Source organism: Rhinatrema bivittatum, chromosome 1, assembly GCF_901001135.1.
Source record: "Rhinatrema bivittatum chromosome 1, aRhiBiv1.1, whole genome shotgun sequence".
Taxonomy (NCBI): domain Eukaryota; kingdom Metazoa; phylum Chordata; class Amphibia; order Gymnophiona; family Rhinatrematidae; genus Rhinatrema; species Rhinatrema bivittatum.
This window is the reverse complement of record NC_042615.1, coordinates 517,307,555-517,451,733: the sequence shown is the minus strand read 5'-3', so window position 1 is coordinate 517,451,733 and position 144,179 is coordinate 517,307,555.

The window sequence follows — 144,179 nt, the reverse complement described above, 5'->3', positions numbered from 1 at the left end:
ATCCGTTGTGAACAACGGTGGATTCACCGGTTTAAACACTGGTTGCACCAAGCAGGACTTAACAAAGAAATCGAATGGGTTCATTTTATCTGGACTGTTTATCTGCCCGTTGATTGGACAAAGACCTCTGTGTCGGATTGGTGGAGGGATGGGCCTCAGCTGATTGGTCTGTGAATGTTTTTGGCTGCCTTTTCATATGTTTAAAGCTCATGTTTAATGACATACAATGCGCTCCCTGTTACTCGACTCTATACATTTCAACTTGGTAAGTAATTGCGAATGTTTTATTCCCTTTGATTTATGTACGGCATTGGCATGCATTCTCTTACACAGTCCTATTTTTACTTTTTGTTTACAGAATATAATTAAAGCCCTTTGTGCGTCCCCCCCCGATGCAGCCTCTGGCGAAACACGGGTCCGTGTCGGGGGACCCTCTGGTTTAAGACCATGTTGATATATACAGTGGAGTTGCCGCTATAAGTAATAAAATTATTCTTGGATTTACAAACTGCTTTGAAATCTTTGGGACTGTGGAACCTTTACTTAGCACTCAACCCCTGGTGTGTATTTATTTAGAGTGCTCTGCTGTGCTTGGTGGCTTGTGGACTTACAAGCTATTTTTTATAACATGCACGCATATAACACATGCAAGTTATCAAACAGCCAAGTTATCATCCCTGATTGTAAGCCCTGTCGGACAAGGGGACCTATCAAACGTACCTGAATTTATAACTCACCTCGAGCCAGATTGAAAGGCGTATAATTAAATCTAAAATCCATACCAGCTACGGTGGAGAAACAGTTTGTGCTACCTATTAAGAAGTAATTATAGGAAAGTGTTACAGGGTTTAGTATTAACCAAATTGGATTACTGTAATGTTTTATACATAGGTTTGACTAAATAATATTCCCTGTTTTACAGCTGGCACAGAATGAAGGTGCCAGGATTATTACTGGCACTAGATTTCAATGAGAACATTTCCTCCAAAAACTTAAAAAATTACTCTGCTTCCTTCCCGTGCAAAAAAAGAGCTCTCTTTAAAACTGCTTTTCATTATTCACAATCACTTTACAAAGGAGAATCCATCTTGTCTCAAAAAGGGTCTTGACCAGCTATCTTTCAAAACTTAGCTGTAGGTCAAAAGAGGTGTCCTCTCTGCAAGACTATAGATCAGGGGTGACCGTCTTCAGTCCTTGAGAGCCAAAAACAGTCCTAGGGTTTCAGGATATCCATAACAAATATGCATAGATAGGTTTGATTAAAATGGAGGCAAAACATGGCAAATCTATCTGACGCATATTCATTGCGGATATCCTGAAAACCTGGCCTGTTTGTGACTCTCGAGGTCCAGAGTTGGCTACCCCTGCTATAGACTGCAGGAGACTAGAATCAGAGCCTTATTTGTAGGTCCAGAAGGATGGAACATGTTACCCTGGTGCCAATGTATCAAACTCGTGCTAAAATATAGAGCTAAATTTTAATGCAGGTTTTATTTAAAGTGCACTTTTAAAAGCAGGGGTCCCTATGGGATGCAGAAAGCTAACGACATGCAAATAGACCAGGCGTTAAAAAAAATCAGGGCAATTGTATCTTTTTTTTTTTAAAGCTGGAAGATGGTAGGGAGTGGGTTCTGCTCTTGCCCAGCTAATTTTTGTTAAGGTGGGTGGAATGGAATTCTGCTTCTTGCTAGCTCCAGTAGGAGGGAAGGGGGGTTTGTCCTACTGAGGGAGGGAGGGAGGAATTGCCGGCCCGATTGGGTCATTTGCCCTGCTAATATATCTGGAGGGAGTCAGACCTGCTTGGGGAGGATTCATTGGCCTGGCCCAGCTCAAGTGGGGGTTCAGTGGCCTCCTCTTAACCCTGGAACTTTAACTCTTGCCTCTGACCAGGAGTTAAATTTCCCACAGTAAAAGCTAATCAGCTTATTACTCTGCAATTAGCATAGAGGTGCGCTAATCTTGACTTATAAAATATAACTTAACATAATAAAGTGAACTTTAAAAAAAAAAAAGCCTGAAGACCATACCTGGGAACTCACCGGAGATTTAGACAAATTTCCGGGTATCAGGCCAGGACGCTAAAATCTCCAGGCCGCTGCTCTTTCCGCATCTCTCACGCTAGAGCCTGGCAGCCGATAAGAGAGAGAACTAATAAAGGCAAACACAATGACTATATATACAGTACAGTAAGAGCACACTTGCAACTGAGGGGGGTGGGCTGGGCAGGGTTTCATTGGTCTGCCTGATGATGATTAATATTAAATATTGATCCTGATTATATTGATTGAATAATAGTGATGAATTGCTGATTAAAACAATGATTATGAATATATGAATGCTAATTCATGATGGTGATAAATGGCCGTTCCCCCCCCCCCCCCCCCGCAAATCTTGAGAAATCTCAGGGTGAGCAGGATTCAAAAGTTCTCAGGTATGCTGAGGACTCCTACCCTCTTCCCCTTCCAGCGTATCTCCGTGACTCATCTTGCTCCCTCTCCTCCCCTCCCCACACCAGACATCCTACTACCCTCTTGCTCACCTTCTATTCTCTCACATGCCAACTCAGTCATTCTCTAACGCATGCCACGCCCAGATTCTCCTCTCATGCATATTCCAGCACAATTACAAATACAAACAGATGACACAGACAACAGACAGTCACAGCCAAGCTTGCTCTCACAAAGAAAGACTAAAGACCAAAGGATAGGGAGCAAATGACTGGAAAAACAGAACAAACACCACAGCACTCAGAAATTACGAAAGTGCAAGATCTGCAATCCTCTCTCTTCTCTAACCACTTACCTACTAGATAATGAGCTCACCACCCGCCTTTCAGCACCGGTAAGGAGGGGCAATATGCATGCAGTCTTAATTTTATAGAGGCCATGCTCAAGACCAAGATGCATGCTTTATATAACATTGCCTGTGTTATTTAATGCAATGTAACACTGATTCATTGCATACCATGCATAGACATCACACAGCCATGTTTTGCATTTTAATTAACCTTTTTGAATTATCCCATGCTGAAATTGCCACTGAACACCTGTGTTAAATGGTGATATTAATGCACATTTTTGAATAGGCCTTTAGGAGAAGGAGGAAATTGCAGTCTACCAAACAGAGCCAGCAGCTAATTCTTCTGGAATTTCTTTATTTTTTTTGCAATTAAAGATTATTTGTGTTCATCTCATGCCCTCTTCAACACCTGGGATAAGCATAGAGAATTATTAGTTGCAAAAAGTTAAAGAGAAATAGCAGAAGAATTAGCTGCTGAGTCCATTTGATAGATTTCACTTTCCTCCTACACTTCCTCAGCCTTTTTTTGTGAGGAAGCCCAGCCCCAATCCCTGGCTAACAAACGGGCCGATACAGTACGGACGCATAAGAAAAAGTGCGGCAGTGCCGGGCGCCCCGCTCGTTTGACGCGCGCATATTTTGGTCACAAGCCGCTCGATTCAGTATTCACATTAGACGCAAATGCAAGCCGCGGCAAACGAGCGTCCAAAGCGCGTCAATGAAGCGGTAGGCCTTCACAATCCATTTTACTGTATAGAGTGGTATACAGCGCCAATACAGTATCCAGGGTGCGCTGGTACCTGTCATTTCAAATGTCATTTCAAATGTCATTCCACCAGGTAAGTGGATGGTTCTTTTCTACAGACCCCGCATGGACACCGGGGCCACTGCCCTGAGCATCCGGACGTCCTCTTGTTCGGAGGCCACCCCCAACCTTCCACATCTGGACGCCCAGCCAGACGTCCAAGGTCGAGGCTTCCGTTCATGGACCTTCCCTCCTGTATCCGGGCATCCATGATTGGAGGCCCCGCTGCCTTTCAACGTCCATGACCGCTGCCTTGAGTGCCCGGCCAGCTTTTACTATTCAGAAATGAGCTATGCGTTCTTATTTAAGCGTTTACTACAAATCAGCAGCCCTCAGGGATGCCGATTTCTAGACACAGGGGGAGGCTCCATATAGGCGTCCGTATAGGCATCCGCTGTCCCTCCCTCTCCCTCCCGAGCCTCAGGACGCCTAGCAGATGCCGGATGAAGGCCTGGCGCGGCTCCATCTCTCCGGCGGTCCGTAGAGGCGTCCATGTCCGGATCTTCCAGACGCCCAGAAATGGAAGGTATAGTTGAACCCAAAACAGAACAGAACACATACCTCCTCCGGTCTTGCTGCTGGGTTCTCCGGTCTTGCTGTGGGTTCTCCGTTCTTGCTGCTTGGTCTCCGGTCGGATGGGTTCTCCTTGCTGCTGGGCTCCCCTGTTGGCCTCTCCAATCTGCCTAGCATTTCACATTCTGCTTCTCAACCGAATGAAAAATATCGCCAGAGCCAATATATGCATGTTGTCCATGGTGCTGTCTGGTATGAAGCTGGCTGAACACCACACTAACGCCAGGGTCAGGGTAGGCGGTAAATATTGAGGTTAAAGACGCAATAAATAAGCTGATTAAAAAGGTGATAATTTGGGTGCATGTTACTGTATCAGGGGGAATAGCTAATCCGATCATTAACATATATACATGCGGTGGGCGGTAATGGATACGCGTCTTTTTCGGCAAGTGCTAGGGACGCATAAAAGCCGATACTGAATTGAGGGTCCGTCTTACGCGCTCAAAACATGCGTCCAAAGCGGGTTAAAAAACGGGCAACCGCGGCCGCGCTTTACTGTATCAGCCCGAAAAGCAGGGGGCCTCTCATGAAGGAAGGCTCCTCCCAGGTGCAAGTGACTAGCTAGTGCGCAGCCCAATCCCTTGCCCTATATAAATAACTTTTACAGGGCACCAGCAGGCTAGGGAGATACGGATCAGAGGTAGAGATTAACAGAGAGAGAAAAGTGAGAGAGGAGACACGCTAACACACACTTGAGGACTTCAAAAATAAATCCATCTTTCATTACACAAGGCAAATTTCAAGCAATAGATTCCTAGAGGATAAAGTTCTTTGCTGTCATTGACATTATTTGTTTATCCAAAGACTACCATAGGTGTTCAGAATCTTGAGGCTAAGGAGCAGTGTGAGCCTTAATAGCTTTTTGGAGCTGCCCAGTAGTGTTGGTTGAAGTGCAGAGCTCATGACTGTGAGCTTTGATTCAGGGGCAGCCTGTGTGGTGCCTATACTACAATGTGGTCTTAGATGGGGGAATGGTCAATGGCTGGTGCTGTACTGAGTCAGGGTAGCCAGATTCCTCCCCGGGTCAGCCCCTTGCACGACTTCTTATGTCCCTAACCAGAACACACCAGATAAGACAGAGAGTTCTGAACTTGTGGTCATGTTAGTTTTCTTCTCTCCTGGAACCCTCCTCTCTCCTTTGACCTCCTCACCTGGAGGGTAATAGGTTTCATATTTCTTCTTTCTGCACTGACAAGCAAGTCTCACATACCAGGCTCAGTTGTATACCTCTTGGAAGACAACATGAGGAGCCAAGCGAAAAAGAGCACCGAGCATGCTCAGTTTAGCCTGCTCAAACTATTTAATGTTCTTACACTACTTAGCTTACCCTTGGTAAGTAACAAATTCATGCTATTTAGCTAATGCATTTTTATGGTACTGTGCATGGTTATGGTATGGCTATGCTATTTTTAGCATTTTGTTATGAAAGCATGCAAAATCGTTTTGCATTGTTCATTAAGTGATTTTTTAGTGGGCCTGTTAGATGTTTTAAGAAGCCCACACTAATACTTTTTGCATGAGTTTTATTGCATAGACCGTTATGTATCCATGGGAAGAGTGCTTAGTAGGTCCTCTAATGTAAGCTTCTCGCGTCACATAAAATTATTGGAAAATTCATCCAGAAAATGAAGTTTGACTTCAACTCCCATAGGAGTAAATTTTCAGTAATGCACCCAACTACAACTTTATGGGTCGTTTTCTGCTTGTTTGAAATTATGCACAATTTTCAAATGCAAGATATGGGCATAAATTAAATCTGAATGTTAGGTTATCAGATAAAAGGTAATTTTACCTTTTGCAAATCCAGATTCTGCATTTAAATCTGTAACATGCTTCTATGGAATGCTATTTTTTTTTCTTTTTTTGCTGCCAATTTATGCATGTTATAAGCATGTATTTTTAGGTGGCTAAAAGTACACATAACTGCGTATGGACAATGTATGTGTGCAATTCTTTCTTTTCCGTGTCTAAATCCTGTCTGCCTTCTGAAAATGAACCTTTTCGTATCCCCATTTCTTCAGGTGAATCAAAATAGGAATCAGTGGTGAATTAGGGACAGGGAACTTCAATCCAGCTCAAGCTTTTTCATGCCAGGGTCAAAATTTGCTCAGTCTTGGCTGAGCTAAACTCACCCAGCTCACCCATAGATCCAAATGTTCAGTGCAAGCTCGCAAAGCCCTAGGCTTCTGAGGTACAGGGAAATTGTCAGTGAAAACAAGATTAAGCATGATTATAAATCTCAAGCTTTCAAATAAACATACACACCTCCTTGGCTGCAAGGGCAGCCTTGGCAACCTTGTATTTGTTAGAAGGATACACCTACTGAATGAATAGTGTGGCATTTATAAGGTTCGACTGCTTATAAAAATAAATTCTCATGGGATCTGTATGTAGCCTTATCTCTTGTTTATTCCAGTGCAATACCAAAAAAATGTCAGGACTTGACCTCTTAAACTCTGTTCTTGTCTGCTACCATATCTACAGTTTAGGAAACAGGCAGATGCAGCAATTGCTAATGTTCTTTGTACGTCATAGGAGTCAGGCACATTGAATTGATGTCCTATTGCAGCCAGACTTCACTCTGCCATATTTTATAGTGGTGCTGGAATCAGGAAGTTGTTTCATCTCCAAGATATACTGAAGCCAATATTCAAAAAGGCCTAGACTAGCTGACAAAGGATTTTCATCTGTAACTACTACAAAAAAGATCGTTTTTCATCTCCTCTCCAGAGCTGTGGAATAGTTTGCCTCAAGAGTTGGAGGCGGAACAGGATATGTTAAGACTTAGAAAAAAAACTAAAGACCTGGTTAATGTTATCAGCCTTTAGCTCTTAATTGGGAATGACTAAATGTTCTGTGAATGCTGTTTTTGCTGTTTCAAAAGATGTTATTTACTGTTGTTTTAATGATGTTATCTTTTACATTGTACATTGCTTTGAGAGATCAGTATCAGGAAAGTGATCCTGTGGACTGCCACACTCACTTTCCTGGCCAGGCCCCTGCTGGCCTCAGATGCAGCCGATACTAGCAGCTCTCCAAGCGGTGGTGCACTGTCCTTGGGCGCAGCAGAGTGCTGCCGGCCCAGCCAACCATGACTTTCCCACAGATGCCATCAACACACACGGCTGAACGCTGCCATCTTCCAAGCGCTACAAACTCCCTCTAGGCATGCACGCATCTCGTCGCTATTTAAAGGGACTGTGGCTGGAAATGTCCTGCGACCCCTGTTGATGATGTCAGCAACCAGGGCCTATAAAAGAGACAATGCTTCAAAAACAACTTGCCTCAGCAACAGGTCCAGCTATACTTATGTAGTGTGTGTTGCTTCCCAGTGTTCCTATCTTGTTCCATCTTGTCTCCAGTCTCATTATCCATCTGTTCTTGTCCATGCCTTCCTGCTCTGTCTATCCATCCCCTGTCTCTTCCCTTGGATTGATACCTGGTTCTGTCCCCTGCTTGGGACTACGGATACAATTGACCACTGCCTGGACCTCTGATATGATTGATCACTGCCTGACTCTGTTCACTGCCTGGACCTTGAATATGATTGACCGCTGCCTGCCTCTGACCAGTGCCTGTATACTGGATTAGGAATGTGCATTCATTGGTCCATTCATTTCATTCATTTTGTATGTGTGCGCATATCTCCTGATCGAAAGGTACGCACATAAAACTGACTGTGTGCTTATGTTAGGGTAGGTGCCCACATGCGCTCATACCAGCAGTTTTGTGTGCGTACATGCCGATTGCGAGATATGTGCACAAACTGCCGAAAACAAATGAGATGAATGGCTTTAAAAAACAACAAATGCACCTCCCTATCCTGGATATGCTTGACTGCCGCCTGCCTATGACCCAGCTTACTACGGACCTCTCCTATAAGCAGAGACCCCACCTAAGTCCTGTTGGCTCTAGCACCCAAAGGCTCAACCCAAGGGGAATGAGGTCTGGAATGGCGAAGGTCCAGAAAGGTCTCTGCTTCACCTGAGTTCACCTGCCAAGGGCTCCTCCTTGGAGGTAGAGCCAATCCTGCCTCAGCCCAAGGGTCCACAGTTACAGTAATACTGTTGTGCACATTCTACTCCTGTCCTCATGTTATTGTAATTGCCCTGCAGAGTCAGAGAAAAAGAGGAACAGTGGGGCCAAGGGTTATTTGTGATGGGAGACCTGCAACCCTACCACAGAGGAAGATCCAGGTGGCATTTCAGGAGGTAAAACAGGCAATCCAGGAATCTCCTGCAAAATCTGGTATACTTGGGCTGTCTCTCAAATTCCCAGATTCTTGCTCTCTCTCCCTTCCAGTCACCAATTCCTATTATTCCCTCCTCTCAATTGTGAACCTCCAGGTTGCCAAGACCCTGCTCTACACCCCCTCCCCCCAATTCAATAGCTGAGTCCCTGCTTTCCCCTCCCCAGTACCCAATATCGAAGTTCTTGCTCTCCCCCACCCCATAGCCAATATCCGGTGTAATCCTTTGGATAGGGCACATACATGTGAGAGTGTCGGATGCCTGTTTAAGGGCTGAGAACCAGTCTCTTTAGCGTTCACAAAATAAAATGGTCACAGGCTTAGAGGCATAGGCTAATATTTCCTAAACTGGACAGAAAATCCCATACAACACTTCTTTTCTCCTCTGTGGAGCCCCTCTGACTGTACCCATAATTCCCTCAGCAATGATTACTAGCCTCTATCAACCCATATCTTACACCAATGATATCTTCAAACCAACTTTTATTCTGAAGTTCCAGCAATCAGAATGTATAAAGAGGTTAAAAGGCAATGATTTGATCAGGGTTCATGGGTATCATCAACTACAGAAAAACAATAGCAAATCCTTTTTCCTTCCAATCTGTACATCATGACTTCTCTAGGGAAAATACCAAATTTACTTCCTCTCTTCTATCAAATAGGTTACATCACTTTCATCTCCCAATTCTCTTCAAACATATCCACATCATTAATTATCTCTTGGTTACATAATTCTTCTTACCACCCTAGAGCCACTTAGTATCTGTTAGGGTCCGTGAGGTTTAAACCCATAGCCCTGGGACTTTGCAGGCCATTGAACTTGCTGCAGGAGGCAGGGGTTGCTGGTTTTCCTGAGAGTCCTAGCATTTTTACCTTCTATTCCTGGAGGAGTTGGACAATGTCTCTGCAGCATTCTGATTGGACCAACACCAAACTGACATTATCATATAAGGAATACCCAGAAAGCATGCAGAGGCCAATATTCAGCACTATTTAGCCAGATAGTAGGGACTTATCCAGCTAAGTGGCGATGGTTGAATATCTGGTCCTGTTCAGCGGTCGCCACTTAGCCAGATAACTACTTATCCAGCTAAGTAAATAGCCATATAAGTGGTGGGCAGGATTTGGGTATCCCAGGGAGGAGCTACTTATCTGGCTAACTTAGCAGGATACGTAGCAATATTCATGCGTATCTGGTTAAGTTCATTGAATAAGTTAGACCTGCTCAATATCTGCTGTAAAGTTAGCCGAATAACATTTATCCAGCTAACTAGAGATTTATAGCTGTGCTGCTAAATATCTCTTGTAAGTTAGCCGGATATGTCTTATCCAGCTAAATTTACTTAACCGGCTGTGTTTTGAATATTGCGCCACAGTTGCTGGTCCAATGGCTTTCTTGGCATCCACTTAGTGGAAGCTCTATCCATCTATCCTATCATCCTGACCTTGTTCCAGAGTTCCTGCTCTGTAACCTTCTTCCAGGATTCTTGCCTTGTAATTGTTCTTTCCTTCTCATCCAGTTTCAGGGCCCTGCTTTGTATTGAGTTCCTGAGCTCCTGGCTCCTGTTTGACCCCTGGACTCCACCACTGTCCCCAGCCTTTCCTTTCAAGGTAAGTACCTTCCCTCCAGGGCAGCCTCTGTTCTCCAAGACCTGGTAACCCTGACAGTTTGGACTAACCCAAAACCAGAAGCATGGTTAGGATGGAGCAGTCTGAGAATTCACAAGTCTTAAATATGTTCTAAGAATTTCTGGCCTAGCTCCGTATCTTTCAGGAAAAGATGATCCTGTCCAGTTTCTGGAAAAGATGGTCTATTCACAAAAGACTTATTGTGGGTTCTTTTCCTGTGTCCGAGGCTTTATATGAGAGCAAGATCTGTGTAGAATCCAGTAATGAAGTGATTTGCTTGACTAGGCTTCTAGGTTACGATTGTCACCTACGGAGGGATGATGGATACATGGCCATGGTTGGAGGGTTGATGCATACATGGCCATTGTCATGCATGACTCCAGGCTAGCAATTGAATTTACAGAATGGAGCCTTGTTCCACAGCAACAGGCTGCACCCACAGCAGTTTCTAAGACAGTGGTTCTCAACCCTGTCCTGGGGACCCCCCCAGCCAGTCGGGTTTTCAGGATATCCACAATGAATATGCATGAGAGAAAATGTGCATGCACTGCTTCCATAACATGCAAATTTTCTCTCATGCATATTCATTGTGGATATCCTGAAAACCCGACTGGCTGGGGGGGGGGGGGGTTTCCCAAGGACAGGGTTGAGAACCACTGTTCTAAGACCACTCCAGTCTGCTTCTGCAGGACTAAAGACTAGAGACAGAGCCTTCTCGATAGCAGGACCGGTAATATGGAACTCTATCCCAGGATACCTAAGCTCCATCAGAGATCCCAAAACATTCAAAAAAGAACTAAAAACATGGTTGTTTAGACAATCATTCACAGACTGATATGACATATCCTGTGTTATCCCACTTCTTGATTTCTATAACAAAACTATTCTACTTACTTAAGTTATATGTAACTACTGATAACTTGTTCTAATCTAGTTTTCGCCAATTCTTTATATTTATTATCTATAATTATCCTTAACTTAAAAACTCGTACTAATTATCTGTACGAAGCTGTATAAATCGTTCTCTGTATGAAGTTGTATAACTCGTTCTCTGTATGATGTTGTTGTTGTTCGCTGTAAACCGGGGTGAAGGCACTATGCTATACTTCGGTATATAAAAGAATATAAATAAATAAAGACTCCATTCCAGCAAGTCCAGCACCAGCTGTCCAGGCTGAGCTATCTCCTTTCAGGACTCCACTACAGGGAGAGCCAGCTTCTTTGAGGACTCCCTTTTAGATCACGCATACATATTAAAAAATTCCATGTCAAGCTGTCCCAGCAATTGCAGTCCTTGACCTTGCACTGGTAAAGTCAATGCCAGCTAGCTCCACAGCCTGCCTTTACACCAGTGAACTCCTTGTCAGCTACCTCTTCAGTTTCAGTTCCTGAAGTAAAGTCAGTAGTGGCTGTCTTTACAGCTCCAGTGGCTACATTTGCACTGGTGAAGTCCTTGTCAGCTGCTTCTTTAATTCCCAGTTTCTGTTCTCGCACCAGTAAAGTCAGCACTTGCTATCCATATAGCTTCTGTTCCAGTTTTTGCATCCAAGAGTCCTGATCCATCTGTTCATATAGCTCCAGCTCCAGGTTTTGTGCCAGTGAATCCAACACCAACTTTCCATATGGTTCAAGTTCTGGTTCCAGTTTCCTTAGAGACTGCAACTGCTCCTGGTCTTGCTCTAGCTCCAGACCTCGGTCCAAGCCATGAACCCAACTTGGAAAAATCTGGATCCATGTCTACTCAAGGTTGTACCACACTGGTTTGGGTCTGGGATCCCTGAAGTCTTTGGGGGATATCCAGAAATCACTCATCAGAGGCGGGGCAGACTGTCAGCGTCAGCGGGTTTGAACTTATGGCCCTAGGTCATGTGAATTTGCTCTGGGGCTGCAGAGGCTGCTGGCTTTCCTGGGAGTCTTAGTATTTTTCCCTTGTACTCCTGGTAGAATTAGATATGCCTCTGCAGCATTCCGATTGGACCAGCACTGGGCATGCCTCTAAGTGACACTGTCATATAAGGCATACCCAGAAGGCACACAGTTGCTGGTCCAACAGCTTTCTTGACATCCATCTTGTAGAAGCTGTATCTGTCTGTCCTATGATTCTAACTGTGATCCAGGGTTCTTGCCTTGTAACCTTGTTCCAGGATTCCTGCCTTGTAATTGTTCCTGCCTTCTCATCCAGTTCTAGTGTCCTAATTTGTATTGAGTTCTTGTGCTCCTGGCTTCTATTCAGCCCCTGGACTCCACCACTGTGCCTGGCCTTGTTCTCAAGGTTATGCACCTTCCCTCTGAGGGGGACTCCACTCTCTGAGCCCTGATATCCTGACAGTATCCTCCTGAGGTATCACAGGAACACTTCTTGGGACCATAAGCATAGGATCATTGGTTCCCAGGCTTCAGCCCTTCTTGATCACAACCCTTTGGAACCCTCCATGGTCTGTGGAGTCCCAACTAATGTCTTCCTTTTTGGGGACCAAATCATGGTCTCCTAGCAACAACTTCTTGAGGATATACCTCCTATATCCGCCCGAACCGTCAGAGCCCAGAACCGACAGCATCCAAGCCAGGCCTCGAGCCCAGAACCTCGCCCATAACCGGCAACACCTTCATCCGGAACCTGCAGCGCCGCCACGAGATCCGGGCGCAGGGGTGACGTCAGCGAGACGCGACAGACGCGACAAGCAGGGATTTAAAAACCCTGCATCTCCCGGTGTTGCGCGCCAAAGGAGCGCGACAAAGGGGCCCGCCCCTTTGTGCGCCCCTTCGTGCAGCCCCTGAAGGCAGGCCCTACTCTACTTACCCTTTGCCCAGCCTAACGCGGTTATTGATAGATTTATTTAACTATCTGAGAACAAAAGTACACCTCAGCTGTTCGTAACAGACTAGCGCCACCCTAAGAGACAACTACAGAACTCCCAACTTCTCCTGAAATTCCTTCTACATCTTCAGATATCACGCAAGGATTCATCTCAACACATCAGCACATCAAGATGCACCCTATCCCTATACCTACAATTCCTTACACTCCCAAACTCACAACCAACAAACCCAGGATTTTAGGCATTCGACACCAGAGATTGATCCCAATTATGATCTTCCCTATCTCCCAAATGTTAGGACTCACCCTATTCACACTCACACTATTCAACACCCAATCGATCACAAAAAAACTCCACCTTCTCCATGACCACCTGACGGACAACAACCCTGACATTTGTGCCGTTACTGAAACATGGCTGAAACCCACAGACACAGTCCTACTAAACCAGCTCCCCTACCACCTTTATGACATATACTCAATCCCCAGAATCAAAAAAAGGGGTGAAGGTCTCTTACTAGCCACTAAAAAGAGTCTTGGTCTTTCACTACAACTATCTACCAAAGTAAGCAACACCGAACTTGCCTGATTCAACTCAGACCATCTACAAATTGCTTTAGTTTACTCACCACCAGGAACCCTAGACACAGATCCCTCACCATTAATTGAATTCACAACCAAACACTTCAAGCGGGACAAACCGGCTATCCTGATGGGAGACTTTAACCTCCATGTAAACACCTCCAATCTATCCCATAACTGCGACATCCTACTCACAGCTCTCAACCACCTAGGCTTCAACCAGATCGTCAAAGGTCCCACGCACAAAGCGGGACACACACTAGACCTGATTTTTCTCAACGATGGCATATCCTCTGCCACAAACCCTACTTGCGTCCCCTTCCCGTGGTCAGACCATCACATCATCTCAACCTAACTTTAAATTAAAGACCAGCCTCATCTTATCTACCCGGCAACCACAATACAATACAGGAAACATTGCCCCACAGAAAGTCTTAGCAAACTGCTCACCAAAGAGCTCGACCGACTGGATCTCACTGACGCTCCCTCAGCTATTAACTCTTGGCTCAAGATAACTAACAAGGTCGCAGATCTATCCTGCCCCATCATCACGAAACCACTGAAACCACCTCAAGCCAATAGACATCCGTGGTACACCCCGGAACTGAAAATCCTTAAACAAGATCTTCGGAATAAAGAAAACAAATGGCGCAAGTCTCCTTCCACCGTCACAATATTAAACTACAAAACCCACCTCAATACATACAGAATGGCCATCCTCAAAGCCAAAAAAGACTTCTTTGCAAAAAAAATTCACAACTTCTCATTCGACTCCAAAGCCTTATTCTCATTTGTATCTTCTCTAACAAAACCCTCCCCACCTATCATCCCTGATGAACAAGTATCCAATAAAGCCACGGAACTAGCTATCTACTTTGATAAGAAGATTACCAACCTCCTCAAGCCTCTCGCCGCCCTACAGCCGACAACAATGCCCCCCAACACCTCATCACCCACTAAGAAATTCAGCTTAACATCTTTCGAGTCCCCATCAACATTGGAAATTGAAATCATACTCAAAAAGCTCAAACCATCCTCTCATCCATTGGACGCAATACCCTCCCATCTCCTGCTATCCATTCCAAACACCATTTCAAAAGCGTTAGCAGACATCATCAACTGCTCCCTAACTCAAAGAAAGGTCCCAGAACAACTCAAAATAGCCATCCTGAAACCCTTACTAAAAAAACCTAACCTTTCGACGGCAGACCCTGCAAACTTCCGTCCAATCGCTAACCTTCCCTTGATCTCAAGAGTGATGGAAAGATTTGTAAACAAACAACTGTCTGAGTACCTGGAGGAGAACAACATACTCTCCCCTTTCCAGTTCGGTTTCAGAAAATCACAAAATACAGAAGCTTTTCTAGCATCATTATCCGACACCATCCTCATCAATCTTGAAAGAAAACAACCTTACCTTCTCGCCCTTCTCGACCTATCCGCCGCATTCGACACGGTTAATCATTCCATCCTTCTGGAACAGCTATCTGATATAGGAATTCAAGGAGAAGCACTTAGCTGGTTCCAATCGTTCCTAGAGAATAGATTCTATAAGGTCAAGATCAATAACGAAGAATCACTCCCAATCAAATCAAACCGAGGAGTCCCATAAGGATCATCCCTTTCCCCTACACTTTTTAACATTTATCTGCTACCACTCTGCCATCTACTTTCCAACCTCAAATTAAAGTATTACATTTTCGCTGACGACATACAGATTCTTCTTCCTATCACGGATTCCCTGCAAAAAACTTGGGCACATTGGATCAACTGCTTTCAGTCTATCAATACCCTGTTTTCCAGCCTGAACGTTATACTCAATTCAAATAAAACTGAAATCCTCATCTCGCCAGATGAAAACCACACCCTCATCAACTCCCAAAGGGCAACACAATTCACAAAATCATCCATTAACCACTCCCCCTCCGTCAGAGACTTAGGGGTGCGACTCGACAATCAATTCAACTTAAAATCCTTTGTCCTCAATACCACTAAAGAATGTTTTTTCAAACTTCAAGTGCTCAAAAATCTGAAACCTCTCCTGCATTTCAGCGACTTCCGTTTAGTGGTTCAGGCTATAATTCTAATGAAGTTAGACTACTGTAACTCTCTTCTCCTAGGCCTTCCTGCCACAACTACAAAACCCCTTCAGATGGTCCAGAATGCTGCGGCGAGGATACTCACAAACTCTAATAAAAGAGCCCACGTCACTCCAATTCTACACGGTCTTCACTGGCTCCCTATAAAATCCAGGATCACTTTCAAAACGTTAATGATGATCCACAAAGACATCATGGGCATTACCCACCTCAATCTAAGCACACAACTCCGCCCTCACACATCACAAAGACCCATCAGATACCATTACAAAGGAACCCTTTATGCTCCTCCAGTCAAAACCTCATTAAGAAAACGAGTACTCTCTACAGCCGGGCCCACCCTCTGGAACTCATTGCCTCTGGAGCATCGCCTAGAAACATGCCATCAAACTTTTAAGAAACACCTAAAAACATGGCTCTTCCGACAAGCCTTCCCAGAATCGCAAGAACACTCTGACACCGGTCGAAAGGCAAAATAGACCATTACAAGACCCACGATCACTCTCACTCCCCTCAGGGCCCGCATACACCTGATCGGACAGCCCACATATTAAAAGTATCTTTCAATTTCTTTATTTATCTTGTTACGTTTATTAACGCTGTGCGATTCATTTATGACTATCTAATTTTTTCGTTTTAATGTTCTATTTATTTACGACTATCTAATTTACGTTTCATGTTCTATTTATTTATGACTATCCAATTTACGTTTTATGTTCAGACACCCTGTTTAATGTAACGCCTTAACCGCGACTGTTTTGTTTTATGGAAACCGATCTGATTTGATATTTGTATCGAGAATGTTGGTATATAAAAATTCTAAATAAATAAATAAATAAACAAATAAATCCTCAGGCCTTTCTCCATGAGGAGGAAAGCCCCTGCAGAGCCCTGTCCTTGAGGAGAGGCACTTTGGGCACTCCCACCCTCCTAGTGGCTACCCTAGATTTCTAACTCCCATTAAAACCCTGAGCACAGATGTAGTCCTCTAATTTGGTGTGCAGGACCTAATTTGTTCATGGGACACACTCAGTCCCAGGACTAAGTCCAGTTCACTTGCACAAGTCCTATCAATCCCAGCGCATGAATTCTCTCAATGGGGGGAGGCTTAACCTTTAGTGCTCACGTGTAACAGGGGGGGAAAAATAGTCTTTTTCTCTTGCACACTCTCTTTTTCACTGGTATTCTCACTATTGAATTACTTCTTCTCTCAACACAGTCTCAGTACCCAAGGACTCATAGGACATTCAAGTAAGCTGTTCCAAAATAAACTTCACTATAACAAAATCTTCAGAAGTAATCACAAGAATCTTCTCATTTAAATTTCCAAATTCACTTGTGAAAAACAATTTCATTCCAGGGCCTCCTTGTGAATGGCCATCAGGTTGGCAAGGTACTAGGATACCCTTTACTTCTAAGGGGTGGAAGCCAGGCCTCTAGTGGGAGTACTGGGTTTCCTGTCTCTCTTCTGTCTCCAGGAACCTTTCTGGTACAGAGTCACAAAAACCACAAAATCACTGTCTTCCTCAGCTCCTTCTCCTGGACAGGAATGATGGGTAAAATTCCCCCCAAAACAAACAGGACTGAAAACTCCTCTACAAAGATACCTCTCTCCTCTCCACTGACAAGACACTGCTGTTCCTCCTTGTACTGTAGGCAGGCAAACATAGTTCCTTGCCTTGACCTCCTCCAGATGGGGAAAAATCCTCCCAGAGGCAGGACCAGGATCCTCAAAAAAAAAACCAAAACCCAACAAACAACCCAAAACACTCTAATAGCAATCTTCCTCTCTTTCAAAGACAACTCCTTCCAGACCAGTTGGGTACCAGACAGGGATCTCACTGGGGCCTAATGATGGAGACTGGGGAAACTCCAAAACAGGAAACCCCTCACTCCGCAAAACTTAACTGAAACTTGCCACACTGATTTACTGCTCTGCCTGCTTTTATACAGGCAGCTGATCAATCCAAGCAGCCTCACTGGCCATACTTATCAGGGATGGTCTGTCAACTTCTAAGTCTTCCCTAAATCCTAACCCACAGGTTTATAAGTACCTCAGATACAGCTCTTCTAGTGTACACGCTTGGGGCACTGATGTCCCAGACTCAGAGCAGGAGCTCCATATTCTCAGAGCAAATGTCACCCCTGCCCCTGGGCATGCACATACATATAGCATTGATTGCCATTTAAATAGAGAGTGTTTCGTGATTCTCTCAGCTGGTTGCTTTAAGCCTGTAAACTAGTCTAGTTGGTCCTATTATTTGCTATGGCAAGCTAGTTGAGTCTGAAGTGCAACGCAAGTGAAAGAGCTCAGCTCACTGCTAAAGGTGAAAAGTGCTTGCACAGCAGGGGCCTGTAGTTAATGGATCACACAGAAGGGATTCAGAATACAAGATAATACAACTTTACCAAGCTGTAAATAATTACACCTAAGTGTTGCTTCCATGGTCTGAATGTTTTTGACTCCGTGTGGTATACTTTCACAATGTCCCTTGGAGAGGCTTCCAGAGGAGATGTTTCTGTGCAGTCTGGGCTGGCCCAGTGCGCTGTGAGTTGGCCCCATAGAGCCTCAGACTAGGGATAATCTCATCCCAGAACAACAGGGTATGGACGCTTGGGTGAGGAGAGCAGCAGCAGGAATGCGATCATGCTGCTGGGGTTCTGTCTACAGTGCTGCACCAAGTCAGACCACTGGTGACTCTCTTGTCTCAGGTGTGGCCCCACTTCTGTGCCACTTTTCAAACACTGCTGCTGCTGCCTCACTGCTGGGCCCCACCCCACCATCGTGCTCTCTCTTGCCCCACAGTGAAGGGGCCCAACAGTGGCTGCCTCCTCTGCTCTTGGCGCTTGATCACACCACAGCTATTCCTCTCCTGCCAGGCCCTGCTCTCTCCTGGCCATCTTCTGCAGCTCCATAGCAATAGGAAAAAGTGTGGAACATATAACAGGCAGCATTTGCAGCTCCTTCAGTTGAGCTCCTATGGCCCACCACAGCTCTCTCCCTTGTTGGACCTGCTCTTCCACTGCAGGCCTCTTCACTTCTGGGGCCTCCCCAGCCAGCTGATCTTCTTTCAGATGCACTGCTGCATCTCTCCTCCTACCCTGTGACTCTGGTGGGGCTGCTCCTCTGTTTGCATTGGGAATCACAGCAGCAGCAGTGTTGGATAGCTCCGGGCCTCCACATGCTCTTCAGATCTGGATGATCCTCACTGGTTGCTATGGTAAGGGTAGGTGCTCAGGCAAACAGCTTCTCTACCTCTGCCCATAGCTGAAGCTTCACCCCCTTCCCTCCAATATGGCAAAGGAATCCACCCCCCCACCCCCCCCAGCAGGGCAGCATACCTCCTTCTCTGCAAGCCACATCATCTCCTGGCAGTTCAGCTATCTCATCTCCCTGTTCCAGTCAATGTCAGCAGGGACCTCAAACTCCTCTTTGACAGACATCACTGGCACCACCTCCAATATCACCTCTAGGTAAGTGGCATGAGGCTCCCCAGGCTTGACCCCCTCCTCCACAGGCTGGGATGGTGGCCATATTTACTCCATTCATTCCTATGGGACACGCTTTGGCACAAGTCTCTAAACAATTACAAAGTCCCTCCTTTCAACGACATTCATTTCCCCCAAATCTCAGGAGTCTTCCGGTTTATCCAAAGAACCTATTGAAATAGATTGTCTTTGCATCTCGGCGGAGATGCGACAGAGGCGACGACAACAGAATTTATGTCTCTACTGTGAGGGTTCTGGGCATTACGCCAGAGCCTGTCCTCTGAAATCGGGAAACTCCCAGACCTAGGATATGTGGGAGAGGCCTCCCTAGGTCCAGCAACCTCCTCTCAACAAATAATAATTTCTGTGACTCTTTCTGTTGCCCAGAAATCCATCAATTTACAAACCTTCTTGGATACCGGGGCTGCTGGGAACTTCATTGAAGAAAAACTAGTCCAAAATTTTCAGATTCCCACCGAATGACTAAAAGTGCCTCTTGTCATTTCCTCAGTCTCCGGACAACTTCTTACTGACAGAATTTCACGCATAACAGAACCCATTACTATGACTGCGGGAGTCCTGCATCAGGAGACCACCCGTCTTTATTTGTTACCCTCTTCAGTCAATCAAGTTATTTTGGGCCTGCTGTGGTTAAGACTGTACCAACCTAGAATTGATTGGGAGACCTTACAACTAGCCAACTCTGATTCGTCTGCCCCCACAATCAAGGCCTTGCAGATTCTGCTCACCACTTCAGCATAGTCATCATACTTCTCTGTTTCAGGGACACCTCAGTCTCGCAAATTGTTCCTGTGGGCATGATCCTCCAAGTCTGCAATATTAGCACTCATTTCCTCCTTCCCTTCCTACAGCGCCATAATCTCATGCTGCAACTGTTCAATTATGGCCTGCACTTCTTGTCACTGCTAGACCTCATTGACCTGGGTTCCAGTTTCATTTGGTTCCCCTCATTAATCATTTCCAGAATCTCTTTTTTTATGTTACCAAGGTCTTGCTTAAGGTCTCGAAACCACTCTCGCATCTCCTCCCAGACTGATCACTTTCCCTCGGCAATGCCTATATGGTCGTACTCACCCTCCTCTTCCAAGCCAGAGGGAGATCGGTCCCTCGCTGCTCTCAGGCCTCCTGCCCTTCGGCTTGGAGTTGTGGCCCCGTGAAATAGCTTTCAATTTCTGCTGCTTTTTTCCTCCTCAACATGTCAGCACAGATATTAAGGCAACAAAATACTGGCGGGCTCCTGACACTCAAATTGCACAGGATTGAGTTACCATCTGGATGGAGCAACAGGATTAGGCCACCATATTAGCCTGTGACGTCATAGATGTCATCCTCTTCCATAGATGGCATTTTCAAATCGTTGCATGCACTTTTCCAGCAAAAACCTGCCTGCAGAAAAGAAGGTGCAAGTGTCCATGTGTACTTTGTCCCAGTGATAAAGACCCTGCGAGGCCCACCTAAGACCAGTTGGCCCGGGTAACCAAGGGCTCAACCTGAGGGAACCCCGGGTTGCTATTGGCGAAGCTCCAGCTAGTCTCTGTCTCCTCCTGTGCTCCGCCTCCTGGTGGCAGGTGCTCTCCAGATCCGACTGGAGGGCCATACCAATCCTGCACCAGGCCAAGGGTCCACCTCCAGCGCAACAGGTTGCCAAGGCCATGAACTTGGTAAGTCTCCCACCTTGCAGGCCATCCCTGGCCTAGCTGCTCAAGTCCGAGCACAACAGCGAACCATTGAAGCATTGACTTCATCAGTGGAGAGTCTACAGTCTCAATTAGAGGATGCTGTCATAAACCAATTCTTGGGGTTGGGCCCAACCCATGCCCTCATGGGCTTCTCTGGCCCTTCCTGCTCCACCCCACTTCAATGGGGATCCATGTCTCTGTCGAGGTTTCCTCAACCATTGCTTCATGCAATTCACACTATAGCCTGAGTTGTTTCCAAGCGAAAATACCAAGATCAATTTCATCCTTTCATGCCTTGAAGGGAAGGCCCTAGCATGGGCTTCTCCACTCTGGGAACGTTCTGATGACACCCTCCATCATCTTTCCCACTTCATCTCCATATTCAAGTGGACCTTCCAAGACCCCGGCCGACAGGCGGTTGCGGGTCACCAGCTCCTCCATTTCCGTCAAGGCTCACATTCGCTCACTGAATTCACGGTAGAATTCAGGACACTAGCCACAGAACTGGGATGGTAAGAGGACTGTCTACGGGCAATCTATCTGGACGGCTTATCTCCTGCCCTTAAGGAACCAATGCAGATCAACCACGGGCGCTTGTCTCCTGAAGAGCGCCTCCGACGTAAGAAGGAAGGCCTTTGCCTGTACTGTGGAGATTCCGGACATCTGCAAGCCTGCCCAGTTCGTCCAGGAAACTGCAGAGCCTGAGCCTGGCGGAGGTCCTGAGCTTGGGCACTACTTTTACTGGCCCCCAATTACTACTCCCTGTGTCTCTCTCCAAAAAGTCACGATCCTTTGCCACAACCGCTCTTGTGGACACTGGGGTGAGTGGCAACTTCATTCTGGACGATATTGTCAAACTGCTCCAGATCCCATTCCAGACTCTGGACATTCTGCTCCGCATTGCGTCCATCCAAGGAGAGAACCTTCCTGGATGTATTACTCATCGCACTGTAGCCTTCCGCCTCTCCGTGGGAACCCTCCATGAGGAAGAGATCTCGCTATATGTCCTGAAGCGCTCTACGCACCCAGTAATCCTCGGACTTCCATGGCTCCAAGTGCATGGACCTCATTTTGACTGGCAATCCCTGCAGTTATTTCAGTGGGGACCCCAATGCCAGAACCGCTGACTGCATCAAGTGTCTCCGGCAGTTACCGTTTTGAACTCTATAACCCTGACCGGGTTACCTGCTTTGTATGAAGACTTCCAAGACATATTCTCCAAACAGAATGCTGACATTCTGCCTCCACTTTGGGAGTTTAATTGTCCCATTGAGCTCCTAGTGGGTACCACACCCCCCAAGGGCAGGACCTACCCTCTCTCGCTACTGGAAACTAAGGCTATGTCCGAGTACATTAAAGAGAACCTGGATAAGGGATTCATACGACCCTCCGATTCTCTGGCAGGAGCTGGATTCTTCTTCGTGAAGAAGAAAGATGGCAGCTTACATCCTTGCATTGACTACCGTGGGCTAAACACCATAACCAGCAAGGATCGCTACCCTCTGCCACTCATTAGTGAACTCTTTGATCACCTCCAAGGAGCCTAGATCTTTATGAAGCTAGATCTCCAAGGGGCATACAACCTCCTAAGGATCCAGCCAGATGATATTTTTAAGACTGCTTTCAATACCAGGAATGGCCACTACAAGTACGTAGTGATGCCCTTCAGACTTTGTAATGCCCCTGCGGTCTTTCAACACTTGATGAATGAGATCTTCCGGGACCTACTATACTCGTTTGTTGTGGTATATTTAGACGATATACTGATCTTCTCCAAAGACCTGAAATCCCACCGTTCACATGTTCGAACAGTCCTCCAACATCTCAGGGACAACCGTCTCTATGCGAAACTAGAGAAGCGCATCTTCGAACAGACTCGTCTTCCGTTTCTGGGCTACATTATCTCCAATCGTGGTTTTACCATGGATCCTGAAAAACTCCAAGGAATCTGAGATTGGCCCCAACCAGTAGGCCTCCACGCCCTACAAAGTTCCTTGGATTTACCAACTATTACAGGAACTTCATCGCCAACTACTCCACACTAGCTGCTCCACAAGGACTGAATTGCACAGTCTGGGTAAACAAATAAGCATGGGAGTAGCTTGCTTGTTGCGGCGGTTACTACCCCGAACCAATTTAAGCCTGTTACTTCACTTGGAAAGCATATCCAGCGCAGTTCACTGCTTCAACGGCAAGGGAATGAAGTAAAGAGGATTTATATTCAGACAACAACAAAGAACTGAATTGCACAGTCTGGGTAAACAAATAAGTGTGTGGGTAGCTTGCTTATTGCGGCGGTTACTACCCCTAATAAATTAAGCCTTTTACTTCACTTTGAATTCATATCCAGCGTAGCTCACTGCTTCAACAACAGGAGGAATGAAGAAATAGGATTTACATCCAGCCAACATCTAACAAGGCATTGATCGGAGCAGTATGAGTATACAAACATCGGGGTAACTTGCTCGATATGATGGTTACTACCCTCAAACATTAAGCCTTATACTTCACTTTGATACAGCTCCAACACTGCTCTCTGCATCAATGGTGGGGGTGGAAGGAAATTAGAATCAAAAAACTACCAAAAAGGGCCCTGAACTCAGCGGTCAGAGTAAAAGATAAGTATGCGAAAATAAGTGTGAAAGCTTGCTGGGCAGACTGGACAGGCCTATTGGTTTTAGAGATGTGAATCGGAACCGGAATCGGTTCCGATTCCGGTTCCAATTCACATCATTAATTTTTTTTCGTGCGGCCCGATCGGGTTTTTTTTTATTGGCTGCGCCATCTTTAAAAATGGTGCGGGCCATCCAGTGCTCCTACCATGTGACAGGGGCCGGCCAATGGCACGGATACCCTGTCAGATGGTAAGGGCAAAGGGCCATTGGCGCCATTTTTTATTAGTGGCAGCCGACGGCCCGAGAGCGGGAGATCGCTCCCGGGATCCCCACTGGACCACCAGGTAATTTTAAAACGTTTTTTTTGGGGGGGGGGGGGTCGGGAGGGAGAAGGAAGCTAAGGGAGCCATTTTAAAGGATCGGGGTGTTTTAGGGGTTGTTTTTGTGTGCCGTTTTTCCCGCCCTCCCCCAAAACGATAAGAGAACCCCATGAACAATTTTGTGGGGTTTTCCTATCAGTTTCGGGGAGCCCCCGATTTCTGACGACTTTAAAAATATCGTACGATATTTTCAATCGTCAGAAATATGATTCACATCCCTCTTGGTCTTCTTCTGCTGTCATTTCTATGTTACTATGTTTCTATGACTAGGAAAGGTAGTAAACACCAAGTCTGGAGTCCCAAGGCTCAATCCGCCTTCCACACCTTGAAAGAGGCCTTTTGCACTGGACCTTGTCTACGTCACCCAGATCCTAACCGCCCCTTCGTCATCGAAGTCGATGCCTCCGCCATTGGGGCAGGGGCAGTCCTGAGCCAGTATTCCTCCAAGGGAGCCTTAGTACCCTGCTCCTTCTATTCTCACAAATTTTCCCCCGCAGAGGAAAATTATATGATCGGGCATCGTGAGCTCCTAGCAGTGAAATTAGCTCTGCAAGAGTGGCGTCCCTAGTTAGAAGGAGCACAGCATAAATTCATGATCTTCACAGATCACAAGAATCTCGAACACTTGAAGGAAGCCTAGTTATTAAACCCCAGACAGGCCCGCTGGGCATTATTCTTTGAACGTTTTAATTTTGAACTTCATTATCATCCTGCAGCCAAGAATACTTGAGCAGATGCCCTCTCCTACTCTCTCGAACCAGAGGACACACCTGACACTCCTAGGCATATCATCAATCCAGCCTGTAGAACCCTAGCAGTTACCAACACTGTACCAGCTGGGAAGACTGTAGTTTCACGCTGTCTCCGCAAACACATCCTTCGTTGGGCTCATGACTCGAAGTTGGCTGGCCATCCCGGCCGAGCTTGGACCCTTGAGATGCTAAGAAGATACTACTGGTGGCTTAACATGGTCAAAGATTCCTGCAGTTATGTAGACTCATGCCCCATCGATGCACAACACAAACTTCCCACTGGTCGCCCTTGGGGCCTTCTTCAACCCCTTCTGGCACCCATGGAACCCTGGTCAAGCATCTCTACTGACTTCATCAATCTGCCCCCATCAAATGGCAACACGGTCATCTGGGTCATTATCGACCGCTTTTCGAAAATGGCACACTTCATTCCACTACCGAGTCTCCCTTCAGCTCCTGAACTGGCAAAACTCTTCCTGAAGAACATATTCCGTCTACATGGTCTCCCCAAGGAGATCATTTCTGACCATGGCCCACTAGGGATGTGAATCGTTTTAGGACGATTAAAATTATCGTCCGATAATTTTAATATCGTCTTAAACCGTTATGGAACACAATACAATACAGATTCTAACGATTTATCGTTATAAATCGTTAGAATCGTGAGCCGGCACACTAAAACCCCCTAAAACCCACCCCCGACCCTTTAAATTAAATCCCCCACCCTCCCGAACCCCCCCCCAATAACTTAAATAACCTGCGGGTCCAGCGGCGGTCCGGAACGGCAGCGGTCCGGAACGGGCTCCTGCTCCTGAATCTTGTCGTCTTCAGCCGGCGCCATTTTCCAAAATGGCGCCGAAAAATGGCGGCGGCCATAGACGAAAAAGATTGGACGGCAGGAGGTCCTTCCGGACCCCCGCTGGACTTTTGGCAAGTCTCGTGGGGGTCAGGAGGCCCCCCACAAGCTGGCCAAAAGTTCCTGGAGGTCCAGCGGGGGTCAGGGAGCGATTTCCCGCCGCGAATCGTTTTCGTACGGAAAATGGCGCCGGCAGGAGATCGACTGCAGGAGGTCATTCAGCGAGGGTTCCGGTGCCTCGCTGAACGACCTCCTGCAGTCGATCTCCTGCCGGCGCCATTTTCCGTACGAAAACGATTCGCGGCGGGAAATCGCTCCCTGACCCCCGCTGGACCTCCAGGAACTTTTGGCCAGCTTGTGGGGGGCCTCCTGACCCCCACGAGACTTGCCAAAAGTCCAGCGGGGGTCCGGAAGGACCTCCTGCCGTCCAATCTTTTTCGTCTATGGCCGCCGCCATTTTTCGGCGCCATTTTGGAAAATGGCGCCGGCTGAAGACGACAAGATTCAGGAGCAGGAGCCCGTTCCGGACCGCTGCCGTTCCGGACCGCCGCTGGACCCGCAGGTTATTTAAGTTATTTGGGGGGGGGGGTTCGGGAGGGGGGGGGATTTAATTTAAAGGGTCGGGGGTGGGTTTTAGGGGGTTTTAATGTGCCGGTTTTTCGATTTTTCGATTTTTCGATTTTTAACGATTTTTAACGATTTTTCACGATATTTTACCCCCCCAAACGGCAACAATACGATTCCCTCCCCCTCCCAGCCGAAATCGATCGTTAAGACGATCGAGGACACGATTCACATCCCTATGGCCCACCAATCGCTGCCAAATACTGGAAGTCTTGAAGCAAAAAATTTGATATCTCGTTGAATATGACTTCGGCCTACCAGCCTCAGGCGAACGGCCAAGCCGAAAGGACGAACCGATCCTTGAAGACTTTCTTAAGGACATATGTCAATGATCAACAGGACGTCTGGGCCGAATACTTGCCCTGGGCCTAGTTGTCTCACAATACCCACGTCGCTTCAGCCACCGATGTCTCCCCTTCTCCATGGTCTTCAGATGCCAACCACGCCTGCCTCTGCCTGTACCACTTTCCGTGCCTTCACCCACAGCTCAGTTTATTGTGCAGACGATTCGCTGCATCTGGAATCGAGTCAAGAAAGGCTGGGTCAGGCCGCAGAGAGAGCTAAACACTTCACTGATGCTCACCGTCACACTGCTCCTCTATTCTGCCCAGGCCAAAAAGTTTGGCTCAGCACAAAACACATTAAGCTATGATTACCTTTGCAACATTTGGCCCCCAAATTCATAGGGCCCTTTCCAGTGATCAGACACATCGGAGCTGTACTTACCAGCTGCAGCTTCCCAGCTCCATGGGAATTCACAACACGTTTCATGTTTCTTTCTTGAAACCCTTGGTCCTGAACTGGTCCTCTCGCAAACCTTCTGCACTGTCTCAGCTCACCGTGGAACCTGAGGACGTCCGCCAGGTCAAAGAGGTCTTAGATGTCCGCTGGAGGAGAAGCCATTGGGAGTACCTCCTGTCCTGGGAGGGATTTGGGCTGGAGGAGAATTCCTGGGAGCCTTCCCACAACATATACGAAAAGAACCTCCTCGCAGAGTTCCACAGGGCCTATCCTGACAAGCCCAGGCCGGTAAAGTGGAGGCCTAGAATAGGGGGTACTGTTGTGCTTCCCGGCCGCGTCTGCTCCGCGGCCGGTCCTGCTCACCTCTCCCATCCGTCTACCAGCTCCGGGCTCACTCCCTATGTCACTACAATGGGTTTGCAGCATCCCCGGCTCCCCCGCTCACTGTCTCCAACGCCGGCCTCACAGCGGAGCTCCTGGAGGGGCTCCGTGTCTTCCTGCTCCTCAGCCCCGCCCCTAGGCACACGTGTGGTCGTCGTCATGCTACTTAAAGGGCCAAGCGCGGGAAACCCGAACCTGACACCTCTTGATGACATCACACTCTCTGGGTATATAAAGCAAGGCCCGTTCCCTTGAACGGTGCCTTGGCAATCGGGTCGTACAATCTGGTGTCTCTAGTTTGCCTTCCTGTGTTCCAGTGTCTTTGCTCCTGTGTCTCCTGTTCCAGCTCCTCTGTTCCAGCGTCACCTGTTCCAGCATCTCCTGTGTCTCCTGTTCCAGCGTCTCCTGTTCCTTCGTTTCTCCAATCCTGGTAGTACCCTTTGGACTGATCTCACGGTACTGACCTTTGCCTGTTCTCTGACTACTTTTTGATAGCTGCCTTACCTGACCTCTGCCTGAACTCTGACTACTCTTGATCGCCACCTGGAACTTGACTTCTGCCTGTGACCTGACTACTCATGATCGCCACCTGGAACTTGACCTTTTGCCTGACCTGACTATGCCTGGATTGACCTCTGTTACTGACCCTGCTTTCGCTAACCATTCTGGACTGATACTCTGGCCTTAATCCTCGCTGTACACTCGAACACTCTCTTCTGGCCTCCTGCGACCTCTGGACTTCCCTGTTTGTACACCGACCATGCACCCTTGTTCGTGGTGGGCACGCTCTTGAACTTTCTCTCTAAGAGACCCTGCGAGGCCCACCTAAGACCAGATGGCCCGGGTAACCAAGGGTTCAACCTGAGGGAACCCCGGGTTGCTATTGGCAAAGCTCCAGCTAGCATCTGTCTCCTCCTGTGCTCCGCCTCCTGGTGGCAGGCACTCTCCGGGTCTGATCGGAGGGCCTTATCAATCCTGCACCAGGCCAAGGGTCCACCTCCAGTGCAACAGAGATCAAGAAGAAAATACATGTATTTGAAATATGCTATAATAGAAGTGTAACTCCTGGGCAGGAAAACCCTGATAATGAACACAGAGGCCCACAAGGGTGGACTCTATTTGCACAGTTCTTATCAGGATAGCAATTACCTCTGAGAGCCCAGGATCCCCTGTGGGGGGGAAAGTTAACCTTGAAGGACCCACTCTATAAGTCTCTTGTTCTATACCTTGTAAACAGCACTGATGATCTTGCAACATAGGCAGCAGCAATAATCATGGAGACTGGGTGAGTTCCAACTCAATTTTACTTTTAGGTTGTAAAAGTGAATTGATGATTTCTTCACAAACTCAAAAATGAAAACAGTTCAATGAATTTCCACAGATTGAAACTCAATAAATTTGTGACCTTACTTCTTCAAAAAAACAGTTCTCCAGTTACTTCAGCCAATTTCTTGAGTAATCTGGCTCCTTACCTCTCCAGTTTTTTCCAGTTATTCTTCTTCCAGTTATTCTTTTCCCAATTACTCTCTTCTCAATTGCTCTTCAGATCCACGAGAATTCGTAGGAAAGCAGTTTATCCCAATTTACTTCCAGAAATCATAACAAGGGCATAATTGAAGGCAAAGAAGATAGAAGAAAGAAGAAGACAATCTGGGGTGATAACATAAATGGTCAAGATCTGGAAATACGGGAGGAAAAGAAAATCTAAGCACAAAGAGAACTGGTGCATCATTGTTGCCAACCTTCATATCGAAGATGATGATGATGAGCATTCCCATCAGTGACTTGGGAAGCTGGAATACATCATGTAATGCCATCTTTATAAGCAAATATATATGCAAACCCATTTCTTCCATCATTGTTTTTGATGAAGCATTTCATGTTCTTCTTTGCATATGACAATAGTAGTAATATTATATATTAATATCCAGATTATGTAGTCAAGTTATGGTATCTGACATAACCATATGAATGTTGGCTACATGGCCAGGACAAGATTGAAAGGGCAGTCTTTAATGATCCATAGTTTGACTTTCTTTGCTACTTTCACAACTAGGACTTGATATATGTTTCCATTGATGTAAAAGATAACCACATCTTCCTTGTCTGCTTTGTATTTGGTTCAAGATTCTCCATGTCTTGGGTGGAAGATCTAGTCCAGGTACTGGTACTGTATAGCTTGTGATAAGATCCATAGTTTGCATGTTATTGTTTTTTCTTTGAAATTGCAATTTTTCCTTAATATTACATGAGCTATATCATTTGAAGAGCTCCCCCTGGAAATAAGAGAGTTAACAGCTATACTTAGATGATTAAACACATTTTCTATGAAATTGAGAAAGCACTACTCCACTTTTCCAAGGCTAGTGTGGCCTGTCAACTCAGATAAGCAAAAATCAGGGCAGAGTTACATCAGAAAAATATAGGGTCATTTTGAAGGTATCCCTATATAGCATGGCATCAGGCATCTTCAAAGGAAGTCTTCCGAACCCCTCTGATTCTTCAGCCTGCATTCCCCCAATTGACCCAGACCCCTTCACCTAATCAATTTATGCCTTAAAAGAGAGCTATGAAGATTTACACCTCATCAGGAGCAGAAGTAAACAAATGTGGCTAACAGCCTGCTGCACGCTGCAGCGGCCAGTTTTGAAATACAGAGTTAGGCATGTAACTATCGGCCCTGCCCCAGAATGCCCTACCTCCAACTCCGCCTCTTTTCCATTCCTTTTTTTTTTTTTTGCTCAGGTACATATAAGCCCATAATTTGCAGCTTTTAAAATACTTGTTGTTCACACACGGCCCAGATATTCACATATATGGACCTTTTAGCAAGAGCAATGCTTTTAAAATTCACCCTTAAGGGAGCCTGAGCATGGCTGGAGTTTACTGGAGTGCAGCAAGCAAAGGTTTTCCCAGAGTTAAGCAACTCTTTCTTCCACTGCTGAAGTGACATATTCCAGAAGTAGAAAACCAATGGCTCAGTCTAAAATTCTGCCTGGCTATACTGTCCCAAGTTCTGTCAGACTGGGACAACCCTGGAAGAATTGGAGGTAGTGGGCAGAGATGAGTGCACATAATGTCACCTCCTCCAGGAATTTGCACCCATGCATGTCTGTGATGTTTCTTTTGTTAACACCTGATCTATGAACCAAAGACCTCCAAGGATTTGGTGATCTTAGCAGCATTTATGGCGCGAATAGCGAGCCCAAGAATATCACTGACAGACACTGAGATAAGGACAGATTCCATTTTGGGAGGCTACAGAGTAGTGTCTTCTAGTTCTGAGGAATCTCAACAACTCTCACACAGTCTCTGCATACTACTAATACCAGAACCGGATTGCCTACTGATAATATGGCCAGATACATGGAGCTGCTGATGAGTAGTAGGAAGTCTGTGGATAGGAGGGGTATGTTGGTGAGAAAGACTTTGACCTCTCTAGTAGCTGAATGGCAATTGAATAGAGGAGACGTGAAAGAATTCCTTGACACTGAGCCACAGAATTCTGTGTCCATAGTTAGCGTAATCAGTAAGGGAAACACACCTTTGGAAGTAGGCCTTGAACTAGTGAGTCACCCAGAGGGTAATTGCATGGTTAGGTTTGATAGATTACAGGAAAATATTCCCATCCCCTTCAGATCCCTTCAGAGGGAGTGGCCCTAAGGAAGTGACTAAACTGTTGGGTATTGGGAATACTTGAGATGTTGGAGCCTTAGTTGCAAGATCCAAGCCATCATTTGTGCCATTAACCCATATGGAAGGGTACTGAGCCCTGAAGAAATGTTTTGAATGTCTAGTAAAGTACTGCTGCCCAACCAGGATCATTACATCCCCAAGAAGCTTATGAGGAAGCCATAAGACCAATTCCTCTGCTAATCCTACCCCTTCTGTTGGAGGTCTGTGAGATGCCCAAGATGAATTGTCTGTGAAAACAGCCTCTGTCCTCCAAAATCTTGGAAATTTCAGTCTGGTTTTATCTAGTCCCTCCATCAATCCTCCCATGGGTTTGCAGGTGATGAAGAATATGGGTTGGGAGATTATTTGCAGTTGGCAGTGGAAGGGGATAGTGATGATTCCTCCACCAGTGGATTTTCACAAGTATATACAGTACCCACAGAGGGTTTGAAAGGACTATCAAATGGACTCTCTCCCAGTTGGATACTATTATTCCTGTTCTCTTGTTTAAAGTCAGATCTTATCTTTTGTTCAAGGACTGCCTTGTTTTTTGTGTTGTCCTCTCGTTACCCTATTTGTTTGTGTTTTATTGCAGGTATTATGTTTCCAGATATGTAGCAGTATACCTGAGTAGATGATTCCAGGCAGTCCCTGTTTCAGTTTTGGACCAAGCTATGGAAAGAGCTACAGCCTGATGATGTTCGTCTGGACTTTTGTTCCAGTTAATGGACTTAACTTGATGAAGACGATTGATTTACATAGTCAAGTAGATTAGGAAAAAAGAAAACATCTTCCAGTTGCTTTTAGGACTTTTTGTTTCCAATAAACTGCCTTAAATATTTTGTTTGTTTGATGAAAAGTGCAAAATCCAGAAAAATACAACAACATTTCAAAAATATTGAAAAAGCAAAAATATGAAATTGTTGTTTAATCTATTTTGTCTTATTTGTATTTCTTGTCTATTACATGACTAATTGATTTGACATTATATATCAAGTAAACAGTTTTATTAGACCAAACGTTGTGCTTAAGAGTAACCATATTATTCCTTTACAGAATCAAGTATACAGTCACATTTTAAGGTTTTGCAGTTATTCAGGCCTTGTGAAAAATGTGTATTCTATGTTTTTTTTTTCAGGAGCCTGGATCTGTAACCCAGAGAAACCATGGAAGGATGCTGCTGAAGATGGAGGAAGAACCAGGAGAATTATGAATCTGACAATCATTCCATCTGAGATGTGGAAAGATGCTCCATTGGTACTTATCTAGAGAAGATTGAAAAGTTATCATCAAAACTCATGTTCAGGAGGAGATGTGTTCTTGGTATCTTTTGAGTAGCATGTGTTTATGCCTTGTCTTATCACCTATGGTTTTATTCTGGGAATACTTCTTAGCATTCCATTTCCACATGAATGTCTTCAAAACGTATGCTATATGACGCTTGACTAATTGCTTTTTCTTGTAGGAGCTTCAGGAAGAGCATACTTTTATGCTGTGGAGCTTTTAGTGACAACTAAAACTCTCATATACATCTTGTGTCTCATATATCTTGTTGGAGTTTAATTTGCTTTGCAGTGTGAAGCTCATCTGCAAATCACATACCTAGATAACTTTGAAACCTAACCGGTGATATTCAAACATAGCCAGAAAATTTTAATCGAGGATATTCAGCGGAATGTTCCAATTAACTTTAGCAGGCAAGTAATTTGTTTTGTTTTAAAAAATATCGATCTCTGCGTATCTGGGAAAATTTTGTAACAGACTGACTATATTACACAGAAGTAATATGTGTAAATTACACCAATTTTCAAACCAGGCTTACCTGCCTCAGCTCACTTTGAAAATTATCCCATCAAATTTACCCTCACACAATTTCGTGTGTGGAAAATTTTCAGGAAAATGTATGCGTGTGAATATAAATCCTCCCCCTCAGTACTCCTGGGAATACCTCTGCTGAGTCTGGGAAAATATATGTGTAGGTTACCTGCATATCAGGTAGAAATTCTTTTTAGGATTATACACATAAAAAACTAATAAAAAAAATTGATAGAACCTTTGAGGACAAGAGATCAAGACTTTATCTTGGGGTAAATGATTGAAAAGACAGTTATGCTCATCTATAAGCAAGGTGCGCTTTGATAAGTTAGCACTACACTGGCTCGCTGACACTCCCTTATTTTTACATACTGCTGTGCTTCTTCCAAATAGAAGTGGTGCTGTTTAATGTATACAATTATATACTATCTCATCCGTCTGCTGTTTTTGCAATTTTGTAATAGGCAATTTCTGCCAGTAAAACACTATTCTACCCATGGAAATGCCTTTGAAAATTACCCTTCTTATCATGTGAGATTAATTTAGGAAAAATAAAAAAGATTCATATGTTGCTCTTATATGGAAATCTTATTGTAACATTCTTCAAGTTCCTAACTTAGAAGCAGATAGACAGGATAGATATTAAGATATTTACATGCAATTTTACTGTTCCCTGCTATTTCGAATGCCTTATTAATGTCTAACGATGGATGCTAATAATGAAGAAGTAAGGGGGCATACAGCCTGTAAAGTCCTTAACTACAGGAAAATATAAAAATGTAAGAATTGAAATATTGGCGGAGAGAATGGAAAGGAAATCTTAAGAGTTAGATCAAGAAAGGGAGAAACTGAGCCCAAAAAGTCAGGCATTACGAGTTCCTTTTTGTACGTCTGCTGTAATTAGACTGCAAAGATATTGCATGTTAAGCAGCCTCTGCACAACTGATAGCCTCAGTATGTTCTTGGTACTATATGCCAGAGTCAGTGCCATCAATCGTATTACTCCTTTCAGATATCATTTTTCTAAATTCACCTTTCTTTGTTCAACTTATCCATTAGTATACAGCGATATCCATTTCAATGTCCTTATGCAATTCAAGTCCCTGTTCAATTGCTCCTCATCCTCTTACTTCTCAAGATTTGATTCAATGCTAAGAATGCAAACACATTGTGCTGGTTATCTTCAGGGTGCAGCACTGTGTATTTAAAGAAATTAGAATTGTGGTGACTTTAGATGGCCGAACCTGCTATAAATGAATCAGCTGAAATGTAAACATGGAGCCTATGGGCTCATATCTTAACCCAGCTGAATGGGTTACCTGTACCTGGAATAAAAGCAAAAAAAAAAAAAAAAAGAAAAACAGATGTGATTGGTATCTTTGGATCTTCTCTATCTAGGAACATAATGTGGTGGGCAGGAATTAGTAATTCATTCACCACTAAATAAAATCAGATTAGGGTAGTAGTAATGTGGTTGCCTTTTGCTATGGTTAGATATGGTAGCATCTAATGAGGCAGTAACCAATGCTGAGTCAGCTTTGACATTTTTTGATGGCATCACATCATGTTCTAACTCTACTGAAGATTCCATTGAATCATTTGAACATAAAGCATAAAGAAATGTAAGTTAAATTTTAAAAAAGCAATCCTGTTTGGCTGCAGGGAATATTTTGGGTAGTCTGAAGGATTTTGAGACCCTCAGGAGATGAAGTGGGAATCCAATCCAATTCCACCTTCCTTCTCTCATTTGCTGCCCACCTGCTTCTCACTCTTGTTGCCCCCCCCCAACCTTTATTTCCCCCTTGTCCTCTCTAACCCTTTCCTTTACCAATGCAGATTGTCTCTCTTCCTTCCCCCTCTTTCTGTCTCTGAACCACATCACCATGGCCTGGCTCTTGGCCTCCCTTCTCATTCATTCTCACACAGCTCAGGTTACTAGATTTGAGATATTCAGTGCCAGCACTTTCCTGCTTTTTTTCCACACTGGTGCTGCGAATGCTTGGCAGACAGCCAGCCAGCATTGTGGCAACTACACATGTGCTGCCAGTGGCATATGACACAAACCTAGGCCTAGCAGTATAGACACAGCTGAAGAGAGTTGGAGCTTTAGGAAGATTTTCTTCTGGTGGATGGTGAAGGTCAGACCTAGACCTAAAATAGTAACTTCAGTAAGTGCTGGTATCACATGCAGGTACTTATTGCTCCATGTTGCTCTTTGGATGTACTTACCAAGCACTAAAAAGCATTTGACTTGGTCTAGTACCTAATAATACATCAAGTGCAAATGTTAATATTCCACATTGGACACCTTATCCAAATGCTATTATCTATATACAGGTGCATACTATACTATAGACAGTATGAGAGCTCTTTGTAGTAGGATCACCTTTCAAAAAGATCAAAGATGTATGACCAAAATGATAACCTTTAAGGGTCACATTTCATGATAAATGCTTCCAGTTTTTCAGGATTGCTTACAACATGTGACTGTAAATTAACTGGTTTCTGAAGAAAGAGTTAGTCATGATGTATTGTAATATTCATCAGCTAAGATAAAACAGAAACAGCATAGAGCCTATACTTACCACCCACAGGTATATAAATACCATTGGGGGTAGTATAGCATGACAAAGAATTGGCTGGATCTGCCATACACCTGGCAATCTGACATCAATATTGACAAATATGGCTCAGTTCTGTCTGGTAGTTATGCCTGGTTTGAATACCAATCTTTTCAAATTTACAAACCTCATTATACATATTTGAGTACATGTTTAATATTTATGTTGTGTTGTTAGTATTCACAGTGCAAAGAATTAAAATAAATGTGCTTGAAAAGCCTTATCGTAAAAAAAGCTTATATCTTCTGTAAGTTTAGCAACATAAGAATATAACAAGTGTTGCGGTCCTGCCCGCGAGGAGTGCGGGCAGGCTCCTTACCTTCCGCAGCCAGTCATGCCGCTGAGGCTGTCCTCTTCGCGGCAGGTGCGACCGGGACAGCTGATGCCGCTCCTGCTCTTCCCCCGATGCGATGCACTCGATGCCGGGGTCTTCAGCCGGCAGGGAGGCCGTCCCTGTCGGTGCCTGCAGTCTCTGCTCTGCCTTCAGCCAGCCCTTCTTCTCTTCCTGCTCTCCTGCTTCAGTCTTCGCGGCTGGGAGCCGCTCCTGCAGCCTGCCATCTCTCCAGCTTTGGAGCAGGGCTGCTCCGCTGCCTGCCTGGCTTCCTCGGGCCTTCCACATGGCTGAGGACGCCACCAGCTTCCAGCTCTCTCTTCTCCAACTTCCTAAGGCACGGGCGTGCGCCTCTCTCGCCTGTTCTTCAAGGGCCAGCCAGGTGTGGCCCTCTGCTGACCCCTCCCTGGGCGTTGTCCTCTTCAGCCCTACAAAAGGATCCCAGGAGTGACCAGCTTTGCGTTCGCAAGGAGCTGGTCACTCCTGGGATCCTGCTGTCCTTCGCTCCAGGAGTCGTCCTTGTTCCAGCACTTCTTCAAGGTCCTGTGTTTCCTGTTCTTCGTTGGAGCTCCTCGTCTTGTCCTAATGTCTATGTTCCAGTCCTGATGTTCACCTGCTGTTCCAGATGTCCGTGTTCCAGCCCTAAGGTCTGTCTCCTGATCCAGTACCTGTGTTCCAGTCCAGATGTTTGTTCCTGATGTCCGTGACCCAGCTCTGATGTTGCTTCTCCTGATACTGAAGTCCGTGATCCTGTCTTGCTCTCCTGAACCCCTGGTTCCTCATTCCTGAGTCCTTTGTACGCTTGGTACCCCGCGGCAAGCCATGTCATGGTCCGCGACCAGCCCCACGGGTGGGCTGAGTAGAGCGCTTCATGATGCAAGCCTTGTGCCTTGTTCCTGAGTCTTCTTTTTTTTTGAATTCTTTATTTATTGTTTCAAAAAACACAACAACAAATAATTTAAACATGATTATCCAGTCATACTGTGATATTGTAACAAGTTACTTTACACAGTCACTTTCCTATCATCAATCAAAAATCATAAGGTAATTAGAAGTAACAACCATTATACTTTGAACGATTCATTAAGGAAAACTAAGCATTATTGATCCTCACATATCTTTTCTTTACCGGTCATGAATTTTCAAGAAGATTTTTTAAATCGACTGGGTCACGGAATGAGTAACTATGATCATTCAACTTTATATTACATTTACATGGATAAATCAATTTAAAGCTACCTCCTTTTCCTAATACTTGTTCTCTGTATCGAAGGAAATCTTTCCTGCGAACCTGTGTGATTTTAATAAGGTCAGGAAATATCCAAACCTTTTGACCATAAAAGGTGTTTGTTCTGTTCCGAAAGAAGGATCTCATAATATTTTCTTTATCTACTGAGAAAGCTAATTGAACCAACAGAGTTCCCCTTGTTTTTACCTCTAACTCATCCTGCGATTTCTGAAGTAAATCTGATAGATCTATAGATGTACTAACATTCTCTAATGCCTTTTCAGTCTCTTCCTTTTGTTCTTGCCTTAACTCTTTTTTCTTATTACCCAGGTAGTATGCCCTTACCTTGTTCCTTCCTGCGCTGGTCCCGCTCCTGTGGATGTAGACAGGGTGGTCTGTGACTAGTCCAGTAGTACTGGCTGAGTAGGGCGCCCTGAGGGATCGTGCTACTGTCCATATACCCCGAAGTCTCGTCTGTGCCTCCAAGTACCTCGTTCCTGAATCTATGTCTGTGACTGAGTCTACGTCTGTGCATCCCAGAACCTCGTTCCTGAGTCTGTGTCTGTGTCTGTGCCTGAGCCTACGTCTGTGCATCCAAGTATCTCATCCCTGGTTCTCGTCTGAATCTCCATGTTCAGGTCTTCGCTGCCCTGGCCTCCATCCGGCCTGCCGCTTCTTGCCATACCCTGCGGCAGGTCCGAAAGGGCTTGGAACGGTCGGAGGACTGTTCATAAGACCATCATTGCGTTGTTGGTCTTCCGAAGCATGCAGGTCTGGAGGAGGGTCAGTATCTCCATTCTTCAGTCCAGCCTCGCTCCCGTCCAGCCCATGCTCGGGCATGCCTCGCCTACCGCGGCACCTCTTCGGAGTTCCTCTGAGATCGAGCCGTGGCCCAAGAACACACACCTCTTGGTAAGTGGGACCACTCTCCTAGCGCTCCACAACAACAAGTGCCATGCTGGGGCAGAGCAAAGTCCATCGAACTCAGCATTCTGTCTCCAACAGTGACCAATCCAAGTTGCAAGTACCTGGCAGACCCCCAGTAGTTGATCTATTCCTCGTATCTCACTTGTTACGTTTGGTGGTCCATGGGCTACACCCACAGTCCGCCATACTCACCCCTTTGGCTGGGCCCATCCTGCTTGCTCCCAACACTTTGCCCGAGCTCCATATGGTGGTTTGCCATGCTCCAATGTGGCAAGACGCAGCCAACTACTCAAATGGCTTAGCACCATCGACTCTGCATGCGGCCCGATTCCGCCAACTCCTCAAGCAGCCCAGCGCCGCCGACCCAACTGACATCGCTGGTCCCAGCTGACACACCTCTTCCTAGGCGCGTGTGTGCCTGACCTCCCTTAATTTAAATGACCAGTGGCTGGAAAAGCCCCGCAGCACCAAATGATGATTTCACCACTAAAGCCCTATAAAAGGGCTCATCTGCCCCTGTCTCACTGCATCAGCAACAGGTACCATTACTCTAGCAGTAGAGCGTGTTGCCTCAGCGTCTTACCTTCAGTTCCAGCCTTGCCTGCCTGTGCTTCTCCTTGCCTATCTGCTTTGCCTATCTGTCCCTACTTCCCTTTCAGATAGATACCTGGTTTGACCTCGACTTGATCTTGGATTCCTCTGACCGCAGCTTGCCACCAACCACTGTCTGTTACTGGATATGTTTGCCTGCAGCCTGCCACTGTCCACTGCTTGTTACTGGATATGCCGGACTGCTGCCTGCCCTGACCAGCTCTTGGACCTTGGGCCATCTGACTTCTCTCTTCTTTGATCCAAGGACGACCGCCTCCACCATCAGTAGAGACCCCACCTAAGATCTGCTGGCCCCGGAACCCAAAGGCTCAACCCGAGGGCAATGAAGGCTGGTATAGGCGAAGCTCCAGCAGGGTCTCCGCTTCGTCCAGGTCTGCCTGCCGACGGTAGGAACCTGCAGGTTGTGCCAATCCTTCCTTGGCCCAAGGGTCCACTAAAGCAACATCACTTCCAGGGCAAGTGCTGGCTTTCCTAAGTTTACCTGGTTAATGACTCTTTATGGACTTTTTCCTTCAGGAACTTGTCTAACCTTCTTTTGAATCCCATTATGTTGGTTGCCTTGGCCACATCCTCTGGCAACAGATGCCATAGCTTTATAGTGCGCTGAGTGAAAAAATATCTCCTACAATTTGTTTTAAATCTGCTGTTTGCTAGTTTCATGGCCTGTCCCCTAGTCCTAGTATTATGTGAATGGGTAAATAACTATTCCCTATTTACCCATTCTACCCCATTCATGATTTTATAAATCTCAATCATATCTCCTCTCAGTTGTCTTTTTTCCAAGCTAAAAAGCCTAATCTGTTTAGCCTTTCTACAAAAGGGAGCTTTTTCATTTCCTTTATCATTTTTGTTGCTTTTCTTTGTACCATTTCTATGTCTGCTATGTCTTTTTTGAGATGAGCCGACCAGAACTGTACACAATACTCAAGATGCAGTCTCATCATGGATCTATGTAAAGGAAAGGCATTATGATATTATTCTCAGTTTTGTTCTCTATTCCTTTTCAAATAATTCTTAACATTCTATTTGTCTTTTTTGACTGCCACAGTACACTGAGCCAAAGGTATTGTCCACAAGGACCCCAAGGTTTTATTACTGGGTGGTGACTCTTAACATGGAACCCAGCATTGTGTACCTGCAGCTGGGATTATTTTTCTCTATGTGCATTGTTTTGCACTTGTCCACATTAAATTGCATTTAGAAGAAGCCCATTTAGAAGAAGCCCAGTCTCTATTTCTCAAATGATCCTTCTGCAGTTCATCACAATCTGCCGCTGTTTTAATGACTCAAAACAATTTTGTGTCATTTGCAAATATGGTTACCTCATCTGTTGTACTTTTCTCCAGATCATTTATGAATATGCTAAATAGCACAAACCTGACACAGACTCTGGGTCACTCCACTCTACTCAACCTTTCTCTAGTTGCAAAACTCACTATTTAATCCTACCCTTTGCTTTCAGTCTTTAAACCAATTACTTACCAGTATGTAATAGGACATTGGCTCTGCTCCCCTGACCTTTCAATTTCCTTAGAAACCTCTCATGAAGGACTTTGTCAAATACCTTCTGAAAATCCAAACACACTATATCAGCCAGCTCACCTTTATTTTCAAAAACATCTAGAAGTCAATATTCAATAGCCATTTAGACAGATAAATCACATGTTATCCATCTAAATGGCAAGTTTTGCCATATTCAGCCATTTATCTGCCTAAATTATAATGGCTATAATTTAGCCGGATAAAAAAAGGAGGCGTTCCAGGGGCATTTCTGGGAGGGGTTTAGTTATCCTGCTAACTTAGCCAATTTTGAACTATATCCGTCTAACAGGGTCATTTTTCAAATCGCTTTAGGGCCTTATCGTGCACATGTAATAAATAGCGCATCGTGAAATGCGTATTCAAATTAGGAATTAGTAGTCAAATAGGAAGAATTTGGGTGGGGTTAATGGAAATTAGGGGGTGCTAGTGCTGTGTGTGATAGAGTATCACATATTATCGTGGGATATATCGCTGGAAATAACTATACCTTTTTTTTTGGCCTTATGGGGGAAAAGTAATTATCGTGGGCGATATTGTGGATCGTGCTGTTATCACGGCGAATATCACATGTGATAAAAACAGCAATGCTAACAGACACACCTATTAGGCCTTCCTGGCCCAATAAAATCACCAGTGTTTACCTGGTCTACCTTCCTAAAGCCATATTTTTTCTGGCAAGCGTAATTGTCATAGCATACTGGATGCCTCGGCAGGCTCATAACAAATGACAACACGTGGAACCAGAAGAACCCCAAGAACAGCCAGAGCCTGTTCCAAGCCCTCATAGGGAAGTACCAGCAGCGCAGGCACAGCCATGGGTCCTGCGGGCTCAGGGCCCGGGCCGGCGTCAAGCATGCAGGCAGGCAGAGCACAGGAAATACAGGGGGTGTATCTTTCCTCCACGAACATCCTTCCTGGGCATGCCAGAAGACTTTGTGGTTAACAGGTATCGGCTCAGCTCTCGGGCAATCCTGGAATTATATGAAAAGATCCGAGGGGATCTGGATCCGGTCACAGAAAGGTCCCACCCATCCCTGGCCTCACCAAACTCTTGGCCACCCTACATTTCATGGCAAGTGGATCCTTTCAAACCATAGTAGGGGTCATGGGGGCAACGTCCCAAATTACTTTCCCACGTTATCTCAACCAGGTCATCCAAGCACTAACTGACCACATTCCTCACTACATTACATTTCCTTGCGACAGGCAAGACTTGATGGACTTGAAGAGAGGTTTTTATGCCTTCGCACACTTTCCCAATGTTGTTGGAGCAATTGACTGCACTCACGTGGCCATCGTTCCACCACATTTGAGGGAGGAGATGTATCGCAGCAGAAAGCTCTTCCACTTCATCAACGAGCAAGTGGTGTGCGATGCTCAAATGCGCATCCTGGATGTGGTGGCCAGGTTCCTGGGATCTGTGCATGATTTCTTCATACTTAGCCAATCGGGCTATTTGATAATTTTGAGGTTGGCCTGTATGGTGATGCTTGACCCATAGGTAAGACACACTTTTCTTTCTGTATTCCATCTATGCCTATGTGTTTGTGGCTAATGGCACCCAAATAGTGGTTGGCGGCGGGGGAGGAAATGATCAGTGACATGACAAGTGCCTTGTACAGTAATGTAAGCAGGCCATTGGCCCAGGCCCTGTCTTTTTCTTGCCCTGCTTCTGAGCCTGGCAACATTTGTGACAGCAAACAATGCACGGGACCTAAAGCTTGCTCAGTGAGCATGTACTATACACTTTGAATGTATTAATTAGCAAAATGTCCCTGTTCCTATCCTCCCCTTGTGATCTATTTCTATCTCACTGGTGAATCAGAAGCTTCAACTGTACAGCTCCCAGTACAGCTCCATCATGTCTGGGCCATTACTGAGGCATCAGGAAGATTGTCACACACACTGTTTCTGTAGAGCCTCACCCAGCTCTACTAGAAGCAGTGTCCTGTGCATGTTGGTGGCCAACCATTTTCCCTGTGTGGGCTCACAAATGGTTTTGTATGGAGCACAGACCTGCAGAGCTGCCACGGACATTCGTATTCACACCATCAGGTATGGCTTTTGAAGGTAATAGAGGTGTGGCTGCTCTTATGTATCTCTTGAAGATTGGCCTGCGGGTACACACCAGTAGCCTTTGCTGGATTGCAAGGACCTAGAATGCAATAGTTGCAATACCCACATCTCATGTAGTAGTCCTCTACAGCTGAGCTCCTTTATACTACAGGTAGCCTGCACATATACTGCCCCACAACAATGTGATAGGCAGTTAGGCCACACAAATTGCACTTTAATGCTCAGCAAGTCTTACTGGATGCAGTGGTTTGCCACTCACATCTGTAAGGGACAGTGCTATGATTGATGCCTTTCATCTGTCATTGCCGCAGGAGATTCTGGGTACAGTTGCAGGATGTGGCTTCTCACCCCATTGCCATTCCAAATATGCCGGCAGAGAAGAGATACAATGAGGCCTTTTGTGCTACCTACTGTGTCATCGAACGCAAAAGTCGCTTTCGCTGTTTGGACAAGATGGGTGGAGTTGCAAAGATAATGCTGCTCTGCTGTGTATTCCATAATCTCGTCCTACGCCACAGAGTACCAATGGAGATATGTCCAGATCTCCCTCTGGATCCACCATGTCACTCTGGACCGGATGGTATGCATCCTAGGGTACTAAAGAAACTCAAAAATAGCAGTTGGAACCGGATTGAAAGACTCTGGGTGAGATTCTCCCTAAGTGATACCATCTCTTTTTCTCCCTCCGTTTCGCCCCGACAACGTCATCAGAAGGGGCCACGCGCCATAAAAGCGGCGCGAGAGCGTTGTTTCACTGCAGTTGGAACCGGATTGAAAGACTCTGGGTGAGATTCTCCCTAAGTGACACCATCTCTTTTTCTCCCTCCGTTTCGCCCCGACAACGTCATCAGGAGGGGCCACGCGCCATAAAAGCGGCGCAAGAGCGTTGTTTCACTGCAGTTGGAACCGGATTAAAAGACTCTGGGTGAGATTCTCCCTAAGTGATACCATCTCTTTTTCTCCCTCCGTTTCGCCCCGACAACGTCATCAGGAGGGGCCACGCGCCATAAAAGCGGCGCGAGAGCGTTGTTTCACTGCAGTTGGAACCGGATTGAAAGACTCTGGGTGAGATTCTCCCTAAGTGATACCATCTCTTTTTCTCCCTCCGTTTCGCCCCGACAAAGTCATCAGGAGGGGCCACGCGCCATAAAAGCAGCGCGAGAGCGTTGTTTCACTGCAGTTGGAACCGGATTGAAAGACTCTGGGTGAGATTCTCCCTAAGTGATACCATCTCTATTTCTCCCTCCGTTTCGCCCCGACAATGTCATCAGGAGGGGCCACACGCCATAAAAGCAGCGCGAGAGCGTTGTTTCACTGCAGTTGGAACCGGATTGAAAGACTCTGGGTGAGATTCTCCCTAAGTGATACCATCTCTTTTTCTCCCTCCATTTCGCCCCGACAACGTCATCAGGAGGGGCCATGCGCCATAAAAGCGGCGCGAGAGCGGCGCGCCACTGCCGCCGGCGCACCGCCAAAGCCACGCGCGCCCCTTAGGCACGCGCAGCTTTGTCCAGCTTAGTCCGGAGTAGACGGAGTAAGCGGAAAACGTCTGATCCATCTAGCTGCCATAGAGGAGAGATATATAAAATATATAAGCCATACTGTTTGCAGAGGTTCGGCTTGCCTGAGGATCTCAGCGGGTGGCTAAACATCAATGCCTCCAAAGAGGAAAGGTCGGGTGAGGGTGTATCCCTCAACACCCTCTCTACCACCCGGGCAAAAGACTATCACCGAACTCGCTGCCATTTACCATGGAGGAGGAGCCAAAATCCCCGTTGATGAAGCGCTGTTGGGAGCATCGCGATTGTCTGGGGAAACAACATTGAGCCCTCCAGATCTGAGGACGCCATTCGCTCCAGGTCAGTCTCCACCATTTGTGACTACCAATTTGAACACAGTACCAGTGAGTCCAGTGAACAAATTGGAGGGAGTGGACACAGTGTGTCAGGAACTGGGTACATCTAGGGAGCATGGAAGTTTGGAAATGCAGCTAGTGGAGGGAAATAAAGAAGGAGAAGAGCTGGTAGGGGCACAAGGAGGAGCTGCAGCTTCTGAACTAATTAAGGAAGGCCCGGTGACCCTAGAATCTCTTTGGGAACTAGTAGCCTCATATGGCCCACGTTTTCAAGGGCTGACGAGGCAACTGAACTCAATATCTGGGAAATTGGATAAAGTGTCCCAGGAACATGATGCTAAAATTGGTGAAAATTCAAGCAAAATTACGGAACTACAAACAGCAGTACAATCGTCTCAGAATATGTGTCAAGTGTTAATTCAAGATAAATTAGTTACTAATAGAAGAGTGGAATTTATTGAAAACAGTCTCCGTAGACTGAATCTAAGACTTTTGAATTTTCCAAAAGTTATAGGGGAATCTCCCCGAATGACATTGAGGAGATATATGTTAGAAAGTCTGAAAATGTCAACTGATCAGATTCCGTGTATAAACAAGATTTATTTTCTTCCATTTAATAGGAATAGAGAAAGTAATCCACCACAAGTAAATTTTAGTAACTTGACAGAAATGTTAGAATCTTCCATAGAAATTCATGAAAGGGCGACTTTACTGATTTCCTTGACTACAGAAATGGATGTTAGCTTGTTAATGAAGTGTTATTTTCAAAATATTAATGAGAGTTTTATGGGTCAGAAAGTCCAAATATTCCCAGACCTATCTAAAACAACTCAGGAGAGGAGGAAGGCTTTCCTATCTATGAGACAGGAAGTGAATCAACTCGGAGCTAAGTTTCTTCTAAGATACCCCTGCAAAGGGGTTGTTACATATAACAGAGACGTATATATTTTTTATGCCCCGGAACAACTTAAGAGTATTCATAGACTCTAGAAGGGGAGCCTTCACTACCTCCTCTCCTAATCAGGAACCGGGCTGATTTATACAGATCATAAGGAAAGGAGGTAAATTAATTAAGTATGACTTAATTTCTTGATAGATGTATTTGTATTTCTTTTTGGAACTTCCAAGGTTTCCTTCTCCTCTATTTAATTTTTATTATTTTTTTGTGGTCTAATAAATAGATGATGTTTCGGGGATATTATATAACATATATGGAATAATGTTACAAAATTTCTGTGCAAAGTATTCTCTTTGTAATGTTTTAAAAAAAAAACCAATAAAGAATAAATAAAAAAAAAAAAGAAACTCAAAAATGAAATTTCTGATCTATTAGTTAAAATTTGTAACCTATCATTAAAATCAGCCATTGTACCTGAAGATTGGAGGGTGGCCAATGTAACCCCAATATTTAAAAAGGTCTCCAGGGGTGATCCGGGTAACTATAGACCAGTGAGCCTGACTTCAGTGCCGGGAAAAATAGTGGAAACTATTCTAAAGATCAAAATCATATAGCATATAGAAAGACGTGATTTAATGGAACACAGTCAACACGGATTTACCCAAGGGAAGTCTTGCCTAACAAATCTGCTTCATTTTTTTGAAGGGGTTAGTAAACCTGTGGATAAAGGTGAACCGGTAGATGTGTATTTGGATTTTCAGAAGGTGTTTGACAAAGCCCCTCATGAGAGATTTCTAAGAAAACTAAAAAGTCATGGGATAGGAGGCAATGTCCTTTCGTGGATTACAAACTGGTTAAAAGACAGTAAACAGAGAGTAGGATTAAATGGTCAATTTTCTCAGTGAAAAAGGGTAAACAGTGGAGTGCCTCAGGGATCTGTACTTGGACCGGTGCTTTTCAATATATATATAAATGATCTGGAAAGGAATATAACGAATGAGGTTATCAAATTTGCGGACGATACAAAATTATTCAGAGTAGTTAAATCACAAGCAGATTGTGATACATTACAGGAGGACCTTGCAAGATTTGAAGATTGGGCATCCAAATGGCAGATGAAATTTAATGTGGACAAGTGCAAGGTGTTGCACACAGGGGAAAATAACCCTTGCTGTAGTTACACGATGTTAGGGTCCATATTAGGAACTACCACCCAGGAAAAAGATCTAGGCATCATAGTGGATAATACTTTAAAATCGTCAGCTCAGTGCTGCAGCAGTCAAAAAAGCAAACAGAATGTTAGGAATTATTAGGAAGGGAATGGTTAATAAAACGGAAAATGTCATAATGCTGCTATATCGCTCCATGGTGAGACCGCACCTTGAATACTGTGTACAATTCTGGTCGCCACATCTCAAAAAAGGTATAGTTGTGATGGAGAAGGTACAGAGAAGGGCAACCAAAATGATAAAGGGGATGGAACAGTTCCCATATGAGGAAAGGCTGAAGAGGTTAGGGCTGTTCAGCTTGCAGAAGAGACGGCTGAGGGGGGATATGATAGAGGTCTTTAAGATCATGAGAGGTCTTCAACGAGTAGATGTGAATCGGTTATTTTTACACTTTCGGTTAATACAAGGATTAGGGGTCATTCCATGAAGTTAGCAAGTAGCACATTTAAGACTAATCGGAGAAAATTCTTTCACTCAATGCACAATTAAGCTCTGCAATTTGTTGCCAGAGGATGTGGTTAGTGCAGTTAGTGTAGCTGGGTTAAAAAAAGGTTTGGATAAGTTCTTGGAGGAGAAGTCCATTAACTGCTATTAGTCAAGTTTACTTAGAGAATAACCATTGCTATTAATTGCATCAGTAGTATGGGATCTACTTGGTGTTTGGGTAATTGCCAGGTTCTTGTGGTCTGGTTTGGCCTCTGTTGGAAACAGGATGCTGGGCTTGATGGACTCTTGGTCTGACTCAGCATGGCAATTTCTTATGTTCTTATGCATGTGCCCAGGAGTCCACGCTGAGGGGCAACCAGATTGGGCAAAACCTTATTTAACGCTACTTTGCCTGATAGGCCTCACATACTACTTCCCTTCCATGGGAGGTAGTCCAGAACCATGTTAGCTGCTCCTCTCCACGCTCAGGGGCGGATTGGCCTATCGGGTGATAAGGCATCCTCCGGTGGGCCAGTCGCGCTAGTCACGTGGTCTGCCGAGCGCGGCTGTGACAGAGCCACGCTCGGCAGACCACGTGGTATCTCCTGGGCCGGCCTGGGCGGTGAATCCCCGGGCCAGTCTTCATCGGGAATCTGCCGCTGTCCACACTATCCTCTTTCTTTCTGACACTGCTTCCCTGTGTAGGTCACTGTGTAATAGAAACACGTATGCCTACTCAGCATTTGTCTTCACAATGCAGCTGTAGACTGTACTGGCAAAAATGTAAAGCAAAGATTACATCAAAGACATGTTGCTGCCACCATGTGTTATGCCTGACAGTCACAGTAAAAGAGGCACGTGTTGCATTACAACTTTGTAGCCTACCTAGCATGGTGTGGTTTCCCAGGCCTCCCCAGCAGGCCCCGTCCTACCACTCACAAGTGTGTGACATAGGGCCACAAATGTGATGGCACACTAGCTCCTCCAGGAGCATGGAGAGCTACAGCTCTGGAAAAGCTATAAATGGGAAATTACTCAGAACCTTAAGAAGGCACATGTGAAAGTAAAGAAAGACAGTTAAAGGTTTCAGTGACATATTTTCCATGTTACAGCCGCATTCTGAGGTGCAGAAGCATGTTTATGTGAGGTGCTATCCTTGTACTGGGTCTGTACAAGGATAGCACCTTGTACTGCTTAGTGTCACATGGCCATGGCCACACAGAGCTGAGACCACAGCCTCACCACTTAAAGAGACTCTGCAGACTACGAATTGCAACTGCATCCACATAGACAGCATATGTAGATCCAGTCCAAGTCTTACTGTCATGCCTGCAGGTACTGATACTCTTGGTTAGGCTTGTCAAACCTATATGTCTGCATATTATGGCTTCCAAACCAGCACAGGATTTACCATGCTCAAAAATTGAACATACTTAGCAAGAGTAATGCACACATCACAGTGCTGTAGTTGGATGCCTTCCATTACAGCCTTGCTGAAAGCGCCTGTGCTACCTGGTGCCATTGACACTATGCACACAGCTCCTTCCAAGCTAGCCTTCCTCTTGGTGGTTGCATGCACTCCAACACATATTACTCCTGGGGGAATTCTGCGCAAAAACATTTAAAATTCCAGGCACAAAAATTGAAAATTCTGTGCACAAAAAACTGAAAATTCTGCAAACTTTATATTGGTCAAAATAACACAATTTACATGACAATCTTTAAGTAATTACATTTTAAATTATTACGGAAAAAAAATATTACTTAAAGTTGCAGAATTTTAAATATTTTGAGCAGAATTTCCCTAGAAATTCACTGTAAGAGTGTCGTTTCCACATACACACACCCTCATACAGGCTCCCTCACTCTCTCGCACACACACATCCCCTCAGACAGTGTCCCTCTCTCTTGCATACACACCCACACAAGCTCCCTTTCTCACTCACACATACATCCTCACACAGGCAACCTATGTCTCTCTCTCACGCAGCCCTTCACACAGGCTCTGTCTCACACATACACAATCCCTTCACACAGGCTAGCACCCTCATATACACGACCCCTTTTTCATACACACGAGCTCCAATCTCTCACACACATACACACTCCTTCACAATCTCCTCATATAGACTCCCTCTCTCTGAAACCCACACTCAAGCATCCCCCCACCCACCCTGTCTTACCTCTCATGCTCTCTCTCACACTCTTGCTCTCTGTCACCCTCCCCTCATATAGGCTCCCTCTCTGAAACCCAAACTCAAGCATCCCCCCCACTCCCCCTCTTACCAATCAAGCTGTCTCTCACCTCCCCCACACCCCTCTCCTCTCTCACACAACAAAATCTTTCACTGGCATCCCCCTCCCCTCATATAGGCTCCCTCTCTCTGAAATCCACACTCAAGCATCCCCCCACCCACCCTCTCTTACCTCTCATGCTCTCTCTCACACCCTCCTGTTCTCTCACCCTCCCCAACCCCCCTCTTACCAACCATGCTCTGTCACCCTCCCCTCTCTCACACACACACATTCTCTCTCACCGGCATCCCCCCCATGCTCTCTCTCTCACCCTCCCCTCCCCGACATACATTTTCTGTCACTGGCATGCCGCAGGACACGCTCCGTTTGCGGCGAAGATGAAGGCCCGGCGCGCCGTTCGCGGCAAAATGGGAAGGCCCCCATGTGCTGCGAACGGCGCGCCGGGCCTTCATCTTCGCCATGAACAGAGCGCGTCCCGCTGCATACGGGGGCCTTCCCTTTTTGCCACGAACAGCGTGCCAGGCCTTCATCTTCACCGCGAATGGAGCATGTGCCGCGGGGCATGCTCCGTTTGTGGCATGCCGGGGTCTCCTCTGCTATTTTCTACGCAGAATTTGGCAATTCTGCGCAGATGGGGAATTCTGCGCAAATTCTGCATTCCACAGTAGCGCAGAATTCCCCCAGGAGTAACATATGCACCCGACTACATGTAGTAATGTTATTTTCAAATACTAATGTGAAAAAGGTATGGGCCTTGTCCATCGTGATGTCATGTAGGTATCATTAGCTTCTCAGGGAGCCTACAGCAGGATGCATGTGACGTTCAGTGAATCCAGGAATAGGGATCAGATCGTGTCCTGCTTTCACTTGTATTTTGCAATGACCTATGACATATCACTGTCACAGTATATTTTTCAAACCACTCTTACAGCATCCACATCTATCATGAACAAAGGTTTACATCATACAGGCCTTCAACTCTCCCCTCACACGTAGCCGTACTCAGATAGGAAGATGTCATGTACCTGCAAAGTCATTGTGCCTTATGCATCAATAATAGTCGTTTTATTTATTTTTAGGTGTTTTGTATACTGTCATTCCAAAAGATGTGTCGCAGGTGTATGCACATATGTATGAACCATTAACATATGCAGAGTATTAACTTTTACCTATGCCTACAAGCTCTTACAGTGCAGCAGCGATCTCTGAGCACCTTGAAAGCACATAGGCTGAGCAGTCCTGGCCCATATTGTTTGCAGAGAGTTCTGTTGCCAACATCACTGCACATGTTTCCATTCTTTCATGGTTGCATGCCCTTGCTGATGCACATGTGTGTCACCACTTCTGGGGAATCAGGAAGAGCTGCTATCCTCTAGGCTGAATGTCATGTGGTGTAAGTCACTTCTACTGTTTGTTCTGACCAGGGCAGGTCTGCTGCTGCACTGGCAATGAAGTGGTCTGTGTATTGCATTATGGGTAGATAAACCTTGTCAGCTGAAGAGGTCATGAGCCATAGTAAAGGGCACACGGTGCTGAATGCATAGGCCTACTGCTCCCAGAGCTGTATGTCATTGCCATGAAGGCTGATGGCCTGTCGGTGTTGCTGTCTTGACAGACACACATTTAGTGTCACCTTGCCCCTTCAGGGGCCCATGTCACTACCTCACACTAAGTAGGTGTCATGTATGCCTGTCACTGAAGTTGTTTAAATGCCCATCTACAGATGTTTGGGCAGGAAGGACTCTGAATAACTTATTATCAATTAGAGCCTCATTTAGTAAGCATTTTTCATATAGACACAGAATGGGTGAAAAGCCTTAGTAAATTGGCCCCTTAGTGAGAAGCAGCCACAGACCTCTATGTAGTTTGATGACAAACATTCCAGGAACATACACATTGCGCATGAGTAGGTGCTGGAAGTGGATCCAGTCGTCCATACTCCAAACATAAGTGTGTGTGTGTCAATCGGGGACAGATGTGCTGTGTTGGTCTTGCTCAATCGTTGTGTGTGTGGGTGCTGCTGCAGTCAGAGGTCCTTCCCTTGGCACTGCAATTCCTCCCCCTGAACAGGCAGTGTGTGCACATCAATTAAGCGCACACTGCTTTTGGACACCATTGATGGAGTGGTTGCCCTGTTGAGGGCAGGCGCCTCTGACAGGCCAGCATATGGGGTGTATTAGGAATGGCCTGATTCCTTGTACTGTTACATTTCCCCCAAGTACACTCACAGTTAATAAGTAGTCTTCATAGAGGAGCTGAGGTGTGCTGGGTGGATTCGTACATGTGAAATATGCTGAATGACATTTGATTATGTGCACCGTTCCCCCCCCCCCAGTCAGACTTTACCATGTACTATTTGGAGTAGGCCGAATAGTAAAGTGCACAGCCTACCCAGACCTTAGGCTGCCACAGAAGCTTGCAACTTTATGGAAGTAGGTTGTGGTGGTTCTGAAAGAGTCCATTAAACGTGGGGATGCTGTGATGGATGGACCATGGATTGGCCAGGACTAGATAATGCTATAACTGTAGGCCTTTTTCGGAAGAGTAGTTTGCATCATGCAGCTTTACATGCAGCATGTACTGATATACCAGGTGTAGAGGTATGCATGTGTATGGGTAGGGTGGGGGTTTGTTAGCTTGCCTGGTGGCAGAGGCGTAATGGAAGTCCTATTACAGAATCCCTTTTTGCTGTCACTGATCTGCTTTGCCTCCTCTCCGTGGATCATATCATGCACACTTCACATAGAGGTAGGCACTACATCCCACCCCTTTTGACACTCAGTCTGTGCTCTGTAAACACTGGCAGGGTAGGCCAACCTTGTTTCTGCCATTTGAAGGACAGTACCTTTCCTGTGCATACATAGAAGTGGTGCGCCTATATCTGTCACTCTATTCCAACTCTCAGCAAGAATAGAGTGACAGCTGCTGTGTGACAAGTTGGGGGGAGGAGGAGTGAGGAGTGATGTATGGTCCACAATGTCCACAGGCGAATAGCACAGGGTGTATAGGGCTGTGCAGAGGAGCAGGCTCACTTCCACAGACTGACTGCAATCCCTATAGTGGGCTGCCGTCGGGATCTGGATGCTACCTGTAAGGTCATCCTTACCTTACACGTATTATGCAGACCCCAAGCCATGCCAGTACAGGGGTGGCAAGCAGTCTGTGGTAGGGATGTGAATCGGAAGGGGATGTGGGGAGGAGAGAATGTAGGGACTGTGGGCTGGAAGAAAGTAGATGGGAAAGAAGAGAGGCCTGGTTGTTTTATGTGTGTGTGTGTGTGTGTGTGTGTGTGTGTGTTTGTGTGCATGGGAGGGGGGGCATTGTTTTTCTTATGTTTTTCTTCCTGCCCCCTGCTCCCACCTCTCTCTCTCTCCCATCCCCCTCTTCTCCCTTCAGCCTCTCCTTTACCCCCTACCCCCACCCCTCTCACTTTCAAATTCTCTCCCCTCAGTCCCCCTTCTCTCCCCATCCTTGCTGTCTTCTCCTTCCCCATCCTTCCTCCTCTCCTTTTGGCCTTTTTCCTCCTCCTCCTCCTCTCCCTTCAGACTCCAGTCCTTCGCCTGCTCCCCTTCTCTTGCTTTTTCTCCCTCCTGCCTGCATCCCCACCACTCCCCCCCCCTCTCCCACAAGAAAAATAATGCTGGCTCGGTGGTCCCAATATAACTCTGCATTATGTTGGGACTGCCAAACCTTTGTCGTTTTTCTTGTGAGAAGTGTTATGTAATGCAATGACATAACAATGACAGGGGCCCGTCTTCATATAGGGGGAAATAAATTTCTGTTTTTAGTGCTCCAGCATTGCATTGCAAGCTGAGTCTGGCTGATTGGGGGTTGCCGTTTTAGTTATGGCCTCCACAGTTTTGTTTCTAAGTTGTGATCACTTATTGGTATTTGGATGGGTCATTTTGCATGTGTGACGAAGGTGAGGTATTTTGCTGGTATGTAGTTTCTGCGTAGGGATCTGGGGGCAGTCCGGCTTGTTCTGTTTTCAAATCTGCATCTCCTAAAAGGAGGCGTATTTGGTGTTCTAAGGCATGCTGCATGCTGATCAGTGACAGACCTCATTGAAATTTGGTAACAGAGTGTCTTGCCAAGGTATTTCAGCAAGCTTGCTCAAGTGGAAGGGTCCCTGAGGGGTGTACTCTTTTATAGGGTGAGTTGTATGGGGAAATGCTTTGCACCCATTGTTGGAGCTGTGAGGGGGGGAGGGGGGAGCTCTGCGGATGCAGAGAACGTATTTGCAGAACTGGAGGTGCTGCAGTGTTTATATTGTTTGCCTTGGCATACTATGACAAAAAAAGAACCTTACTGATAGGCCATGGTATGTGGGGATGTGATCTCAATCTCAAATTTACTGCTAGTGCTCTTAATACTTTCATTGTGCCAAACAGCTTCTTTCTGAAGCATTATTATAGTAATGATCAGCTATATTATGGTTTATGCGAAGAATGTACTTAAGAAAGAATGACACTAATTGTGAATGTCAAGGGCAGAGTTGGTGAGGGCTATTTGCATGTCCCCCCACAACCAAAAAGGTGTTCTGTCGCCCCTGGTGTGCCTGGTTCGTTTGTTTGGGGGGGTTCCTCAGTTTTTTTTCAGTGCTTGATGGTTTTTCTATACGGAGATTATGAGCACCCATGATACCTTTCATTGGTAAATATTATTCTTATTTTGGATACAAGGTGTGTCTGCTGATTTACACTTCTTTGTTTACTTAGCAGGAGAATCCAAACAGTTTAAGAAATCCGCCCTTCTTTATTCTAAATTTCCAAATAAAATGTTCTGGGTCCAGGGCCAGGTGCAGACTTCTTTCCAAAGTTATTTCATGCAGACCTCTTCCTTGACAAGAATTTGCCCGTTTTTTTCTCTCAAAGATTTACATTAATCTTGTGGCAAAAGTTTTCAGGGAAAGGCAAAGACTCATTTTCTCACCAAATTATTCAGAAGAAAACATTTACTTTCTCTCACCCTTAATTGCAAGAGTACTGTTGTTAACATAGTTACATAATATATCAATGTCAGTGAATTATACTTTCAGTGTAATATGCTTATACACCCATGGATTCCATGGATCTGCATACAGAAAAAAAATCTTTTGCTTTTGGTCTTTGTAGCACCTAGGTTTCTTGATAACTGTGCAAGTCATTCAGAGTATTTATTTTTGGCGGTCAGTGGGCTGCTCCCGCAGACTGCCTCACTCAGCTTCCTGGCCGGACCCTCCCTTCCTGCTCCACAGAACAGGACGCACTCCTCCTTAGGTGCAAGCGCACCAGACTTCGTCTACTTTAAAGGGCCAGTGTCAGGAGAAGCCCTGCGGTGCCAAACGATGACATCACACGCTAAGCCCTATAAAGGGCTTGCTTACTCCTTCCCTCACTGCCTCAAAACAGGTTTCACTACTCCTGAGTAGAGTGTGTTGCTTCCAGCGTTCCTGTCTTGTCCAGCTTGCTTCCAGCTTGTCTCCAGTTCTTCGTCCAGCTTGCCTTCAGTTCTTCAGCAGCTTGTCTCCAGTTCTTCGTCCAGCTTGTCTTCAGTTCTTCATCAGCTTGTCTCCAGTTCTTCGTCCAGCTTGTCTTCAGTTCTTCATCAGCTTGTCTCCAGTTCTTCGTCCAGCTTGTCTTCAGTTCTTCAGCAGCTTGTCTCCAGCCTTGCTCCTGCCTGTTCTTGTCCTTTCCTTACTACCCTGCCTATCTGTCCCTTCCTTACTACCCTGTCTATTTGTCCCTTGTCTCCTCCCTTGGATGGACCTTCGTCTTGACCATTGCCTGGACCCTGGATACCACTGACCACTGCCTGCCTCGACCATTGCCTGGACATCGGATATGAATGACCTCTGCCTGTCTCGACCATTGTCAGTACCTTGCATATGCCTGACTGCCACCTGCCTATGATCCTATCCAACCACGGACCTATCCTTCTGCCATCAGCAGAGACCCCACCTAAGTCCTGCTGGCCCTAGCACCCAAGGCTCAACCCGAGGGGAACGAGGGCTGGTATAGGTGAAGGTCCTGAAGGGTCTCTGCCTTGTTTGGGTCTGTCTGCCGTTGGTGGGAACCTGCAGGGCTCCTCCCTGCAGGTAGACTCAATCCTGCCTCAGCCCAAGGGTCCACAGCTACAACAGAGTCTGTTGCCAATATGAATCTCACACATACATAGGCCTTATTTGCTGGTTTCGCAGATTGCCTCATTTGAACTTTCTCAGCACATAAATCCTCTCTGTGTAGGGGCTGCACGCTAATTTTTTTCATTGGGCCCAAATTTGTATTCTCTCAAAAATGTTGCTGTTTTTTAAACCTCTAAAATTTTACAACAGCCAGTTCTTCATTTGTCTCTTTTTACTTCATCAACCAGCGAAGAATTTTTGAGTGGAAGAAATGCTGGAGAAAACATGCTAGTCACAGAGCTCGTCTTTGATTTATTTTCCAGGAAATAGTGATTGTAGCGTCTGTATTTTGCATTTAGTACCAGCAAGAGAGCATGAGGACAAAGGAATGCAATAAGCACCATGGGCAGCAGAACACCCATCATTCTCTCCCTTTGCCTCCACCTCCACTGCCTATCTCTAGCCCACCCCTTTCTCTCTAAGATCCCAACAGTACTCTGTCTCTCCCCCCTGCCCCCTTTCTCTTTCTTCCTTTTTCTCCCCCTATTGACCCCCATCTCATTCCCATCTCCCTACAACCTAGGATCTATGTCTGATTAGCATCCCATTACCCCTGACCTCCTCAACATATTCTTCAGAGTTTTCATGGGTCAGGAGGCAGGCCACAGGATGGGCAGACAGCAAGAGGTCATGGCAGGGGATCACTGTAATATTAACTCAAGATTACCGAAGAGGTTTAGCAAGCCCATGGGATTGGGAGGCAATGACGGCAGGAGGTATTAGGTAACCGTTCCCTGCAGGCAGCAGACATAGCTGTTCCAGCATGCATCTGGCTCACAATTCCATGTTCTTTTTCTACGCCTGCACCAAGAACAAACCATGTGCATAAATAAGGATGCTGGAGCCGTGCGTGCTCCCATTGGAAGATTGTCTGCCTGTCTCACTGTTGGATGGGCAATTACAGTGTTCAGTTACGGGATACTATAGAAAATGTTGCTAATTGATATGCTGGTGAGCAACATCCAGTAACGGTCTTCACAGACCATAAGAATCTGGAGTACCTCCGCCACGCACAGCGCCTGAATCATAGACAAGCGAGATGGTCACTGTTTTTCAACAGATTCAACTTTGTGCTCAAGTACCGCCCTGGAGATAAGACTATCAGAGCTGACGTTCTATCTTGCTCATTCCTCTCCGAGGACATTCCAGAGGAACCGCAACACATCATTGACCCAGAGAAGGTTATATTGGCAGCTGCCCACTCTGTACCTGCAGGAAAGACCATCGTACCCAAGAACCTCAGAAAGATGTTATTGGCTTGGGCCCATGACTCTAAGCTTTCAGGAAACCCTGGCCAATGTAGAACCCTGTCTAAACTTCAGACCTATTACTGGTGGCCCACCATGAAGGAAGACACATTCTCCTATGTCGCTTCCTGCGCAAACTGCGCTAAACAGAAGACGCCGCAGGGTCATCCATAGGGTCTACTCCAACCCTTACCAGTGCCAGAAGAACCATGGACACATATAGCCACATACTTCATGGTCGATTTACCATCTTCAGGAGGAAACAACACCATTTGGGTAACCATAGATCGGTTCTCGAAGATGACTAATTTTGTGGCTGTCCCAGGCTTACCCACCGCCATGGAGCTCGCCAAGCTATTCTTTACGCACTTCTTCCGCCTGCATGGCTTGCCTAAGCACATAGTCTCCGATCGAGGAGCCCAATTCACAGGTAACTTCTGGAAGGCACTATGTAAGAAGTTCAATATTGCCCTCGACTTCACCTTGGCATACCATCCTCAATCCAATGGGCAAACAGAGAGGATGAACCGGACTCTCAAGCAGTTCATTCGTGCCTACGTGAACACTCCCAGAATGATTGGAGTGAACTGTTGCCCTGGGCAGAATTTGCCATTAATTCTCATCCAGCAACATCCATTCCCCTTCTTACCTATTAGAGATGTGAATTGTTTTTTGTGTTCGTGTCATTCTTCGTTTTTTGGCCACCGCGGGAAATGTCATTTTTTGCGTTTGGGTTTTTTTTCCACAAAAAAATCATTTTTTGGGTTAGTGCGCGCTAACGGGAGTTAGCGCGCACTAACAAAAACCGTTAGATTTTGTTACTTTTTGTTAGTTTTTGTTAGTGCGCACTAACGGGAGTTAGCGTGCACTATTGGGAGTTAGCAAGCACTAACTCCCGTTAGTATGCACTAACCCAAAAAATGATTTTTCGTGAAAAATTGGAAAAATCCCGAACATTTTTCAGGCTCCCCGAAACATGCCGAATTGGACAATTTCATTTAAATTTTCCAATTCAGCAAAACGAATGCACATCTCTATTACCTATTACTAATCACACAGATATGTTTTGCAAAAGGTGCTGCCATTTAAGCCGATTAGAAGGAAGACCCTAATATAGGAAGAATATCAGTAATCTAACCATCCTGTAATTACTAATTAGTGAGTGTTTTACAGTTAACAGATCTTTCTTCTCAAGTAAGGGATGAGAAATATATTGCAGGCTGTTCATCACATGCAACACTTGAACTTCCATTGAAAATTGGGTATCCAGTTGGACACCCAGACTTCAAACCTCTACTTTTGGCCTTAATTCAAACCCCAAAATAGAAGGATGTGCACGCACACAGGTCATAAAAAAAGAAATCACACACAGGAAAATATAGCATGCAGTGAAGAAAAGGAAAATAGAATGGTGCACACATTTGTACACTACATAGCACATGAGAACATTTTTTGCTTACACAGCTCACAAAAAATTTGAGGGAATATTGGACTAATAGCTCATTTTTATGTCAACTGAACCATAAGTGGTCAGAATGACTGGATTAAGTTTCAGTGTATGTAGCTCTAACCAAGATGCTTTTTCCTGTAAGCAAGCATTGAGATTTAAAATTTCATTGCCTGATCAGCCTCCACATTAGACACCAACTGATATCATCCATAAACAAATGGCATTCCATTCTACTCCAAATCTCTTGATCACTGTGACCACAGAATCTAGGTAGATGTTAAAAAGTAACAGTGAGAATACTGATTTCTGTGATATGCCATTCTTCAGAGATTGTGGAGTGGAACACTTGCTGTTACGCCCGTCGGTCGCAGACGGCTGCGAGCGCTGTTGCTCACCTCCTTCTTTTCAGCTTTAACTCTGTTGGGAAGACTTGTGGCTTCCGCCAGCTATTGCCGGCCTGCCCACCGTTCCCGGGCCTCCCTGGACGCTGTGAACACTGCCGACTGCCATCTTGCCCTCGGAATCCTCTAGGCACGCATGCACACGGGCCAATCTTAAGCACGTCATGGTGGGAACCTCGGGGGTGTCCTCTCCAGATGACGTCATACTTCTAGGACATTTAAGCCAGCTGGCCCTGCCTACCTATGACTTGGCAACAAGTTCCCTCATTGCCGAATCCGCTTCGCTCACTATGGACTTCCTGTTCCAGTTCCTGCTCCTTTGGCATGAGATGCTCTGGGTACCCGCTCCTCGGGGGCCCTTCCTCGTCTCTAGCTATCTGCTCCTCGGAGGGCCTTTCGCCTTGGATTGCTGCTTGCCTCATTTCCCGGGGCTTCTCCTGGAACCTTTGCTACCATGAGTACCTCTGCTCTACAGACCACTACTGTATCATCTCCAGTGTGGAACACTCATTGGTGTACCCCACGCTGCGGACCACTACCATACCATCTCTAGTGAGGAACCCTTATCGATGTACCCCATGCTGTAGACCACTACTGTGTCATCTCTAGGTGAGGATCCCTCATCGGTGTACCCCATGCTGCGGACCACTACTGAATCATCTCTTCTCACTGGTGTGCCCTGCTCCATAGACCGCCACTGTATCATCTCTACTGAGGAGCCTTATCGATGTACCCCGCTCTGCGGACCATTGCCATATCTTCACTACAGAGGTATTCCCCTTGGGTATACCCCACCGCACAGACTCTGTGACTTTCTCCTGCACTCCCCGCTTCATGGGCAGTGCCTCTCTATTTCTCTAATAAAGACTCTACTCTACAGCTGTGTCTGACGTCCGCTGAGACCTCACCTCCCGATGGCGAGGCTCACAGGGCTCCTCCCTGTGGGTGGTACCATCACTCATCTCGGCCCAGGGCTCACATACCTACAAATCCTAACAGCGTATCAGCATCAGAATTTTGTTTTCAGTATTGGTCTAATTGCTGCTTTATTTCTTTATTTCTTTAAAGGTATTTATTACCTGACCTTCCAAAAAGTTCAGGGTGGGGTACAATAAAACATACACAATTTTATAAAACCACAAAACAGTCAAAAATAACAATATCATTATCATGCTACAAGGATGCTGAAAGGAGCAAGCACAGAGATCTCTGTTATGTGACGGGAGGCCTTGAGAGGCCTTCACAATCTGTTATGTGCATGCAGGCTTTGGCTAGATGTAGCAAGAGATGCCATGAGCACCTGCTGCACAAGAATAGGAGATGTGTGCCCTTGGACCTCAGTGACATCAGGAAGACAAGGGATAATCCAGAAGAGACCAGGAACATGAAGAACAATGAGGGATCCCATGAAGAACAGGAAATACCAGCAGGAGTAAAGACGAGAAGTCCTGGAAAGGAACTAACTCCTTGCGAAGGCCACTAAGGACTGGAAGCTGGGCCCTATATAGGGCTGAAGATCAGGAGACACCCTGGGAGGAGTCCAGATGGGGCCCATGGCATTTCCGGCCAAGGCCCTTTAAATCTATGAAGGAGGCGCGGTCCGCGCCTTAGGAGACAAAAGGAAGAGGAAGTCAGAACCATGGAGAGCGGCATTGCTGCCGCTGACACCAGAGAAGCAGGGCTGGGCCGAGAAGCAGGCCCCAACATCAGAGGCTGTTGTCTTCCGCAGGAGGCAGGCTGGGGAGCAGCTCCATGCTGCAAGGGCACCCAAGGACCACGGCCTCTGGGCCGTGAGGCTGAAGAAGGCATCGGCGGCACTCCCTGCCGCACGTGGGTCCCGATAGGTGTGGCTCCATGCCGCGCTGAAAATTAAAGTCCACGGCTCCTGCCGCGAAGGTCGGCGGTTCCTGCACTGCGGAGGTAAGCGCAGAGTCATAACAGTCATAAGCAAGACAGTGAGAAAATAATGATATGCAGCAGTTAGTTAAGGCCGAGGTGACACATGGATCGCCTCATTAAAAGGGCATCATTCACGGATGGCAAAAGCTTTGCTAAACAAGTATGCTTTTAGAATTTAAAAAAAAAAAATTCCTTATTACCTTGGGTCAGGAGTTCCATAAGGTGGGGCCACAAATGAAGAAAAGAGTGCTCTCTGGTTAAAGAAAGGTGCGCTGATCTGGGAGAAGGAGTATCTAATAAATATCAACCAGAAGAATGTAAGAGATGTGAGGGTCTATGGATCCTTAGCGTGGATTCTATCCAAGGAGAGGGAACATTGTAAAGCAGATTATAAATGATAACTGCAGTTTTATACTGTATGCAACACTGAACTGGCAACCAAAATAAAAACTTAAAGACCGGCGTGGTGCGTTCTCTAATATGCCTCCCGTGAGCCGACGAGCCGCAGAATTTTGAATTATTTGGAGGGTTGATAGGGATAAACCAGAGTAGAGTGAGTTACGGTAATTGATTCCAGACAAAACAAATTTGGAAAACAATATAAAAACTGGTTCAAGAAGATGCTTAAGGTGGCATAATAGTTTTAGTTTCAAGAACGATGTACTTGATTGTACTTGAGGTACCAATGATGACCTGGCATGTTCCTTGTGCCAAAGATATATTAATGATATAATCCTATCAAGGTAGTAACCCTTAAAGTAAAATCAATAGAAATTTTGAGGCGACAAGGACCAAAGCAACACCTTAATACCCCTGTAAAAGTATCTCCATCTCAACCACGTTTACTGCTCTAAATTCCTTAAATAGATTAGAACTATTATACAATTCATCTCCAACTCATACTCTTTCTGAGATCTTTGTAAATTTGCATACAATTGAAAGATCAGTCAGGGCAAAAGGGAACCTGGGCATTGCAGAAGAGCTTATACCTGTCCAAATTCCCAACATGTTTTCTTCACAAGATAGACATTTTGTCTCATGTATACAGCTTGGTTTTCTGCCTTATCTAACTGATTCAAAATATATTTTACAACCCCTTTCCCCGTTGCCCTCCCCCCCAGCACAGCACAGTAGACTTGCCATCCTGAATGTTGGCATTCTATTCCTAGTGAGGACCCAGGCTTGATGTTCACCAGTGCACTTGCCTGAAAGCCTGCCACCGGAGCTGTAGGTCCAATACTGCTGAGCAAACACCCCGCCCCCCCCCTCCCCTTCTCATTATGGCCTTTGTCTTAAAACACCCAGGAGCAGTTTTATCCTACACTGCCCTGAGGGTCTCCTTGGCTGTCTGACCTCTGCAACAAATGCTCTTGATGCAGCAAGTCTTCTCAGCTGCTGCCGCTACAATCTAACCCAGGACCTGCAAGATAAAATAAACTGGGCTGGCATGGCCCCAAACCCTGTGGAACCAGCAGATCCTGTCCTTAGGGAGAGTCATTTTCAGCAGCCTACATAGGGCTAAAGTTTTCAGGTGCAAAAACTTAGCCCAAATTTTCAAAGTGAACTTATAGGCATAAATCCGCTATGAAAATTCCTGAGTTGTGGCAGTACGCATGTGGAAATGTGTGGAGGAAGTTACATCTCTCCTCGAGCAGGTGCAACTTTCTGCATGTATATTTAGGTGCGTATTTTCAAAAAAGTAAAGTCTGCATGTAAATGCTTTCCCTAGCCCAACCTTACCTCCTGTAATGCCTACTTCAAGTGTGGGGAAAAGTATGCATGTCTTCAAGTTACACACATACCTTTCTCCACACTCCCCAGATGATTTTCAGAAGCTAGTCTAAGCATGTAAACTGGGGATTATGTGAATAAATCCTGTTGAAAATTACCTCCAAAGTGACCACAACATATCCAGGCCCGGCGCTACTGGGTATGCAAACCGTGAAAATCACGGGGCGGCACACCCGGGAGGCCGGTGTCTATTGTGGAAGGGTTCCATCGAACTTAGCAGTGAGAGGCCCGTGCGGCCGCCAGTGGACCCCATCCCACCGGCAGTGGAAGAGGGGAGTGGCCTATGTGGCCGACAGTGGACCCCATCCCACCAGCAGTGGAAGAGGAGAGGCCTATGTGGCCGACAGTGGACCCCATCCCACCAGCGGCAGAAGAATGGAAAGACCCACACCATACCACACCTGAAAAAGAGGAAGCTGTTCTGCGGCTCTTCGTGTTCTAGCCAGCCCCATGGCACTCAACACTTGTGGTGCTAGCACTTCCTGTAGGCTAATCTCGTGCATTGCGAGATGAGCCTACAGAAAGTGCTAACACCGAGAGTGTGAAAAACTGAGGATTTGGCCTGCATGAGGAGGAGCTGCAGAAAGGACTCCTACAGTCTGCGCCACATGCTGGTCTCTGAGTCACAACAGCAGCAGTAGTAGAAGAGGAGGAAGAGAGACCCATGGACCCTGCCTGCCTTGACTGAGTGTTGCTTGTGAATAAGAGCCTGTTTGTGTGTGTGTGAATGGGAGCCTGCTTAGGGTGGATAGGATTTGTGTGTGGGAGCCTGCCTGGGGGGGGGGGGGGGGGGGGGAGATGGGTGTATGTGTGTGAATAGGAACCTGCCGGGGGGATGGGTGTGCATGTGTGTGAATGGGAGCCTGCTTAGGGTGGATAGGAATTTGTGTGTGGGAGCCTGCCTGGGGTGGGGGGGGGGGGGGGGGGGGAAGATAGGTGTATGTGTGTGAATAGGAACCTGCCAGGGGGATGGTTGTGCATGTGTGTGAATGGGAGCCTGCTTAGGGTGGATAGGAATTTGTGTGTGGGAGCCTGCCTGGGGGGGGGGGGGGGTGGGGGGGGAGATAGGTGTATGTGTGTGAATAGGAACCTGCCGGGGGGATGGGTGTGCATGTGTGTGAATGGGAGCCTGCTTAGGGTGGATAGGAATTTGTGTGTGGGAGCCTGCTTGGGGGGCGATGGGTGTATGTGTGTGAATGGGAGCCTCGGAGGGGGGGGGGGAGGGGGATGAGTGAATGGGAGCCTCCCTTTGACGTATGGGGATGAGGGTGTATGAATGGAAGCCTGTTGTTGTGTTTGTGGCATTGTGGACCCTTGGTCGCTATGGAGATGAATCCGCCCATGGGGAGGAGCCCCGTGGGGAACCACAGCAATAGGCTAAACTCAGATAGCAGACACGGAATGAATGGAAGGCTTTATTGTACTGCTGTAGATGGTATGAAACAGGTCCACGAGGTGCCAATACGTTCAACAGTCTCAGATGTAGAATCTCACCCAGATGTTCAAGAGAGGTGGGGACCCGCGGTGCGGGCAATGCCGAGCCTGGTGGGTGGAGTTGAGTACCGGATTGTAGAGGTACTCAGAGGAGTGTAGGTGTCTTCCTGGTAGTGAGATGGTGGGACCGAAGGTCCGTGGTACAGGATACATAGATTGATAGGCCCTCGAGGAGCAAGTATCTGATAGTCTGGAGATCCTGAAAAGAATAAGAGAGAACCCCGAGGAGCGGTTGTCTCAGTCAGTAGAGGCCCCGAAGGGTGATGGAAGTTAGAGACCCCCGAGGCGCGAGTGTCTTGACCTTCTAAAGGAGCGAGGCCCTTGGAGTGTAGAGCGGTGTCTAAGCGAACAGCTTAGAGCAGTCAGAGTAGCTTAAACCGAAGTCCTTGCTAACTGAAAGATGGTAGCGAAGCGGAGGCTTTAAATACCCGGAGGTATTGACGTCATGCGGTGGGGACGCCCCTGAGGTTCCCGCCATGACGTGTATTTGAGCGTAGGAGATGTGCGCGTGCGTGCCCTAGGCGGCCCACGGGAGTGAGCATGGCGGACTGGAATGCCCATGCTACACTGGAGACGCCGAGGCCCTCGCCACTCGGCACCGGAGGCAGCCATCCTGTCCAAAGAGGAGGAAAATGGAAGAAAAGAGGTAAGGCACAGCGGTCGCAGCTGTCTGTGACCGACAGATGCAACACCTGCCTTGAAGGTTGATGGGAGTGTATGAATGGGAGCCTGCCTGTAGGGGATGGAGGGTATAAGAATGGAAGCCTGCCTGGGGGGGGGGGGGGGGATTGTGTGTGTCGGTGTGTGAATGGGATCCTGCTTGGAGGGGGGTGGGTGTGTATGTGAGAATGGGAGCCTGTCTGGGTGAGATGGGGAGTTGTATGTCTATGTGTGTCAATGGGAGCCTGCCTTGGTGGGTGAAAAATTTGTGCTACCCTCACTAAACCAAGACAGGCTCAGGGTGACTGGAAATCAAAAGTTTCAGGTATGGGAAGCAGGTGATTTTTCCCTTGCTTTATTTGGGTGTTTGTTTTATCTGCTATTTTGAAATACTTTATTGCTATTTGGAAGTTTTTAAAACGTTATTATATTAATATACGACAATATTCTTTTTATTAGTATAGTTTATTATGATTGATTTATAATTCTTGATTTTATTGTTTGATGATTTATGAGGACTGATGTTTCTGTTTTCCCATTGGTTCACTGCAAATAGAGTCTAGGTTGTTGCAGTTTCCAGTTCAGTTTCTGTTTACACATTTCTATTTGCATTTTATAATCTCTTTATTCTGTATTTGGTGAGGGTCTGTCTGTGTTCTTCATATGAAAGCGAGGTGAGATATTCTGCTAGCATGGAGTTTCTATGTAGTAATTTAGAGCAGACTGGTTTGTTGTGCTTTTCTAATAGGAGGTGTTTTAGGGCTTGGAATAATATTTGCCTTTTCAAGGTTTCGGGTTGTCCCTGTTTGAGCACTTGCAGTTAGTACTGTTATGGTATGGGAATTTCACTATATTGTTGTCATTCAGTTTATTCAAGGCAGTAGAAGAGGACCAGAAGGTTCATCTGCATTCTACTCCCAGCATCCCCTGGGAGAAGACTCCAGCAGTCACAGTGAGCAATCTAGGCTTCAAGCTCCACAGCCCCTGCTTCCAGAGGCCTTCACCCTTTGCAGTAGAAGAAGCTCCTCTCAATCCTTTGAGTAAAGATCAACTTAACGGTGGTTGAAGAGGATTGGTAAGTATGATGTGTTGCCTCATTATTGGTTCCTGCCATTGAGAATGCACAGCGGGAGGAAGGCTTAGCCATAGAAAATACATTTCCCCTCATGATCCTTACCGTGAGGCAGCCTGAAGAGGGAGTCTGCCAATGTTTTCAGATACAGTGGATTTTTATGGAGATGTGCATTTCTCCTTGCCTGACTGTCACATTCCTTCAGTGTGTTGAGTTAAGTATACTTCTGTTTTCTCTGCACACTAATTGGCCACTTGATGTTGAGTGACCTTTCTACTCACATTGGGCCGGATTTTAAAAGGGTTACGCGCATAAGGTACATGCGTAAGCCTTTTAAATCCCCCCTGTGCGCGCCGAGAGTATTTTGCATAGGCTCGGCGGCGCGCGCAAGCCCTGGGACGCGCATAAGTCCCGGGGCTTGCAAAAAGGGGCGGGCGTGGGCGTGGCCAGGGGGCACGGTTTTTGATGGGGGGCATGTGGGTGGTCCGGGGGCGGGGCCTGCCGCGCCGGCGTGCGTAAGTTACTACTGCCCGGAGGCAGTAGTAACTTTTAAGATAAAGGTAGGGAGGGGGTTTAGATAGGGCTGGGGGGGGTGGGTTAGGTAGGGGAAGGGAGGGGAAGGTGCGGGGGGGTGAATGGCAAGTTCTCTCCGAGGCCGCTCTGATTTTGGAGCGGCCTCGGAGTGAACGGGCAGCGCGCGCAGGGCTCGGCGCGTGCAAGGTGCACAAATGTGCACCCCCTTGTGCGCGCCGACTCCAGATTTTATAAGATACGCACGGCTACGGTGGTATCGCACATGATATCTCCATAACACATGCGATAAAAAGTGCAACGCAAAATGCATATGCAAATGTACAGTAGGCAGAATTTGGGCTGGATTAATATAAAGTAGGGCTTGGCACTGTCACATGGGATAGGCATCGCACTTTATTGCGGGTGTTTAAGGAGGGTAATACCTACACATTCGGGGGCGGGCCTGGGGGCGTGGTCGAGGCCTCCGGACCAGCCCCCAGGTCGGGTGATGGCGCGCCAGCAATCTGCTGGCGTGCGCAGATTTACGCCTGCTTTCAGCAGGCGTAAATCTGCCAACAAAGGTAAGGGGGGGGGGGGGTTTAGATAGGGCCATGGGGGTGGGTTAGGTAGGGGAAGGGAGGGGAAGGTGGGGGGAGGGCGAAGGAAAGTTCCCTCCGAGGCCGCTCCGAAATCGGAGCGGCCTCGGAGGGAACAGGCAGCGTGCGCTGGGCTCGGCGCGAGCAGGTTGCACAAATGTGCACCCCCTTGCGCGTGCCGATCCTGGATTTTATAAGATACACGCAGCTACGCGCGTATCTTATAAAATCCAGCGTACTTTTGTTGGAGCCTGGTGCGCCAACAAAAGTACGCGCTCGCGTATGTTTTTAAGATTTACCCCTATGTATTTTACCAAATAGAAACAGATTTAAATGTGAACTAAAAAACATGGCTATTCACAAACGCATATGATCTAACATAAAAACATCAGAAGACATTGAGCCACAAAGACAAGAAGGATAAAAGATAATAATAGAATCATGAAGAATAAACCAAATGAGATAATGTAAGATGCTAAAAACAACCCACAGAATAAGATAGAAAAATTACCACTTTGCCTTAATTTTCTGTACTCTTTGCTTTATGTTATAATTATGAATGTCAATTTGTAATCCATTGTGATCTATACATGGAATGAGGGTATATAAAATGTCTAAATAAATAAATATTGTCTCTCTTACAGAGGCTCTCCCTCTTCCTTTCCCAGTATTCAGGACCCCTCTGTTCCCTTATTCTGTGAGCGCAAACCATGATCAGCCTTTGCAAAATTCAGGGTTACATGTGTAAATCTGGGCCCTGCCCTGTCCCTTTTCTGCCTCCTTATCCATGATGTGTGTACATGTATGTACGCACATACTTCCTGGCTTCTTAAAATGTGCGTGGCCCATATACACGTGTATGTGACTGTTTTTGCATGAGCAATGCTTTTAAAATCTACCTTTTAAATTTAAAAAAAAATGAAATTTATTATGTTGGAGATATTTTGGTGCAATTCTACCAGACTCTAGGTCAAATAACATGCTTTCTGGAACAATTGAAGTATGAATTGAAGTATGAATTGAAGTATTGAAGTATTGAAGTATGAATTGAAGTATGAATATTGTTTTTTACGTTACGTTATGCTTTACACTCCTTGTTATTTGTAAACCGGGTTGATGTGATGCCTATCATGAAACTCGGTATAACAAAAACAATAAATAAATAAATAAATAAATAAAATGTGCTGCAAAGAAAGTGTACAAGGGAACCAGACAGGTATCCCATGGGCTACTTTTGGAAAAAAATCCTCTGGGCTAATACTTTCGTACAATCCACCCTTCCTTCTCAGAACTCTTAAGTCTGTGGTATGCATACATCCATATATTTCTAATTATATATATATATATATATATATATACCTTGTTATGTGAGTTGCTTTGTATCTGATGTTGCTTATGTTGAATTAAGACTATATTTATGTGATGTTTCATGCTGCTGTTGTAATCCCCTTGAACATGGATGGTCTATGCAAAAGCAGACTAGAAATACCTAATTAAATTAAATTGAATACACTTAGCAAATGCAAGTCATGTATCAATGTACAAAAAAAAAATGGACACAAAGGAAGGGAAAACAGTACCAGTAATGCTTGCATTTACAGTTTCAAAGTAAAGAAATATCATTTCGTTGGTAATATCCCATGGAGACTATACACATGAAAGGCACACGTGGAGTCACCAGTCAGGTCTCAACAATGATTCCCTAAGGGGACGCAGCAACTGTTACTGTTAACAAAACAGACTTAATTATCACTCTTAAAGGTCAGCCTGAGCATTGATTCATGCATTAGTTGTTTACTGATGACTTTATCTTTCTCTTAACAATGCAATCAAGCCAAACAAGATACTTCTAGAAAAGCAAAAAGTCTTCTCTTCTGCGGAATTCAGAAACATTCAAATGTGAGGGAACCCCGATTGTGTCCCATTCCCATTTTGTAGTACACAATATTTTGGGTGGGGGAAACCCAAAGATTGCCATTGTTTGAAGTCTTATGGAACATGTTGCATGGTTGAAACTGCATTTCCCACTAAGTGTCCTCTGGTTGGCATTTTGGGGCTTATTTACTAAAGGGTAGATTTTAAAACATGCAAGCGTGCGTCCTTGTGTGCACGGTTCCCAGCGTGCGCACAGGGACGCGGCTATTTTACAATGGGCATGCGTCGGTGCGCACATGTTATAAAATAGGATTCCCACACGCACATGCGTGCCGGATTTTAATATCTGCGCACGCATGTGCGGGCGGGTGGCCTCTTCCACGCACAGGGGGGCGTTTTCAAATTGTGCACGGTGACGTGGTTTGCATATTTTCCAGTTCCTTCCCAGTCCGCTCCAATAAAGGAGCAGATTCGGAGGGAATTTCTCTGACCCTAACCCTATCCTTCCTTCCTCTTCCCCTCTCCTCCCTATCACCTAAACCTACACTAACTATCCCCAAAGATTTTATTTTCATACCTACTGCTCCTCTGGAGGAGAAGTAAACTCTGCCGGCATGCACCCCACCCTGCCCAGACCATGGAACCCGGCCCACCTCTTTTATCTTGCCCGGCACGTCTGCGCATAACTGGGGTTATGTGCGTGGTTGTGCCCTTTGGAGAATGCACGCAGGGCCTGGCCATGCGCGTAACCCCCGAAAAGTTACGTGCGCAAGGCTTTTAAAATCGGGCTTAAGTATTTTTCCCATAGAGACAATGTTGCAGCTCCGGTTCAGGGAGTGCATAGGGAAAACCACCTCCGGAGTGGAGCTGGATGACAGGGCAAGGCTGGAGCAAACCTTGGACAGTCAGATACAGAGTGCCAGAAATGCTGGAACTAAGACTTGGACTGGAACAGTGTGAAGGTAAGACTAGAACTCAGGAACAGTGTGCAGGTAAGACTGGAACTCAGGAACAGTGTGCAGGTAAGACTAGAACTCAGGAACAGTGTGCAGGTAAGACTGGAACTCAAGAACAGAGTGCAGGTAAGACAGGAACAGAGTGCAGGTAAGACTGGGAGTCTGGAACAGCGTGCAGATAAGACTGGACACTGAGACTCAGGAACAGATTAAGAATGGACAAGATAAAGCAAGACAAGGACAACACAGAACAGGGAACACAAAGCCCAAAGGCAGCAATATTAGGAAGGCCCTGAGGGGCACGACAGAAAGAAGCCTAGAGAAGCCACAGAGTTAAACAAGGCCGGGATAGGCTAGGGTCTGGAATAGACCCAGAGGGCCACAGAGCAAGAAAGGCCTAGTTAGGCCAAAGATCAAGAATAGGCCTAGAAGGCCACAGATCAAGGAAGGCCTAGATAGGCCACAAGGCAAGGCAAGGCTAAGAGTGGAGGGCCCGAGGGCCACAAGACAAGGCAAGGCAAGATTAATGTCAGAAGGCCTGGAGGCCACGAAACAAGGCAAGACAAGACTGGGATCAGAAGGCCAGAAGGTCATGAGACAAGGCAAGGCAAGATTGAGGTCAGAAGGCTTGAAGGCTATGAAGGAAAGCAAGGATAGGCCTGCAAAAGTGGAAAGGTAAGAGTGGCTAGTGCAGGGAGCAAATGGAGACAATGCAGAAGCATTGAGTCAAGGGACAGACAGGGTTAAGTACGGCTGGAGTCAGGGTATGGTGCAGGCAGGAAGGAACAACTTGGCCAGCCTGTAAAGTATGCTTACTGGGGTCCCCTGTTGGAGGTGAGGGTTTGGAGGGTTTGGATGAGGTTATCCCCTTAAGAGTAATGGGAGGGCACGCTTGGTGGGGATGTGCCCTAGGAAGATAAAAATGTTGGGTCAAATTGGCAGGAGTTGCCCTGTCTAGATTGGAGCTTGGGAAGAGAAGGATCTCCAGGATGTAGCCAGCCCATGGGCTGGTGCAACCCAGAGATCCCACCAGTATGGAGTGGACCCTGCAAGGGCTTTTTCCTCCAAGGGAAAAAGCCCTTGTTCATGGAGAGTAGGCAATTCCATTCCTTGGAGAAGGAAAAGGAGGTGATCCACAAGGAGAAGAGCCTAAGGAGGACCAGAGTGTGGAGGAAACCAGGGAAGCCTCCACATTGCTGGAGGGAGAGGCCCAGGACAGTGGGAGAGAAGTACCTGAGGTTGAGAGGTTATGAGTATCTCATGGGGTTGAGTATGAGTGGCCTTAGGAGGTAATTGGAGATTTCAGTTCCATGTTCCCCAGAAAGAGAGAAAGAGGGAAACTTGGAGGATGGAAAGGGGTGTCTGTGATAAGGAAGGTAGATTGTAGAATCTAAATTCTGTTCAAGTATAGACTGGGAGTATGGTATTTCAAATCTTGGGGGTATTAGATAGTTTCAATATAGCATATGTTTGGTATAGGGTATGTTTTACTCTACTTGTGTATCCCATGAATTCTGAGTATTCAATATGGACTTACCCTCTGCTAAAATATACCTAATTGCTGGCTGGAATAGGAGTTTTGATAAACCACTGACACCTCCTATCGGGGAATACCTCCTATCGGGGAATACCAAACACCACTCCTAACCCCACTAACCTTGCATGCAGAGACTGTAAAGAATCTGAGATCTACTAGTAAGGGACAGTTTTGTGGCCTTCCTTTCATCTGTATAAGCAAATGACTGCGTATTATTCAGCTACTGATCTCATTCTAATTCATAGATGCAGAGAGGGATTATAACCAGGGCCACTAGCCTCCCATGAAACCACATAATTACTAATTAGTTTGTTGCTGCATATTTTACAATCTGCCATAGAATCAACATTCATGAAAGCGTTCACACCTCTTAATTCAACAAAAGCTTCAGGAAGTCTGCTTGCCTTCAGTCTCAGCTCTCTTTCTCTCTGCTTCAACTCCAGCCTTTCCCCTCTCAAACAGTGTGCAAGGAATCTTCTTTTATTGTTCCTTCCCATCCCCTTTCCTCCTTTCCTGTTACTACTGGTGTCTCACAGCTGGCAGAGAGGGAATTAATATCAAGCCATAGAAGACTTGATGACTGGCACTACTGCTGACAAGTTTCAACTTGTGCTAATGCAACCTCTTTTTATATCTGTTACCTTGTGTCCAATATTAGGGGTGGGAAGGCGGGGGGGGGGGGGGGGGGCAGGAATTTTTATTTTATTTTTCAATTTGTTTTGGGGGCACTTTTTTCTAATTAATTTTGTTTGGTGTAATGTTTATTTTGTTTCTTTAGTGTAAAAAAAAAAAAAAGGAAATAAAACCCATCATCTAATAGGGCCTCCCATGCCCTCCACCCATCCCTCCCACCTTGAAAAATGCTAGGACCAGGATCCTCCCCGGCCACCACTTATCTGGTCTGGGAAGGATCCGCAGTCAAGGCCCAGGTGCCTTGCATGGGGCCTAGGCCAAGGTTGCGGCGTATCCTACCATAGCCTAAGCCTAGCAGCCTAAGCCTAAGCAAGGGCAAGGCTTCAGCCTGGGCCTACGCATCAGGGTCAATTGGTTCCAAAACCTCAGCTTGCATAGGCCTAGGCTGTGGTAGGTTGTTGCAACATTGATGTAGGCCCTGTGCAAGGCCCAGGCTTGGATGCCTGGACCCCGACACCTGGGCCTCGGCCAGGTCTCTGACCCAGGCCCAATGCGAAGGCCTGGACTCAGGCCTGATGCCAGGGCCCGGTCCAGAGGCTGGGTCTTGATGCCTGGGCCTCATCCTAGGGTCAAGCCCCAGCCCAGAACCCAGCCCTCTGAGCTCCTTTTCTGCATCTTCTTTCTTCAGCAATTTCTTTGACAACTGATGCTGTCCCCTGGGGCCGTTGCACTAGAGTTAATTAACTCCGGTGCATTCTTCCCAACAGTGCCATTTTCGTATATGGCAGCTAATTAACCCTGGCAAAACAGCCCCAGCGGACGGAGTCAGTTGGTGAAGAGCTGAAGAAAGAAGACACCAAAAAAGAGCTCTGAGGCCTGAGTTCCTGGTCTAGACCCAGCCTCTGGGCCGGGCCCTGGTGTCAGGCTTGGGTCCGGACCTTGGCCTAGGTTGAGACCCAGGCATCAGGCCCTATTGTTGGGCCTGGATCCAGGCTGAGGCCCTGCAATCGAGACCCAGCCTCCTGCCAGAACCCAGCATCGGGACCAGGCCAGGACATGGCATAGAATTTGTTAAGTATGGGGGGGGGGGGGGGGGGGGTGCATCAGGAAATTTCCCAGGCCTGGGCCTTTGCTTTGGCCTCAATCTAGGCCCCGGCATTGGGACAAGGCGTAGGCTGAGACCCCGGTATCATGCTTGGGTGTAGGCCATGGCCCCTTCATCAGATTGTAGCCTATGTCTAGGCTAAGTCCAAGCTTTGGGCCTAGGTCTAGGTGCTGGAGTCATGCTCGGGCATAGGACAGAACTCCCACTTTCAGTCTCAGCCTATTCCCTAGGTTAGGCCCCGGCTTCGTGCTTAGACTTAGTCCCAACCTGTGACCTTTTTCTTTTAAATAGATTTTGAAAACCAAATGAGATTCTGATTCTCCAGGGATGGTCTGAAAAACTATAGACCGGTGAGCTTAACTTCAGTGCCAAGAAATATTGTGGAAACTATTCTGAAGACCAAAATCTCAGAACATATAGATTGACATGGTTTAATGGAACATAGCCAGCATTGATTTACCCAAGGGAAGTCTTGCCTCACAAATCTGCTACATTTTATTTGAAGGGCTAATAAATATGTGGAAGTCTATATTCAGACACATCCAGATAGCAATGTTAGCCAGATAAACTTTTCTGGCTATCTTTGGAGGCATGGGGCAGATTTTCAAAGACCTTCGCATGTAAATTCAAAAGGCCCGGCGATGTGCGTAAAGCCCCGGGACTCGCGTATGTCCCGGGACTTTTCTAGGGCGGGACAGACGGTCCGGGGGCATGGCAGGGCGGTCCGGGGGCATGGTGGGGCGGTCTGGGGGCGTGGTGGGGCAGACGGGGCAGTCCGGGAGGCGTGGCCGAGGACTCCGGCACAGGGGGATCGCGTGCCAGTTCTACCAGATATTCTTCTTTGTGCTCCTCCTTTTGGGATCCTTTATATTTCTTGAACGCTGTTCTTTTAGCCTTTATTTTGTCAGCCACCTCCTTTGAGAACCAGATAGGTTTCATTTTTCTTTTGCTTTTCTTTACTTTTCTAACATATAGATTAGTTGCCTTGGTAATTGCTCCTTTTAGGTTGGTCCACTGTTGATCCACATGGCTCTCTTTCTCCCAGCCTTTTAGTTCTTCCTCCACGTACTTCCCCATTTCATCAAAGTCTGTGTTTTTGAACAGCAAAACTTGGGTTTTTGTGCTTCTTTTCCGTGTCCTTTTTGTGATATTAAACCATACCATTTGATGATCACTGTTAAACTGAACCTGCACATTACTTCCTCCTCGGACGGATCCAGAAACTGTGTCTGAGTCCTGTAAACTCTGTGTAAGGGGTAGCTCCTCCTCTGCATTCTTCTTCTCCTCTCTCTTTCTCTTCTGAGCCGTATAGATCTGAATACTCATGCAGCTATTGTAATCATAATGTTGAAAAGAAACACAAATTATGAATATCCTCCTCAATAGCTGTTGGTACAACACTTATTTCTCACCTCCTGTTCCTGTCTCTTCCCTATGTTATACTAAAATCACCAGTGCATACATGAACATTTTTTTCCCAGGCCTTAATCCTTTCAAACCCACATTGTAAACCTGCTAGCCGTGTGCTATTAGATGACACTTTCCCAGTTAGCACCAGTAAGTCCTGGAAACACTCCCTCCCATCTTCTGCCTTGCTCCTGCATCCATTGACCCAGAGTGAGGAGTCAATCCAACAGAAAACACCCGAGCAAACCGGAAAGTTAGCACTCGCTCGCATATACATGCAGTAGCAAATATACACGTGTGAGTTTGGCTGAACGTGCCGACTCATAAGCGCATGGCCCTTATAAAATATGTCAGATATGCATTGGTCTAGTGTCTGCCCCCGACAAGCCCCTTTTTGACATGTGCATGTTTGTGCACGTGAATATACATTCGCGCACAAAGAAAGGCTACGCAAAATTACATGTGCACGTGCCGGCATTACAAACGTGAGTAAGCTCGTGATTTTGCGCGCCCAGTGCTTTGAAAATTTAGGCTTAACCATCTAAATGGCTTACCCGGCTATATTCAGCCTTTATCCAGCTCAATTCTAGCCAGATAAATTAGGTGGCTAGAATTTAGCCGGATAACTTGGGGGCATTCTGGGGGCGTAACTAGGAGGAGATGAGTTAGCCGGCTAAGTTAACTGACTAACTCTAATACTCAGAGTTACCCGGTCAACTTATCCAGCCTAGTCTGGTCTGGTCAAACAGCTGTCCTAAAGTTAGCCGGCTATAATTATCCAGCTAACTTCTTAAGATAGACAGCTATTTTTAATTGTGCGGCTGCACTGCTGACTATAGGGCAGATTTTAAAACATATGCGTGGGCGTACATTTGTGCACGCAACCTAGCGCGCACAAATGTACGACCAATTTTATAACATGAGCACGCAGCCGCGTACATGTTAGAAAATCAGGGGTCGGCGCGTGCAAGAGGGTGCACACTAGTGTAAATTGCGTGTGCCGAGCCCTCGGGGAGCACCGCTGGCTTTCCCCCTTCCCTCCCCACCTTCCTCCTCTTTCCCTCCCTGTCCCACCCCCCAGCCCTAAAGAACCCTCCCAGTACCTTTGTTTTGGAAGTTACGCCTGACAGAGGCAGCCCTGGCCTGCACTGCCACAGGCCAGGGGTGCACCCCCGAGCGCCACATATATTTTGCAAATTTCCAATAGCAGATCCACAATTTCATTTCTCAGTTCTTTCAGCACTCTGGGATGTATACCATCTGGTCCTGGTGATTTGCTATTATTTAGTTTGTCAATTTGCTCAAGTTTACTGAGATTAATTTCAATTTACTGAATCATCACCTTTGAATATCATTTCTGGCAATGGTATATCTCTTACATCTTCCTCAGTGAACACTGAAGCAAAGAATTAATTTAGTCTCCTTGGTATGGCTTTGTTATCTCCTTTTTACCCCTTGATCATCTAATGGTACAAATGACTCCCTTTCAGGCTTTATACTTCGAATATACCTAAGAACATAAGAACATAAGAATATGCCATACTGGGTCAGACCAAGGGTCCATCAAGCCCAGCATCCTGTTTCCAACAGTGGCCAATCCAGGCCATAAGAACCTGGCAAGTACCCAAACACTAAGTCTATTCCATGTTACCGTTGCTAATAATAACGGTGGTTATTATATAAGTCAACTTAATTAATAGCAGGTAATGGACTTCTCGTCCAAGAACTTATCCAATCCTTTTTAAACACAGCTATACTAACTGCACTAACCACATCCTCTGGCAACAAATTCCAGAGTTTAATTGTGCGTTGAGTGAAAAAGAACTTTCTCCGTTTAGTTTTAAATGTGCCACATGCTAACTTCAAGGAGTGCCCCCTAGTCTTTCTATTATCCGAAAGAGTAAAAAACCGATTCACATCTACCCGTTCTAGTCCTCTCATGATTTTAAACACCTCTATCATATTCCCCCTCAGCTGTCTCTTCTCTAAGCTTAAAAGTCCTAACCTCTTTAGTCTTTTCTCATAGGGGAGCTGTTCCATTCCCTTTATCATTTTGTTAGCCCTTCTCTGTACCTTCTCCATCACAATTATATCTTTTTTGAGATGCGGCGACCAGAATTGTACACAATATTCAAGGTGCGGTCTCACCATGGAGCAATACAGAGGCATTATGACATTTTCCGTTTTATTCACCATTCCCTTTCTAATAGTTCCCAACATTCTGTTTGCTTTTTTGACTGCCACAGCACACTGAACCGACGATTTCAATGTGTTATCCACTATGACACCTAGATCTCTTTCTTGGGTAGTAGCACCTAATATGGAACCTAACCTTGTGTAATTATAGCAAGGGTTATTTTTCCCTATATGCATCACCTTGCACTTATCCACATTACATTTCATCTGCTATTTAGATGCCCAATTTTCCAGTCTCACAAGGTCTTCCTGCAATTTATCACAATCTGCTTGTGATTTAACTACGCTGAACAATTTTGTATCATCTGCAAATTTGATTACCTCACTCATCGTATTATAAGTTTTTTGATTCCACAGCAAGCTTCTTTTCAAACTCTCGCTTTGCATCTGAATTGTCAATGCTTATGCTGTTTCCTGTTTTTTTAATTTGGATCCCTTTTCCATTTCTTGAAAGATGTTCTTTTAGATATTATAGTCTGTCTCACATAACATTTTTTTTTAATTTTCTTTTTATTAAATTTTTTAAATGTTACATAATTTGCAAACATTTAAAGAAAATTTAGTGAGTACAGACATTTGTATAAAACACATGGCTTTATCCTAAACAGAAGAAAATAAATTTACTACTGTCTCTTATTTCTTAGCCCACAATATCCCCGGAGATCCACTCAGGAGACATTTTTAATTAGGAAATTTACATTACCCTTTCCAACTCAAATATTCAGAAAGCATTAGGTGAGAATGGTTAATATTACATTACATTGAACATTTTAACCCTTTAATGAGGTTTACTTCAGGGGCAGTCTCTGGCAAGACATTAATTCTATCTTTTATAAATTTTTCTAACTGTTGTGGTTGAAAGAAGGTATAAATTAAATCTCAAAATGTAATGAGACACTTGCAGGGAAACTTTAAAAAAAATTGGGCTCCCATTTGGTCCATCCCCTCTCTTAATTCAAGAAACTGTTTCCTCCTGGTCTGTGTCTCCAGATTATGCAAAGGAGACACAGACATTTGGTCCATCCCCTCTCTTAATTCAAGAAACTGTTTCCTCCTGGTCTGTGTCTCCAGATTATGCAAAGGAGACACAGACAACACAGACTCACATTACATTTTAACCAAGCCAGTAGTCATTTAGTCTTCCTTCCACCTTTTCTAATGTGTGGAAGACATCTGGTCTGGGCTTCCAAGATGGTATTTTTAAACTATGTCAGTGCCTGAACTAAACTCTTAACCTTTGTGGTTGCTTCTTTCAGTTTTTTCCTAACCATTTTCTTCATTTTATCATAGTTACCTTTTTGAAAGTTAAATCCTGTCACAGTAGATTTCTTTTGTGTGCTCTTCCAGTTCGCCGACAGACATCGCGACCGCAGGAGACCTCGTCCGTAGGAGCTCCGTCCGAAACTCGTCCGTAGGAGCTGGGAGAGGGGCCGCGTGATCGGCGCACGAACCCACTGGGGTAAGGCCTTCCTCTCGCCCTACCGCCACTGGGCCCCCGCGCCGACCACGCGGGCACTTAATTTCAGCTCGGCCGTCTGCTGCAGCTAGTCCTGCCCCCCTGCTTACCTCACCAACGCGACTGCAGGGCCCTCAAAAGGCAGGCGCGCGACGCCTCGGCCCGCCCCTTTGTGCGCCCCTTTGTGCAGCCCCCAGGGCAGCCCCCTGCCAGTGACCAGGCGCACGCATCCACCGCGGAGACCTGGCCCTGACCCTTTTATTCTTCTACCCACTTCTGGCATACCACTACGACCGCCTCAACCGGATACCCAACCGCAGCTCGCAGGAACTGACAGTAAACCGCAACCTTTCTGTTCCTGTTAACCCCTCTTCCTACCCAGCTAAACCGATCCCCGAACCATGGACCATCTCTTCCATTACTGAAACGCCTGGAAACTGTATGAATAACCTGTTGTTAATGTTTCTGACCCGTACAGTAACTCCCTTGCTCTCCTAGACAATTGCACTGCACTGCACTGCAACCACTTGCTTTGTACTGTAACTACTGCAACTTACTGTTACTATTGTGCTGTCCCAAAGTATCTCTCCCCCTACTCCACCCACCTCACCTACGCCCCCCTGGTGCCATCCATTCATACACCCTCCGCCATCACCCCTATTCCTCCCTTTCTGGATCTTGCTATCCCTCTGCTAGGTACCCATCCCCCCTTTCACCATGCCCCCTCAAATCTACTCCCCCCACAACTCCTACCCTATCCCCCACATTCAACACCCCGCACACGTACCTCCTCTTTTCCTCCACATGAACCCTCCAACCCATCGCAAATCCCTCCTCCCCATCCTCATCTCCCCCATAACCCAATTTCTTGGCCTCACCACACTGTTCATCATGCTAATCAACTCCCAATCCCTTGCCAAAAAAAGCTATATCCTCAATGACCTACTCCACGACAAAAAACCTGATATATTTGCAATAACCGAAACCTGGCTCAAGGACACCGATACCGTGATCCTGAACCAACTCCCCTTACACACATATGACATCTTCTCCCAGCCCAGACTGAAAAAAAGAGGTGGAGGAATACTTCTAGTAGCCAAAAAAAACCTCAATCTCAGGCCCTTCAAGACCTGTCCCCACCCCAAGCTCGAAGTTGGCCTATTCAAATCCACCAACCTGCAAATATGCCTTGTATACGCCCCCCAGGCCTACTTGAACACGCCCCCCAGGCCTACTTGAACACGATCCCTCCCCCCTCATTGAAATAGTATCTAACAACATCAACAATGATAAACCAGCCATTCTACTGGGAGATTTCAATCTCCACGTAGACTCCTCTCCACTCTCACCATCCTGTGATACCATACTAGTTGTCCTACATGCCCTAGGCTTCTCCCAAATTATAACCACATCCACTCACAAAGCAGGGCACACCTTAGACCTCGTTTTTATCAATTCAAACATTCAGATCCCCTCACCACCCTCATGCACCCCCGTACCATGGTCTGACCACTCCCTTATTGAAACCCACCTCTCCATAAACACAACCCCCACCCACAACCAGCCCCAAAAGAACTCTTTCTCATTCCGTAAACCCTGCTCTTCCGAAGAGCTCACCACAGCCCTCACTGACTCCTTAAACAAACTTGACTGCACATCCCCTGATACTGCACTCAACTCTTGGAGCAAACTCTCCCTGGACATAGCTAACTCCTTTTGCCCACTCACCACCCACAAACACACTCCATCTCCCAACAGCAAGCCCTGGTACACTACAGAACTACACCAAATGAAACTCACTCTCAGACAAAAAGAGAGAGCATGGCGCAAAAACCCAACTCTGCAGCTCTCCGCATCCTACAAAACATTCCTACATACTTACCGCCTTACCATTCAAAAAACTAAACGCGACTACTATGCCACCAAGATATACCAATACACATTCAACCCCAAGGTCCTTTTCTCTTACGTTGCTGCCCTCACCAAACCCATTACCCCCTCCATCACTGATGATGAAGCCAGCTCCAAATGTCAAGAACTAGCCCAGTACTTTCACAACAAAATAGCCAACATTCTCCTTAGGTTCCCCCACACCACCACTCACCTATCAAACACTCCCTCTCACAATCAACCCCCTCAATCCTCTAAAAGTTCACTCCTCACCATCGACCTCACCTCCTCCAAGGAAATTGAGTCCATCCTTAAAAAAATCAAACCAGCATCCCACCCATCCGACACCATACCAACCAAATCCCTACTATCCATTCCTAACACCATAGCAAAACCCCTAGCAGATATCATCAACTGTTCCCTAGCGTCTGGCTCTGTCCCTGATTCCCTAAAACACACCATTGTCAAACCCCTTATCAAGAAACCCACCTTGGACCCCAAAGACCCATCAAACTACCAACCTATCTCAAATCTCCCCTTCACTGCAAAAATCTTAGAGAAAGTAGTAAACTCCCAACTGATGGACTATCTCGAAGAAAATAACATCCTTCACTCCTCCCAATTTGGCTTCCGAAAAAACCTGAACACCGAAACCCTCTTACTATCACTCATTGACTCACTCCTCACCGGCCTTGACCATGGACAAAACTACCTCATTGCCTTTCTTGATATATCTGCGGCTTTTGACACGATAAGCCACAACCTACTCATCTCCCGTCTTGCAGACATAGGTATCTCCGGCATAGCACTCCTCTGGTTCAAATCATACCTTACAAACAAACGTTTCTCTGTAAAACTCGGAAATCACGAATCCTCACACTTCACCCTCTCCCAAGCTGTCCCCCAAGGTTCCTCCCTCTCCTCTACCCTTTTCATCATCTACCTCCTCCCCCTCTGTCATCACCTCACTGAACTAGGCCTCAAATTCTACATCTATGCAGACGATGTTCAGATCATCATCCCTCTACGCGAATCTCTAGCTGCCACTATAAGCTACTGGGAGGACTGCCTCACATCCATCAACTCCCTCCTGACATCCCTGCAACTTGCCCTCAACTCGTCCAAAACTGAACTTATACTTATCCACAACCATCAGACCCTCAAATCCATTCCCACAAATGACCCTATGGCCCTCTCTCTCACATCACAACCCGCAGTTCGGAACCTCGGTGTCCTAATTGACCCATTACTTAACCTAAAAAAGCACATTAGCTCAGTACTCAAAGATGGCTTTTATAAGCTCAACATCATAAAAAAGCTCAAGCCGCTGCTCCATACGCATGACCTTAAAACTGTCATCCAAGCCACTATGTCATCCAAATTAGACTACTGTAACTCGCTGTACCTTGGTCTCCCCTACTCTACCATTAAACCCTTACAGATCCTCCAAAATGCCACTGCAAGGATAATTAGCAACGCTAAAAAAACAGACCATATAACCCCTATCCTAAAAGACCTGCATTGGCTTCCCATCCCATCGCGCATACTCTTCAAATCACTCACTATCATACATAAAGCTATATACAATGATAACTCCACTTGGCTCAGTGAACCCCTCCATTTCACACATTCCGCCCGCCCCACCAGAACAAACCACAAATTTACCCTACAAGTCCCACCCCTTAAAAGGGCCCGACTAACTTCAACCAGAGACCGCGCCCTCTCAATTACAGGCCCAACCCAATGGAATGCACTGCCCTCAAACCTCCGCCAGGAATCATGCCCAAATAAATTCCGCAAAATGCTAAAAACCTGGCTTTTCCACCAAGCCTTTCCGGATTAGCAATCTTCCCTCTCCCTGCTCCCCCTTTAAATAATTGCCCCCTTCCTCCCCCCCCTGTAAATAGCCACCCAATTACACCTCCCCTCACCCCAGTCCGCAAAATGCAAAATTCCTGGCTTTCCACCAAGCCTTTCCGCAATAGCAATCTTTCCTCTCCCTGCTCCCCCTTTAAACAATTGCCCCCCCTTTCCTCCCCCCTGTAAATAGCCGCCCAATTTTATACCTCCCCTCACCCCAGTTCTGTGTAAATAGCTCCTCTTACCATGCCCCCATTTTTAACTAACTATTGCCTCGGGCTCCCCGTTAGAGCCCTCTCTAACTCTTGTTTTTGCTGGTTATCCACCCCCACATCCCCGTTCTATGTATTTTCTACCTGCTGTTATAATGTAAACTAACATGATGTGCATTTTAATGTCGGTATAGAAAAACTGTTAAATAAATAAATAAATAAATTAAATCAAATTTGATAATATAGAAACATAGACACATAGAAATGATAGCAGAAGAAGACCAAACGGCCCATCCAGTCTGTCCAGCAAGCTTCACACTTTTTTTTTCCTCTCATACTTATCTTTTTCTCTTGGCTCTTAGTGACCTTTTGGTTCTATTTCCCTTCCACCCCCACCATTAATGTAGAGAGCAGTCTTGGAACTGCATCTAAGTGAAATATCTAGCTTAATTAGTTAGGGGTAGTAACTACCGCAATAAGCAAGCTACACCTATGCTTATTTGTTTGCCCAGATTATGTAATTCAGTCCTTGTTGGTTGTTGTCTGTATATAGATCCACTCTTCTTCATTCCCCCTGCCGTTGAAGCGGTGAACTATGCTGGATATGCGTGAAGTATCTATCTTCCCCCCCTGCCGTTGAAGCAGTGAGCTATGCTGGATATGCGTGAAGTATCGGTCTTTCCCCCCTGCCGTTGAAGCAGAGAGCTATGCTGGATATGCGTGAAGTATCGGTCTTCCTCCCCTGCCGTTGAAGCAGAGAGCTATGCTGGATATGCGTTGAAAGTGAAGTATCAGGCTTATTTGGTTTGGGGTAGTAACCGCCGTAACAAGCAAGCTACTCTACGCTTTTTTGTGAATGCAAATCCTTTTTTCCACATTTCCTCTTGCCGTTGAAGCTTAGAGCAATGTTGGAGTCACATTAACCGTGTGTATATTTATTGAATAAGGGTATTATCTCCAGGTAGTAGCCGTCATTCCCACGAGCCACCCACTCTTCATTCACGTCCTCTAGACTTTATGGATTCACAGTGTTTATCCCACGCCCCTTTGAAGTCCTTCACAGTTCTGGTCTTCACCACTTCCTCCGGAAGGGTGTTCCAGGCATCCACCACCTTCTCTGTGAAAAAATACTTCCTGACATTGGTTCTGAGTCTTCCTCCAGGGAGCTTCAAATTGTGACCTCTGGTTCTGTTGATCTTTTTCCGACGGAAAAGATTTGTCGTTGTCTTTGGATCATTAAAACCTTTCAAGTATCTGAAAGTCTGTATCTTATCACCTCTGCTCCTCCTTTCCTCCAGGGTGTACATATTTAAATTCTTCAATCTCTCCTCATAAGTCATTCGATGAAGACCCTCCACCTTTTTGGTCGCCCTTCTCTGGACCGCCTCCATCTTGTCTCTGTCTCTTTGGAGATATGGTCTCCAGAACTGAACACAGTACTCCAGGTGAGGCCTCACCAAGGACCTGTACAAGGGGATAATCACTTCCCTAATGTTGTGATCACTATTGCCAAATGTCTCCAACACTGTTACCTCTTGCACCAATTCTCGCACTAAGGACTAGGTTTAAAATAGTTTCCCCTCTTGTTGGTTCTTGTACCAGCTGCTGCATGAAGCAGCCATTTATTTTTCTAGGAACTTTACCTTTCTAGATTGTCCTGATGTAACATTCACCCAGTCAATACTGTGCTGCTGATTTTGTTAGCTTCCCTAATTTCTTTTAGCATTTTATTGTCTGTTAGTTCATTCTGGCTTGGTGGACAGCAATACACCGCCACTGCTATTTTATTCCCCTTTTCACCTGGAATTTATATCCATAAAGATTCAACATTGCATTTAGTTTCCTGAAGAACTTTTATTCTGTTTGACTCAATGCCCTCTCTAACATACAGCGACACCCCTCCACCAATTAGGTCCATCCTATCATTTTGATGTAATTAGTCCCCTGGTATCACAGTGTCCCATTGGTTATCTTCCTTCCAAGCAAAATTAAAATAGTCATTTGCAGTTTGTATTTCTTATTTGTTCAAAACAAATATGCATCTCGAATTTTCAATATGCCTCTGTGTTGCGGTTCTGACCGCGAGCGCAGCGACCAGACCCTTACCTCTGTGTTCCTGGACCTGTTCCTGCTTCTGTTGGTCCAGTTTGAGGTCTGTTTGGTGGCGTCCCCACGGGGGCCGCACCGCCGGGAAGCATCCCATGGACGCCTGAGGCAGGGCGCGTGCGCGCGACACTTGGACGCTTTTCTAGGCCGTTTCCCACCAGTGGTGACTCCGCCCAGTTCCTGACGTCAGACGCCGTGGTCTTGATAAGCCGGCCACGGACACTCAGTCTTTGCCTTGCAACAGGCTACCAACCGGTTCCCTGTTGCTCCGTGCCCTGGAGTGAGCTGCCTTTGGAACTCGCTTCATTTCTGCTTGCCTGCTACAGTACTTGCTTGGTTCCTGCTTGCCTGCTACAGCACCTGCTTGGTTCCTGCTTGCCTGTCTCAGTTCCTGCCTGGTTCCAGTACCCGAGTCTTGCTACAGTTCCTGCCTGGTTCCAGTACCCGAGTCTTGCTACAGTCCCTGCCTGGTTCCAGTATCCGAGTCTTGCTACAGTTCCTGTCTACTGTTCTAGTCTGGTTCCAGTTCTCAGTCTTGCTCATCAGCCTGCCCGCTCCAGTCTCAAGATCATCAACTCGCCTAAGTCCCAGCGGCCAGGCTCCTATGGGCTCCTCCCAGGGGAGCACCAGCTTCCAGGGTGAAGAACATCTCTACGTCCTGCCTGAACATCTGCCTCCCGGCCTGCGGTGCACCACAGACATTGAATACCTTTCCCAGTCTCTTGCAGGTTGGCCCAAGGGTCCACTAAATTGAGACTCCATAACACTCTGTGTGACAAAAATAACAATTTGGAAAGACAATGGGGACAATTTTCAAAGTCAAAGACTCTTAAATGTTGTGGGAGCATAAATTCTCTGAATTCTGTAAGTTGCCTTGACCATCATTTGGAAAGGCTTGCCAAATATACAAAAATTATATGATTATACATTTTTATTTATTCAGTCAACTTCTAACGTTTTCTGGGTAAACTGAAAATTGACCTGTTAGTTTCACCTGGTGGATTTTACCTAAACTAAACCTGAGGGTTTTAAATGAATCTCTGAAATTACAGATCGATGTCAAAATGCCATCCAGTGAGTCACTGGAGTGGGGGAAGGAGGGAGGAGTTAGGGCATTGCTCTCAGGAAGGAGCTCCTTTTTAAATGTTCTTTGGAAAAACAATGAATGTCTTCAACAAGCAGAGCAGAGCTGGCGGGGGTTCCTGCGATTAGAACTTGGCATCAGACGACTGATGTCATCTGATTATATTCTCCTGGGTTCTTAAACTGTTTCCAGGACTCTGTGTCAGCAAAGTAGCCTTTCACGGTGATTGTGCTGTACAGCCAGCACCCACACAAAACTCGATATATACCGTTTACAACTCTTCATAGGTGCCCTTGAAAATCTGCAGTTTTGTAGCTATTTGTGCTGAGCACGTAGTCGATTATCTGCCCCTCCTCACCCCAGGAGTTTGGCATGCCACACGCAGTTGTGCATTTGTCCTTGAACTTTATTTATTTGGACTTGGACTTGGTTCTCCTGCCTTCTTTACCCTCACTTTGTTCGTCCTGCCTTTGTTATTCCTGATCTGTATCAATAATTATTTCACAGTGACTTCATTTTTCTTTTAGCTTTTGTAACATAGGTTATCATTGCTATTTAGAATTTACAACAGGAGAGAAAGAGGCTAATAATCACAAAACTGGAGGGGGGCGGTGGGGCGGGGAGGAAACCCAACCCAAAATACGATTAAACTGTAAGTCCTCTATTTAAGAGGAAGAAGGAGGACTAATGTGCAAAAAGGAAAATATACCACAAAAAACTTTGTGGAGAAAAAAAGAGAAAATGTCCAAGTTCTTCCAAGCTGTTGGAAAAAAAAAAAAAAAAAAGGAGGTAAAAAAACCCCTCTATTTTTGCAGACACTTTGCTAGCACAAACATCTCCTAAAAGCCAGTATTCGTACCTTATTTCTGCTGCTAGTTTCTGGTAGTTCATACCTAAGATCAGCTCCTGGAAAAACCAAATATGGGAGATGGCAATTACTGAAAGAATAGCATTTTCACCAAGAGAGATTTAGACAAATATAATGAAATCTGGAAAGTCTATTGGTCACACCCTCCTCTGCTTAGCTTCTGTTTGGCTTTGTATTTTGTGACTTAAGAACAAATGAACATAAGATATGTCATACTGGGTCAGACCAAGGGTCCATCAGACCCAGCATTCTGTTTCCAAAAGAGGCCAATCCAGGCCATAAGAATCTGGCAAGTACCCAAACATCAAATAGATCCCAAGCTACTATTGATTGATAGCAGTTTATGGATTTCTCCTCTAGGAACTTATCCAAACCTTTTTAAAATCCAGTTACACTATGCACATCCTCTAGCAATGAAATCCATAAATTAACTATGGGCTGTGTGAAAAAGAATGTTCTTTAATTTGTTTTAAATGAGCTAATTACTAACTTCATGGGGTGCCCCCTAGACCATTTAATCCTACTCTCTGTTTCCTCTCTTTTAACCGGTTTGCAATCCATAAAAGGACATTGCCTCCTATCCCATTATTTTAATCTTTTTAGAAGCCTCTCATGAAGGACTTTGTCGAATGCCTTCTGAAAATCCAAATATACCAAAGGTTCACCTTTGTCCACATGTTTATTAACCCCTTCAAAAAAAAGTAGCAGATTTGTGAGGCAAGACTTCCCTTGAGTAAATCCTTGCTGGCTGTGTCCCATTAAACCATATCTATCTAAATGTTTTGTGATTTTATTCTTTATAACAGTTTTCCATGATCTTTCCCGGGAATGAAATCAGGCTCACCGGTCTATAGTTTCCAAGATAACCCCTGGAGTCATTTTTAAATATTGGGGTTACATTGGCCATCTTCAGGAACAACAGATGATTTTAATGATAGGTTACAAATTAAAGGGTAGATATTTAAAAAATACGTGCGCACGTCCATGTGAGCATGCTACCCGGCATGTGCACATGGATGTGTGCCGGATTTTGAAATCTGTGTGTGCATGTGCACGCAGCATGCACAAGGGGGGGTAGATTTTAGCTAGTTTTGCATGGTGACACATTGCAGCTTTCCCCAATTCCCTACGAGTCTGCTCCATTTAGTTTTGAAGGAACTCAAAAATGAAATTTCAGACCTAATAGTAAAAATTTGTAACCTATCATTAAAATCATCCATTGTACCTGAAGACTGGAGGGTGGCTAATTTAACCCCAATATTTAAAAAAGGCTCCAGGGGTGATCTGGGAAACTACAGACCAGTTAGCCTGACTTCAGTGCCAGGAAAATTAGTGGAAAGTGTTCTAAATATCAAAATCACAGAACATAGAAGACATGGTTTAATGGAACAAAGTCAACATGGCTTTACCTATGGCAGGTCTTGCTTCACAAATCTGCTTCACTTTTTTGAAGGAGTTAATAAACATGTGGATAAAGGTGAACCGGTAGATGTAGTATATTTGGATTTTCAGAAGGTGTTTCACAAAGTTCCTCATGAGAGGCTTCTAGGAAAAGTAAAAAGTCATGGGATAGGTGGCGATGTCCTTTTGTGGATTACAAACTGGACAATTTTCTCAGTGAAAGGGAGTGGGTAGTGGAGTGCCTGAGGGATCTGTATTGGGACCCGTACTTTTCAATATATTTATAAATGATCTGGAAAGAAATACGACGAGTGAGGTAATCAAATTTGCAGATGATACAAAATTGTTCAGAGTAGTTAAATCACAAGCAGATTGTGATAAATTGCAGGAAGCCCTTCTGAGACTAGAAAATTGGGCATCCAATGGCAGATGAAATTTAATGTGGATAAGTGCAAGGTGATGCATATAGGGAAAAATAACCCATGCTATAGTTACATAATGTTAGGTTCCATATTAGGAGCTACCACCCAAGAAAGAGATCTAGGCGTCATAGTGGATAACACATTGAAATCGTCGGTTCAGTGTGCTGCAGCAGTCAAAAAAGCAAACAGAATGTTGGGAATTATTAGAAAGGGAATGATGAATAAAACGGAAAATGTCATAATGCCTCTGTATCGCTCCATGGTGAGAGCGCACCTTGAATACTGTGTACAATTCTGGTGGCCGCATCTCAAAAAAGATATAGTTGCGATGGAGAAGGTACAGAGAAGGGCGACCAAAATGATAAAGGCAATGGAACAGCTCCCCTATGAGGAAAGACTAAAGAGGTTAGGACTTTTCAGCTCGGAGAAGAGATGGCTGAGGGGGGATATGATAGAGGTGTTTAAAATCATGAGAGGTCTAGAAAAGAGTAAATGTGAATCAGTTATTTACTCTTTTGGATAATAGAAAGACTAGGGGACACTCCTTGAAGTTAGCATGTGGCACATTTAAAACTAATCGGAGAAAGTTCTTTTTCACTCAATGCACAATTAAACTCTGGAATTTGTTGCCAGAGCATGTGGTTAAAAAAGGTTAAAAAAGGTTAAAAAGGTTAAAAAAGGATTGGATAAGTTCTTGGAGGAGAAGTCTATTACCTGCTATTAATTAAGTTGACTTACAGAATAGCCACTGCTATTATTAGCAACAGTAGCATGGGATAGACTTAGTTTCTGGGTATTTGCCAGGTTCTTAATGCCTGGATTGGCCACTGTTGGAAACAGGATGCTGGGCTTGATGGATCCTTGGTGTGACCCAGTATGGCATGTTCTTATGTTCTTAATCTGGCCTACTACATCTTCCAGGTTCACCGTGATTTGCCTCAGTTCATCTGAATCGTCACCCTTGAAAACCATCTCCAGAATGGGTATCTCCCCAACATCCTCTTCAGTAAACACCAAAGCAAATAATTTGTTTAGTCTTTTCACGATGGCCTTATCTTCTCTAAGTGCCTCTTTAACCCCACGATCATCTAACAGTCCAGCTGACTCCCTTGCAGGTTTTCTGCTTCAGATATATTTTAAAAAGTTTTTATTATGAGTTTTTGCCTTTATGGCCAACTTCTTTTCAAATTCTCTCTTAGCCTGTCTTATCAATGTCTTACATTTAACTTGCCAGTGCTTATGCTTTATCCTATTTTCTTCTGATGGGTCCTTCTTCCAATTTTTGAATGAAGATATTTTGGCTAAAATAGACTCTTTCACCTCACTTTTTAGCCTTGCCAGCAATTGTTTGACCTTCCCTCCACCTTTCTTCATGCGTGGAATACAAATGGACTGTGCTTCTAGGATGGTATTTTTTAAGTGTCCGCACCTGTTGCATGCTGTTAACCTTTGTACCTGCACTTTCAGTTTTTTTTTAACTAATTTTGTCATTTTATCAAATTTCTTTTTGAAAGTTTAGTGCTAGAGCTGTGGATTTACTTACTGCCCCCTTCCAGTCATTAATTCAAATTTGATCATATTATGATCACTATTGCCAAGCGGCCCCACCACATTACCTCTCTCACCAAATCCTGTGCTCCACTGAGAATTATATCTAAAATTGCTCCCTCTCTCCTCGGTTCCTGAAGCAATTGCCCCATAAAACTGTCATTTATTGCATCCAGGAACTTTATCTCTCAAGCATGTTCTGATGTTACACTTAGCCAGTCAATATTGGGGTAACTGAAATCACCCATTATTACTGCACTACTAATTTGGTTATCTTCCCTATTTTCTCTTAGCATTTCACTGTCTGTCTCATCATTTTTTCCAGGTGGATGGTAGTATTGTGGTTGGTAAAAACTATAGATTAATTTAAATTTGTTGATGGTTTAAATTGTATAAAGAGTTTGGTATAAACAAAAACTGAATATACTTTAAGATATATGCCTAATGAAAATAAAGGAATATTTGAAAATTGATAAGTTTTTATATTAGTATGCATAAATAGATGAGCATCAGTATATAGACTGTCTATATATAGATCTACTGTTGAAGGAGACAGTTTGAAAGTGGTGTGTAGGATAGAAAGGATGGTAGTATACTCTTCCTATTGCTATATTCTTCCCAACACAAAAGGGATTTCTACTCATAAAGATTTGATTGTGCATTTAGTATCTTGCAGGATCTTTATCCTGTTGGACTTTATGCCATCCTGGACATAAAGTGCCACCCCACCACTAAGTTTGTCCTCTGTGTCATTGCAATATAATTTGTACGCAAGTATAGAACTATCCCATTGGATATCCTCTTTCCACAAGGTCTCTGTGATGCCAATTTAGTCTATGTTATCATTCATTGCTACACACTCTAACATCTTACTTATTAGACTTCTGGCATTAGCATACAAACATTTTAAAGTGTGTTTTTTGTTTGCATTAACATTTCATGACTTCTGATTTGTATATATGCAAAACTGTTATATATTTGCGGTTAGTGCTGCCTATCTACCATGCCAATTGGACTAATGTGCTGTTGCCTGTACTATGTAATGCAATTATATATTATGATAGTAGTTGATGGCAAATAGACCAATTAGCCAGTCTAGTCTGCCCAGTTATGCCACACTGTTATGGATATCTCCCAGCTTCCATCCTTAGAAGCTTGACTGTCTGTAAGATATTTTCCCTTATGAGTCAGTTTGTTGTCTCCCTTATTGATTCATTTCCATTCTAAGTAGGTATGTATCATGTAATGCCTTCATGCTATCCCTACCACCCATCAAGAGTTAAATTCTTGTCTACTTGTACAAGCCTTGCCTGCAGCTGCACACATGCCTCTTTTCTTGCACCCTGCCATCTTGATTTTCACTTACCTCTGGGAAAATGCTTTGCCCGCAAACTACTTGTCAAGGCTTTCTGGGAGCACTGCAACCTCATAATAACCTGAGGTTACAGATCTCTCAATTGCCTTCACAGACCATTTACTAAAAAATACTGGGCTCCCATAACAATTCACTTACCTGGGTTGCTAATCAGCCACAATCACAATGCAAATAAACTAAACAGTTTATTATTAAAAAGGATTTGCAGTAAACAAAAGAGATTAAAAAATGCAATACAACATACAAGGAAAAGAAAAAGGAATTTTCACAGTAAAACTAACTGCTACACTTAAATCAATTTGTCTACAGAGTAGAATGCTATCTTTCACACTTATATCTGAGGGGCATGATTAATATTTTGCTGTCAGTACACCATTGTATATCGCATTTGAAACAGTTCTCAGATGACCACAGCACCAACTATCTCCTCTCACAGTGTGATGTCAGAAACTCATTCTGGCTCAGGGATTAACCCTAACACTACCTCCTCTTACAGTGTGATGTCTAGAGCTGGCTCTGGCTCTGGCTCGGGGATTAACCCTGTCAGCTCCAAATACTAGTGTTGTAGAAAACTGTACTATTATGTTGCCACCTGCTGTCTAATTTAAAAATCATCAGGGAATATTGTCAAAGTAAAAGAAGTTTCAACTGACAGATAAATAACCTAGACAGTTAAAACTCCTGTTTCATCATAGTAAATATACAAGTTCCCATACTTAACTGAACAACCAGCCACCTCGTCCCATGTCAGTCTTTTCACATCTTTCATGAGCACAAATACATAGCCATAGCAAGTACTGCTTTTCATCATGGTTTTGTTTATTTTTGTGTTTTAAGCTTTGTTTTTTAAAGTGGTTTGACTCACTTTGGGGCAGATTTAAAAAAAAAAAAAATACACAAGCGCGTACTTTTGTTCACACACCCGGCGCAAACAAGAGTATGCCAGATTTTAATAGATATGCGCGTAGCCGCGCGTATCTTTTAAAATCTGGGGTCGGCGCGCACAAGAGGGTGAACATTTGTGCACCTTGCGCGTGCAGAGCCCTGCGTGAGCTGCCCGTGCCCTCTGCCTCCCCCTACCTTCCCCTACCTAACCCACCCCAGCCCTATCTAAACCCCCCTACCTTTATTATAAAAGTTACGCCTGCCCGAGGCAGGCGTAACTCGCTCGCACTGGCCAGCTGCCGGCACGCGATTCCCCGGCCCGGGAGCAGTTTCGGAGGCCTTGGACATGCCCCCGAAACGCCTCCGGGCCAGAACCACACCCACGACCCCGCCCCCGGATGACGCGCCGCCGTGACACTCCCACCGACATGTCCTGACACCCCCCCCTAGGAAAGCCTCGGGACTTACGTGCATCCCGGGGCTTGCGCACTGCCGAGCCTATTCAACATAGGCTCGGCGCGCGCAGGGGGAGCTTGGGGCAGGTTTTCGGGGAGTATGCGTGTATCTTACACGCGTACCCCTTTGAAAATCTTCCCCTTTGTGTTTACATCTCTTACAGGACCTGCATTGCTAGCTTTCATCTTTGTTCCCAGGGCTTAGGAAGCAATGTTAAGTTTCTTTCTGAAAGAAAGAGTGAAGACATGTTATAACCACTAATTCTTGGGATTTCCTTCTTCTCTTTCCTCTGCCACTCACAGCCATTGGAGATGGAGGCATTTAACAATCTGCAGCACTTCTCCTATTAAGGGAGTTTAAAACTTTACCAGGAGAGGAAATTTGGTATTATACTCAGTAAATGTATACAATTAGTAGGTATGAAGGACTAAAAACTAGCTTTTGAGGCTTATGCTCCCTCATTCAGACACAATACCCTTGGTGCCAAATGCACCCAGGGTGATGTCTGAATGAATACAATTAAATTATTGGTTGAATTGCAACATCTGTATTTGTTTTAAAAATCCTAATTAGATTTAGTGAATACATGCAGGAGGGGAGGAGTGTGGCGAGATGGACCTGGGCTGGATATGTATGAGGGATTTTCCAGTTGTTTCATGTATAAAAGTCTGTTTGACTGAAAGTATGAGGAAGTGCAAGACAAGCGAGCAAGGCCAGAGAAGAGAACAAACATCAGAATTTGCTGTTACAAGAAAATTGTTTGACAATGTGTCATAGTGGAACTGGTGTCTGTGAACATCTTTGTTTCAAAGTGTCAAATTATATTGTCTTCCATTCCCATTTTACATTCCTGGATGCTTTTGAAGTTGATTTCTATAATTCTAATTACGAGGTCACTGATGGGAACGACTTAGGGGTGGAAAATATTTTAAAGAGTTAGGGTAAATATCAGACCAGAAGCAAGTCTAGGTTGGCTTTTTTTTTTTTTTTTTTGACAAGCTAATTTAAGTATGCTCAGATTTCATCCAGGTTGTAATAGATCAAAGAGTTAGCCACAACTCTGAAAGCCCAGACTGTGCCATCATTTGGCCCTCCTGGGATGAAGGTGATTGAGTTCATCCCTCATTAAATAGTGTGTAAGTCAGTCCAGGCCAAATGGGAAAGCTTAGTTATGGAAAATGATTCAGAAGGTTCTATTAAGTGACGGGAGAGACAGACGCCTGTCACCATGCATGGTGCTATCCATATCCAAGCCAGCCTGAATGAAAAAGACTGATATTTATTTATTTATTTATTTATTTTTAGATTTTTATATACCGGTGTTCCTATATGAAATAAAGATCACATCGGTTTACATTGAAACAGAACATGAAAATTGCCAAAAGGCATTACATAGAACAAGGTTATGAAACTTGGAACAGTGTACATAAGTTCAAAATTTAACAATAACGTTGTAACATTGATGACCAAAAGATAAAGGAGAAAAAAAAAAAAAAAAAAAGACTTAAACAATTAAGTTGATATGGAAGGAGCTCACTGGGGTGGGGCGGAGTGAAAATAATTTATAGTAATGCTTTGCTCCATTTTATTTTATTGCAGCATCTCCATCTGTTGTAGCTCGGCTTTCATTTTTTTTCCCTCAGCTACAAAGCAATTGCTTAGTTCCTGAAATGCACCCCCACCCACATCTCTTTGAATACCATAATTAAAATGAAGTCAAACCAGACAGTGGTTGGTTTGGCAAGATGCAAAGTTAATTTCTAAAATTAGAGGGAGGGAGGGAGGGAAAAATGATTACCATACCTTTCTGCCTCAAGATATTTGTTTAATGTCCATTTTCATAGCAGCTAAGCAATTTTTATGTTCTGTTGTGCAATAGTCACTGTTTTATCCTCCTGACAAGTAGAATTTGATTTTCAAAAAACAATATGTAGATGCCTTGCCCAGTGTGGTTTGAAGTGATAGTTTAATTGAGGAATCTCACTCTGTGCTGTGTAGTGTAGATAGGTCAGGTGCTCTCCTGCTTACCTTGGCCAGCAGTGAGTAACCCGGATCTCAGATGTGGAAGGTGAGCATTCCTCAAAAATAGCACCTTCCTGTTGTCTGCAGTCACTTCATGTCACATGTATTCACTAGTCCAAACAAGTCTGTTTACTTTTTTTAGCTACCTCCATGTGCACTAGTTTATTGCATTTATTTATACAGTACCTTTATCCAATGTTACGGAAAATCTATTTTAAAAATCCAGGTACAAGTTTGAATTCTAAAAAAATCAGATATGGGGAGAGTAAGGCAGAAGAGTTGGTCAGGAAACCCAGGAAGAACCTGTCCAAAAACATCCTTCTCTGAAACACCTAACAGGATCACCCCATTGTGAATATGCCTTATGGTTTCTGCTCAGGATGATGAACATACATAATCAAAACAAGAATTGTTTATTTAGGATGGATACATCATGCCTCCTGATACTCCTTGACATCTCTGCCGTATTTGATACTATCAGCCATAACACCCTGCTAACCAGATCAAAAGAAATTGGTCTAGGTGACACATCACTTAAATGGTTTGACTCATATCTCTCTGGCAGATCCTATTCAGTAAAAATAGAATCATCTCAATCCAAACAGATCCCTCTACCACACGGCGTACCCCAAGGATCATCCCTCTCCTCCATCCTAATATCTACATGCTCCCTCTCTGCAACCTTCTTTCCAAAAAAGGCCTTACCTATTACTTATACACAGATGATGTACAGATTCTTCTCCCCCTCAAATTATTCCTCGAAAACACTCTAAAAACCTGGGACACCCACCTGTTGGATATAACTCAACTCCTCAGCTGTCACTCTCATTCAACCATAAAAAAAATGAAATCTTACACATCACCAACAACGCCATCATCATCAAAGCACAACAACCCTCCCGAACCAACTACTGACACCTTCAGCAAGAAACCTCGGATTCACCCTGGATCTGGAAATCAACCTCAAACTGCATATCAACACCACTATCAAAGATGGATTCTTCAAACTCCAGACTCTCAAAAGACTCAAGCTGCTCCTCTTCCCACACGACTACAGAACCGTCCGACTTTACTCTTCTCAAAGCTTGACTGTTGCAACTCCCTTCTGCTTGGACTCCCGGCTGCCACAATCAGACCGCTACAGCTACTTCAAAATGCAGCAGCCAAATCCCTCCCAAACAGAAAGAAGTTGGACCACATCACTCCAATCCTCAAGTACCTACACTGGCTACGCATCAACTTCCGAATACAACACAAGGTCCTATCACTCATCCATAAGTCTCTCTACAATAACAAATTAAGGGGGTCATTTATCAAAATGTGCTAAGGCGTTTTCACATGCCTTAAGGGCTTATTGCATGCGAAAAGCCCCATTAACACATGCGATAGGCCCTTACCGCATGCGAAAACGTCTTTAACGCATGCGATAGCACCATATCGTATGGTGCGATGCAAATTTGAAAAAGGGGAGGAGTGGGCATGCCAGTGCAAGGACTTAACACCAATATTTACCCTTGCTTTTTCACAGGTAGGGTTATTGTTGTTTGAGTCCTTAGTGTTATTACTGTTATGTTACGATGGGATTGCAGTATAGATTTTGAGTGTCTTTTTTGCGGGGTTTTGTGTTAGTTCACAATGTGCCTGGCAGTGGAAGGTGTTTGTGCTGCTGTTACTGTGAGGTGACACCAGAATTTGAAAATATCTTTTAGTATGATGAGCTGTAAGGGAAACATCCAAGCTCCATTGTTTGGGGGAATTTCAGTGGATGCACAGAGTTACAGAACTGGAGGTGCAGGATTTATATTGACATTCTGTCCCTTCCTATAAATTCCAGACTTTACTCTCATAGCCATATAGAATTAGTTGAATGAGGCTATCAAATAATTTTATAGTGTGAAACTGGCCAGCTTTTTAAAATTACACAGAAGACCCTTTGGACTTTTTTATTAACACCAAATATTCAAAAGCTGTGTTCATCCCATCAGGCTCATATATCTCATTAAAGAGGTAAATTGAATAACACAAAAACTTTGTTTTATTATTGATACTCATAAATTATAACAATAACATTAATCTTGGAATATTATATATTTTTAATATAAATGAAAGGTTTTCACAAGATAGGTTGTGTTATGAAACATTTTATTATGTATATATTTAAGGAAACATACATAAATTGTCAAAATACATTTCGATCGTTTAACCTTTAACCTCTGGTTTGCTAGTAGACTGAATTACCGTGTCACGAAATTATGTTTGTCTAAAAAGTGTGTCACCAACATGAAACGTTTGGAAAGCTCTGGTGTAGGGGGTTAGGGGCAACTTTGACATTCAATGCGAGACGTACGAACAGAACAGTGGTCTCTTGTGAAGACCTGAGGACCGACGGAGAGAGGAAACTCACCCAAAGATGAGATTTGTGCAATGTTCTCTCAACCTAGCTTGATGTTAAGCTAGGTTGAGAGAACATTGCACAAATCTCATCTTTGGGTGAGTTTCTTCTCTCTGTCGGTCCTCAGATCTTCACAAGAGACCACTGTTCTGTTTGTACGTCTCACATTGAATGTCAAAGTGGCCCCTAACCCCCTACATCAATACCTAACCCTCGAGTTACTAGGTGGGCCTACCATAGGGATACAAATACCTATCTAGGGAGAGGATACTATAGCTAGTCTCTCTCTCTTTCTCTCTCTCTCTCTCCAGGACTGGTACTTATTGCAAAGTCTGAAAAGGTTATTGCAATTTGTGCTAACTTAGCTCTTTGCATAGGTAAATAGCGCAAATTGCAATAAACTGTATATTAGCATAAACCATGCCCCTTTTGCTATCGCATGCGATACTTATCGATTTTGATAAATCCAGGGATGTGACAGCTGTGATCGCTCTGCTTTACCTCTTTTTTTTCCCCTTTCACTCTCTTTGGGCAAGATGGCTGCCTCTGGTGCCGAGTGCCAAGGGCCTTGACATTTCCAAACCAGCATGGGCGTCCCCATCCACCATGGTTACTCCCGTGGCCTCCTAGGGCACGAGCGTGCACGTCTCCTATGCTCAAATACACATCATGGCGGGAAAATCGGGGGCGGCCCCATCTCATGATGTCAGTACCTCCGGGTATATCTAGCCTCCGCCTCTGCTACCACTTTGAGTTAGCAAAGACTTTGCTACTCTGACTGCTTTCACGCTAAGGGCCTCGCTCCAGTAAGAAGCTCTAGATACCCGCTCCTCGGGGGTCTCTCGCTTCCAACTTCCCTTCAGGGTTCCTCACTAGCTAAGACAACTGCTCCTAGGGAGTCTTTCTCTCTATTCAACTTTCAGGATATTAGACCTTCGGGTACTCGCTCCTTGAGGGCCTATCACCTTTATATCCTGCACCACGGACCTTCAGTCCCAGCATTCCACCATCAGGAAAACACCTTCAGTCTGTGAGTACCTCTACGATCATATGCTCCAACTCCACCCACCAGCCGAGGCGTAACCCGCACTGCGGGCTCCCACCTATTGTGACCATCTGGGTGAGACTATACTTCTGAGCCTGTTGAACGTACTGGCACTTCATGAATCAATGCCTTACCTTCCTGCTCTCACCATCTACCTACAGCAATACAATAAAGACTCTGTCCATACTGTGTCTGCTATCTGGGTCAGCCTATTGCAGTGGTTCCCCATGGGGCCCCTCCCCGTGGGTGGAGTCATCTCCATTGCAACCAAGGATCCACAATGCCATACACACAACAAATACTTATAACATCCTCAATATGAAAATACTTGGTGGCATCTTCTCAGATTATGTATATAAATAAACAGCCACTAGTTGTGACTACATATTGATAAGCACCTGAACTTAAGTGTACACCTGTACATTAATAGATTTTATAGCATCTTTACATATACAGGCATTGCATCTTATCCTTTATGCACAAACATGATTACAACTAAGAATACCGAAAGAGGAAGTGGCACCCCAAAAGCTATAGTATTGCTGTAAAGTTACAGCTACAAGCAGCACCAGTGTGTTGTGAACGCAACTGCCCCAGACAGTCCATGTTGAAAGAGTGCACTGAAAGGGAACAGTCTAAGGGGCACAGCAGCAAAGTTTAGCATGTAGGTAGCAGGAGAACGAGCAAACTGTTCAGCATGTAGGCAGCAGGAGTAGGACCGCAGAGTGCTGGTTCACCACCGCAGGAGCAACACAAGACCGAGCAGCATGGAGGCAGGAGGCTCAGGACGAGACACAGCAGCATGGAGCCAGCACTTGCAGGAGATGAGAAGAGGTGACACTCCACAGCATGGAGCCAGAACTTGCAGAAGATGAGAAGAGATGACACCCCGAAGCATGGAGCAGGAGATGGGACAGCCTCACAAGAGACAGCAGCTGCAAAGAGATTGTAGGCTACTTAAAGTAGGCCATAATAGGCCCAGAGACTGAAGGACGGCTTCTTAGTGAGTGTACTGCTTGAAAATGCTTGACATAACACCATCCATTGTGTGTGAATGCCACAGCAACTCTTTAGTAAGCACACGCTGAGTCGGTTTCTTCCATCTAGACCAGCGTTTCTCAACTGGTGTGTCGCCAAGCACATGGAGGTATGTCACCACACTTCCCAGTCCTCCTCTGGTCCAGCTGCTCCCCCTGCCCCAGCGAAATAGGAACTTATCTTCTGCTTAAAATGCTGATAGCCCAGGCAGAATGCAGCAGGAGAGCTGGAGTCAGTGGCACCAGCGTGGTCTCTTCCCGCCCCCCCCCGTGGCCTGGAAGAGAAAGTGGAGTGCAGCGGTTGTGCATGCGGAAAGAAGAGACTATGCTAATGTGGGCAGTATCGGCCCAAAGAAGAGAGGTACGGCCTGAAGAAGAGCAGCATGGCATGGAGCAAAAGAGGAGCAACGTGAGCCCCCGCGGCCGATGGGCTCCTTTCTCGAGGCTGCGAGGACTGGAAGTGGAGGAGGCTGCTGCTGCCACTAGTTCAGTGGGAAGAGAGAGAGTGAGTGAGTGAGAAAGCATATGTGTTTGAGATCCTGTGTGTGTGTGTGTGTGTTTGTGATTGAGTGAGTGTGTGTGGGATTGAGTGAGTGTGAGAGACAGCAATCATGTAAGTGAGTGATTGAGAGCCTATGTGTAATTGAAAACCTGTTTGTGTGAAAGAGAGTATATGTGTGTGTGGCTGAGAGCCTGTGTGTGATTGAAATCCTTTGTGTGTGAGAGAGATAGCATGAATGTCAGTGTATGACTGAGAACCAGTTTGTGTAAGTGAAAGAGATCATGTGTATGTATGATTAAGAGCCTGTGTGTATAAGTAAGAGAGAGAGCATGTGTATCTGTGTGTGACTGAGAACCGGTGTAGGTGAGAGAGTATGTGAGTATGTGATTGAGAGCCTGTGTATAAGTGAAAGAAAGAGAGAGAGCATGTGAGCAAGTGTGTGAATGAGAGTCTATGTGTGAGAGAGAGAGACAGCATGTATGTGTGTGTGATTGAAAGCATGTATGTGTATATGTGTGAAAAGACAGATAGCATGTGTGTAAATGTGTGACTGAGAGCCTATGTAAGTGAGAGAGCATATGTATATGTGTATGATTGAGAGACAGTGCGAGAGAAAGAGCTTGTGTGTGACGGAGAGAGAGGAGAAAGTTGCAAGCAAACCACCTCTCCTCCTGCTAATTCACCTACAGGCCGATTCAGTAAAAGTCGCGGGAGAGCGGGCGAGTGCCTGCTCTCCCGGCACGTATATAGGCCACTCTCCTGTGCGCGCGATTCAGTATTTAAATGAGGGGCCATGGTAAAAAGAGGAGCTAGGGACACTAGCGCGTCCCTAGTGCCTCTTTTTTGACAGGAGCGTCAACTGTCAGCAAGTTTGACAGCCGACACTCAATTTTGCCGGTGTCGGTTCTCAAACCCACTGACAGCCACAGGTTCGGAAACCAGATGCCGGCAAAATTGGGCGTCCAGTTTTCAACCCGCGAGCCACGGGCCAATTTTACATTTTTTTTTTTTAATTTTTAATTATTTTTTACTTTGGGACCTCCGACTTAATATCACCATGATATTAAGTCGGAGGGTGTACAGAAAAGCAGTTTTTACTGCTTTTCTGTACACTTTTCCAGTGCCGGCAGAAATTAACGTCTACCTTTGGGAAGGCACTAATTTCTGAAAGTAAAATGTGCGGCTTGGCTGCACATTTTATTTAGTGAATCGCGCGGGAATAACTAATAGGGCCATCAACATGCATTTGCATGTTGCGGGTGCAATTAGTTTCGGGAGTGGTTGGACGCGCGTTTTTGATGCGCTATTACCCCTTATCACATCTGTAGTCTTTTTATTCTTTGTTAGGTGAGGGTCAGCACATGTGATTCAGGTGAGGTTCTCTGCTGGCTTGTAATTTCTGTGTAGGGCTCTATAGCAGCCTGTCTTGTTCTGTTTTCCTAATAGGAGGTGTATTGGTGGCTTAAGGCCTAGTGTAATATTTTCAGTGTTGCCTTTTCTTAGGTAAGGTGGTTACTGTTTGAGTGCCAGAAATTGGTGCTGTTTCGGTTTACTCTTTATGCAATTTATGTTCAGAAAGAATATGTATCTTTTCCTTGTGTCATTCTTAACAATAAAAATAATATTGGGCCTTTATTTTTTTATTTCTGCCATGAATTGTAATGAGCAGTGTGTCACACATGTGAGTGTGGTCTGTCAGGTGTGTCACAATGGGAAAAAGGTTGAGAACCACTGATCTAGATGGCACAGCAACTCTGTAGTGAGCACATGCTGAGCCGGTTTCTTCCATCTTGATGGCACAGAAACTCTGTGAAGAGCCCGTCCCTGTTTTCTTTCAAACATTGTCTTCTTGCTCCTTATGGGCCATTTTCAGCCTTCTTTCAAAGTCCCTTGCCAAATGCCCCTCTCCCTTGGGGGGGGCATTTGTTTGGGGGCCTACCCCTGCAACGTTGTAATTCCCTAGGACTGCTACGGGGTATCGAGCCAACAGATGTAACTGAGGATTCTGATGGCAGGTCCGGCATCCGCTGAAGGATTTGTGGCATTACGTTTGATAGGTTGCTGATGGTTGCAGCTATAATGTTGGTATTTTGTGTGCTGATTGCCATACTTTTCTGCAGGATCCTGTTTTGTCGCTGAACAGAGCTTCTCAGGACCCCTAGCTCTCCCCGCAACTGCCTGACTTCTCTACAGATGGCTGCTGCAGGTGCTGGTACTAGTTCCAGTCCTGGTGGCGGTGTGGGTGCTGCTGGCGGAGACTGTGATGGTGGCGGTGGGCCTGATGGTAGGGGTGGCGGTGGGCCTGATGGTGAGGGTGACTGTGTTGGTAGGGGGTGAGCCTGATGGTGACAGTGTTGGTGTTGGTGCTGTGCTGAAGGCACTGGTGGAGTCTCAGTGCTCAAGCTGGGCTTGTACCCACTGTGTGGCATGTTGATGGTGAGTCTGCATGCTGCCGTGGCATGCTGCTTCCTCCTAACTGCTCGTCAGAAGGATGCCACTCCAAAATGCCTGCCTCCATTAATGTGTCCAGATCAAGGTCCACATTAATTGGGTTTCTGGATCCTAGGGGCTGGAGCAAGAACACTGGCTCAGATTGCTGGGACTGCTGTTGCTCCTCCTTCTCCCACTGTATCTCAGCATCCATCTGTAATGGGCGGCTGGTCCCAGGGGCTTCCCACCTGGGTCCTGAGCATTCCTGGCTGAGTCGAGCAGCTTGCTGTTTGAGAGCTGTGGAAACAGAGAACAAACAAAAAAGAAGACATAAGTACATACACCAGCAAGTATGGTTTATTTCTTTGGCATCAGAGGTGTACTTTGGTTCTTTGCAAAGTGATCATCTAATGCCAATTATGGGGCCTATTTACTAAAAGTATTTTTCCCATTCTGTGTCAATGGGAAAAAATGCCTAGGAAAAGCCCCCCTATGTCTACACCCATTGCTGCCTACCCATTTATGCGTAAGGTGAACTTACCTGCGGCGGCTCATGTGGTGCCTAACCGCTCATCCATGCCCTTGAACACGTCCGGTCTCAACCTTTCGATCAGTCACTGCTCCATTTCGGTTACTACAATGGGACAGGTGACCCATCCTCCAGTCTGCTGTGCATATTTGGATCTCGCTGCAAGCTTGGTCTTTAGCTGGGCTTTCACATCGTGGTAATGATGGATGACCTGCTCCCCGCTTCTTTGCACTCCGCTGTGGCGAGTGATGACAATGTTTCACCATATTTGCCCTGCTGTTGCCTTTGAGTCTTGGCTGCGCGGTTTCCAAATAACATGGCATAGTGCTGCAGGTCACCAGTGATGAGAAGCTCGTTCTCTGCCACACTGAACCTTATGGCCTACTGTCTCTGCCTAGCTGCTCCAAGGGTGTGCCACTTTCTCTCCTGGAGAGGTGTCCTCACTCTCTGTCCCGCTTTCCTCTTCCCCTCCCCTTCCTCCCCCCCACCTCACCCTGGCCTACCAACTCCGTTCCCCTCGGCTCTCTCTCTATGCCTATGCTGACCTGCTCCTCCCAACACTTTCCTGCCTAACCCCTTCCCCTACCCCACCCTCCTATCCCTTCCCTGCCTCTCTCTCCTTCTCCCCCTGTCCCTACTCCTATTCCTACTCCTCCTTCCCTGCCACTCCTGCCCTCCTTCTCCCACTGTCCCTCACAGCTCTCAAAGAAGGAGATGCAGGAAGTCAGTATTTATACTGGGGAAAAAATAACGTGCTGCGCGATGACGTACTGTGCACCGTGTTGATGCAACGCTGCATGTGAAATTTATCTGTGCGATGTGGCTGGCCACCCATTTTAATTAACATGCCCCTTTTGTTTATCGCATGCATTATTTGTGCGATAAACATAGCATTTTGATGAATCTAGCTGATAGAATGTTCCAAAGTGTACTTGGTGTACAATTTATCCTTTAATAACTGGTCTTTAATATAACCACAGAGCCATTGGTCTCCAGTTTTCAATAAAGTCCATGACGTTTAATGGAACGTATGGCTAGCGAACTCCAAACAGTTCGTACACTTTAACAGTAACACGTATGATAGACGAGTTAACTGTTTGTCTTTTGGAAGATTACCCTGGCTCATCCATAGCTGAGACTAACAATTTCAAGGTGAATGGAAATAATAAAAACAGGTATGTAGAATGGGGGAATTTTTGTTTCCTTATTAGTTTTAATTATTTGGTGGTATTCAATGGTGTCTGCTGTTAGTGTCTAGAAAATTAACATTTTTTAAATGAAACTTTAAGATGTTTTCACAGCGGTTCTAAATTCTATTTTTATAAATATGGGCTTTCTATTATGATTTATAGTTCTTGATTTTTTTCCAAATCTTTTATTGTTGATATTGACAAAGCAACAATTAACCAGTAAACATCTTTATCAATCTGTACACCTCAGAAAAGACAAAATATGCAATACTCTCTGACATTGTTGCATAAAGCAGACACATATTTCTGATATTATTTTTTTATTTATGAGGAATGATAATATTTCTATTTTTCCAGTGTTGCACTGCATACAGAGTCTGGCTTGTCACAGTTTCCAGTTCAGTTTTTGTCTGCAAGTACATTTTTATACTTTCTGGTCTCCTTACTCTGTATTTAGTGAGGGTCTGTTTGTGTTCTGCATGTATGACCAAGATGAGGTATTCTGCTGGTATATAGATTCTGTGTAGAAAGCTATAGCAGCTTGGCTTGATCTGTTTTCCTTATAGGAAATATATAAGGTGGACTGGTATGTTAGGGCCTGGTGTAATATTTGCAGTGTTGCCTTTTTCATAGGTAGGATTTCTTTTCTGTTTGAATGGCGGTAATGTGATTGAGTGTACTCATGGCTTTCTGAGGGCCAAACCTACACTCAACATGCATTCCATTAAGACTAATACCATATGCATTCCAAGTGGGGTTTTATTTTGCTGTTTTCTCAGGGTTTTCTGCTTGATACTACATTACTGCATGCAAATATAATATACGGTTATTGAAATGATATGTTTACCTCAGAAGGCTATACTTTGAAAGTCCTTTTCCATGTAAAATCTGTTATTAGAAAAGGACCAAGAATGGAGGGTGGAGCGGGTAGGAAAAGGACCTAGGATGGAGCTGGGGGGAAGGGGGAGGACCTAGGAGAGAGAAAAGGACCCAGTATTTTTCTTGTGGGATTAATAATTCCAATATAAATGAAATCAAGGAAAGCTAAATATTTTGTTTTGCTCCTTTCATTTGCAAAACAATACAGCATTCAAATGTTTCCAGCTTGAAACCGCAGACAGCAGCACTCTCTGGCCTTCAGTCTCACCCACTGGAGAGGTGAATCTCACTCTCTGGAATGGTGAGTAAAGGGGGACAGAGAAAGATAGGGGATAATGCTAGGGAGGAGTGGGAGGGCTAGGGAAAGGAATGTGATGTTGCCAATTAGGTGAAGCTAATAAATACAGGTAAAGATAATCAGGTTCTCTCACCCACTCTGCGTGATTTTGAAAACTGACCCCAAAACAGAGAGTAAAACAAAAGTCAACTACAGAAGGACTTGAAAACGTATTTTGTTATTTTCTGGCATTTCAGATTGCTTCAGCAACAGCTACACGGTGATAAGTAGTTACACAAAACTACATACATGGAAGGTGTAATCAGGAAAGGAGAAGATATGGATCAGTGGAGTTAAATTGTCTGATTAAAGAGGAAAACTGGTGGAAAATGAACCAAATGACAATGAAATGTCAAGTGACACTGCAGCAGAAGCAAGGCAAACCAAAAATGTGAAAATACAAGGACGCATATTTAGAATTGGGATTTACTCAGACTGGTACTGAAGAAGAGCCATGACCATTAGCATCTTGTGCTATGAAGTTCTGTCAAATGAAAGCTTGAAGCCAGCTAACTTTCGTCGTCACTTTGAAACAAAACACAGTGAGTTTGTAATTCCATAAGGAACTAAGAAGTTGCCATGCTGGGTCAGACCAAGGGTCCATCAAGCCCAGCATCCTGTTTCCAACAGTGGCCAATCCAGGTTACAAGTACCTGGCAAGTACCCAACAAAACATTAAAGTAGATATCAGGCTACTAATGCCAGTAATAGCACTGGCTATTTCCTAAGTCAGCTTAATAACAATTAACGGACTTCTCCTCCAAGAACTTATCCAAACTTTTTTAAACCCAGCTACACTAACTTCCCTAACCACAATCCTCTGGCAACAAATTCCAGAGTTTAATTGTGCGTTTGAGTGAAAAATAATTTTCTCTGATTAGTTTAAATGTGGCTTACTTGCTAACTTCATGGAGTGCCCCCTAGCCGTCTATATCCGAAAGAGTTAATAACTGTTTCACATTTACCCTACTAGAACTCTCATGATTTTATATCCCCACTCAGCCATCTCTTCTCCAAGCTGATCAGCTCGTCCTTTTTTAGCCTTTCCTCATAGGGGATTCATTCTATCTGGGAAGATCAGTTGTTAAACAGGAAGCAAAGAGCTCAGCTGCCGAGATTACATGAATAAACTTTTCCATACATTGCATATATCTGCATGTAAAAATAAAGAGAAACATGCGGGAGTCTGTGAAACATTTTTGATGTTAAAAAGGGGTCCATGCTTCAAAAAAGATTGGGAACCCCTGGCCTAGTGGATAGAGAAGCAGGCTGAGACCCAGGGAAGCCGGAATTCAGATCCTGCTGATACTGCTTGTGACCTTGGCAAAGTCATTGCCTCGAGTACAAAGTAGGGGGCCTATTTACTAACGGTTTTTCTCCCATTTTGAGTCTATGGGAAAATGCTTAGTAAATAGGGTCCTTAGCTTGCAAACCCTCTGGGGACAAGGAAATACCTACTGTACCTGAATGTAACTTGCCTTGAGCTACCAATTAAAAGGTGTGAGCTAAATTAAAAAAAATAATTAATCCATCTAGTCCTTAAACATCTAAATACTAGGGACGAATTAGGCAATTTCGTTGAAATTGCCTAATTCATCCTGGTTCAGGGAGGCCAAAACATGAAGGAATTTTTTCCTGATTTTCAGAAAAATTTGTTTTTGGGTTTAGTGCGCACTAAAATGAAATTCAGGTCTCCCCGAATTTTAAAGGCCTGAATCGCGGAAAACAAGAAATTTCCTGCGGTGGGCTGAAAACGAAGCCCGAACCAATAGCTTCGGGCTTCACACATCCCTACTAAATACACCTTCTGTTGGGAAAACAGAACAAGCTGGACTGCTATAGAACCTGAGCACTAGTAGAGAATACTTAACCTTCGTCACACATACAGAACACAAACCCTCACCAAATATAGAATAAAGGATCACAAATTAGAAATAGAAATATGCAAAACTGAAGTGTTTTTTCTTTGTTCTGCTATCCCCTCAAAACTACAAACACCCCCCCCCCCCCCCTTTTCCTGTTTCCTGCAGACAGGAGTGAAGGGGAGAACAAGAGAAAAGGAGAAGATGGATTTGGGAGCAGGTATCTCTGGGCTTTGCATGTTTCCAGTCTCCCCCCCCACCAGTTTGCTATTGCCCAACCTGTTCCTTGCATGCTTCCTGGGAAGAGAGTTGTTGAACAGGAAGCAAAGGCTGTCTGTTCTCGACTGCCTGAGATTCAGGACACTGGCCCTCTAGAGTCATCAGGGTGGCAGCCTTGCGTGTATGCCCATAGGTTAAAGCAGCCCTGCTGATGAAGCCCCTTGGGCCTTGACACCTGGGGCAACCTGCCCCACTCGCCTGGCCCTAATCCCAGCCCTGCCCTGGAGTAGGGCCAAAATGAAAGTAGAACAATGAGTCAAGCATGCTCAGTGGGGGAAGGAAGGAGGAGAAGTATGGCAGACAAACACATTGTTGTATTTCATCATATCATTTATTTAAGAATTTTTATATTCTGCTTTCAGCACTTCAAAGTGCACATCAAAGCAGATAACAATCAGGTACTAGAGGTATCTCCCTATCCCCACAGGGCTTTACAATCTAATTTTGTACCTGTACCTGAGGCAATGGAGGGTGACTCTGGAATTTATTTGCCTGTGGTATAAAAGTTCACCCAGATACTTACTGGCATTTATTTTCCCCTTTCTCTTTTTATAGTTGCACGATTGTCAGATGAAGAAGCAGGAGATCCTTCTTCTTCTGTTCCTGTGCCCACCAGACTTAGCTGTGGGATTTTTACCAAAACCCAGTCAGTCTTTGATTTGTAAAATCCTTATAGCATATTGCAAAGTCCTAGTGTGAGTGAACATCCCCCTTCACCAGCCAAGGCATTTTAGAGCCCTGTGCAGAATTGTTTTGCCTATTTGAAGGTACTTTTCAAAAGTGTGCCGTAACTCAGCACTTAAATGCAACAGTAGGTGTCCTCTAAAGTTACACCTGTATTTTATAAACTCTGCAGCGGGCATCACATAGGAGGCGATATTCAGCCGTGGGAGGGCTAGTTAAATTACCTGGATATCGCTACCCGGCTAACCAGGCACTACAGGCCGATACAGTACGTGCGCTCCGATGGAGCGCACTGTAACCTGCCCTTGGACGCATGTTTTCCCTTACCCCTTATTCAGTAAGGGGCGGAAACGCACGTCCAACCCGCAGCACCTAATAGCACCCTCAACATGCAAATGCATGTTGATGGTCCTATTAGGTATGCCCGCGCGATACAGAAAGTAAAATGTGCAGCCAAGCCGCACATTTTACTTTAAGAAATTAGCGCCTACCCCAAAGGAAGGCGCTAGTTTTCTGCCGGCAACGGGAAAAGTGCACAGAAAGCAGTAAAAACTGCTTTTCTTTGCAACCTCCAACTAATATCATGGCGATATTAAGTCGGAGGTCCCGAAAGGTAAAAAAAGTAAAAAAAAAAGAAAATAAATTTTTTTAAATGGGTTGACGGCTGTCGGGCCGAAACCGGACGCTCATTTTGCCAGCATCTGGGTTCGAGCCCGTGACTGTCAGACGGTTCAAGAAACTGACGCCGGCAAAAATGAGGCGTCGCTGTCAAACCCGCTGACAGCCGCCGCTCCGGGTCAAAAGGAGGCGCTAGGGACGCGCTAGTGTCCCTAGCGCTCCTTTTTCCCGTTTCTACTGCACCACCTAATTTAAATACTGTATCGCGTGCACAGGCGAGTGGCCTGTGCGCGCGCTGGGAGAGCGGGCGTTTCGTCCGCTCTCCGTGGACTTTAGTGAATCCGCCCGTATATGGGGATATTCAGTGGTGCAGCTGGGCCGCTGAATATCCCTAGCCATCTTAAAAGTAGCCAGTTATGTCAAACTGGCTGACTTAGGGCAGCTCTATGGGCTGATCAGATTTAGCCTCATTGGTTAAGCAGCTAACTCTGGCCCGCCCCAAAATGCCTCCTGCCCACCCCCGGAACGCCTCTGATTTCTGCTCCTAAATTTGAGGTGCACATTGAGATGTGCACCTAGAATTTAGGCGCATATGGCATTGAATATCCCCCCAGCTTGCTATCTGGACAGATAACTTTTCAGTTGTCCCTCTAAATGGCTTTTCAATATTGACCTCATAGTTTATAGAATGCTAGGGATGTGCACAGCAAAAATTGTCATTTAGGTTTTTTTTATGTCGTTTCAAAGGACTGCTTTTCAATTTTTATAAGTTTTGGGATTCTTTTCATTTTGATTTGCAATATCACACACTATTTTCTGAAACAAACAAAGAAACAAAAAAAAAACAAAAACCTGAGGCTACCATCCAAGAATATTTGTGAACTAAATTAAAATGTATGTGCAGTTAGAATCAATTCATTTTAACAAAATTTACATTTCTTCTTCTTCCTAAGCTTTTCCTTGGAGAAAAGGAGAGGAAACCCCTGGATGAATCAGGTTTAATGAAGGGCCTTGTTCAAAGCTCTTTAGAAAAGAGGCCAGATAAGGGTTTAGTGCTGATTATGATCATCAAGGAAGACTTGAACCTGCCATCCTTGTAAATGCAGAGAAGATAATAATCACTTAGGACCTGATCTGCATTTGGCTGGCACAACAGAGACCTTGTAGGAAATAGAAGTGCAGGAAACTTTTCTGGTCTCAATTCACAAATAGTCTTTATTCTTGAACAATGACTACTCCTTTTAGTACAGCAAAATTTCTTTACAGCAAATCCCCCAACACGGACCGTGTTTCACCAGTCCGGCTGCTTCGGGGGGAGGGGTACTTTTTACAAACAAGCATCTGTAATGCAAAGGACAGTATCAATGGACCAAGAATAGACCGGTGGGCTCACGAACAGAGACAAAATGGTACATCCCTAACTACTAAAACAGTAATGGGAAAACATCCCTAACAACATCGTAAATCTTAAACCCGTTAAGCGTAGTAAACCCGTGTCACAACCCAATATTTAATTCTGTTATAGTATAAGTACCTCTTTCACTAATCATGATACGTAAAACCATACCTGTTGTTGTCTTAAGTCTCACATGTATCAAGGAGTGCAACAAGTTTGAGTCAAAACTGACATTTAAAGGCCGATGTTTTGGCGTGAATGTCCTTCCCAGTAACCACTGGGTACGGGCTTAGCCAATCACATTAGAGCTACCAATGATGACGTCAATGTAATTAGATGAAATAACTCCACGGCCTTAATGAGGTACTGGAATGGAGTTATTTCATCTAATTACATTGACGTCATCATTGGTAGCTCTAATGTGATTGGCTAAGCCCGTACCCAGTGGTTACTGGGAAGGACATTCACGCCAAAACAGCGGCCTTTAAATGTCAGTTTTGACTCAAACTTGTTGCACTCCTTGATACATGTGAGACTTCTGACAACAACAGGTATGGTTTTACGTATCATGATTAGTGAAAGAGGTACTTATACTATAACAGGATTAGTTTAATATTGGGTTGTGACACGGGTTTGCTACGCTTAACGGGTTTAAGATTCACGATGTTGTTAGGGATGTTTTCCCATTACTGTTTTAGTAGTTAGGGATGTACCATTTTGTCTCTGTTCGTGAGCCCACCGGTCTATTTTTGGTCCATTGATACTGTCCTTTGCATTACAGATGCTTGTTTGTAAAAAGTACCCACCCGAAGCAGCCGGACTGGCGAAACACGGTCCGTGTTGGGGGATTTGCTGTAAAGAAATTTTGCTGTACTAAAAGGAGTAGCCATTGTTCAAGAATAAAGACTATTTGTGAATTGAGACCAGAAAAGTTTCCTGCACTTCTATTTCCTACATTGCTGTGGTTGAGTGCACTGATGCTCCAGTGTATGTGTGGATTCTACAGCAGAGTCCTTGAACATTTTCACACTGCTGAAAGCAATATTGATTGGCCAGTTTAGCATTTGAAGAACGCACATATCCTTTATACCAAGGATGAATGGTCATCATTGAATATTATACTTGTGAATGTGCCCTCGCAGGACTGAAAGGCAATCACCCTTCCAGTTACATCATGCACCTCCATGTACCTCTGTATCTCTCTCATTATACTTGGGTCTCAACACCACTCATATTGAGAGGTATTAACAATTCAATCCCTACCTTTGGATTTCATAGGTTTTTATGGTTAATACTTTGTATTGCATATTATCCTCACCAAAATAAATATTTTCTCTCTCTCTCTCTCTGAAGGATCTTTTCAATAGATCCCTGGAAACAGGAGTGGTGCCACAGGATTGGAGAAAAGCAGTGGTGGTCCCACTTCACAAAAGTGATAGCAGAGAGAAGGCTGGAAATTACAAGCCGGTTAGCCTCACATCGGTGCTGGAAAATTAATGGAGACACTGCTGAAGGAAATGATAATGAATTATCTGCAATCAGGCAGGTTGCTGGTCTCAAGGCAGCATGGATTCACCAGGGAAAGGTCCTGTCTGACAAATCTGATTGATTTTTTGATTGGGTAACTAGAGAATTGGATTGAGAATAGCCTCCTTCATAAACCGCATAGGAGGTTTGTGAATAAAATGAGAAGTTTGGGAGTGAGCGCCAAGATGGTGATATGGATTACAAACTGGTTGACTGATAGGAGATAGCTGTAATTGTAAATGGAACCTACTCTGAAGAGAGAGCGGTGTTAAGTGGAGTGCCTCAGGGATTGGTTTTGGGACTGGTTCTGTTCAAGATCTTTGTGAGCGACATTGCAGAAGGGATAGAAGGTAAAGTTTGTCTATTTGCAGATGATATTAAGATCTGCAACAGAGTAGACATGTCTAAAGAAGTAGAAAGAATGAAAAGTGATTTAAGAAAGCTTGAAGAGTAGTTGAAGATTTGGCAGCTGTGATTTAGTGCCAAGAAGTGCAGAGGCATGCATCTGGGATGCGGTAATCCAAAAGAGCTGTATGTGATGGGGGGAGGGGGAGGTAAAGACTGATGTGACAGGGTAATAGTGTCTGGGATCTGAAGATGGTGAAGCAATGTGACAAGGCCAAAGCTAAAGCCAGAAGAATGCTGGGATGCATAGAGAGAGGAATAACTAGTAAGAAAAGGAGATGATATGTCCTTGTTCAGATCCTTGATGAGGCCTCACTTGGAGTATTGTGTTCAATTCTGGAGACCGTATCTCAAAAGGGAGAGAAATAGGATGGAAGCAGTTCAGAGAAGGGTGATGCAAATGGTGTGGAGTCTGTATTGGAAGACCTATGAGGAGAGGCTGAAGGAGGAAATGCAGGGGAGATATGATACAGACCTTCAGATACCTAAAGGTTTCAGTGATGTATGGACTTTGAACTTTATCCATTGGAAAAAAAGCAATATAACTAGGGATCAAGAAATGAAATGACTCAGAACCAACGTCAGGAAATATTTCTTCAAGGAGAAGGTGGTGGGGGCCTGGAATGCCCTTCCAGAGGAGGTGCTAAAGAAGAAAACAGTCAAAGAATTCAAAGGAGCATGGGATAAACACTGGGATCTCTAAAGGCTAGACTAGAGGATGGAAATGAGATAAACGTGCAGGGAGGTAACTTGGTGTTATGGCAGTTACTACTTTTAGCAGAAGACATGGAGATTACTACCCTTAACAAATATGCTTTGATGCTTTTAATGCAACTGCAATATTGCTCCCTGCTTGGATGTCAGGAGGAAAAGAGGAATTGGATTCAGACGACAACTGAGGCCCCTGACTTCCATGGCCTGGGATACTGTTAGACCCAAAAAACAAATCGGAAGCCGATCCAGTTGGCTGTGATACAGTAAAGACAATGAGAATCGGACGATCAGAAGAAGCCCTTTATTTAGGGCATTGAAATAAAGGGCTTCTTCTGATCGTCCGATTCTCATTGTCTTTACTGGGATACTGTTATGCAGACATAATGGAAAAAGCACAGGACTGCTTCTATGGCCAAGTCCTAAAGAAACGAAGAAAGCATGCATGGGAGTAACTTACTGGTGTGGTGGTTACTACCCTTAACAAATAAGCCTTGATACTTTTGATGCAACTCCAACACTGCTCTCTGCGTCATGGCAGGGGATAAGGGGAATTGTAATTTAGACAGCAAACCAATGAGGGTCCCGACTTTTATGTCATGAGGAAACTGATAAGCATGGGGGTAACACACAGGCATGGGATTATTATCCTTAACCAACAAGCCTTAATGCTTTTGAGGCAAACTGCAACTCGCTGTCTGCTTTGAAACAGGGGGGGTGGGGGGGGAGGGGGTGGAAGAAAAGAGGAATTTGTATTCAGAGACAACTAATATGAGCCATGTCTTTTTTAGATTCTGGGGTACTGATGCACAGGCATGAAGGAAAAAAACACAGGAATGCTTCTACAGCCAAGTCCATAAGCAAAGCAGGTCAAGCAGCACTGACTGATACATGGGAGTAAACTTGCACAGCGCGGCAGATACTACCATGGGAAGCTTGCTGGGCAGACTGGATGGACCATCGATCCTTTTCTGCCATCATTTCTAATGTTTCTATATAAGGACTTTCCATTGCTGACATGTTTGTTTTTTGGCATCATATCTTACGATATTAACATGAAGCATTTTACAAAGAATTTTCCTGTGGTTACATCTTTTTATGTTTTTTATGAAAGGATGTAACTACTTCAGGCAACCACTGCCATTTTTCCTTTCAATTACTTTTCTTTTTCCATAATTAGTAAATGTGAAAAAATAAAACAGTGTCGTGTCCCCCCCACACACACACACACACGTCCTTCAGCTATGGCTTATTGCAGGAGTTTGGTTCCTGGCTGCTTTGTTAGCAAGATATGACACCAGGCAGGAAGTGTGAGGGTGTTCTTAGAACAGGTAAGAACAAGAGGTGCAAAGAACAAAGCCATGAAGCTGATCAGCTACTCTACTCTGGATCTCATGGGAGACTTTGGCTGCCTTGGTCCGCCACTTTTTTCTGGCAGCTGTAGAGTCTCTTTATTTTACTTGTAGCAAACTCAGGTAATTGTGCACAGACTAGCACTTCTCTCTACAGCTCACTCCTATTGTGTGTGGTCAGAGGCAATCAATGCCAGATGATAGGTCCTGCCTGGGTAGGATCAGAGAACCTACTGTTCTTTTAATCTTTACGCTGTGTCTTTGGCAGCTACCCAGCTGGGCAGGTCATTGAAGCTGGCCTCCAAACAATAACCTCTTTCGTTTTTGAAAAGTATGACTAATGCCTTCTGGATCTGCTGCACAGTGCTACTACACCCTGGCTCTTCTCAACACTGAACAGCTGCTTCTTTCCTATACCCACTCTTCACTCAGCATGACGTTGCGGATGACCAACAGAAAAATTGCTGACAACTGTTATTTCTTGCAGTACTTGTGCCAGACAGACTATGCAATTACAACTGATTTTTGATTTGCAAATTGCATGTTGCTTCCTTTTCTTTCCCAACTCATAGCAGCTATGGCATGCCATTTCCTGCTTCTAAACTCAGGCAAAACAATGTGTTTGAGCATTTTTGAAGTTGGAGTATCTTTCTTCCAACTTTGTAACACAGCTGGCACAAACCAGCTTTATGAGTGATGAAATTCTCTTAAGCCATCTCCAAATCAGACATAAGGGTCACATCAGCACCATCCACGTACATGTGCCTAGATTTATTTTATTTAGTATCTATAGACAGGTAGGCAGCTTGTGATTTACAGGGTACTTATCCATTACGGTAGGTAGGTTCCTTCTTGGGTTAGACAAGACTCCATGCAGTTTCATGTATTCCATGTTTTCCTGGCACTCTTACTCATAGAATATATTGTACGGAATATGTTGTGTGTTGCAGATACCTGTAAGAAACAGCTGAAAGGCAGTGGGTGCAGGAAACCGAGTGCGGCGGTAAAGGTCTATGCTCTCTCCTCCTGCAACTGGAGACGAGCTCAGATAAATGGGATTGTAAAAAAAAAAAAAAGTCAAAGAGAAGGGAAGTTATGTAGGGATACCTCCTCATCTCCCAATCTCCTTGCTTGGCGCATGATCCAACGGTCATTCCCACATCCGGTGGAGTTCTGGGGATGGGGAAGCCCCATGGGTTGAGCAGCCCTTGTGGCTAGGCCCTGCTTCAAGGCTCTGCTGGTTCACTGTGTGGTAGGCCGCAGTGGTTTTTTTCACATGTTTTTTGTGCGCCGCAGACTGCCCTCTTCAGTTTACGTCGGATCATGTTCGTGTACCTCACTGTGCAGCCCATTGTGCATTTGGTTGAGCGCCTAGTTGGGTGCCTAGCTAGGTGCATAGGAGCACCTACCAGGGTACCCATTGTGCACGCATACATGCACCTTTTTGCATACACACACACTTTTTTGTGCGCATGTGCATGAGTGCACCTTTTTTGGGTGCATTATCTGAGTGCCCTGTGACACAGTGTAGCCAGGTGCCTATTTAGGCATATTGGCAGACTATGGTGCCCATAGGGAAGAAACCTAGTCACCTTGCCCTATGTATTGCTTGTCATATTTGGGCATCTCAACCTAGCATTCCCTCGAATTTGTGTCAGTGCTGTTTGGAGGCTCAGGAAGAATTACCTCCTTCTGATTTTGCTAAACCTGGTTCCTTCCAACCTGGTGCAGGAATGGAAAAAAAGAGCTGTCTGAAGGGTTTGCCTCTTTTTGGAGTTCCCCTAACTAGGTCCTCAGCAGGGAAGGTAGTTCAGTGGGTGCAGATCAGTTGCCCTCTGGTTTTGGCATGGATCCTTCTGCCTTTTCTTTGGTAGAATTTTTTCAAGGATTACAATCCTTCCTTGAGGCACAGTCCCCAGCCCCAGCCAATCTTAACAAACTCAGGATTTCAAGCAGTAAACTCCCAGATGCCTGGTATGGGGTTACACCTGGAATCTTGCCTTCCCGATAGGGATCCAGATGACATGGATGATGAGACCGATCCTTACTCCCTGGAGGAGGGGAAAATTCCTCTGGGATTGGAGCCCTATAAAACTATGTTGAGGTTCTTTCACAGAGATGAGTTACCAGCTCTGATTCCCAGATATTGAGGATGCCGGGAGTTCCTGGGGCTGAATTCATGCCTGTGCCAAAGAAGGATCCTATTTTGATTTCTTTGCATAAAGCCTCATGCTTCTTCCCTATTATGGAAGCCAGTCAAGAATAATTGATCTTGAATGGGGTGCCCCAGAAGCTAATTTTAAAGGGGTACAAATCTCGGATGGACTGTACCCCCTGGATCCAGTTGCGAGAGAGGTAGCACGTTTTACGAAGGTGGATGCGCTTATGTGTGCTGTTACCAAGCAGACAACTATTCCTGTGGAAGGGGGAGTGTCCTTGAAGGATGCACAGGATAGGAGAATTGAGGCTCTCCTTAAGCAGGCCTTTGAGGCAATGGTAATGAATTTGCAGATAGCTTCCTGTTGTTTTCCGGTGCTTTGCTCTTGTTTGCTGTTCTCCTCAGAAGGTTGATGAATCTGGCATGAATTCCAGGGCAGTGATGGAACCAGCAGTCACCTTTTTGGCAGAGACGGGCTGCAATTTGGTTTTTTTACTTCGGCCAGAGAGGTGGCTATGGTAATAGTGGCTAGGTGACAGCTATGGATAAGAAATTGGTAGGCCGATACAATCTCGAAGTCTAATCTTACAAAATTACCCTTTAAAGGCTTGCTCTTATTTGGGAGTAAGCTGGAGAAAATGGCCAATAAGTGGGGTGAGTCCCCGGTTCCTCATTTACTAGAGGATATGCGAGAGGTCGTACTAGAGGGTTCAAATGTTTTTCGACCCTATAGAGGAGCGACTTTTCAGAGGATATGACCTTTGGTAGATCTCAGTCCTTTCGTCCCAGGCAGCCCAGATGGGGTGCAGACTCAGATTAGTGGAGCACCCAGAGCATCCCAATGAAGGTGTGCCAACCCACCTCCAGGGTATGGAGATAGGAGGTTATCTGTCTCTTTTTTTTATCAAAGGTAGGTCGAGATCACAACAGACCAGTGGGTGCTGGAGGTGATAAGGGATGGCCATGTGCTAGAGTTTCGCAGTGTTCCTTGAGATGTGTTCATGGTGTCTCCCTGCAACTCTCTGCAGAAGAGTCAGGCAGTGGAGGTTACATCGTCAAGAATCCTCAGTCTGTGGGCTGTGGTTCCAGTGCCCACGTCTCAAGTAAATACGTGCCGATATTTCCATTTTTTTTTGTGGTGCTCAAGAAGGAGGGCTCTTGTCATCCCATGCTGGATCTCAAAGGAGTCAACCATCATTTGCGTGTGACTTATTTTTGCATGGAAACCTTGCGCTCAGTGATAGTGGCAGTACAGTCTGGGGAGTTCCTGACATCTTCGGATTTCTCTGAACATACCTGCATATTCCCATCCTACTAGAGCATCACCTATTTCTGCGTTTTGTGGTTTTTGGGACGTCATTATCAGTTTTGAGCACTACCTTTTTGTTTGGCCACCACACCCAGAACTTTTCAAGGCTATTGTGGTGGTGGCGGCTGAGTTGAGAAAAGATGGGATCCTGGTACACTCGTACTTAGATGACTAGCTGGTTCAGGCTAAGAGACTAGAAGAGAGCCTTTGGGTCTCGTGCAAGGTGATCTCCTTGTTGTAGGAGCTCGTTTGGGTCATGAACCTGGCCAAGAGCAACCTTCAGCCATCACAGTCACTGGAGTATCTTCGTGTTCAGTTTGACATGAAACAGGGCAGAGTTTCCCTGCTGGAGGGCTGTATTCAGAAGCTGATGGTGCAGGTGCGTCTATTGATGAACAAAATGCATGCTACAGTGTGGTCTTATCTTTAGGTGCTCAGATTGATGGTGGCAACCCTGGAGGAAGTGTCATGGGTGAGGGCGCAAATGCATCTGCTTCAACGCTCTTTGCTGTCTTGTAGAAGCCCACACTCTGAAGACTACTCGATTTGGTCTGCTCTCAACTAGGGTGGTGGTTACAAGTGGATCATCTCAGAAAGGGGATTTCCCTAAGATCACCAGACTGGCTAGTACTCACAACAGATGTGAGCCTCCAGGGTTGGGGAGCTCACTGCCAGGAGCTGATGGCGCAAAGGCACTGGAGTGCAGAAGAGTCTCTCTGGAACATCAATAGGCTGGAAGCCCATGCAGTCCGGTTGGCATGCTTGTGGATCAGTGGCAGGGTTGAGCAGGCTCTATAACTTGGACAATGCAATGACAGTGGCTGTTAAGAGCAAGTTCCTTTGGAGGGAAGAGCTAGCAATCTGTCATGAGCGAGCTCCTCTGGAGGGAGGAGCTAGCAATCTGTTATGGTTATACTCCTATGAAGGGGAGGAGTTAGTAAACTGTTATGGTTCCTGCCAGGGAGTTAGCATTCTGTTAGGAATCTGCTCCTGTCATAGGAGGAGTTAGCAATCTGTTATGAATCTCCGTATGGAGTTAGCAATCTGTTATAATCTATTCCTGAAGAAGGAGAAGTTAGTAAACTGATATGCTCAGTTCCTGTAGAGGGAGTAGTAACAAACTGTAATGAATCTGTTGCTGAAGACTCCTGGTGGGGAAGGAGTAGCCATCTGTTACCAGCGGAGTGCTTGGAGAGGACACTCAGCTGTAGAGGAATGTAGATGGGTGAATCCTTGGGCCGATGGCAGATGACTGCGCCCCCAGGAGGATATCCTGAGAGGGACCACCGGCTAGGCTTGAGTACGGAGACAGACACAGATAATTCTTTTATTAGACAGGTTAGTAGAACCACCAGAGTGGCAGTAGTGAGCTGATATACCCCGACAGGGCTGAAGTCCCTCAGGTACTGGAACAGCGATCCCAGGGTTTGCAGAGCTGTAGAGAGTCTATAGATAGTGAGTAGACAGGGTATGCTATGTTCATAGCCAGAACTGGATGACAGATCACATAAGGTCTTTAGAAAGCTCAGTAGCTGGAAAGGGTTAGGCCCTTGAGGAGAGAGTACCTGGCTCCAGGGAAAGCTCTGAGAGAGCGATGGTAACTCACAATTGTCTGTATCTGTGATAGCTTCCAGGCAGTAGAGAATCTTCAGAGTGTTCAGGAACATGGGTCCTCGAGGAGCGAGTACCGGTTCCTGTGGGCAATCTGAAATAGAGAAAAGAGAGCAAGGCCCCCGAGGAACGGGTACCCCTGATAAGTCCGAGGAGGCAGAGTAGCTTGGACAAATCCATAGCGAGTCCGATGCTAACTCAATTAGTTAGCGAATACTGAGACCTTTTATATTGGAAGCGGATGTCGTCAGCTCGGGGTCGCCTCTGAGGTTAACACCCTTGCTGGTATATATTTTGGAGCGCGCACATGCCCTACTTCATCAGGAACATGGCAGATGCACAGCGTCGTGCTGCTCCGGGGACGCCGGAGGAGACGGCAAGAAGACGCCGCGGCAGTAACCCGTCCATCAGGCCCGGAGGGAGTCGCCACAGTGGTAAGGAGGGCGGAGTGAGGGCGTTGAGCAGCGACGGACGCAACAGTGGCTTACATTAATCTCCAGGGAGGAACCAAGAACCAGCAAGTGTCGAAGGAAATAGACCAACTTATGGAATGGGCGAAAGTGCATCTTCAGGAGATCTCAGCCTCACACATTGCAGGAAAAGACAATGTAAGAGCAAACTTTCTCAGCAGTCAGAGTCTGGATCCAGGAGAATAGGAATTGTCAAATGAGGCATTTCAGCTAATAGTGGATCTCTGGAGCCTTCCGTTTCTGGACCTGCTGGCGACTTGCTGCAATGCAAAGTTCCTCAATTCTTCAGTCTCAGGAGAGATACAAAGTCCTTGAGCTTTGATGCTCTCCTGCAGAAGTGGCCAAAGGGCGAGCTGCTATATGCTTTTCCCCCATGGCCCATGTTAAGCAGATTGGTTCGGAGGGTCAAGAGTCACAGGGGAATGGTGCTTCTGGTGGGACTAGATTGGCCCAGGAGACTGTGGTATGCAGATCTATGAAGGTTTCTGGTGAATTATCCTCTCTAGTTTCCCGTGCACAGGAATCTGCTACAGCAGGGTCCTGTTCTTCACAAAGATCTGAATCAATTTTGTCTTATGATTTGGCCCTTGAGAGGACTTGGTTTCTGAAACATGGATATTCTGCTGTGATGATTGCCACCTTGCTACAAGAGAGAAAGTTCTCCACTTCCTTAGCCTATGTGTGAGTTTGCGAGTGTTTGAGGCTTGGTGTGAAGATTGAGGGGTTTTTCCTTGTTCGGTTAAGATCCCGCTCATTTTGGAATTTTTGTAGGATGGATTGAGTAAAGGGTTGGCCCTTAATTCCTTAAAGATACAGGTGGCGGCTCTTGCCTGTTTCCAAGGTCATGTGAATGGTGGCTAGTTTCTTGTAAGGAGTGAAGCATCTTTGTTCTCTCTTGCAATTACCGGTGCCCTTGTGGAGTCTTAATCTAGTTTTGGATTTTTTAGTGGGCTCTACATTTCCCTGAGGTTACTGACCTTGAAAATGGTGTTTCTTGTGGCAATTTGTTCTGCATATCGAGTATCCTAACTACAGGCTTTGTCTTGCTGGGAGCCATTTCAATGAGTGATAAAGCTGCTTAATGTTCCTTCCAATTTTCTCTTGAATCAGTCTATTTCCCTGCCATCTCTGGATGCGGAGGAATATTGCTTGTTACAGTATTTGGAGGTTTGGGTACCTCTCAGAAAGATGGACCAGCTGTTTATTCTCCATGATGGGAGTAAACAGGGTGAGCCAGTGTCGCAGGCTATATTAACCTGCTGGATTAAGGAGATAGTCATGTCCGTGATTGTGGATGCTGAGCAGCTGTTGCTCATTCCACTAGGGCTCAGGCAGTGTCATGGGCGGAAGATAGATTGTTGTTTCCCATCAACATTTGCCGAGCTGCAACATGGTCCTCCTTATGCACCTTTTCCAGGCATTATCACCTGGATGTGCAAGCCCGGGAGGATGCAGCCTTCGCATGTACAGTTTTGACAGGATCGTCCTACCCTGTTTGAGAGTAGCTTTGGTACATCCCACTGGTTTTGGATTCAGCTGTCTGTACGCTAAGAAAAAAGAAATTACTACTTACCTGATAATTTCCTTTTACTTAGTACAGACATGTGAATCCACCTTCCCACCCTTGGCTGCCGGATGGTTGTGCTGTGGTCCTCCTGCATGGCTGTGTGTTTCAGGGAATACTGGTCATTTTCAATCCATTCCCTAGATTAGTGTTCTTGCACTCTTTATTGAGCTCGATGTTTTCCTGTTTGCTGAGTGCTGGAATGGTTATCTGTTAATAATAAAGTTTTGCTAATTTTGTCCACAGTTGGCTTTTGCAGAGAATCCTGGCAGGCTGATGTCACTGCAGGGGTGTATATATATATTGTGATGTCAGCTTTCCTCCAGCTCCATCAGCTGGTAGAGGTGCATAACTCACTGGTTTTGGACTCACCTGTCTGTACTAAGGAAAAGGAAATTATTAGGTAAGTAGTAATTTCTCCTTGCGTGCTTACTCGAAACCACCAGTTTGCCATTACTTCCACCAGTTCATTCAACCCATCTCCAGTTCACTTCACCCTGAACCACCACCATTACACCCATACTGCCCACCCAAAGATTTCAGGCAACAGAGAAGTCCAATTTCACTTGCGCTGGTCAATCAGCTGATGCAAAAGTGTACGAATAAGTTTGCTAATGTAGACATGTACATTTCTTATAGTACTGCAACTTCCATGCATGCCTCTTGACTTTGCCTAGGAACAACCCTAGACTGCCCCTTTTTTGAAACTGCATATACGTGCACACTTGCAAGGTTTATAAAATAGTATATATATATATATTTAGATGTTTTATATACCATCGTTCCATGTATAGATCACAACTGTTTACAAAATAACATTCATGTTAACTAAAGATCTATGACATAAGATGTGAAGTACAGAAATATGTTAACAATAACAGATTTTATATATTAGTCAGTTCACTGAGCTTTTTTCAAACTCTAGTTAAATTTGTTCATGCATCCAATAGTATCGCTTGTCCTTCTTGTTATTGTAATTCTCTACATTTTGATGTTTCTAAATTAGGTTGTATGCATTTATAAATAGCCATGTTTTTAGCTCACATTTAAATCTCTGTCTGTTATCAAAGGTAGTGAATTCCAAAGTTTTGGACCAGCTATGGAAAATACATGATCTCTTACATGTGACAGGTGTGTGCTCCTTATTGTGGGGGCAGTCAGTAGTCCTTTATTTTGAGATCTCAGTGTTTGCTGCTGTGTGTATGGTTGCAATGACATGCCTATCATACCAGTGTCACTCGAGTGAAGGATTTTGAATAGTAACATTAATACTTTAAAATAGATTTGGGATTTACTGGTAGCCAGTGCAGTAAGATCAGCGAGGGTGTGATGTGATTGAATTTCCTAGTTCCTAACAAAAGTCTTGCATACATGCTATTTTGCTGCATGTAACTCCTTCGAAAATGTACTCAATAGGGTCTACCTACTGTGTTTCCCTGAGTACTAAATAGTTTGTAGCTGCTACAAAAACAGCATATACCTGCTAAATTGAGCATGCTCAGTTTTTCTATCCTCATGGAAACTCATATTGCATCCTGTTAGCTGAGCCCTTACAATAGCATTCCTGCTAAAAAGTTAACACCTGGTTCAATGCAAGTGTTAATTTAGGCCTTAGTGATGCATGCTAAATACTACGTGAAGGAGAACATATCATTTTATTTTCTTTGTGCGTGCTAAAGGCTAATTTGCATATTATGTTCCTTCCTTTATTTTTTTATTTATCTGCGTTAATGTCTTCTGGGTCTGGTTTAATGTGCACACCATGCCTTTGATGCATAGTACGCTATCGCAAGTGCATGCTAAATGGCCTTAGCACATCCCTAAACAGGGCATGCTATCAGTTTAAAATGGCATGGAAGATGCAACAAAATGTTTCCCACCTGAAACAACACTACAACTACATTTTGTTTCATGGTGTTGTTTTGGTGTTCACTAAACCAGGCATGTAGGAAACTCAGCAAATACCTGGGAAATATTTTTCAGCAAATACCTGGTCATATGAGCCATGTGTGTGATTCATCATCTGCTTGTCCTCAGAGAAAAATGTTTGCTATTCAAAGCCGGAGCAAAGACTGCACAGGGGTGAATAGGGTGAAAATGAGTGTTTAATGAGGCTTTTCAGACCTGACCTGCTCAGAGTCGCGGGAATTAGTTTGCATGAGGCTTATTATTCTTTTTAAGACATGCAAAGAGACTCAAGTGATGATAGTCCCAATAGAAAAAGGTGAGGAAGTCACACTAAGCATGTTCAGGCTGTGAAGGCAGCATGATCAAAGGGCAAGGAGCCAGAAATGCCTGTCTGTACTTTACTATATTTGATTTGATAAATTGCCTTTCTGTAAAATAAATCAAAGTGACGTACAAATTAAACAAAATCATCATAAATACTAAAATAAAAGAGTTAAAAAACCAGAGGTTATAAGTAGAATAGCAGGTAAAATAAAATAAAATAACACAAAACAAACTATCACTGGCTGGCCCCGTGCTATGGAACACCATGCCACTCGAAATAAGGCTGCAGAGAAACTTCAAAATATTCAAATCCAATCTGAAAACCTGGCTATTTAAACAAGCTTTTTATAAAGATAAAGAGAAGGAAAAAAACAGTTGATTGATTAGGATGCACCAAACTAGAAATTGTTATTTGTAACCTACAAATGCACATTAAGGTTACATTTTTTCCGTCTAATATGCTCCCTACAGACAAGATTAATGTACACACATAGGGGCGGATTTTAAATGCCCTGCGTGCGTAAATCCGGAAGGATTTACGCGCGCAGGGCCTTCGAGCGCCGGTGCACCTATTTTGCATAGGCTGCCGGCGCGTGCAGAGCCCCGGGACGTGCGTAAGTCCCGGGGCTTTGTAAAAGGGGCGTGTTGGGGGCGTGCCCGGAGCGACACGGCATTTTGGGGGGGTGTCGCGCGTGATGCAGCATTTCGGGGGCGGCGACGCGGGCGAGGTTTCGGCCCGGGGGTGTTCCGGGGGCATGGCTGCGGCCTCCGGACCAGCCCCCGGGACCGGAATACAGAACGGGGCTGCCAGCCGGCATGCGCAAAGTTACGCCTGCTTTTAGCAGGCGTAACTTTGCCGACAAAGGTAGGGGGGGGTTAGATAGGGCCGGGGGGGTGGGTTAGGTAGGGGAAGGGAAGGGAAGGTGCGGGGGAGGGTGAAGGAAAGTTCCCTCCGAGGCCGCTCCGATTTCAGAGCGGCCTCAGAGGGAACAGGCAGCGTGTGCTGGGCTCGGCGCGCGCAGGTTGCACAAATGTGCACCCCCTTGCGCGCGCCGACCCCGGATTTTATAAGATACGCGCGGCTACGCCCGTATCTTATAAAATCCAGCGTACTTTTGTTCGCGCCTGGTGCGCGAACAAAAGTACGCGATCACACAAATTTTTAAAATCTACCCCACAGTTTATTGAAGTGGATTGTTACCGCACTATGATGGCACATGATTAATTGTAATCTATACCACTTACTTTATTCATTATCGTGCCTTGCTGTAAACCGTTGTGACGGTTATCTAACTTAACAACGGTATAGAAGAGCTTTTAAATAAAATAAAAATAAATAAATTATACAATAAATAAAATAATATGGCAAATATAACCAAATAAAAAATAAAATGCAAATAGATTAAAAACCTAACCTTGAATGAGATAGTAAATACAAATTAACAATTAAAGTTATAAAATAATAAAACAATTTTGAAAAGGAAAACATACTGGCCTCAATATTTCAAGTTAGCTGTTTATGTACGTTGGTCAGATAAGACTTACTTGGCTAACTTATATGGGATATTCAGCAGCAAGGCTATACTACTGAATATCCCCATATTCAGCACTACTTAACTGGGTAAGTTATATCTGGCTAAGTTAGACTTGCTTTATAGCATACTAAGTCAGTATCTGTCCAAATATATCTCCAACTATGCAATCTTTAGTCTACATCCTTCCTGCACTGCTGTCCGAAGGGATTTTTATTTATTTATTTATCGAGTATTATATACCGTCGTTCGGTATCGCCATCACAACGGTTTACAAAGGATCGATTTCCTCAAACATAAAGTCGTGCAGCGGTTTATGCGAAAATTATACATGCTAGTACATATTCATTCTAAAGGGTCATTCAGGTATAAGTATATATATTCTGGGATATCCATTTAAGGAGGTGGCATTCATAGGACATATGTCATACATCATTCCCTCACACAAACTATACTCTCCGAAATCCCTGCATTACTGTCATGGTCTCACAATCTTGCAATCTCCTATGTACCGGACCTGCAAGGGTAGGGGCAGTAGCCACTGGAGTCTCATCTTTCACACACATGTGCTCCATTACAGCATCACCTGCCTCTTAGCAGTCATGGCATAATCCAACTCATTCCTGCAACACAGCCATCCTACATATTGACTGGAATACTCCCTTCTCGGGTAAGATGCCCTGCATACATCCTGCTGTCAGTGTTCTGAAAATGGATGCATGACAGTCCTCATGGAAACAATCGTGCCTTTTACAAACAAATGGACACATCTGAAGGCCAAAGAGTGAATGTTGCCATCCACTCTTCTTGCCCATTTTGTAAAGGCTGCTTTTTATAACCACCAAAGAGCAGAGAATACCTTTCAGTGGTGCCTGTCGGCACAAACAGTTATAGGCCCTTTAAATACTCATTGCTCCAACAGTGGTGCTGGACTCAGTGAAAGCATGCAGACAGGGTATGCTTGGGCTCTTTGCCTACCTAAGAAACAGGATGGCAGCCAGCAACTCAGCTGTGACAGCTTCCCCATCCCACCAGCTGCTGCTGGTCCATGTTTCTGAAGCTGGTCCAATGAGACTAGTATCTGATGAGGAGGGCTATTCCTGGTGGGTTCTCCTGCTAGCTCCAGAAAGTCTGGCATATCTTGTTACATATCTTTTTGTGTGAGAAGGGTAGTATTCATATAAATTCACCTGAAGCTTTTTTTTACACTAGTGTTTTATAAATCTAGTTGATGTTTATGAATTCAATATTTATCTGTACCCATTGGATCCCAGTTACCTGTATCCCTTGTTCGATGTAATGCATTCGTTTTATGCTGTTTCTTGTTTTGCTGTAAACCGATCTGATATGTTCTTTTGCACATAAATGTCGGTATAAAAAAGTTCCAAATAAATAAATAAATGTTGGGTGCTGTTAAAATAAAAGTAAGTCTTTTCTTTAGACCAGTGGTTCTTAACCTTGTCCAGGAGGCACATCTAACCAGTCTGGTTTTCAGTAATGGGTATGTGTAACCGGGTTCTCAAGTCCTCTGTTACAAAAATATTTGTTAACCTCGGGTGTTATCTGTATTCTATCTCTTGCTTTGCCTCAGAATTTATGTTTGACTTCAATAAAGATGTCACGGTGTGATATGAGCTCCAAACTCCTCTTATTATAACAACACTGAAAAAAAACTCAGAGCTGGCTATAGAACAAATGGGTTGGTGCTATACATAATTACTTCTTCTGAACCAATTAATAAAAGTCTGCATAATTATGCTCCACTTCCTCCGCATTCTGTCCTCCTTCAGCAGAAAATCCTGAACCTGCCTCTTTTACCACACACTCAGTGATAAAGTTCCCAGCACTCACTCAGTTCCTTCAGAGCTGAGCCTCTTCCCTGGAGTAGTAAATCTCAGATTTAAACCATGGTCATCCTTAAGAGCTAGCAATGTTCTGTTAAGTTTCATGGGGCAGGCAGATTAGACTGTAATTTCCCCCAGTAGGAGTAGGGGCCAGACTTGGGGGCAGGGCCGGACTGGGTCTTCTTCCTCTACCAGCAGGTTGAGCCCTTGGGTTCTGGTGACTGGTAGGGATGTGCATTTGTTTCAAACAAACTTCAAAAATGCAACAAATAAGGGCAATTCATTTCATAGAGGGAGACCCAAAATGAAACAATCTAAACCTGAGCCAATGGAGGTAAAGCAACTTGCCCAAGGTCACAAAGAGCAACAGTGGGATTTGAAGCCTGGTCTCCCTGGGGCATAGCTCACTGTGCACTAATCAATAATTACTAATCATAATAATTACTCCTCCACTAATAATGTCATTGTGTATCCCATAGTCTATGCACTTTTTGAAAGAGTAAACTGATTCACGATTAACTATTCCACTCTGTTTAATATTTTATAGACCTCTATCATATCTCTTCTCAGCTGTCTCTAAGCTGAAAAGCCCTAACATCTTTAGTCTTTCCTCATAGGAGAATCATTTCATCGCCTATTTCATTATAATCACTCTTCTCTGTATTGACTGACCAGAAGGGCACACAATACTCAAGATGTGGTCACACCATGGAGAGATGCAGAAGCATTATGATATCCTCAGTTTTATTCTCCATTCCTTTCCTAATAATTCCTAACATTCTATTTGCTTTCTTGGCTGCTGGTGTACACTGATCAACACCGACCAGAGGATTTCAACATATTATCCACAATGACGCCTAGATCCTTTTCCAGGGTGGGGACTCCTAGTGTGGAACTTTGCATCATGCAGCTATAATTCGGGTTGCTCTTCCCTATGTGCATCACTTTGTACTTGGCCACATTAAATGTCATTTGCCATTTGGATGCTCAGTCTCCCAGTCTCGCAAAGTCCTTTTGTAATTTCTCACAGTTCTCTTATGATTTAACAACTTTGAATAATTTTGTATCATCAGCAAATTTAATAATTTCACATTGTTGTTCCCATCTCTAGATCATTTATAAATATGTTAAAAAGCAGCAATCCCCATACAGATCTCTGGGGCTCTCCACCATTCACCTTTCTCCATTGAGAAAACTGACATTTAGCCTTACTCTCTGTTTTCTATCTTTAATCAATTTTCAATCCAAAATAGAACATTGCCTCCTATCCCATGACTTTTTAATTTCCCCAGGAGTTTCTCATTATGTATTTTATCAAATGCTTTCTGAAAATCCAGATACACTATATTAACTGTTTCACAATTATCCACATGTTGTTGTGATCCTACCTGTTCTACAGCCTCTCAAGCACCAGAGGTCCCCGTGAAACTGCTCCTATTCTTGCTCCAGTCATAGTCTCTGTGATCCCATGACTCAGCAGGGCTCTATCTATTTAACCCTGCTTCTGGTTACGCTCTTTCGCTTGTGATTGAATTCCTTAGCTCTTTGCTTGGTTCTGTCCTTCCTTGGACTACTCTCTGGCCTCTGGGTCTTCCAGCCTTGTTTTGACTTGCTTGGTGGCCTTCTTAGGCCTTCAACCTTTGCCTTGTTCTGTAGCCTTCTCACGCCTCTGCCTTTGCCTTGTTCTATGGTCTTTCAGGCCTTCAGCTATAGTCCTGCCAGGAGGCCTTATCAGGCCTGCTTTTTAGTCTGTTGCTTTTGGGCTTTTATGTTCCTTGTTCTTTTTGTGACATCTTTATTGAAGTCAAGCATAAATTCTGGTCTGGTCTGTCTGTTCTGTTTGTTCCAGTATTCCAGTCTGTTCCAGAGTACCACGCTTACTTGCACCTAGTTCCAGACTCCAGTTGCATGCCTGCCTGATTCCAGCCTCGCCTTGTCTCAAGTCTCCAGTCCTGCACTGCCTGCACCTCTACATCAGCCACAGTGTAAGTTCTGCCGGCCACCAGAATGTGAGGGGCTCAAACTGCGGGGGAGGTGACTGGTATAGGCCAAAGATCCTTAGTCCTGTCTGTGTCTGTCCTGAAGTCCTGGCCTGCCCCTGTGGGGGTTCACTAGCCCTAGCTGGACTACAGCCGTAACACATGTTTATTCACATCTTCAAAAAAATGTAGTTGATTGGTTCAGCAAGACTTCCCTTGGCTAAATTCATATTGGCTTTGTCTCATTAAACAATAATTATATATATATATATATGTTCAAAAATGTTGTTCTTTATAATAGTTTCAATCATTTTGCCCAGCACTGATGTTAGGCTCACAAGTCTGTAGTTTCCTGGATCATCCCTGGAACCCTTTTTAAAAACTGGAGTTACTATGGCTACCCTCAACTCTTCAGGGATCATACCTAATTTTAATGATAATTTACAGATTACTAATAGAAGGTTGGCCAAGATGGCATCTGACTAAAGGACATACGGGCCGATACAGTGCAGTGTGCTCTGGCTTTTGGACGCGCGTTTTTGACGCGCTAGATCTACCCCTTATTTAGTAAGAGGTAATAGCGCGTCGAAAACGCGTGTCCAATCCCCCCGAAACTAATAGCGCCTGCAACATGCAAATGCATGTTGATGGCCCTATTAGTTATTCCCGCGCGATTCACTAAGTAAAATGTGCAGCCAAGCCACACATTTTACTTTCAGAAATTAGCGCCTACCCAAAGGTAGGTGTTAATTTCTGCCGGCGCCGGGGAAGTGTACAGAAAAGCAGTAAAAACTGCTTTTCTGTACACCCTCCGACTTAATATCATGGCGATATTAAGTCAGAGGTCCCAAAAGTTTAAAATAATTAAAGAAAAAAAAAAGAAAAAAATTTAAAATCGGCCCGCGGCTTGCGGGTTGAAAACCGGACACTCAATTTTGCCGGCGTCCGGTTTTCGAACCCGTTGACAGCCGCCGCTGACAGCCGCCTCTTCCGACAAAAAAGAAGCACTAGGGACGCGCTAGTGTCCCTAGCGCCTCTTTTTACCACGGGCCCTAATTTGCATGTTTGCCCCCCCTGAATCGTGCGCACAAGAGAGTGGCCTGTGCGTGCGCCGGGAGAGCAGGCGCTCGCCCGCTCTCCCGCAACCTTTACTGTATTGGCCTGATAGTTTGCTGAGTTCCATCCCTGCTTGTTTCCCTATTACCTTTTAAAATGTCTCATACAAAGAGAAAGGTCAAAATAAGGGATGTAATCCCAGCTACTCCCTTGCCTGGCCCAGTATAGCAGAGGATCAATCGGTTCCTTACCCCAACATTGGGATTTTCTCTAGGTGCCATTTCCATTGCAGTCACTGCCACAGAACATGTGGTATCATTGCTGGACCTTCAAATATCTTTAAGCCCTGGAGCTCCGACAATCCCTTCTCTGCCATGCCGCAACTTGCTGGGAGGGACTGAGTCAATGCATGGTCAGTTGGGCCCGACATCATTGGCTAGGACAGCCTCCCCTTTAGATACCGCAAGACCTGGGACAGGAAGTGTAGCAGAGAGACTGTTTCTGCTGGGAGAATGCCGAATTTCAGTGGAAGAGAATGTGAATGGGGATTCTATCCTGGCCTCTACACCCATGTTCAGAGAGGAACTTGCTGGGAATCATAATCCTTTGGGAATTTCCAGAGAGGAAGGGCTGGTCAGCACTATTGACCAGATTAATTTGGTCAAACCTCAGGTTGTAACATTGGACACTTTATGGGTGGCCTGGTTTCCCTGGAAAAATCTACCTCCTCATTGGTTTTTGCTACTGCAGATATTCATCGGTGTTACAAGTCACTGAGACTTCAATTTCCTCCCAAATAGAGAAACCTGAGCACTTGGACCAGTGGATCACCCAAATGCAGAATGTTCAGTCTGGTTTAGTCCAGTGAGTGCACACAAAGAAACTGGAAAATATGGAGAATGATATTAGGTACTTAAATTTGAGAGCTCTGAATTTTCCAACTCTGGATCTTGTTTCACCGTTGGAGCAGTTTAAAAAGTACATGTTGGAAATATCAAAAATTCTCCCTGAAGAAATTCATTCTATAGCTAAAATTCATTTAATGCCTATTGAGAGGAGAGATGGTTTATCTTTGGAGAGTACTCAGCGTGTAGCAGTTGGTTCTGAGTTAACTGCATTATTGAAGAATTCAGAAGAAACCCAAGTAGTGAATAGAGGTGCATTGTTTGTCAATTTCATATTCCCTCAGGACCCAAATTAAATATTGAGACTTTTTCTTTGAAATAGTTGTATGTTGTATTATGGACAGAAAGCGTGGTTTTATCTGGATATTATTAGATCTACACAAGATCAAATCAAGAGATTTCTAGCTATGCGTCAAGAAACCCTGGACCTTGGGACATTGTTCTCTGTATGCTATTCATGTAAATGTATCTTGAAACTTAATAATGCCAGAAATGTGTATTTTGAACCATCTCAATGGAACTCTTACAAATTACTGGTGGTGATAGTTCATTCATCAAATTGCAATGGGCCTTTATCACGTGCATTAGGGCGATAGCACCCTAACACATACGATAACTACTGCATTGCAATTTAAAAATGTAAATTAAAGCCCTAACGCATGTGAAAATACACATCGCAATTTAAAAATGTAAATTAGAGAAAGGGGACGAGTTTGGGCAGGGTTTAGGTAAATTAGGGGCCTGTAGGCACATTATTGCTCTTGTTAGTGCCAGAAATAGCTACAGCTTTTTCATTGGCGATACAGGGGCGATAATGTGCAGCATGGCTGCAACCATGGTGGGCAAAAACGCACCACTGTGATGTGGCCATCTGCTCACTCTAACCCCCGCCCTCTTTTTTTTGCGGCTCATCATTTTGCTATAATTATAATTATAGTGGAATGATGAATCTAGGGGCGTGATGTTATATATAGTGATTTAAGTTGTTGCTCTTTATTTCTTATTTCTTTATCACATTTCCTGATTTTTCTCTCATATTGATCCTTGGTCCCTCTCATATTTTTTCTTGTTAGTGGGCTGTTCATTTATTTAGCTTTTTATTTGCTTTTTTAAAACTTTTGCCTTCTATATTTGATAATACTGTAATAGCTTCAGTTTCTGTTGCAAGCCTTCTTATGTTAAAATTTGTGAAATTACATAAAAAATTAGTAGGTCTGCAATTTCATTGTTAAGCTCTTTCAGCATTGGGATTTATACCATCTGGTACAGATGGTTTGCTACTCTTTAAGTTTGTCAATGTGCTCTATTACATCTTCCAGGTTCACTGAGATTTGTTTCATTTCTTCTGAATCATCACTATTAAATATCAGGGATGTGAATCGTTTTTTGACGATTTAAAACAATCGTCAGATATATTTTAAATCGTCAAAAATCGTTAAGAGTCGCGATACAATAGAAATTCCCCCGATTTATCGTGAAAAATTGTAAATTGGGGGAGGGGGGAGGGCGGGGAAAACCGGCACACCAAAAAAACCCCTAAACCCACCGACCCTATAAAACGAATCCCTTACCTTCCCCCACCCTCCCGAACCCCCCCAAAACTTTTTACGAGTACCTGGTGGTCCAGTGGGGGCGCGGGGACCGATCTCCTGCTCTCGGTCCATCGGCGCCATTTTGGCTGCCACTCAAAAATGGCGCCAATGGCCCAATAAAAAAAAAACCCACCCGACCCTTTAAAAATGACCCCTTAGCTTCCCCCACCCTCCCGATCCCCCCAAAACATACCTGGTGGCCTAGTGGTGGTCCCGGGAGCGATCTCCCGTTCTCAGGCTGTCGGCTGCCACTCATAAAGATGGCGCCGATGGCCCTTTGCCCTTATCATATGACAGGGTATCCGTGCCATTGGCCGGCCCCTGTCACATGGTAGGAGCACTGACTGGCCGGCGCCATCTTTAAAGATGGCCGCCGCCTTCGTAAAGATGGCCACCGCCGTATTTAAAGATGGCCGCCAGCCATCCAGTGCTCCTACCATGTGACAGGAGCCGGCCAATGGCACGGATACCCTGTCATATGGTAAGGGCAAAGGGCCATCGGCGCCATCTTTATGAGTGGCAGCCGACGGCCTGAGAACGGGAGATCGCTCTCAGGACCACCACTAGACCACCAGGTATGTTTTGGGGGGCTTGGGAGGGTGGGGGAAGCTAAGGGGTCGTTTTTAAAGGGTCGGGTGGGTTTTTTTTTTATCGGGCCATCGGCGCCATTTTTGAGTGGCAGCCAAAATGGCGCCGATGGCCCTAGAGCGGGAGATCGGTCCCCACGCCCCCACTGGACCACCAGGTACTCGTAAAAAGTTTTGGGGGGGTTCGGGAGGGTGGGGGAAGGTAAGGGGTTAATTTTAAAGGGTCGGGCCTCACTACAAAAAAAATAACGATGTGAATCGGAACCAAATCCGATTCACATCACCCACATCACCCACGATCAGATTTTTCCCCCCCTCTAGCCGAACCCGATCGTTAAGACGATCGGGCACACGATTCACATCTCTATTAAACATCTCTATTAAATATCACTTCAGGCATGGGTATCTCTCTTATGACTTCATCAGTAAGGATCAAAGAAAAATCATTTAATCTCTCTATTAAGGCATTATCCTCCTTTATTGCTTTTTCCCATTGATCATCTAATGGTTCAACTAATTCCTTTGCATGCTTTCTTATTTGAATGTATGTGAAAATTTTTTTACTTCCAGAAGTTTCTTTTCAAATTCTGTCTTTGCTTTCCATATCAATGCTTTGCATCTAACTTGCTAGTTTAGGCTATTCCTGTTTTCTTCATTTAGATCCCTTTTTCATTTCTTGAAAGTTCTTTTGGTTAGAATAGCCTTTCTTACCTCATCTTTTTTTGTTTTTTAACTATTTATAGAATTTTTTAAATATATTCTTATTGAACTTTTTTGTGTTAAACAAGACATACTCAGTAAACATTTGTCAGAAATCCACTAAACAGTTCTACCCTACAGAATGTTTAATTTGTCTTTGATTTTTCTCTCTCCTCCCCCATCCCTCCATTCCCCCCCCCCCCCCTGGATCTCTTGGCCACCAAGTCTCTGTTGTACCTTCCTGCCCAGTCCTCAAGGAGTGGTACAGTCATTTACATACTCTTGCATGGATACTGTAAGGGTATCCCAGTATTTTCCCCAAATGGCATGACACCTGGTTAATGCTTCCTGTGATTTGTTGTTGGCTGCCATATAGTCAAATTGGAGAACCTTATACAGGCGGTGTTTCCATTGTTCTGCTCTTGGTGGATCTTCAGAAATCCATACCGCTAGCACTGTTTGTAAGGCCACCAACATTGCCTTTCCCATAAATGCCTTATCATGCTCTGCCATAGATTCCAACGTACCTCTGAATAGACATAGTAAACATATCTCCAGTAGCCTTGGCACTGGAGTCTTTAAAATATGTCTCAAGGCTCTTGTCACCTCCACCCAAAATATCACTAATTTTTCACAATACCAGAAGCTATGCATCAAAGAGCCCCATTCTTTTTTACATTTCAAGCAACAATCTGTTGTACATAATTTTGCAGCAAACATCCTGGTTCTAGTCATATATATACATCTTAATACTTTATATCTTGTCTCTCTCAAAATTATACTTTCAGTAACCGATGCACAATCCATTAATACCTGCACAATATCTGTCTTTTCCAATACTATCCCCACATGGGTTTCCCATTTTTCTTTAATACTCATAAGAGTCACCTCAGTTCGAATATCTCTTAGTGCTCGGGAAAAAACAGAACGAGAATTCTAATTCTTACCCACAGGTGTGAAGAAACCCCGCAATATCCCAAATGTGCTAAACATTCTAGTAGACTTACACAATGAAGATATGTAATGCCTTACTTGTAGGTAAGCGAAAAAATCTTTCGAATCTAGACCATACTGGTCTTGCAGCTCCCCAAAACTCCGCACAGTGGCCCGGTTTGTATCCCATATCTGATGCACATGCTCCAGCCCTGCCAGTTCCCATTTGTGAAACACAGTGCTTGATAAGCCAGCCAGAAAGTGCGGGTTCCCCCTTAGTGTTAAATATGGTGAGCTACAATTCTCCAGTTTCAATGCTACCAATACCATACATAGAAATCTACATGCACTTCTACTCGACTTAATTAAGATCCGTTGTCTATAGGCTGTCAGTAATGCCGACATCGGGACCTGAAGTAAATTTTCCGGTCTATAAGGGGCTACCTATTCCCTGACGAATTCATATGGGGTATATATGCTCGTGCCCTGTAGCCAATCCTGTATGGGTGTAAGCATGCATGCTAAGTTATACTCCCTCCAGTTTGGGCAAGATAGGCCCCCTTGCACATATGGAACCATCATGGAGCTCAATGATATTCGCGCTCTGCACCCCCCTCCCATAGATATCTTTGTATTATCTGATTTATCTGTATAATATCTTGTTTTGTTTACCAAATCAGAATTTGCTGTAATACATATAGCCATCATGGCAATTCCATCATCTTCAGCAGACATATTTTACCCATCAAAGATAGTGGAAGAGCCGCCCACACCCTCAACCTTTGCTCCATATTCTTAAGTAGGGGTCCTACATTTGCCCCCTTAATATGTTCAACATCTCTAGTAAGTGGAATATCCAGGTAACGCATATTTTTATCTACCTCACGTAAGGGAAAAGCCCCTTCCCACCTTGCCCTTAATGCTTGACCTAGATCCATTGCTTCAGATTTTTCCTTATTTATCTTTAACCCTGCGAACGACCTGAACAGCTTCTGATGTGTCAGCACTCTCTGCAGCTATTCCTGTGGCAATGTAAGGAATACCAGGACATTGTCCGCAAAAGCAGACACTTTAAATTCCTGTCCTCCCCATGTAAAATCCTTTATTAATGCATCCAACTCAATTTTTCTGAGAAGCGGGTCAATGGATAATATATGGGATAGCGGACATCCCTGTCTAGTTCCCTATATAATCTAAAATCTTCCGACACATGTCCATTAGCTATAATCACCAACTGTGGATTTTTATAAAGCATGGCTATACTCTGCACAATAGGTCCCTGAATTCCATATTTTTCTAGAACAGAAAATAGATATGGCCATGACACCCTGACAAAACCTTTTCAGAATCGAACCTCACTATCAAAGTTGGCGTACCTTTAGATTTACATCCTTCCATGGAGATAAGCAATTTTGCTATATTCGTGCTTACAGATCTCCCTTTCACAAAACCCACTTGGTTCCTAGTTATGATAGATGGGTAAACTAGGCTTAATCTATCTGCCATAATTTTCACAAATAGCTTAGCTTCAAAGTTTAACAATGAGATAGGTCTGTATGATGCAGGAGATGCCGGATCTTTGCCCGGCTTCTCTAGCACAGTGATATAGGCTCTTGTTACTTCGGGGGGGGGGGGGGGGGGGGGTGGAAGTATTCATGCTTCTGAGTGTCTTGAAAAAATTTAAGGAGATCTGGGGTTATTTGATTGATTAATGTTTTATAGTATTCTGCACTAAAGCCATCCGAGCCTGGAGTCTTACTCCTTTTACTGTATTTGATAACATTTAGAAGCTCAACTGAGCTGATAGGCATATTTAGCCTGTCTAATTGCTCAGTAGTAATCTTTGGTATTGTTACATCTTTGAAAAACTCTGCTTCCTGTTCTACGCCTCCTTCTCTATCATACGCGTATAACTGTTCATAAAATTTCCTGAAGGCTGCGCATATTTCAGAGTTATCCTGAATGGGGTTCCCATAAGTTTGAAGATGTATGATTTCCCCTGTGACAGTCGGACCATGTTTGCTAAAACTCTCTCAGCCTTATTGCCGAACCTAAATAACCTATGGGCTCCATATAGTATGGATTGCTTTGCTTTTTTATGTAACCAGTCGTTTACTGGTTCAGGAATTCAACTGACTTCAACTGTAGAGACTCTGGAGGACACAGAGTTAACCTGAGTCTGCAGGTTGACAAATTTTGTTGGAGATTAGAGGAGACAAAGCAATAATCAGGGAAGAAGAAGACTTTTCCATTTCCAGGATGTGAATAAATGCCCACACATTATTAGAGATGAGCCTATTTTTAATAAAGCCCAATTGGTCATGATGAATTAAAGACCCCATAACCTGTGCTACCTTAATGGGTAAAATCTTAGCAAAATGTTTATAAGCAGTATTGAGAAGTGAGATAGTAATTAGTAATTAACTGAGGATCTCTTCCAGGTTTAGAAAACACCACAATGCAAACTTCCAAGAAGGAAGAGAAAGAATCAGGACAGAGTAAAGCACTAAAGAAAGAAAACCAGTAAGTTTTGGAAAGCACGATAAAAGTCCACTGTATAGCTGGCAGGTCCCAGAGTCTTCCCTCCTCGGAGAGTAGCCAGGGCAGAGGAGACGTCCTCGTGAGTGATGGGATGATCAAATAATGCTCTCTGCTCTGGCCCAAGAGTAGGATGAGACAGCTGTGAGAGAAAAGCATGAATGTTGGAACAGGCGAGGTGATTCAAAAAGCATATACAATATCAGTATCAGATCGCAAAGAAACATCATGATGAGATCGAATTACAGCAATACGTTTCTTTTCTTATTTCTTTTTCAGATAATTAGCAAGTAAATGCCCACATTTGTTATTTTTAGTGTAATACAGCGCTTTCTTAGAAAAAAAAAGCTTTCCCTGCATGATGACTTAAAAGCGTGTTGTACTCATATCGTGCTTTCTGTAAAATGAGAAGAGAGGAAGAGGAAGAATGAGAAACATGCTCCTTTTCCAGATGAGCCACAGAATCTTGCAATTCGAGAAGTTTAGCCTTCTGTTCTCTTTTAATCTTAATATTATAACTAATGATCTCACCCGTTATGTAGCTTTGAAAGCAGCCCACACAGAAGGAGGGGGCGATATCAGGTGTCTCATTATATTGAAAATATTCCTCAATTTTCCCCTGAATGTAATCCTGAAAATCTGTATCCTCCAACAACGCATAATTAAATCTCCATAGACAGTCCTCCCAGAGGAGGAGGGCAAAATAAAGGAACTGGAGACCACGGCTTGATCAGACACTAAAATAGGTTGGATGGAGGCTGAAAGAACATTTGGGAGTAGAGAACCAGAAACTAAAAAATAATCAATGTGAGAATATGTAGGGTGAGGAGCAGAAAAAAAAGGTGTAATCTTTGGCTTTGGGGTGTAATAAGCCCCACAGGTCCGCCAAATCTGTGGTTGCAGTTAGGGTTATGTAAAGCCTTATAAGCTCTGGAGTAGGAGATTCTAGTCAAGGATTGTTTATCCAAAATGAGATCTAAAGGTTGATTTAAAATCTCCCCCCACAATCAAATGAGAAGTGTCCTCATTTAAGAGCTGGGAGGAAATTGCGTGAAAAAAGGAGGGATCATCTGCATTGGGACCATACAGATTGAAAAAAAGGAAGTGCTCTGATCCAAGAGAGACCTTTACTGAGACACAGTGGCCCTCAAGGTCTCCAGTGGAACTAGAGGCAAGGACCCCAAACCTCTTGTGTAATAAAATGGCCACACACCCCTCCCCCCCATTTCTTATGTTGCTTTGGGCTAAAAAATACCTCCCCAACCCAAGCTTGTTTCAGCTTCCGGGATTCTAAGGCAGAGAGATGTGTCTTCTGAAGCATGGCCACTTCTGGATATAAGGAGTGTAACTAAGACAAACTTTTATGCCTTTTAATCGGATGTGTTAACCCATTAACATTAAGAGATATGACCTGTAGAGAAGAGATCGAAACCATAATGAATGCAAAAAGAATAGTACAATGAACAAATCTTCCATGAAAAAAAAAAAGTCACTTGAAGCAACTATGAAACAAATAATGGGCAGCAAGGCAAAAAAAAGAAATCAGAAAGACAACAATAAAAGAAACCATTACAATAAGTGAGTCAAACATGAAGATGTATAACAAGAGCCAAAACAACTGGCTATTCAAGGCAATAAAATGAGCCTCTAAGCAGAGCCAAAAGCCAGCGAGATCCAATTGGACCAAATATAAAATAAAAAAAGAAAAGGAACTTCTCCCATGAGGCCAGTGAAGGAAACTAGCCTATAAGACCTATGCACCTGAGACAAAAAAAGGCAGAGATGGAAGAAGAAAAACCAGTCAAAAATGGTGGAAGTCTTGGCGCTGAAGTAACTGTTCAAGCTGTAATGCAAAAAAGATATGAGTGAACATCACAGTAACCATGTAAAATTGAAAATTTGATTATGTAAGGAATCACTACACCTTTTTTCATAGTGTTAAGCTATGCAATATGGCCATAATACAATTCTGAGAGAGATAGACTGAGAGAGAGACTATCTACAAGACCCTCATACTAGGTAAGCATTTATATCTCTATAGGATGGCCACCTGATAGGTCAAGGTGAGGTGTTAGTGGTGGTTATAGGGTTTAAGGGCTAGTTTCGCATATCGAGTGAGACGTACCAACAGCACAGTACACTTGGTGAAGATTTGGCATCATTTGGAGTGAGGAAAGTCTCAAAAAGATGAAATTTTGAACTATGTTTTCTCACCCAAGCTTGATGGTACTCATCAAGCTAGGGTGAGAGAACATGGTAGAAATTTCATTTTTTTGAAACTTTCCTCACTCCATATGACGCCAAATCTTCACCAAGGTGTACTGTGCTGTTTGTACATCTCACTTTACATGCAAAACTGGCCCCTAAACCCTATACCACTATTAACACCTCACCTCGACCTATCAGGTGGTCCTCCTATAGAGTTATAATACTTAACTAATATAAGGGCCTTGTAGATAGTCTCACTCTCTCTCTCTCTTTCTTTCTCTCTCATGCAATAATTCCTATGTGAAGTGGTATCTTACTGCATGGTGTGATACATTTCCATAAACATACCCCTTTTTGGATATCGCATGCGTTATTGATGAATCTAGGCCAAAGTAAGGAAGGCGCCCGGAGCCTCAAAGGTTTAGGTTTGATTGTGACAAGTTACGTGCATCCATGCCAGGTATAGAAGACCAAAGCGGGCCCTCAGGGCTTGAAGGCAGGGACTAAACACCAAAAAGGCCTTCCTCCGGGCAGCAGTGGTTTTCACCAAATCTGGTCTGAAGAGTATGCTGTGCCTTTGGTAGGTAAGCAGTGACTTGGCTCGAGCTGCTGAGAGCACCTCCAATACGTGGGTATCATAGAAGTTTGAAAATTATAGGTCTAGGATATCTAGAATTCTGGAGGGGCCACAATGGGATTCAATGTACCCTCTTGATTTCCAGAGGCAGATCAAACTGAAGTCGAAGGCTAGCCGGAATCATGTTGGTAAGGAATTTAGCGCACGTTGTTTCTCCGGTTGCAACTAGATAGATCTTCTAAATCAGGATGCAAGCACTTCATTTTCTGAGAGAGTTGGGGGGAGCTGAGCCGTAAATAGCAAAAGGGACTCCGTTTGTGCTTCTACACCTTCCAGCTGCACCATAAAGTTAGCAAAACGTTGAGACATTTCAGAAAGATCGGAGCGGATAGCAGCGGTCAAGTCCATATTATTTTGAAGCAGCTCCTTTAACAACCGCAGCTCTGTTAGAAAATGGTCCGCCAGTGCCATATTCCTCATGGTTGGGTACTTGCCTGGGGATGGAAGGTTGGGTTTAGATCATTTAGTCCCTACACCAGTGGCAAACGCAGCTTCAACCTTCCCAGATTAGGCTGCTGACATATTAAGATGAGAAAATATAGCTAGAATGAGAAGGCGCTGTGTGAAATAAGCGACGGGAAAGCCCAAATTAGCAAGGATCTCGAGGAGCAGCTGGATTAAGAGGCCATCTTGGTCGCTGCTCAAGAGCACCTCCTTCATCTCCAAATGTTTCTAAGCTTCTGTCCATCCTGTGCCTGGATGCACTTGCCTACTCATGGCACAGACCTTGGAGCCTTGCCTGGGGTTGTGCCCTGGCCCAAGGGCTCATGCTCTCTCCCGGTGATCGGGCCGTGAGCCCTGCTCTCAGCAATTACCTTTAAACTCACACAATTCTTACTGAAAGGCCAATGGATGCATAGAATGGAAATTAAAATGGCAACAGAACTCAAGAAAGCAGAACACATAAGGAGGACATTTAGTTGTGAGGAAGTGAAGGGAAAGCCAGAGATCAGCTGGATTCTGTGGCATTGTATCAGGAATGAAACTGGAGCAGGATAGATGGGCCTAATGATCCTTCTCTGTGGTATTCTATAAAAGTGGTAGCAATAGCAATGGGATTGGGAGGTTACAGTGTTGCACACAACCCACCCTTTTACTCCATCAAGTGGAGAGGTGATAAAAACAAAGGGCAGATAAAGGAAGCACAACCATGAGGATAACTGAGTTGGTATCAACAGGCTACATCTCCCCAGAAACCAAATAGATCAGAGCTGGCAGGTTAATGGTGGCCAGGTATTGCCCAGGAAGGCCAGGGAACCCTAGAAAGCTGGATGTTCTGGCTTCACTAGTTACAGTAGCTGTTTAGATTTTTACAAAACTTGGTACAACATGGTAAGGGGGTGTTGGATTAAGTATGGGATCTTGTATACTCATCTATCCAGGATGGTTGAGAACAACTGAGAAAGACAACAGAAAGTGACTTGGATAAGGCGTGATATCCTAAGTGACCACATTTTTTAAACTGGCAGCTGAGATAAATCCTTGCATTATGGTCAGGAATTAACTGGGCAGTTTGGATGGCCCAATTGGTCCTTTTCTGCATGGTACTACAGTATGTGAAAATCTCCACTACAGCTTTCTCCTCCCTCCCTCATGTATGTCTGTGTCTATTTTCGTTGTCACTGATGGGTTTTTTTTCAAGGGACTCTTTATTTGATGCTACCTGTGTGGATTAGGGATCAGCTGAATGGGTCCCAAAAAGAGACCCATTCAGCTGGGGAAGAGATCTTATAGAGTTTACATTAATCTAAATCATAGTGATGTTAAATCATTTTGTCTCCACAGCCACCTCTATTCTCCTCTGTTCAAGCTACATTTTTATCAAGGCCTCCAATTTCCACTATATTCAAGCTGTGTTGCTTGTAGTTATTTTTTTTTTTGATCTATCTAAAGTTAGTCCTAAAGGTACACCTTTTTTACATGCCAATATTGTAAAATGATTTTTTGCTGCTATTCTAATCTGTGCTACAACCTTTCTTATTGTAAAACTACAAATGACCTCTGTTTATATGCTGCTATTCTACTGTATTTGCTGTAAATTGCTTTAAGTGACTTTGGTATACAAAAAGCCAGGTAATAAATCCAAGTAATACATAAACAAACATCTCCTCCAACATGAGAACACCAGCCTCCATCCAAACGTAAACTCCTTCAAATCCCCAATCAGTGTTCTCTCTGTCTCTCTGTATTATTCCTAAATACCACAACTCTTTCAAAACAGTTGGAACTGTTTTGAGATCGGATTTTGTGGTGCTGTATACAGTACACCCCATACCAAATTTTTATGGTTGTTAGAGGATTTTCTGAGCAGGACAAAGGCTAAGTAGCTATATTCTTACTAAGAAACCCCAAAACATTAAGAGTGAGGTTTTGACATTTAACATGCTCTTCTCTTCACCTGGTAATCATAGGACACTTGGACCAGGCCAGCAGGTGCAATAATGGAGATATGAGCAGCTGAAGCCCAATTACAAATGACTTTAGAGAAACAATCTAAATAATATCCTTGCTTGAGGCAGGCTGACAAATACAGAGTGTTTGTGCTGCCACTCCCTTATAAACTGAAGCAGCTGTGTAGCCTTTGTTCTAATCTGCGCGTTTTTAAACCATGAAAATACTCCCTACTGCTTACTGAATACACATTAGGGCAATGTTGAACTGCAGCATACCTTCCTGCTTGATTTACTACTGAATTTAAGCAAAATTACCCAGGAAAATCACTAATAAGGGAAAAAAAACCCTTTATAAGTGAGAATCACATTTCGACTTGTAATGCCTGTCTCAAGAGCAAAATCTTGGGTAAAACATTCCCATTGTTGCTCCCACACTCATGATCTGAATGTGATGAGCAAAGACTGAAGCAATATCACTAGAAGTTCACAACTAATGTACTTGACAGCTGAACCCAAGGCAAAGGAAAATTTAGGGGCCAGTGGTCATTGTGCCATGTGGTTCAATATTAAACCCTGACCTGAACTGAGCCAGACTGAGGTCCATATTCATCTGTGGAGTGAAATAGTTATGTTAACCAGATATACTACCTATAAGTATATCCGGCTAACTTTAGATCAGCCCTACGGCACGACCAGAGTTATCAGAATATCAGGGTTAGCCGCATAACTTATGCGGGCAACTCTAGCCTACCCCAAAATGCCTCCCACCCGCCCCTGGACAACCCTTGAATTTAGCCATATATATTGCTTCAAATATTGCCGCTTTGCCATTTAGATGGATACCTTTTCAGATATCCGTCTAAATGGCTTCTGATTATCAGCCTCACTGAAACTTCAGGAAAGCCGACTTCAAGAGGATGAGTGATAGTGCTGAGGAGGCCTTACTCTGTGTGTGTGTGTGTTTGTGTGTGTGTGTGTGTGCGTGTGTTTGTGTGTGTGTGTGAATCTAAGAGCTGAAGGGTACAAAAAGGAACAGTGTGCAGCAATAAAAAGGGAGCAGTGAAAAGACAAGAGATCTCGCCGTAATGCAGGTGAACAAGGGGAAACGAGAAAAAGCAAATATGATTCTCTAAGAAGGCAGCAGAAATAGTAAAACCAAAGAGTTTAGCATTAAAAAAAACCAAACCCACACAGGAAAGGCATAATTATCAGGAAAAATAAAGGGAGGCAGGGAGTGAGGTTAGATGAGCCCAGACCCAAATGGAGAAGAACGCTGCTCAATCAATTAATTATAGGGGAGGTTCCTAGGGACTGGAGAAAAGTGGATGTAGTAGCGCTACACATCAGAGAGAACAAGAAGGTGGCCAACTACAAACCTGCTGGTCTAATTTCAAAATCAGGCAAAACTATGGATATTCAAGAAAAAGACAGGAGTGTGCATGGCAAAAACTTTTGTTTTATGTCACTTATTTTTGGCTTTTTCATTTTATTGTTACTTTGTTTGATTTGGGGGTTTTATTATGCATCTTAAATGGTTTAGTGCACATTAAAAGGGTCATTTTTAATTTAATTTTTGATATATATTCCACTCTTCATGACAGGTTAGCAACTTTAAAGCTGATTACATTCAGGTACTGTATGTAATTCCCTGTCCTCAGAGAGCTCACAATCTAACTGGGTGATGCATCAAGTGGAAGTAGTGCTCTAACGCGTGTTATATCGGGCAATATACACAATATTTTGCATCTCCCCACCCAGATCCTCTCACCTATTACAATGACCTTCTTTGCATGCGATTTGCATGCACAAATGATGTAAATGCATGCAAAGAAGATCATTACTAGTCAATTTGATGTAAATATTTTATTGAGGCCGACCGAGAAGGTGGTCAACCATGATGAAATAACTACACTTTTTTGAAATGCCTTAAATGTGCGGCTGGAGGCTCGAGACCCTAATGCAGGTCCTAAAGCTCCCACCACACATTTAAAGCGGCAGAAAAAATATTGCGGCAAACTGGGAGATTGAGCAGGGGTCAGTGCTGACGCCTGTCTCAGACCAGGGCCACCAGTTGAGGTAATTCTGACTCCCACAAAATATTAAAAATAAAAAGACCCACGTGGTAATGGTCCTGGCCCCCCTTCCACCCTCCTCAAATTACAAAAATAAAAAGTAGTCCCAGCCCCCAGCCCCCAATTCCAATACCCCCACCTTTCAAGTGATATCCTGATTCTGATCCCCCCACCCCCCAAGTGACAGCTATGGCCCTCTCCTCACCCCATCCCATGACATCCCAATCCCAATACCCCTATCCCCAATTGACATCTTGATCCCCCCCACCTCCAAGTGACAGCAATGGCCCCCTCCCCACCCTATGACATCCCAGTCCCAATACCCCCATCCCCCAAATGACATCCTGATCCTCCCACTCCCAAGTAACAGCGATGGCCCCCCTGAATGTTAAAAAAGGTCCCAAGGCCTGACCACACCCAACCAAAAGGGAAAAAAAAGTAGTCCTAGCCCCCACCCCTTTTGCACCCTTCCTCACCCCGACCCTGCTCTTTCACCCCCCATATCTAAAAACGGATCCCTTGAGAATGGGGCTGCTATCGCATTCAAGAGCCACTAGGCATATTTCTTTGTCCTGCGGTTTTGGCCATGAGAAAAAAGAAGGCACCTTTGAGCCATGATATTTTTTCAGGAGAGGAGCCCCATTATCCTGGTGACACCCACCCGCATGATAGTGGGAACACTCCCATGAAAAAATATCACAGCTTGATGCATCTAGGGGTAAGTTTGTACCTAAGGCGAGGAGAATGAAGTGACTTGCCTAAGATATTTATTATTTAAAATTTTTATATACTGCCTTCCCGACTAAAAAGAGGCCTCCCAAAGCAGTGTACACATGAAAAACCAACTAAACAAATAAAATATAACAGATAAAAACAAATCAGCAAAGAAATGGTCCATGTGATGGTGCTTGTGACCTGTCTGATTTAAAAGGCAGTTCTCTGTCCCTTAAGAGACATGCTAATTTCAGTAGCTCAGTAATTAGCTTCATTTGTGCCTCTCAGTTATTACCACTCCCTTCTGTGGCTGCTATCTTCATCCTTATTGGTTCTCTGCTGAAGATCTCTAAACTACATTTCCCAGCAGTCCTGAGCTTCCTGTTCCTTCTGGTTTTTATATTCCATTAGCCAATTTTGTTCACTGTTTCTTTCCTTCTTAAGGCAGTGCTACCCCTACAACTCTCTTCAGAGGTCCCTCTGTCTTCTGGACAATTTAACTGTCCTGTCTGTTCTGGTTGCTTCTGCATGTGTGAAACACCTATTTCACCACAGGGGTAACAGGTAGAAGAAGTGAAGAAGGTGGCTTGAGTGTTGCTGTCAGTTTCAAAGCAGGCTTGGATTCCTGAGTACTGGGCTAAGGGTATGCAGTCTCTGGGTCTGGATTTACATGAATCCTGCAAAAAAAGAGACTTGGACCTCTTATGGAAATTACATTTTTTGTAAAGTGTGCTGGGTGTGAACTTGGCCCTCAGAAAGCCATGAATAATTGGAATTACCATTACAATATTGTAAACCCAACAACCCA